The 137,826-nt window shown below is 42.8% G+C and overlaps 4 protein-coding genes across 4 annotated transcripts; 2 read left to right on the top strand and 2 right to left on the bottom strand.

Moving 5' to 3' along the window:
• The first annotated feature begins 46,924 nt into the window (after positions 1-46,924).
• On the top strand, positions 46,925-55,897 carry creb1b (cAMP responsive element binding protein 1b). The gene is made up of 8 exons (XM_079169562.1): positions 46,925-47,049; positions 50,127-50,236; positions 50,387-50,530; positions 50,634-50,734; positions 51,046-51,200; positions 51,654-51,839; positions 52,052-52,205; positions 52,423-55,897. The coding sequence occupies exons 2-8, from the start codon at positions 50,135-50,137 to the stop codon at positions 52,565-52,567; spliced, it is 987 nt and encodes a 328-aa protein (XP_079025688.1). The 5' UTR covers positions 46,925-47,049; positions 50,127-50,134; the 3' UTR covers positions 52,568-55,897.
• Positions 55,898-56,655: 758 nt separating this feature from the next.
• ccnyl1 (cyclin Y-like 1) lies at positions 56,656-65,999 on the top strand. Its single transcript, XM_079170385.1, has 10 exons — positions 56,656-57,593; positions 59,600-59,674; positions 59,854-59,897; positions 60,224-60,324; positions 60,747-60,782; positions 60,890-60,941; positions 61,458-61,577; positions 62,493-62,659; positions 64,161-64,323; positions 64,512-65,999. The coding sequence occupies exons 1-10, from the start codon at positions 57,431-57,433 to the stop codon at positions 64,626-64,628; spliced, it is 1,038 nt and encodes a 345-aa protein (XP_079026511.1). The 5' UTR covers positions 56,656-57,430; the 3' UTR covers positions 64,629-65,999.
• Positions 66,000-69,501: 3,502 nt separating this feature from the next.
• Positions 69,502-71,352, bottom strand: fzd5 (frizzled class receptor 5; the record flags this gene model as incomplete). Its single annotated transcript, XM_079170792.1, has 1 exon — positions 69,502-71,352. The coding sequence occupies exon 1, from the start codon at positions 71,260-71,262 to the stop codon at positions 69,502-69,504; it is 1,761 nt and encodes a 586-aa protein (XP_079026918.1). The 5' UTR covers positions 71,263-71,352.
• Positions 71,353-83,821: 12,469 nt separating this feature from the next.
• Positions 83,822-123,288, bottom strand: plekhm3 (pleckstrin homology domain containing, family M, member 3; the record flags this gene model as incomplete). The annotated part of the gene is made up of 7 exons (XM_079170821.1): positions 83,822-83,984; positions 87,039-87,196; positions 96,616-96,679; positions 101,895-102,088; positions 102,371-102,516; positions 114,020-115,114; positions 122,766-123,288. 7 exons carry the CDS (start codon positions 123,286-123,288, stop codon positions 83,822-83,824), a joined length of 2,343 nt encoding a protein of 780 aa, XP_079026947.1.
• Between the last annotated feature and the right edge of the window lie 14,538 nt (positions 123,289-137,826).

Raw genomic sequence — 137,826 nt, 5'->3', positions numbered from 1 at the left:
GGAGAAAACGTCTTAAAACTCACTGAATTGTGTTTGAGGAAAAAAAAAAAGAAAAAAAAAAATCTTAAGATGACTTCAACCGAATGTGTGGGATGAGAAGGAGAGCGTTGTTGGTCTTTTAATCCCCATGTGCACCGGCTCCGTTTCTGCAGTCTGTAAGCAACCAGTGGATGAACAAAAAAAAAAAAAAAAGAATCATACCAACACTCAGAAAAGGGATTTGTACTTTTTTGGACTAAAATAAAAGCGGAGAGGTCTTCAGGTTTCCAGCTGAAAAGCGAAACCCTTTGCTTGACCCTTTGTGGTCTCGCACTCTTACCGGAGTCAGGTGAAGGACTCGCTGGAAAAATGGAAAACCTGTTTTCTCTTCTTCTTTTTATGCTCTTTTTTTGTTGATTCTGAGAGTCGTCCTGGAGCTCTTTCACAGACTCCCGAGATCTCATCTCGCCGGGCAGCACTGCGGGGCACGAGAGGAGGCTGAGGAGCAGCTTTTTGCTCACTCACGTGGGACTCAAGGCGCCAGCCGAAACCTTTGTGTGGCGGTGCCGAACACACGCGGTCATGTCGGCCCGGTCGAATTTGCCTGTTTTCGTATCCATTGACTGCACTGACTCTTCTTTTTTTTTTTCAATGTTATCTGTGCTTTTTTTCTATTTTTTTCTACAGCTGAAAAAAAAATGAACTCAAAGAAAAAAAAACTCATAAAAAGACTTGGAAAAAAAAAAACACACAAAAAACTCTTCTGTCTCGCGCTTACACATTGTATAGAGAACAAGAACACATACTCCGTCAACACAGACTTACACTGCGGTTTCTTTGCTCACGGCTCCTCTTGAGATAAGACTAATAAGATTTAGGAAAATAATTATTAAACGAATGAACAGAGTTGGAAAACAAAACACTGCATGGCAGGCTTTATTGCGAACACACACACAAGCTCATGTACACACACACACACACACACACTCTTCCTGGAATTATATGTTCTGCTCCCAGATCTTTTTTCACAGTAGGAATTTAGCAACTGTTGTTTAGTAGAAGAGTATCTTAGCTCTCGGCTGGAGGTAACAAACGATTCCAAATCCTTTGAAGTGAGAAATCAGCTTGTTCTCGGGTCCAGCAATCACCCAAATCTCCCTCGCTACAGTGTGTGCCTCTCATTTAAGCAGCGCTCTCGCTTCACAGACTCCGGTAACGTCATCGGTTACCATTGAGGGTATAAACCACTGCTTTCGTCGAATAATAAATAGAAGTAAAACAATTGCAGCAGGTCTTTTTTTTGCAAAGCATGTTGAAAACATGTTAATAATCCTCATAGACCTTTCTACCCTGCCTCTCGTGTACAGTGAATTTGAATGTCTTGACCTGGAAATCTGGGAAATCAGTTTTCCAATAATTGAAAGTCCTGTGAAAAAAATGACTAAATCGATGGAAAACAGTTATTTAAAAAAATAGATTTTCATATAGACAAACTGTCATTGGGGTCACAAGCTCCTCAAACTTCTTTCCCATGACATATCTAATGTTGTTGAGGATTGAGTCTTGTGGTAACCCCCTGCAGTCATGTTGGTGATTTATCAATGAAATGAATTTGAACAGCTCAAGGTAGCAAATTAAATCTCTGTGCCGAATTTAACTTTGGCATTCTAATTAGCACAATACGGAAGTGAACAAAATACATGTTGATGCCAAAGGGCTGTGGGATGGTTTGCTAACAGCCGTTTGCTAGCTTGCTAGCTAGTAACACGAAGCCAACTAGCTAGCTTGGGGCAATGCATGCAAGACATGGATGTATTATGAGATCTAGATACCGGTCTTATTATACATCCGTGGTACAACTGCAGCAAGGGATGTAGGACTGTCGTTTTCCAACTTCTTGTTGTGACCGAGTGTTTATGAGCATGTCTTCAAAAAACACACATGGCCTGCTGGGGAGTTTTCTCAATTGACTTTTATCTGTGAACTGAATGTAAACCCTTAATGCTAAAATGTTAAATGATATAAAACTGTGGCGAGCACATATCCACAACGCCTGCTTCCTTCGCCTAATGGTTGCAGGACAAAAAAAGAATCTCTCCTTGCAATCAGGGCATTGCTGATACCGCCAACACCGACACCGCTGCTCCATCCGCCCACCACCACCTATATGCCCCGTAGCGCATGCAAACAGTCTTAACACTCGCTGCTGTTGACTGGTGCAGCTGGGTGAGGGCGCAGGGTTCCCTGAAGCTGTCAGGGGGGGATTTCACATCCCAGCGTGCCCAGTCATCGCGCCAGTCGACCTTGCCAGCCTTCATTAGGTGAAATAGTGAGAACATTCCCCTTCGAGGGGGTTTATGGTGCAGCTTCGAACAATCGATACCAAAAACCTCCAGCGTGGAACTGCCCTTTAGCCACGGGCAGAGTCTCACCGGTCAGGGGAGATCAGCGGGAGACCGCCTCCATATGAGGCCTCTGTATCCAGCGGCAGCTTTTTCTCTACTAACTCTCTGTTTCTGCTAAATACGACGTAAAGCAACCCACATTTGAGATGAATCCACCGTCTCACTTTTGATTTCAATTCATTGTTCGGTTTCTGTTACTGAAGCTCTATTGATGGTTGTTTTTCTTCAGCTTGGATGATGCAAAGTCACGCTAAAATGTTGAGACATGCGACGGGATGTATAAGGAGCCCTCCTATACAGGAAGTACAATCATAGAGGGATGGGGATCGTAGCACTTTTGTGAGGCTTTTGATGGCATGAATGTGTACATGTGTGTATGTATGTGTCCCCATTAGGCATACTGTAAGGGAGGCAGTGATTCAGCAAAGTGGTTGATAACTGATTTTACTGCTGAACATGTGTGGGAGAAATGTTGGTTGATGCATTTGCTGTTTGAAAATGCTGTTAATCGAAGCGACGGCTAACTGTGTTTATTAGGTTTGTGTTCAGACCCCTCATTCCTTCATACATTCATTCATTCATTATTTCAAGTCATGGAGCTTGATGACTTGAGTCAAAAGAGATGAAAACTTGCACTTTGTATTAAAACACGCTAAAATCAGACTCCTCTCTGCCAGATTAGTTTAAGTGATAGTTTTCTGAGGGACACTTACTAGATTATTGAAAGATGGGGGAAAAAAAAGCATAGTACAAATATCTGGATGTAAATCAGATCTTAAAGATACCACTTACATCACAAAAACTAAAATGTTTAGTAAAAGTATTTTCTGAGCTGGTAAGGGCACAAGAAGACCTACTTTACAAAAAAATCTTCTTGCAGTGGCAAACGTTTTCATGCATGACTCAAAACGGAAATTGAATAACAATTTAAATTGATGTTTTTAAAAAAAGATTACGATATGTCTTGGTTAAAAATCCATAAACAACGAAAGTGATGAGCCTTATTAAAGGTGCAGTGTGTAGGATGTGGCGGCATCTAGAGGTGAGCTTGCAGATTGCCACCAACTGAAACTTCCCGTGTGCCAAGCGTGTAGGACAGGGGTGAGCAACCTTTTTGATATGACATGCCATTTCTAAATGTTCTTGTTAATCAATGTGCCATATCAACATTAAATTTAAAATTTATTTGAATTATGACACCAAATCAAAATGTAATTCTCCAACTGATTTTTTAATTGTATTCCATCCATGTAGGCAAAGTGGATGTACAAGCACTATACAAGAAGGCTGCCATCCTCATGAAAACATCCACATCTGAATTAAAATGATAAACCCTACCAACCTCCCACCAATCTTGTTCATCAGCAATAAACTTAACAAATTCTGCGAAGGTGGCAAAGAGTGCTAGCCAATCAGAGGCAGAGTAGGACGGGCCTTCGTGGAATACCAATGGGAGATAAAATCAATCATACTAACGTAAATAACAGGCCAATGGCAACTACCAATGGCCGCGAAAGAGGTATTAACATGTAGATAAGAGGGCACTTCAACATTTCCCCAAAAAACTCTCTTGCACACTTATTGTTAGTATGCCATTGGTTGAGCTGCAGTGAGCCAATGGGATGCAAAAAAGTGAATTGCCCTATCTAGAGCCAGTGTTTGGTTTGTCCGTTCTGGGCTCCTGTCGAAAGAAATGGCGTCACACTACACACTGTTACTTAAAGTACACTCTAAAGAAGGCTTCACTTTCAGCACATTTCTGTAATGTCTTTAGGAATAACACATTGATCAATTGTGTCCAGAACAACAAAGACGAGCGTGCAGCAAATACAACTCACAGTTCTTCTCTTTCATTAAAATCCATCTTGACATTGGACAGATCTCAAAGTCCCTTCAAAAATACTTTAGCTTCCTTCGTGTTGAAGCAGGTTTTCTGTCATAGTGTTGCTACGGGTCTTCCATCGTCCCTCAGGCTCCTCCAGGCCAGCTAGCAGCCGTCCCACAGCTCTGATTAGCATTAGCACTCCCGGGTCCTCTTCTCTAGTCGCAGTTCAGCTAATGAGATAGCTCTGGGTCACAGGGAAACTCAGTGGTCTGGAGAAAAAACAACAACAGGGAATTTCAGCCCGGACCGATTCCAGCGCCATGTACCCAGTGGACGGATCTGATGTGGAACAAACAGAAGTTCCGTTAGCATCGAGAAATGCCAAGAGACAGCGAGATGTTTGTCACATAGACTAAACTACGATGTGAACAAAGAATTTCCCTGCATGCATATTCAAATCATTAAATCAGCCTGTGCGTTTTATCTCATGGATTAGGGATAAAATAAATTACCATTTATCTGCAAAGGCCCTACAGATATAAAATCCACTCTGTGTCTCCAAACCCTCCCTCTTCCTTCACAGTTAAAGAGCCATTCTTGTCTCCCCCATCCCTCCATCCTCACCCCATCTCTCCCTCTCTGTCCACAGCAGTTGTCCATGCACTATCAGCCGCAGGAATGCTGAATGCACACTTTACACGTTTTGCCCCAAAGATATGCATATTTGCAAGTTAACTGCTGTGAATGTAGTAGATGTAGAGGAAAGAGCCGAAAGGGCAGAGAGGCAGAAGAGGAGCGATGGATGCAAGGTGGAAGGAGAGGGATTGTTTTTCTTACGATCGTCCCATTAAATCTTAATTACCCGTACACTCCGACTCTTCGTGCTTCATAACGTTCTCGGTCTCTTGTCTACTGTCAGCTGGAGCCGAACTCATTGTTCTCAAATATAAAATAATGTTCTCATGGTCTTCTAAGCAGGAGTGAAGAGGCTTTACTTTAAGTTAGCTTCTTAGCACACTGCGAATAGTTGATGTCATATATGACCATTCCTAAACATCAAATGGTTAATAAATCCAGAGGAGAAGTTCTATCCTTTGGGATTTATTGAGGACGCTTTCACACTGGTAGGTTAGTCTGAATGCGGAAATGGTTTGCCCAAAAATACAAAGTTTTCTCAAGTGCAAAAGAAACTGCACCTGAACCACCTGAATGAGATCATCCGAAAGGTGAACTGTTGACGAACTTTAGCACAGTTTGTCTGCGGTCAGAAAGCAGTTCTCCACGAGGAAAAACTTGTCCGCATGTCATGAAAAAGTCATCACTGGCATCCTCGCAGAACCCCAAACCGACAAACCCAGTGAGAAAACAGCCTTCAGACATCGTCTTTGACCACAGCCAGTTGTTGGACACAGTCCTTTAGGGACCAGGCTTCAGTCTCCATAGTTTTCTACCATATCACCCTGAAGAAGGAAGCTTTTGTAAATAGTGGGAGATCTTACGCGCAGATCGCTCTGTGTGAAACAAAACAGGGGCGACGGCACCGTCTCAGACTTTTCAGCGCTTCTATAGACTTGCTTTAGTTCACGCAAAACATTGCACTACATGATCATACTTAGCTATCGCACTACTTCCATGTGCACGCACTGCTAGCTTAGTCTGTTGGAGCACTCTGTCAAATATCCACTTAACATTTCGTTACATGTCCAGGATGCTCTTCACCACCAAGAACCATTTACTGCAGGTCCACTTGCGATAGATCAGAGTGACGCATCGGCTTCCAGTGAAATGCCTTTTTCATCTCCGTCGTTCGGGAGTAGTATGTCGTACTTTGCAAACATTCAGTCATGCTGTGACTTGGTTGAAACTTTCTTGGTATCAGTGGCATCCCTGACACTGTCTGTCTGTAACTACTGTGTTTGTCCATGCTTGATGTGTCAGTATATAAGAGATTCACAGATCTTTACCCCTCTCCTTGTGTCTGTATATTTCACCTCCACCCACTCAAAACCCTCTCCACCAAAACCATGAGCAGTCAGAGCCCTCTGGGGCCTAAAGGTCTTCAGATATCCGGCTGTACTAGGGAGTTTTCTCAAGAGCTATATGCTGCTTGGGAGCTCTTAGCAGTTCTTTGTTGAGACTGCAATATCTTTTCCACCTTTCCAGCTAAATATCCGGTCGGTGGGTCCAGTTTGAAGTTCAGTCGACCCCTCCTTGTAGGTGCTTTTCCATCTCTGTCAATTCATCTGCTCAGTTAGACCCCAACACCTAGGACACCTGGGAACTACTTTTTGGAGTTTTCCCAGTTGTTTGACCCCTCTAAGTATGTGCAAAAGAGGATTGGTATCAAAAATGTTCCGTTTGTCTGTCCGTCAAACAGCACAGTACAGTATCGCATTTGAGATAAACTTAGGAAGGGAATTTGGCATTACTTATTTTGCCGATCAACTTGTTTTAAATCCTGTGCAAACAGAACAAGACATGCTTCAACTACAACAGCATCAAAGATCGTCCACCTTGGGAAATGTGTTATTTCTCTCACAAAAATATATATATTTTTAAAATTTTACAATCCTCAACAAGTCTGGAAAATATTGCGATGTGTTGCTGACTAATTATGTGCCCGTCCTTCTTCAAGATCAAAAATGTTCAGGGGTGAAACAAGAAAGATCTCCTTCAGTCCATTTATTGAAAGCTTCAAGGCATGTCCACCTACGCACCTGGATCTTTTATACAGAGTTAGAAAGATTAATTTTTATTTTATTGAGACTCCCTAATGGGATAAACAATAACTTCCCAACAGCAAACAGTTAAAACAAACTTGGGTACCAAAGAACCCTTCATATCGCCGATCAACGTGATCAAACGTCAACATGATTCCTTAGTTCCTTCCTAAATGTCCTTCCTGTTGCTTCTGACGACCACTGTTGCTGCTCACCAGCTGCTTTTCAGAGATCTAGGACATGATGGAGGAGACACCTGACTCCTTCATATGTCCTCAGATTTAAGTGGCAAACAAAAGTTTTCAGCTACTTTTGGTTAAACTTGAGGTTTCATAAATGCGCAAGATGGTCATCTTGCTTGCCCCAAATCGACGTTATTGTAAAGACGTATTAAATGCAACCTTCAAAATCTCTGCAATGCATCTGGTGTGTAACATACTGTTGTAATCAACAGGAATGAGTCAGGCTCACGTCAAAGAGAATAGCCACACTAACTACAAATACTCGGCGGAGACAAACTATTTTTGTGCCAATCCTTAGGCCACATATGCGGGGGGGGGGGGGGTGAGGGGGTGAGTGACCAATCCAGTGTCATCATTTCAGGAAAACTTTGTTTTAGCACCTTAATCTATCATCACAGTGATGTCAAACCGTAACCGTGAAGGGTTCACAACGATATGTTTCCTGTGATAAGAGAAGAGAAGACTCTTCAGCTGTGTTTTTACCATCACAACGTCACGACTCGCCCGTCCTGCAGTGGCTCTGTTACTCTGATACCTTTCATATCAACCTTTGATCCATAAACCTTCACTCCACACCCGCCGTCCTCTCCTCTGGTACCGTCACCTCTGTTGACTTTTTTTGTTATCTTAAGTTCTCTTGTTTTACTTACAATTTGTTGCTGTACAAAGTGTTTAAAATATTATTTGTATTATATGATGTTAGTATGGTAATGTTCTTTATTAAGGAAGAAGAAAATTTATTTTTGTTACTGGTCTGTTTCATAATTCTTTTTCTAAATTGGTATTGTAAGATATCTATGCAAGAACTGTTAAGTGGAGCATTTTTATTTAAGAATGTAATATGTGTAATAAATGGTAGAATCTGCTCATGGCTCTCCTGTGTGTTTTTTTAAAGGTTATCTAGTATGACTTTTTAATCTCAGAGAATATTTAAATTCATTTTGAGTTCTTTCTTGTAAATTAGTTTTTTTCATTTATTTTCCCTTTTTCCATTGTAGGCATCTCTGGGAAATGCCAAAGGACAAAAGAAATAGCTCAGACTGCAACAAATGATTACATCTTGATTAATCAATCTTTCATGTGGCCCATAAGTTGTGAGACAATAGAATGCAAAAATGCAGTCATATTTAAAAAAAAACTCCAAGTTGTCGTCTTTAACATATTAGCTAACAGTCTGAAACCTCTAGATACTAAATGTATGAACGCCTAAGACGAAGAAAAACAGGTCATCCTCACGATAGAGAAGCTTGAACTAGAAGGTGTTTTACATTTCTGCTTAAAATATTGTTAAAACATCGACTTTGTCGATTGATTAATGTTTGCAGCTCTGGAGAACTGAACTATTGAGCTCAACCGGAGTGGAAAGGATGCCAGGTAGACACTGCATTTACTGTGTTTTGTCATCTATTGGTGTGTTAAACTGTGTTAAACTTGTAAGATCTTCCTCTGAAGTAGGATGCAACCAAGTTCAATGTCGGAACTGTCAGGATCATTTATTCTAAGTGCACCCGTGCGATAAACTGTGCTGCTTAAAAGAAAATTCCACCTGATCAACATGTATCTTTTCCCTTTTATTTCCATCTCACGCCTTCACTTTGAACAAGGCGGGCAGAACGTAACCTTCTGGAGAACGACTGAAATCACCCCCTGTATGGTCACCCAGACGACTTTAATCATGAGTACCGTGGCAGCACATTATTCCGTCGTAATGGCCGTTTGAGGCAGATGGACACATCTTGTCCAGCCGCTGGCAAGAGCGCGGACGTACGGAGAAGCAGCGTCGCATTACTTACAACAGCAAGGCTCATATTCTCAACACTGCTGGTAATTTAGCTCTTTATTACAAATTAAAACAATCTCATGAATATCTATAGCTCTCCCCCTGCCTGTAAATGGCTTCTCCAAGGCTGCTCATAGTGTCCTGGTCTTTAATTAGAGCGAACTTGTCACCGACTGAGCTGACATACAAACCATTGACACGCAGACTAAATGAGGTAATCAAATAATGAATGGCTAATTGGGGATCAATTAAGCAGACGTAAGGGAGCTCATGTACAGCGTATCAGCTCTGCCAGTTTGTCCTCTTACATAGAAATTGCTAATTAAATTATTAAAGGGGACCAAATTGTGATTGTGTTCCAAGGACATGGTTGATATTTAGTCCTGTGTTTAAATCATCTTAACTGCTCACTCGGCTCCTCTGTAAATACACACTTTACATGCTCCTGTGTTCTTTGCTTACGGCGTGCTTAAGATGCTGGATGAAGACATTTCTGCAAAGCCAACACGGAGGATTGTTATCATTTCTCAGCAGTTGGCTGGAAAATGGGAATTCACAATGATGACTCGTGTGGGCATTTTGAAGTTCCACAAGCGTATTCACTTCTTGTCAGAGGAAAGAGAAAGAAGGCGAGTGAGCCGTGTGTGATCTTATTCAGCAGCATTAGTCCAGATAGCGTCGGTAGTGTTTACAGAAACGACACACCGTCAGCTTTCCTCAACAGCAGGAATAAACAGAAATGTGGTGAGTCGCCCCGCGGCATATTCTATACTTATCTCCCAGAAGGACCATGTCAGCTCATAATGTGAGCGGCTTGACCGCGCTGTCCACCCCCACCTACCCACATGATGCTGCTTTGTACTCAGAGAGGAGGCACATCACGGAGGTTGTGCACAGAACAAAAAAGCAGTTCTGAAATTACTCCTGATGACTCTCCGGCTATCTGGCTGTTTAACTGCTGCAGAAAATAATGCGCATTGTTAACCAGTTGGTCACTGACGACACTGTGTTTTTAGTGTCTTTATGACACAAGTAGCGGCCTGCTGCTGCCAAAAACAACATTATGGGAGCAGTTAGCGTGAACCCAAACAGTAAAGTTGCGGGGCCTGATAGGTCCACAATGAGTTTTAATTTGGGGGAAGGGATTTGGACGACGTAATACAGTGTCTTCCACAGGATTGTGTGAGTCTAGTGGGTGGACCTTGAACCCTCTAGGGGTATCCTAAATGTTGTGCTCAATGAAAAATGTAATCATGGACACATTGGTTGTGTTCAGCGTTTGTAGCTATACCTACGAAAAATAATTTGCTGTAATTTGTATGTATCCCACAAAATCATTTTGTATATTATTCACATATGTGTATGAGGAAGTATAAAGACCGCAAAAGCCCACACAGGGCAGGCGGAGGGGGCAGGTGGATGGGACCAACGACAAGCGTTGTTTCAGCCAGGAGACAGCTGTTTGTTCTCCATGTGAAATGAGAAGTCAACATTTATTTACTTGTTAGGTAACTTGTGTACTCCATTAATGGCACTTCGGTGGTTATTTTAACCCAAAAGACGATCTTTTTCTAAACCTAACCAAGTCATTTCGTAGCCTAAGCCTAACTAAGTATCTCACGATCTCGTCCTAAACCGAACCAAAAAGTTTTGTTTCCTCTGAAGATGTCGTTTTTTTTCATTTTTTTTTAACTGAATGCATGCAACGATCGGAAATTGACACGTGTTGGTGGCTTTCGTAGGAAAGCGCACAAAAGATGAGGACTAACTTTTCGGATGGTTTAGGAGTGAGGATACGTTTGTGCATAGATATGAATGGTGGTCAGACGGCAATTAGTCACACCCACGAAGCATGGTAAAGGAGACGGGGCCCGTGTTTGACGACACCGCCGCAGACCCCTGAGCAGTGAGGACAGCCGCCACCCATTTGAAGTTGGGTACAAAATGTTTTAATAAGATTGGATGAAGGTCCAACATGTAAAACACAATGGGCTTAAACCAATGTTCTACGACCGTAATACTTTGGTTAGACGTTACAACTTTATTACCATAACACTTGAAAGTGGATGGACAAAAAGCCCCCCCCTTATTCCGCCGCCTATGACAATAGTACTCACTATAAATCTGATCGAGAGCATAGGGATCGCCTCCAGGCATGAGTGGGCCTGAAATAAGGTCTGTGAACACGGTCAGCAGAAGTTTTGGCAGAGTTGTAGTTGCTTATACCCTAAATATTGTTGTCAGTTTAGGTGAATTTAGATAGGAAACCAAATGCAGGAAGCACACACACACACACACACGTGGATGTTAAATATTGATCCCTCAACAACAGACCATTTAGTAAACAGTCGACCATCTGGACTAAATCATTATTTACACACAACAAAGTATTTTTTATTTGCCAGAAATGGTTCAACATTTGGATGATATTTTACTTTCTGTGTGCTCAAACTTTCCACAAAAAACAATCAGAAGTAACAGATCATGTATTAACTCTTAAGACACCAGACAGAATGAATACATTTGACAACATTTGGGTTGTGGGCCCACATAGATGCAAAATGACTGTCCATCTGCAGTAAAGAAAGTTAGCTATAGAAATGACTTCATAACATGAATAAATATCTTCGATGCTCTGCAGCCCGGAGAGTATTAATTCTTCATAAATATTCAGTCTTGTGAAGCAGCCGCCGTCAGAGGCGTTTGTTTCGGCGCACTCGAGATGTGTTTGTGATGAATACAAAGGAACCCGGAGCTCCCGCCGTGCTCGCCTCGGACAGGTGTGTTTCTCCGCCGCTGGTTTCCCGGTGTTCTGGGTCGTTTCAGGCTGCCAAACTCAATACAGCTCCTGCCAGCTTCTGGAGGTGGGAACCCTGATTAGTTTTGACTCTGTCTTCCTGCGTTCCGAACACTATGGACTCAGTGTTGATAGCGTTTGCCTGCTTGTCTCCTGAGCTAAGTTTTGTTTCAGTCTTGCAAAAGAAACAAAAAACAGTTGCCGTTTTTAACCAAAAACTCACTCTTTAGATTATTTTTTTCTTCTGTTCGCATCTATTGAAGCTTGCATGTATTGTAATGTTAATTGAGTGCAAAAAAAAAAGGCACAAGAACTTCTCTGAGAGTCCAGCAGCTTAGTCTGCAGAGGTCAAAGCTCAAGAGTCTGGACTCCCGGGGTCACCGGAGCAGAGAGAAGCGGCCCGTGTAACGTCTGTCTTTACATGTTCAGATAGATGAACTAATTACAGCGAGTGTCCGCGGAGGTCCACAGACAATCGAGTCTTTAGCTTATCTGCTGCTTACAGACACTCAGGAGGTCAAACACACATTAGCCCGCTATCGCCGCTAATCTCCGTCTCCCTGTCAGTCTCTGCTTCCTCCTCAGTCCGCTCCCGTAACTCTCTCTCTCTCTCACACATACACGTTCTCACTCCATGCAACTCGTCAAATACGGCAGGTTGGTCAGGACCCGTTGTGTCACTGGGTGCCTCTTTAGTGCCATTTGTCAACATGCATGGTAGTCCTATAGACTTCAACCTTGTGTTCACAACAGAAATGTGTGACGAAGGTTAAGTACGTTACATTACTACTTGGTTAGGTTTAGGAAAAGGTTGTGATTTGGGTTCAAGTGTATGTTTGTTACATAACGTACGTGAGCTAAGAACATTACATAAGTTAGCTTACGGATGGAAGTTTTAAAAAGTCGACATTGAAGTTTGGTTTCACATGGGACACGAACAGCGGTTTGTTTGACCCATCTTTCCACCCCGACGTCCATTATTGTGGACTTTGTCGCTCTTTACACTACATCTCCTGATATCCTCCTTTACTCCCGTCATCATTGCTAGGGTCACTAGAGGCAGCCCATCAACAGTGAAGTGAGAGAAGTAAGGCCACTGACCAAGCTGTCGAGTTTGACGAGCTGGGAGTGAGAACGCCATGTCCATATCAACCCGTTCTCACTCCCAACCAGGCGGCAAACTTCCTGTTCTGCCGAGTGACAAGGGTCTTAAACCTGCATTCTCTCTAATGTCCATCAGGGGGCGACACCTTCGGTTGCAAAAAAAGAGGTCTGGTTGTATAGAAGTCTATGAGAAAATGACCACTTCTCTCTTGATTTATTCCCTCAGTAAACATTGTAAACATGAGTTTATGGTCTCAATCTCTAGTTTCAAGTCTTCTTCAATACAGCATGATGTTCATTTAATAAATTATGGTCCATTTAGAGTCAAACAGACCATAAAGCAGAGTATGCTTTAGGGCGGGCTTACTGTGATTGGCAGGTCGCTGCCGCTACCAGAGCCGTATACAGCATCTCTACGTCACTGCTCCGCATCCCAAATGTAGTAGCCAAGATGGCGTCCACCAAATCGCCAAACTCAAGGCTTTTTGTCGAGGCCCTCCCTGCATTATGTCCCTTCTGAGACTACACATTTTCTTGAGTTTAAAAAACGCAAATCAATGTTCATCTTTCCAAGCAAACGCTGACTCAGGGAGAACGAGCCATAAGCCTTTGAAACGTATGGCGTTTTTGATGATTTTGATATACAGTTGTGTGACCTTTTTTACATCCTCCTGCGGCCTGAGTCATTAAACTACATTGAGCCCTTGTTTTGCCTTCATAGACTTTTTTTGATTTAAATCATAAAAAAATTGGAAAGGTCACAACGCCACAATTAGGCCATTAAAATAATTGTAAAATGAATGGATGCAACGGCAAGGTTACATTGTGCCTTTTACTTTTGAATATTTTCAAATCTTTCCCACAAATCATACTCATTATTTGCCACAACGGGCATTAGAAGGTGTTTCTCATTATCATACTGCTCTCATAAGGAAGTAGCACTGCCAAGTTTCACAGCAGGAACACACACACACACACACACACACACACACACACACACACACACACACGCAGACTCGAGTAAAACTAAAGCGCCAGCCAGAACGAGGACGTGTTATTGAGATGTAATCAGGTAACATTACATCTTTATCTGCAGCGGTAATCTGGTAAATCGTCCTCATTGTGCAGACAGTGAGCGCCGCATGTCCCTGCTTATCGCAGAGAGTCGAATATCGAGCAGTGATGTTTTCCACCTTCGTCCTCCTCTCCGTCTTTGGTTGACTTTATCGCCGGCTGTACTGTAAAGCTTTAAATTATTCAGTGCCTGCACAGATCGAGAGAAAGAGAGTGGGGAAAAGAGAGTGTGTGTGTGTGGGAGGGGGGGGGGGGCATTATCTTTGACAGCAGCCTCTATTTTTCTCCTCTTCCGTCTCACTGCGCATCAGTTGAGACTGTTTACCGGAATAAAACCCTGTCCTCCTCCTTCCTGCTCTTTTGCTTCTTCCTGTTCTTCCTGTGGACGCTCTCTCTCCTTCACTTGTTATTACTGGACAGAAGTGTTGAGTTTTACTGCAACAGCTGTCCATGATCAACTCCTGCACAGTGATCCTGATCCACACATGCTGTAGTGGAACGTTCCAGAGCAAAGTGTTGATGCTCTGATGCAAGCAAAGTGTCCCACTGACTGCCACTGCACCCCTTACACAGCCAAAGTACGGTGTATTGCAGAGTGCTTATCTTTCTTCGACATCTACAAATTATTTAGAGATTTCACGTGTTATATGTATATTGTCCCATAATGATTTCCATGGTGTTCTATAGTGTCTTATTCTCGTGGTGTATAGTTTTTAACTATGTTTTCTCTCGTGTTCTACTTCATGTACTTTAATGGTCCATCATTTGGTACTTATTCTTTTGGGGAAATAGAGACAAATCGGCACACTTCCAGTTAATTGTTTCAAATTAACGGTTACTGTAACGTAGAGTGTTTTAGTCGAATGCACAGCAAGTCAGCTTGAGCAAGCAAAAATGTGAAACTTGTCTTCAGGCAAGCATAATGAATGGAGATTTAATCTGAGCTTCTTTTTTTCTTTTTTTTAACAAGGAAGTTCCTATTTTTCTTGGTACCAAATTCTATCCAGGAAACTTTCTGAGGCATTATCAGGAGACAATTAAGCGTTGCTGAATGTAGCTGTAAAATGATGTAATATCGTGCAGTATTTTATGCATTGTCCCAGTGTGTCTTATATAGTGTCCTAGTACTTTCTATTGCGTCCTGCAGAGGAAACAAATTGTGTTTATCGTTTCCTCTCACCTGTAGTGATATTAATGAAACTAGACTTTGGTGTGAGTTGCCTAGTGTTGAAGATATCGGCCGTAGAGATGTCTGCCTTCTCTCCAATATAATGGGACTATATGGCTCTTAAAGCGCCACAAATGTACATTTGAGAAACTCAACAGTGATGTCTCTTTCTAGAAATCATGATACCGGTTATTCAAGGTAACGTATCCACTATTTTCTTCCTACCGAACTACTCGCGCCAACCGCATCGCCGCGTAGAAGGAAACATGCGCGAGATCCAAATACTCACGCCGTCCTCCTCAGTTGAGCTGAACCGGTAGCTCGCGCGGTGTAGCTAGGTGAGCTAGGTGAGCTAGCAGCTAGGTGAGCTAGGTGAGCATAGATGCTCGCCTTCCTTCTGCGCGGTGTCACAGTGGGCGGGTGTAGTTCGATGGAATGAAAAAAAAAATGTAAATGTATTTTTTCTGTAAATGAATTAAATCTGACATCCAGCTGGTGGAGCTCTGCAGCTATAACAATCAACTTCGCCGACGCCTGAAGGCAGGCCTGAGGTCAGTGTCTCGGTCTCGGGTCTCGGTCTAGTCTAGTCTTTATGTTTTCATAATAACCCACAGAAATAATGGTCAAAACAACAAAACCAAACATGGGCTGTAAAGACAAACATCAATTTTCCTTTAATCAGAAAGCCATCGACTCTCCTCAGATGTACGTTTGTGATGGTGCTCCCGCCTTTGAGAGGAGACCTGAGAGGGAGCGTCGTGGACTCCTGCGGTCCACGGAGCTAAAAGCCTCCAGCTCTTTGTGTCCTCTCTGTCGGTCTGTAATCATCCAACATGAAACAGTACAAAAAGAGCGAGAACCACGGGGCTGTTGAAGGGCCCGTCTCTCTTCACAGGAAGTGAACAATAAGACCCTGTCCTCGCCGAGCCGCTCTAGAGTCACGATTCTGAAAGGTAGTTTTAAAACATTTTTTTACAGCCTCAGTTGAGAGCTGCGTCAGTTCGCAGTATTAGTAACGTGTCATTTAATTGCACCCTGAGGCATTTAACATTCGGTGTAGACAACGGGTGTCCTTTTGGGGAGGCATGATTTATAAGATTTAGTTAATAATATGAGTCGTTTTTTCAGCTCAACGATTAATGATGCAGATCTTTTTATAGTTGACGTCGCACCGTGTGCTGTGATATCTCGTCACACTTCTTGCAAATGTGGAAACACGAGGGAAAAACGCAGTGATTATGCAGCAGTGCGTTTTAAATGATAACTGAAAAACCAACACGGAGAAGAGCGACAGAGATGTAGAGAAGCATGGGAAACAGTCGGACTGGTAATTTGTCCATTCTCTCGTGTGCATCCTTTAGTTCTCAGAGTCCATTTGTGTGTTTTCTGCACCTGGTGCGTCCTGCAGCAGCCCGTCGTGGGAGAGGAAAAGGAAGAGGAAGCCTGAACTAACACGCACACACACACACACACACACACACACACACACACACACACAGCCCATTCCTGCTCGAACACAATCAGTTTCCTCTGAGTCAAGGTCTCAGGTCGTCGTTCGAGGATCTGCTCTGATAGAACTGGAACAAAGAGCACAACACACCCGACTCACAGTGGCTCATCCAACACAGTGTGTGATGACTGTATGCACCGTATATGTCATGAAGAGAGGAATATGCTTCATGTTCGTGTGTGAAGATATATCAGCTGCGGAATCTACTCAAATATTACAAATAAAAACTGTCATTGTGAAGAATATTCCCTTTGAGAGGTTACAGGATTAGTTCATTCCAACAAGTTTGGTTTCATCACTTACAGCATCAGACGTTGTATGTTGTATCTTTGAACTCAGGAGGACTTTGGGTCAATTTAATGCCGCATGAGGCCAAAAGTGGTCCAAAATATCTTGAAGACAGCAGAGCAACAATCCGTAAAAACACAGCAAAGACACTCCAATGACAGAAAGTGGTTGAAAGTGCTCACAACTACTGAGTCTGGTTTTGTCTCTCGGTGGGTTTCTACATACAACAAACCTGAGCTTGAGACCAGAGACTCGGCTCCTCTGAGACTTGGACCATCTGAGACTTCAAGGTTAGGTCCACGTTTTCTTCAAATCTTTCAGAAAACAATACCCGCATGCTGATGTGTATATTGAAAGCATAATTGGTGGCTGTAATTATTCCTCCTGCTCGTACTGATAGCAAAAGAAGTTACTGTGAGGCTTCAGCAGTCTGGATGGGACAAACCACTTTGTTGGGTCTCGAGTCATTGTCGATGGAAGCCGGTGACGTGAAGCTACAAACTGACGTGTTACAAATCGAAGTTGCGCCCGTCTCCACTTTTGTTTCAGTGCGCCAATGGAACACAGTGAAGCGTCAACTAATCGTATGATTTTGTTTCACTCTTTTCTGATCCATTTAAATCAATTCTGTTCTGTATTTAACGATATAACTACGTCAACGAGCGCTTGAGCGACTCGCCGACAATGTAGCTGGCCGCGCTTTTGTGTTTTTCTGCTTTTGTCGGTCGCAGAGAAGAAGACAGCGTAAGATTTTATTGTGTGTGTTTTGGTACTGAGCTTCAGTGGCGTGATAACGAAGGAATTTAGTGTTAAAATGACAGTGAAAGATACCCTTGTGATTTTCATTGGAATTGTCTTAGTAATGGATCTCGTGACAGCGAGTGTGGACAGCAGGGACAACACTGTCAGTGAGTATTGTTTAAAGACATCCTGTATTAACTTGACAAATACAACATGTACTTATAAAGCACTCATTATGGAGAATGGCCCATTTCAGAATAACATATATATATATTGTATTAATGAATTGTAATCATTGACGCATTATTGTGTTCCTCACTTCAATGTTGCAGCTGTTCAATGTGGCGCAAAATTGTATGATTTCGTATACTGCTGGAAGGCAAATCAGTTTTCTGACCTTTTTTGTTGATTATATTTTGCATGTAGTCACTAAAATATTCAAATAAATGTAGTGGAGTAAAAAGTACAACATGATTCAATGAGTGTCCAAGAAAATCCCTTAATGGAGCTTCAGCTTTCACAATAAAAAAAACTCTTAAGTTAGCATGAGTGTGTGTGTGTGTGTGTGTGTGTGTGTGTGTGTGTGTGTGTGTGTGTGTGTGTGTGTGTGTGTGTGTGTGTGTGTGTGTGCTGTCGGCCTGTCCTCGCTGTGTCCAGCGGTGACAGCAGAAGCTTTGGTCCTGTCACTGCTCATCGCCGCTTCACATCCGCAGCGCTCACAACGTGTCAGTGTTCCTGTTCCACACGGGGGGCCAGTGGGGCATCATTACCATCTGGCTATAAGGCTATACTGATGTCAAATATAGGCCAGCGAACACACACTCACAGGCGCTCGCACGCCGATCGTCCACACAGAGCGACCCGAGGGGGGGGAGCGACGTGGACGTGAAGGCGAGCCGCTGTGACAGTCCGTCCAAATTGACCGCCAGCGCTCTGGTGGCAGTTGGCCTGGTTCCTTCTCATTGCTCTGTGACATTCCCTCAATCAGCACTGTAACACACACACATGCAGAGTGATATCCTCCAGCGGCCCTCATTGTCTCACTAGACTATCCATATGAGTCATTCTTCCCCTGACTACGGCTTCCAGTAAAAATACACACGCACACGCACACACACGCACACACACACACACACACTTTATTCAGCAACAATAAAGATCAACACATGTGGCCTGCAAAAAAAGGTTATGCGACTTTCAGGAAAAGTGTTCCTTTTTCAGTCCCTTTATAGAAGAACTGACTCCCAGTTTGAGGGGAGAGGAAGTCTACAATGTTCTGGTAGAAAACTCTATTTGCAATCTTACTCAATGCAGATTAAAGCTGCTATAGCCTGCCGCCCATATCATTACCTCTTAAATTGACACGGCAAACCAACATATATCCAGCAGATGTGGAGCAACATTAACACTCGTTCTTGATGTGTTGTGAACCACCTGGCAAATGAAAGTCCAATATTCTCCCTCTTTTCAGCTCCGGTTTTGGTCTCAGCCGACTCCAGAGAACAGCTCGGCTCTTTAGCTGCTAAATGTTCCATTTGTTCACTAACAAAGCCGCTCATTTTGTTTGGTGCTGAGCATACGTGTACGTACGGTGGCTTTACGCTGGATACGAGGTTGATGAACCAAAGAAGTAAACGTATGGCAAAAACCAAAGCTACGAGCCAAAAGAAGGCACCACTGTGATTTCATGTGTAAGTCTCCAATGAAAGATATCGATTAGTGGAGCTTTCAAGTAACAAAGCATTTGCATATTTCCTTACACAATTTAAATATTACCCATAAAGCTCAGCGTATCTTATTTCATGATATGTCAAAAAGTATATTTAGTAGGACATCATTCTAAAAAGGAACAGGCGCTGCGAACGGTTATAATATATGAGTTGTTTTTTGCATAACTGCTAGAAAACAGATGAATCTACAGCACTCCTCCCTGGTGAGTTTCACCTTGCCCAGCGGTCTTCTGAGAGCTGTTACTCTCATTAATCTCTTGTTTTCTCTCCCCTGCCTGCTTTCTTTTTTTTCCCTCTCTCATCCCTCGCTCCTCCTCTCTCCTTTCCAGACAATGATCCAATTAGCTGTTAGCTGCAGTGGCACCAGTTGCCTACAGATGTCAGATGCCTGTGTGTGCGTGTGTGTGTGCGTGTGTGTGTGAGTGTGTGCGTGTGAGTGTGTGTGTGTGTGTGTGTGTGAGTGTGTGTTACTGCCTCAGTAATTACCAGTCTGATACTCCTGCAGCTCAGTAGGCTCGCTCTGAGTTGTGCCTCCATGCCTCACACGGTGTGCAGCGCTCTTTAAAGGGTACATGCAGCTGTGAACAAGTTCTTTAGCTTTTAATCAGCCGCACTGCTGTAGAAGTCGTGGATGGACTTATGCTGCAGTCATAGCATGCCAACACTAATGTGGTTACAGTATGTGTGCGTTTCGGTTTCAGCTCACCTGTAAATGAAATATACACACCCTCGATGATCTGTCCTCCTGGTAAATCCAAGTCACATGAAGCTATATGGACTATGCAATGGGCAAAAAAAGCATTACATAACTTTACATTACTTTTTTATTTTAGTTTCAATTAGGCACTGGTGTTAGTATCACTTTTCATACACTTTGTGTTTTTACTCTTGTATTAATCTGTGTTGTTGTATTTTACTTTATCAGTTGATTTCTTTTATTATTTATATTAATTATTTACCTTGCTCTTATTGCTATTGTATTATTTTTTGCACGGGTGTCAGTATTATTTTTTTTACACTTAATAATTGTTGTTCTATTGTTCATATACAGTTCTATCTTATCATATGAAGGCCATGCATGGCTAACGCTAGTTAATGGTACTCTGCTAATGTTAGCTCCACAGGCTGTTACATAGAAAGCAGTGGGCCAGATGTCTCCGGTCTCTTGATTGACACTTAAGACCCCCTGAAAGCCTCAAAAGCAGAATTTCGGAGGGTCTCTTAAAATCATATGACAGCTATTTGTCTCTTACAATTGTCACTAAAATGTCTTTTAAAAGCTTACAGTGAGTGCGAGAGGCAATGTTCCGCCCTAAATGACACAGCCGGCCAGAGCTGCAACAGGTTGCTCGCAGCGAGCCTCTCTTCACATCTGTTTGTTGGACCTAGTTAAACCCTTTGGACACATTTCATCCAGTGCCAGTGAGAGCCTGGATTAAAGCACGACATCGTCTCTCTTCTTCTTCTTCTTCTTCGATACCAGGACGGCAACTAAAAGAAGCCGAGCTGAGGACTGTGTGTCGGGTTGGAGCGTGTGTGTCCGGTTAGCGAGAGAGGGAGAGGCGACTGTGCTGTGTTGTGTTCTGATGAGCGTATAGTTGTGTAGTTGTGTGAGTGGCCTTGTTGTTAACGACGTAAGCCAAAGTAATGTGTGTGCAAAGTGTGCACGGCCTAGTTGCCTTGGCTTGCGTCCACAAAATCTTGTATATTAGGACTTCAGCATAGCAGCGTTCTCTGTACTAGACTTTGCATTCCTGGCTCTAACTTGAAATTATATTTGTATATTATAAGAAACGGGAAGAAATATGTGACACCTGAATTGTGCTATTTCATCAACATAATGAGTACATGTCAAATATTAAAATGTTTATCAGTAGATGTTTCATTTGTATTCCCAACAGAATTCGTTCGCGGCAACTAAAGCAGGACTAATGCTGTTTATGATTCTAAGCACCTGGAATAAGGGAAGCCACAGGACTCAGGGACAACATATTCCAGACAACAGTGACGTTTTCCTCCGTGCATAAGAATGTGATTTCTAGGGGACACGCGGTCGGTTCAGCGGAGCCAGACGTGCCTCGGTCTGCATGGGTCAGACGCTGCTTTGTTCTCTCAGCAGCATCTTTCCACACATTCTCATTCCCCCCCTCACTGTCCTCCAGATGCCCTCAGTGTGTTCCCCGCTTCTCCCGGTGACCTCCTCCCCACCACGCCCACCTGCTCCTCCTTACCTCATTAACTGCTGCAGGTATAAATACCTCCTCTTTTGCCTCTATTGCTAGGTTGTTTCTGTTGCTTTGTTGTCACAGCTTTACAATGTGCAATAGCTGTTTGTTTGTTTGAAAGGTGATTGTGAAGCAGAGCAGTAAAGGTTGCAGGCCAGAGAACCAAAACAACTCCGTATAACTCAGGGGAACTCTCATCATTCTCCGAAGGTTTGTCATTTTTATTTATATAGCACATTTCATATAGACGGTGGAGCTCAAAGTGCTGTACATTTATAAAAAAGCAACAAAAAACACAAATCCTTTTACAGAACAAGCGTTTTTAAGTAAGTAATTAAAAAATGTCAACAGATGAATCAAAAGTGGAAAACAATTTACATGTAAAATGACAAATAAATAGATAAATACAAATGTATCGACATCAAATTGTTGAAATACATAAAAGATTATTTGAAAGACGATATTTGTGACTCTGGAATGCACATGAAGAAATGGAGATATATTTAAAATGTTATTGTTGAGTTATTGATTTTATTTGCTTTTGACCGCATGTGTCCTCGGTCTTCCCGTCTGTAACCTGAACTACAAAATGATGATTACAAAAATGTCCTCTTGATAATGGATTCCCCTAAATCAATCCTCCGTATGTTTTATATTGGACGATTCTGCATTCGCGCCTCACAACATCCAGTGTAAGTGGTGTCACGGTTATGTAGCACTGTAGATCTGAAGGTTCGCAGCCTTTTAACGGTGTAAAAACGGTGTTTTCATGCACACTGAAAAGCAAGGCCATCGAGAAGAGCACGTTTTGAAAAAGCTGTGGGGCGGAGTCTGCAGGCTGAGTGACGATTGAAGGCCAACTCTTAAGAGGATAAGTAATCATTTGAAAATGCACCTGCATTGTTATGTACATGGCCATAGTGTGCGCACGGGGTGAGAGAGGTGTACTGTTTTTTTGTCCGTTTGAAGGTGCATTACCGATCTATTGTCCACCAGTGTCTTCTCTCCTCCCTTTGCCTCCTTTGTCCTCCTCCTTCTGCTCTGCGTCCTCCTGAGGCTCTTTCATCGAGGTCCTCGGGTCAAAGGGAGCAGCAGCTGCTGTGAGGCTGTTTAGGATCCTGAGGGGTTTGACCCGTGACCTTTTTACGCTACGGCGCCGTGCCATCCGTTTACGCTCAATTTAACACGGCAATATGAGTGAAGACAGAGCAGAGCAGGCAGGATCAATGAGGGAGCACGCCTGGAATTCAGCAGCTGGGCTTCATCTTGGTACGAAGAGGAGGGGGTCAGGTTGATGGGAGCGTTTCTATAGTCCCATAACAACTTCATGTTTGGGGATGGAGGCGCTCAATATCAACAGATATTATCCAATGTTTTATTCAGTGTCTTTATTGATAATTTATTCATTATTTGTAATTCACCGAGCTTCTCACATTTTTTGATTTGCAGTTTTTCTCTGTTTTGTATAATTGGGAATTCAATATCTTTGGGTTTGGGACTGTTGGTCGGACACAATAACATAGTTTGAAGGTTTTTTTCCCTGTTTTCTGACATTTCATGCAATAAAAGATGAAATGATACTAAAAACAAGAACAACAGTCAACGGCATGCTAGCAGCTCTGTCTGGCTGTACTTGGACACAGTACAGTCAGCATGCTAACACGCTCACAATGATAACGCTAGCATGCTGATGTTGGACTAGGTAGAATGTTCACCATCAGGTTTTGCCGATTGAAACTAAACACAAAGTACAGCCGAGACTGATGGGAATGCCAATAGTTCTGCAGGTGTTTGGTCAAACTTTGACCAGATGATGGTGCTAAATGAGAAGTTGGGACCCTTTACAGTCAAGTAACACCATCATAAGTTGTATCTTTCTGTCAATCAAAGATGATTTTACCTTCTCAGAGACACTCATATTAGTTTTTCGAGTCCTGAAGAGGTAAAACGCAGATGTTTAACAAACAGATTTGAGAAAGAAAAACAGACATATTTTTGTTTAAATATTTCCCTTTCTTCTTAATCTTCTCACGGCCCGTCAGAACTATCTCACAGGCCCTCAGGGGGTCCTGACCCCCCCGTTGAGACCCACTGTATATATGCCTCGGGCTGTGCTTTATATTTGGCTGCATCACACACCTTATCAGGGCCCAAACTGCCATCATATATTGATTCATTTCAAAAATGAATCTCTCTGCATCGCCTTGAGATGTCAATGTTAAGGCAGAAATGTATTCAAAGGAGAACCAAGGACCTCTTAAGCTTTTTGACAAACCTGGTGAGATAAAAATCATATCTGCCAAATTCAATGTAGAAACGAGGTCAGGTTTAATGCGGCGTTTTTTGCCAAGCCCGCATTGGTTTTTGGTATTTCTCTGCAAAGTGCTGAAATGGAAGGGTGTGTGTGTGTGTGTGTGTGTGTGTGTGTGTCAGAAAGATCTGCTGCAGATTCCTTTGGAAATATAAGGTTTATTGATGTAGGCTAAAAGCAATTTGACCTTTTGTGCACTTGATCTTACTCACACCACAGAATAATTGGATCTTTTTTTAACACTAGTTGTCATTTTGGGTCATGAAAGAGGTGAACGACTTTGAGCACAAGCAGAAAATATTTGCTTAAATCTGAGAGTATTAGAATAATAAAAACAACAACAGTTTTTGCCTCCTCTGTATTTGTGTGTGTATATACGCTCATACGCTGAGGTTGTGTGTGGGTGTGTGTGGGTGTGTGTGTGGGTGTGTGGGTGTGTGTGTGTGTGGGGGTGTGTGTGTAGGTGTGTGTGTAGGTGTGAGTGGGTGGGTGGTTACCAGGTGTGGATCACACAGAAATGCACAAACACGCGCAGATGGCCAAAATCTCCAGAGTCTTTCATATGCACATGTGTAAACAGACACCATGCAGCAGGAAATCCTGCTGTCTGAAAAATATTGGAATAATACGGAATACTTTGTCATGAGCTGAAAAAGCTTTTTGTTATTGGTTCTGTGTTTTGTTGAGGGACTCTCAGAGTATTAACCTTTCTTGACTCCTACGATAGCAGTTTAAATATATACAGACAAATCCATGATGAGCAGTGCAGAAGTAAATCACAACGTAATAATGCAAAGCAGAGGCAGGTTGTTCATCCTGCTCAACCTACGGACACTTGCCAGCGATCAATATTTATGTATTGTTTAGAGATTTTAGAATAATTATTACTGCAGCAAGTGGAAGCCAGAGAAGAACGTGCATTGAGAGCAATGACACAGGAGCATGGGAAATGATTTTCTTCTGTACCGTAGCAACAATAGGGATGCTTGAGGATAACCAGTTCACTCTTGGTATTGAACCTAAACACGGGTCAAAGAGGCTGCAGGGCAACGTTAAAAAGAGGGTTGAATCATGGTGATTAGCCGCGGTAGAATAATGACAAAGCACTCTGAGGGGTTCTGATATAGAAAACTCAGTGCAATATGAAAATAATTAACAATAGAAATGATAGAAATCCTGACTGCCGGTGTCAGCTGTGGCCGGAGGCATTATGTTTTCAGGTCGTACCTCCGTGCGTCCGGTCCATTCTTGTGAAGGCGATTTCTCAGGAAGGCCTGGAGGGCATGTATTCAAATTTGGCACAAACGTCCACCGGGACTCAAGGACGAACTGATTAGATTTTTTGAGGTCATAGGTCACTGTGACCTCACATCTGACCCATACCCACGGATGAGATAGCTCAGCAACGCCTTGAGCTGATGTCTTCAAATTTGGCACAAATGTTCGCTTGCAATCAAGGATGAGCTGATTAGAATGTGGTGGTCAAAGTTCAAAGGTCACTGTGACCCCACAAAACAGGTTTTTGGCCATAACTCAAGAACTGATAGCAGCATATCAAGTCAAGTTATTTATGAGGTCGAAATGAAAAGCTACATATTGCTTTTTACACTTGGCATTAGTCTTTTCCAACATTATTTCAGAGCAACAGATTTACGCTATCAGTTTCTTCTCGCTTCAAAAGCAAACGCACCCTTTCATCTGGCTTCTCTCTCTGTTGGGGTTGAAAATCAAGCTGTCCCACTTATTGCTCCTCCTAGAGGCCTGGTCGACTTCAGTTGTGTTCACTGGATATGCAGCGTTTGTCTGTGTTGCTGTGTTTCTGACTTTGCATCGTTTCTGTATTAGCTGTTAATTATTTGTTTTTCGGTGTTTGTTTTTGCTTTCAGCATGTTTAAGTCGTTGTATTAGTTTGTGTTTCTGAAATGGAATCACGTTGGCCCTTGTCGGCCACCGTACAGTGTAGACACAAAAATCCCCCGTCTGTTGTTGTCGTCTCTGTTAGTGGCACCCTGTCAAACATTATCGCTAACATATGTGCATGTATACCTCAGAATGCTGCACATGCGACATAAAACGTCAACACCTTTTTAATGGAGTCGTGTTTACTGTGAAAGTCAAAAAGTCAGACTTCAATGGTTCATCATAAAAACAGGCCTGTATCCGTCGACGACGAGCCTGTGGTCTTTCAATTAACATGTCTGTGTGACAGTGGAGCATGTGTGTGTGTGTGTGTGTGTGTGTGTGCTGGCAGACGAGTGTGAAATTGGCTAATTAACGTGACCTCCCTTTGATCCGGGGAGAATACACATTATGACATCTGAATTGGGGTGAGCTTGAGGGATGGGAGGGTTCCTGGAAATGTATAAAAGTGCGTGTGTGTGTGCACATGTGTGTGTCTGTGTGTGTGTGTGTGTGTGTGTGTGTGTGTGTGTGTGTGTGTGTGTCTGTGTGTCTGTGTGTGTCCGTGTGCGTTCACAAGCTTGCCACAGCTTTGAGAACGTGATTTAACCCTGTGTTAACTCTCGAGCTGCAAAACACAGAACGGGAGTGCACATGAGCTCAAGTTGTTATGTAGACCTAAAAGTTCAGCAAAGCAGAAGAGGAAAGGAAAACTGCACTCATTTGTGTGCAAACATTGAATTTGGCTCAAATGTACCCTTTGATGCCCTTCATGTTTGATTGTAATTATTGCAAAACTCTAGCAATGGCAACCATTTATCTTTCAAAAGGCTTGTTCTCCTGTGATAAATAGGGTAATGTTCAATGAATCCTAAAACCAGGAAATGATTTGCAGTTTTGCACTTCCGGTTCCCTCGTCTTGAAGACATTTGTGCCTGAAATAAGGTCTGCGGTTAACACAAGCTTAAGGGATTTAAACTTTTTGTTCTACAGTATAAAACACATCAGTAAATACCCGTCTCGAGAATTTTATACAAGCCGATGCTAACAAGTGGCTAAATGACACGACAGACGTCATCACGCCGACTAGTCCACAGTTTACAGCCTCGTTGTGTGTACTTGTGTTCATGCGACCGTGGCCTAACGTTAGCTTCTTACTTCTGACGATGGCATTCCAATTCAAAAATCATAAAAGTGGTTTTCATTTGTGAAGATTATCTTGCTGAACAAAACGAGTTTCAGAAATGTTTGAGCTTAGTTTCTGTAATAATCCAAAATCCAACTGCAGCATTCCATTAGCTTTTGTCGAGGGGACCAGTGTGAAGCTAACTTCCGGGGTTGGCCAACAAAAACGCTCTAGTACATGTTCTACAAATGACCTTAAATATTCAATAGACAAAACATGTTTATTCTAGAAAACATATCATGTTTTCCAGGGTTCAAAGGGAAATATTTAGCAATGACAATCTAAAACGATCAGGATTGCATTTGTGCCAACAGCCAAACCTCGGTGTCACTACCTTGGTCAAAGTCAGAATACGAATCGATCGGCATTTTTGGTGTATCACTGTAAAATGGATGTAGGAGGGAAGCACCATGGAATAAGAGGAAACAATGAATTAGTTGCTCTGTGAGTGCATCTCTGCACCAGATGGAGGGAGTTAAACACAAAACAGATGGACAATGAACTGCTTCACCACACCAATATGTAACAACCATATTCACAGACTACTGCGATGGTGCCCTCCACAAATACGCTATCAATAGTATTATTATTATCATCTCGGTGTATCTGTTTAATCCTACCATGGTCAGTTGAGCAGGCATTAAGGGAAACTAATATGCATACAGCCTGTTCGTATTTTAACAGTAGCTCAGATTCTGAAAATGGCAGACTGTGCAAAAGCTCTGTTAAGTGAATGGATGAGAGGAAATTAGATATTGTTTTCCTTTGCTGTGTTATCGGGTTCTTTGCAAACCTTTCTTGATCAGTGACCTGTTGTGCTAAACATATACAAACAGATATTGTTCATAATTGACATATGGTGAAGTTTTGTAAGGCCGCTGAGGAGTATTACCTTAGACTAATTGTAAAGGACAATTAAAGATAGAATGGTGTGTAATAGGGATAGCTATTATCTAGGGAAAATAATTGCTAATGAATATTTTTTTCAAAGAACAGCAGGGAGTACTAACCGGGGATAACCTTCAGCTCGGAAACATGAAGCCAATGCTGAAGTACCTTAAACTTGTATTCTTTCTAATGGCCAGCAGGGGGCCAGCGTTCATAGCGTTCGGTTGTACTTAGAGCCGACCATGTTGTGTAACTTTTGGTAGCCGTTTTAACGCCATCTTGACTTTTTGCAACCAGTGAACGGAAGTGACCATGTTTAGAGGAGGGACGGCTCTGGTAGCGACCTGTCAATCATAAGGTAGCCCCGCCCTAAAGCATACCCTGCTTTATGGTCTGTTTGACTCTAAATGGACCATAATGTACTAAATGAACATCATGCTGTATTGAAGAAGACTTGAAACTAGAGATTGAGACCATAAACTTGTGTTTACAATGTTTACTGAGGTAATAAATCAAGAGAAAAGTAGAGTCATTTTCTCATAGACTTCCATACAATTTGACTTTTTTGCAACCAGAGGAGTTCCCCCTGCTGGCCAGTAGAGAGCTTTAACACACTTCCATAGTGGCTTCACTTATCAGAACCGGAGGTTGCCCCCTGTTCAAAACGGCATTCCACAAACCAGTGGGTGACGTCACGGTCCACTTATTATATACAGTTTAACGGTACTAACAGTTGCCAGGTTCGTTGTTTATGTACATCATGGTCATTTTTTGGGGGAGTGGCTTTGGAGGGAGGCCTGAAATGACTTTTGGTGCTGCCAGCTACTTTCCTTGGTAAGATATTTTAAGCAGGAGCGAGCAAGCTTTTTGTGGTCTGGTCTTATTAGTGACCATTGCTATTTTCTTTGGCATATATCTGCAGTTTAAAGGCTTACTGTAAAATAGCAGGTTGCAGTTTTTTTATTTGTATATTCTTTGTATTACATTCACTTTCAGCGTAACTTTTGTCACATTTCACAGCTTTCTGTCTGAGCACCGGATGTACTCCGTTCCTCTGCTTATTTTGATTTACACTTCAACAGACTGTTGGGCCTCTCCGTCTATTCTACGGCCGCTCAGCCTTCTTTCCTCCTCTCTACTTCCACTGTCCCTCATCACTCCTCTTTGATCCCGTCCTCTCCCTCACCATCCTCATCCCAGTCCGTCCGTTCTCATCCTGTCTCTCTGTCTCTGTCATTGCAGGTCTTTCCTGCAGTCTCTCAATGTCTCTTTCCGCCTCTCTTTTCACCTGCGACGATGTCACACCGGGGTCTCTGCTCTTTCTGTCTCTTTTCTTTTTTTTGTTTATCTCTCCTGCTTTCTCTGCTTTTCTCCCCACCCATCCTCTTCATCCTCCCTCGTCTCTCTCTCTCTCTCTCTCTCTGTTCCCCTCCATCACATCCTGGGTAATGACAGGGGGGACAGGTGGAGACCAGACCATCACTACCACCAGTCGGTGTGTTTGTGTGTGTGTGTGTGTGTGTGTGTGTTCGTGTCATTTACACACACACACACACACACACACACACACACACACACACACACACAGATGGTGGACAGGGGTCCCTGCCGGCCAGCCTGTCTGTCTGGTGATGGGGTGTTGTTGTTGTTGAGTGCACTCAGCCACACATGATTAGCTAGACAAACACACACACACACACACACACACACAAGCACACACACACATATTCCCTTCTACGTAGCACATATGGGGCTCAGCACCAAAACAAGTCACCTGCTATTCCAGTCACACACACACACACACAGTACAGAAAAAGGATCAAAGCACTGTGGGACTGTCAGTACTGATTATGCATCATTTTGTTTTGTGTCTCTGCTTTATGTAACATTATCAGTATACTGTTACAAGCCTATAGTCATATTCATTTCTTACATGAAAGAAAGACCATGTTTTTACCTTAGACTGCATTGTTTTGTGCTCTCTCTCGCTAAGTCGCCATCACCGTGGTGGCATATTGTTGTAACAGAACACAGTTTCATGGACTGTGAGAGCGGGAATGTTGATTGGTCTTAATGAGACAGGGGGAAAAAGGTAGGCTATGTAAATTAGTGTGTTTCCATGTACTTAAGTAACCGGGTTGCAGTCAGCTTGCTCGAGTAAGCTGATTAGATTCTGCTGGAGAACGGCAATTTCACTGCCATGTGTACAGGTAACAGGGCTTCTGATTGGCTTTTTACAAATTCACGTAATAGAAAGACTGCAGACAGGGAAAGTAACCGAGTAGTAGCTGAAATACAACAGTGGTTTTTGGGATAAGGTCTGGCTCAGTTCCACTTTAACTCAGAGGTGTTGGATGGGGTTGAGGTCAGAGACAGCTTGTACGACTGGATTGTTTCACAAGTAGCCGGTTAACAAGCCAGTTCAGAAACCAATAAAAAGCTAAATCGTTGTCAGACGATTCGCCATTGGGTTCCCAGTTTGCATTTTGGGTAATTTGTTCCGCCTCTTTTGTTCTCCAGACAGACTGTTTACCTGCATTCAACCAAAGCCTGCTCAAACGTGATTAGTCGATATTACTTGGACAACAAACGAAAGCCTAGAAAGTTTTAGATGCCAAACTCTTGTACTTACTGTTTATAGAAATCCTATCCTTACAAACCAAACTGGACTTGGCTTTGTGCCAACACACTCTTACTCAAAAACCCAAGGCTTGCTCAGTGCTCCTCAGCTTCAAACCATGAAGACCTAGGTACCCCTCTTGTGTCAGTTTTGGACGTGTCAGGGACGGCGTGTCAGTTTCCACTCGTTACATGCATGGTTCTTTTCAAAATGAACTTACGTTTTCACAGGAAGTTAGTTCTAGGCAACAAAACCACTTAATAGGGTTTAGGAAAAGAGCGTGGTTGACATCAACTTGACTGACTCACGACTCGGAGGACTACCGACAGACTAACGGCTAACAAAATCAGGTCGAACTAGGCAGCGCTGATAAAAAAGAAATCAATATTCTGATACTGTGTGGCCTATTGCTCGCCTCTAATGTTTACAGAAATTCATTTTAATGTACTGATTAGCTGTAAGAATGTTTGTAAAAAATAATCGAGCGAGAACCAAGCCTCGCCCACCTGCCGTATCGTTTGGGGTCCCATTGCGTATTTTAGTTTGTTGGCCGGATTTCGTGTATCTCAGCTATTACAAGCTGCAAGACTGGCGAGTGACTAACAAGTCACGTGACTAACGATGTGACAAAATAAGTCACCGCCAACTTTTATTTTCACACGGCCCACGGACAGTGGTCTCCTGGGTGAAAGTCCTGTGTTTGATCCACCACCTCTGCCATCCACCCTAAGTGGAGTATCACGAATGTTACACTACGTCTGTTGCTCTGAACATCTAATATTGACGCAGATGGGCTAGCTGAAAGTGTGGTGTGTCGTATATAGAGATGCTAAAGGGTGCCTCTGTTCGTCGGTATCAGACGCTGAGGGGCACTGACCAAGCTGAGGTACTTGGCGCATTGGGGTTGAGAACGGGTTGCTTTGTGCACAGGGGGCATTGTCATGTTGTAACAGGAAATAGGCAAACACAAACTGGCAGGAAGTGAAAAGGATTCCATCACATGACACAGAAACGGATAATGAAACGTTGGTCATTTTAGAAGATATCTACATTTTTCAAAATCTATATCAGATATAGAAAATGGAGATGCCGTGGACGGTTTGTCACCTTCATACAACAACGACAATACAGGAGAAGACTGGCCTGACAGAGAGAGGATGGAGACTGATGAAGATATACTTCTATATGTCTGCTCTCTGCTCTGACGATCAGATCAAATGCATTTTTACAAGCATCGGTGACTGCGTCACGCTCGTCAGTGAGCAGGTGCGGAGCAGGTGCACGACACCCGACCGACGTGTCACCTTCACGTCAAAACTGTTGTCACGGAGAGGTGACAACGCCTTTGAGTAATAATGCACTTCGTCCCACAACTGCTCTGGAGGAGAAGCTCAGTGGACGAGAGATCAGAGTGTAGATGTACTGAAGCCTGAACTTGATTCTTTGTAGTGTTTTCGTTATAAATTGCCATCTGAGCATCATTTCAAGAGCAGTGTCACCAAACCTCCAATCCAATACTGTTCCAGGAAGAGTATTCCCATGTGTGTGTGTGTGTGTGTGTGTGTGTGTGCGTGTGAGTGTGCAAGTGTGTGTGATCACCTGGGGTTGTCGGAACAATGGAGCCTGTTTTGTCGAAGCTCGTTAGCTTCGTTTCACAGTTTTCATTTCCTGGAGGTATTATCATTGTGTTGGTAACTGACTTGTAAAAAATCACTGCACAGGCCATGTCATTATATATTTGCATTCTGTGTGCAATTTTCATTTGTGTCATTTGGATCGTCTGCACTATGCTGTATTTCATTGTGTTAGTTATTATGTACACATGACATCTACTGCAGAACAAAACATATATTTATATGCTTTTGTTATTTTGATTGCAGGACTTTTACAGTAGCGGTTTTACTTGTGTCGCCTCATAAAACATGGTTTATTTTTCCACCAGTAATTTACAACCATTTTGATGGCACAGACGGCTGATTGTATGCGTAAACATATTTTGTCTTCCATGTGAGGGATTTTTATTATTCTACCACTGTACATCGTTAATTAACCACATATCAATGCCACTCCTGGATTTCATTACAACATCCCAAAAACCCTAAAAAAAAACATTTGGGGGATTTGGGGGCACTGCAACAAGACAAGAGTGATGGTGTTTGTATGTGTGTGTGTTTGTGTGTTTGTGTGTAGCTCCTATCTCTTCGCTCCACAGTGCATCAGCAGGAGCTGTCAGATCAGCATCAGGCCTTGCCAGTCAGATTAAGGATGTTACAGCAGCAGCATCCTGGCCAACAGCCGAGCGGCTGCGGATGGATTTCACATACTCCCCGTTTATCTCTCCTCCGTCTCTGCCTCGGTCTCGGTCTCTCTGTCTTCGGTGTCTCCGCAGGACACCGCCGCTGTCGGCTCGGGTCCCAGGGTCGAATGGAGGTGAGCTGAGCTAAGTGGAGAGGTGGCGGGACAGGTGGCGCAACGCCACGGTCTCACCCCAGCCACCGATGAATCATGAAAAATGTCCCATTACAGGATAAAATAAATTCATAACTCCGTGCCAGGTGGCGCAAGAGCGGAGGAACTGATGAAGATGAACATAACAAGGTAGAAAGGTCAAATTTCAAAAGCGTGTTTTGCTGGTTTTATTACCACACGTTAATGCCTTATGTTGGGATAAATTAACCACGTAGTCTCTGTCAGATATGGTGGCAGATTCCAAACATGCCAAATACATGTGCCTGAAATGATGCACAAGACATTTAGAATATTGACATTTGATAGAATGATACAACCATAAAACCAGGTTTCAGGTTTGTGTATCTTCAATGTGAGTTTTATTCAGTTTGCCTTCAATAAGATGTTGAATACTGTTTTTTTGGATACTGTTGGTTGTCAATGATCACTCATCGTGTGTCTGTTGAACTGTGTTCCAGGTCATAACTCTGCTCAATATGACTGTACATGATTTCATCTGGAGAAACCCTGGAGACCATGTTGTGAATGCGGAGGAGTGACGGCTCTGGAAGTGGTAGCGACCTGTCAATCACATCAAGCCCCGCCCTAAAGCATCCCCTGCTTTATGGTCTGTCTGACTCTAAATGGGACCATCATTTACTGAATTTTGTGGGATACCAACAAATTACGGCGCATTATTTTTTGTAGTCATAGCTGCGAATGCTTGATGAGAACAGCCTGATGTACAAAAATATATATATATATATATATTATATATATATATAATAACCACTAATAACAATTATGACCAGATACCGAAACTTACCCAAAGATAAGAAGTTTACCTCAGTCTCTATCATAATGTCTTGCTTTTCATGTCTTTGCTGATGTCTTTCGTTGACATAACTACTTCATATTGAAGGTCCCATGAAGTGACTCTTTCATTCCTTAAAGGAACAGTGCAACATTTTGAGAAATGTGCTTATTCACGGTCTATGCTTCGTTCTGTCCAAAGGTAACAAAATCGTCCTGCCATATATATTAAATCTGCATAAAATTGAAAGTGTAAAAACGACAATTAAATACAGGGCATTAGGCCCACATATTCAAATTTAGTGTATGACGGCATTTCCAGTAGAAGAGTCGCTGTTTTCCAGGAAGTTATTTTTCCTTTAAAGATGCATCAGTAATCTTACCTCTGCAGTCTGGATAATGTCTCCCAGCTCTGTACTGTCCTTTTGTTTATTTTCATGACACCCTGGAGTATATTTAATACATCACATGAGCAGGCAGAGCCTATTTATACCACTCTGCTGAACCCTCACTGTCATGTGAGTTTGTTAGACTTCAGTGTGTAACATAAAGCTGTTGTGATTCCTGGAGCTCCGTCGGAGGAAACATGATACTCTTGCCAGTCTGAATGAGGGAGTCCAGGGGCAGCACAGAGGGTTTTTACTGAGCGTGACACGACCCTGTGAAGGTTACTCATCCATGTAAATAATATGGCTTCCATGAACAAACACACACCGAGGAACGAGCACGGCGCAGGACACTGATGCAAAGACACACAAGGATTATCAGAGTATCAGGTATTCAAATGAATAAATCCATAAACCTGCTGTGAAATGGGAGATGCAGATATGACCCAAGAGAACCAGTTTATGGTCAAAAACACATTAAAATCTAAATGAGATACAAACACACACAAATACACGTGAATTCAAACAGACACTGAACAGTAAACAGTAATGAACACCAGGGGGTTACTTTACGTCTTTACTAACATAAAATTAATATTCCTATAGTAAGATTAACTAAGTACCAAAAACTGTTTGTGTTTTCTTCCGCTGTCTGTACTTAACATTAAAGATGACCTGCACACTGAAACGTTTTCTTTAAGCCGTGAACTAAACAACATGACCGTACTTTGATCAAACACATCCATGCTGGTGTAAATATTGACATTTATTACCATAAGCACCTTACAAAACCTGGCAGAGCAGTGTTAATGTGCTCCTGTGACAAGAGTGATGAAGCATTAGTACGTTTTTTACTCATTCAGCAACTAAAAAAGTTAGCGAGCACACGTTAGCTCACTGACTCCGCCATGCTTTCATGCTACACTAGTGCAGCAAATGAGTGGAACAGCACATTGCTATTGCTGTTCCAAGCTACTGCAGCCGTCATATTGGCCAACGCTACATCGAGGCTTTCGTCATAAAGCGGGTGTGGTATCATCAAAATGATGAAGTGGGTGGACGTAGGCTTAGACCTGGGGGTGAAGATACTTTACCAAAGGCTACACAATTTACCGATATCATAGATAATAACTTCTTACACCTTACATTTTATTGTAAAATCAACAAACTGATATGTTAGCTATATACAGGAAACATACCATGTCAAAATTGTGTAACGTTTAGAAATCTATATTTACTACCCGCTTAAATTCACAGCCGTTCGTTAATCTCACAGACGTTCCGGCCAGTGCAGGGCAGCATTGGCATATCATCTCTCTCTTTCAATTACCATCAAAATAGCCCACTCTTTGCAGAAAACACACAAATCTGGCAACTCTGCATAAACTTTACCAATAACACTATGTGGAGATAAAATGGCAAGGTTGTTTGAGATCGTAAAAAATATGAATATGTCGCTGTTTTAGCTTATTTGAAGAACGAAAGAAGGAATGCAGGTGCGTTTCCGAAAAGCTAAAAGTTAATTAGACGTTAATTGCCCACTTAAAATATCACTCCCAACCTGAGAGGCAATAGAATGTACTCGGGTCATGTTCTGCGACTTGGCAAAGCTTCCTCTAAAGTTCTATATGGAGGACATTATGCAACTGTTTTCACAGGCTTTTACTCTTTACAATACAAAATGCAAAGCTCCATTGAGCAGCCTACATTCTGATTGTGGGCACACGAACTGCCACCAAAAGTCTCCTAAATTGTTTTGGTTAACACGTTAGCCAACAGCAGTTGTGTTTTTTGAGTTCAGCGGATGAGTGTAGGTCCAATATTCCCTCTCATTTGAGCTCTGGATTCGTCTCCTCCAACTGAGATAAGTGTCCGTCTCTTTAGCTGCTAAATGTTCCTCTTTCTTTCATTTGTAAGTGGTGCTGGTCAGGTAGTGTACAGTGTGTTTCAAAAAATATTGCTGCCTGCTGCTGCTGGAAACTTCTGTTTTATGAAAGCACTGAGACTAAACCATACGGTAACTGTACCGTTAAACCAAAACAATGAGCTAAAAGAGGCCAAAAAGCTCAGTAGAGCTGCAGAGCAGGGGGTAATTTGTGACCCCTTATATGCTACACGTTTGATTTATTGATAATATATGATTAGCGGATCTTTTAATGTGTACAATCTGTGAAATTCCCCTTTAAGGTTACTGGGTGGGGGTTTCATGTCAGTGAGGGTCCTCATGGGTATACAAGTTCAAACCTGTGTGTGTGTGTGTGGGCTGTGAAAGGTGTCCCAGCTGCTGCCCATGCTCTTCTTCTGGGCCTATGAATAATGCAGAACTCACATTTTCATACCACTTCCTCTTCCCTCCCTCCGTCCCACTCCCCCTCCACAACTGTGCTGTAGTAAAAATAGAAGCGCAGACTTTCGCTCCTGTGTTTACACCATCATGACCCTCCCCATTGCTCTCTCTCTCTCTCTCTCTCTCTCTCTCTCTCTCTCTCTCTCTCTCTCTCTCTCTCTCTCTCTCTCTCTCTCTCCTGACAGTGGCGTTATTACTCTCATTCATCTCAGCGTGTTCGCTCTATCCTCAGCGGGAGCCTGTAGAGCAGAAACAAGAGGAGAGAGGTTGCCGGGGCCAGAACGGGAGCAGGGAGAAGGTTCCTCAGGTAGCACATAGATGCTTCATCTCCATATCTTTATTATGTGCCTCGTAAAAATAGCCCTGCTTAGGCCTCTCTCTGCCGCTCGCCTCCTCTCGCCTCCCACTCCTCCTCTGCATGCACTCAGTCGCCGCTCTGGGGAAATGAGGAGGCTGCTCTGCTCAGACGTTAAATGTAGAAACTGGGAAGCACAGACAGAGAAAAATCAGATGCCTGTTCCTTCTCTGCAGATGCAAAGCAGTAATAAAGCTTCTTGTCTGTACACAAATGAAACTCATAGGCTATGTAAGATGTGGGGAAACCAATATAAAGGCACTTTATTTGGATTTCTGTGTTTGTTTTTAGCATGATCCTTAGTCCGGTATCCCGCTTCATGGTAAGGAACATTAAACCGGTCACCTTTTACTTTTTTTGTAAATAGTTTTTGAGGAGAGGCAGTAAAAACCAGACTGGCTGGTTGCTCTGAGGGACTTAAAAGATCAATATGTGCTTTAATGTCGGTGAAAAGTAGCTATTTGCTCAATCTGGCATGTGGACATGATGATAATGTAAAATAATGTGCAATGTCACTACTAAATAAGTAAACCGATATATTTGTTGTACATTTTCTGGCAACCACCAAACATGAAGCGAAGAATGTCATCAAATACCTGTTCATTAGACTCCTCCCCCCAAACAACAACCGTCCAATCAGAGGTTAACAACTGTAACTGCGCAGGGCAGACTTGTTCAGATGAGCATTTTGTTAAAGCAGTGTGCAAAACCACAAGAGAAAACAGAATTAACTCAACTGTGTGTTTGTCTGCTCTGACGTAAGCCTAGCATGCCTGGCTAACTGTACAGAAGTATCCTAGCATTACTTCCAAGGCCATGAGTTAGCATCCCATAAGCTAACTACATTAGTATGTGTGGTTACGTTGGGTTACGATAGAGAAGGCCCTGTTCACGATTGGCATATTAATGTGTGATTTAAGTGGACGAGGGGAATAGTAAAATTAGGTAAGGCCGGCAGAGATGGCAACGGTAGACATCATTGCCGCCCTAAAATACTTTAACTTTATGAAGTCGTCTTTGACGAAATTTACAACTGGATGTTATGTAGCTCCCTCAAACCAGAGGATGTTGTTTAAGTTGGGAACAAATGGGGATACTTTTTTCCATTCATTCACAATTTGAATTTGGATTTGATGCTTCTATCGATATCCTCCATTTTTTCAACCTATTCGCCATGAAATAATGTTGACATTGTGCGTCTCTGCAAACCTAGAAGTACGATGAATGTCATGTTTCTGGACCAAAAAAAGTTCAAGAAATACATTTCATGTCAGACTCGTGTCACGCTTGCTGAAACGCACAATGACACATGGTTAACATTGTGAAATGATTGGTATGGTTTAGGAAACAAAAGTGGTTAAAAAGACAGCCTTAGCAGGCTTCCTTAGGTAACATTAGGGTAACTTTGTTAAGTAGAACCGTAAAGTCAACCTTTACTTTCGGTTTCACACGAGACACCAACAGAGGTCTCTTGTGTGAAAGTCCTGTTTGTTTGATCCATTCGTCATCCCTTATGTACTCCTTTTTATACAATATAACGTCCAGTAACGGTCACTCGTTGTACTGCATCACTTTCTCAGATAGATTTTATAAACGTCCACATTCAACGTGACTGTGGTTTGCAGAAACATACAATTCCAACATTATTTCCCACCGACTGAGCTGGATCGACCTCACATCACTCACTTAGTTCAGATTTAAAATCATAAATGACGAGCTGCTTATACTTTGAATGGGATACAACAGCTTTTACACAGCAGGGAACACCAGTCTAGTTAGTGAACACTGGCAGCAGAAAATCACTCTGTTGATAAAGGTCTCCTCCTCCTCTCTATTAAAGGGCACAGTGGAAACAAGGAGAAGATAGATGGAGCCGACAAAACAGCAGTATTTGAACACGGTCCATGTGCCTCGAATGGAAGAGGTATTTGAAGACGCTCCTCCCACACAGGATTCCCTCAACACAGGCTGACAAAGAGTTCAGGTATGTTGGTAGGAGTTGAGTAGATGTGTGTATGTGTGCTGTGCTGATAGAGGAGCGTTAACGGTAAACCTTCTGACATGCAGACACTGTTTGAACCCATCAGTCAGACAGAGAGAGGGAGGGGGAGAGAGAGAGGGAGCGAGAGGGAGAGGGAGGGAGAGAGGGAGAGGGAGGGAGAGAGGGAGAGGGAGGGAGAGAGAGGGAGAGAGAGAGAGAGAGAGAGAGAGAGGGAGAGGGAGGGAGAGAGGGAGAGAGAGAGAGACAGAGAGAGAGAGAGAGGGGGGGGGAGGGAGGGAGAGAGAGAGGGATCTATGGGCCAAAGACCCAAATTTCACGGTATGGTACCCTTCAAGGTGACAACATTTAGTAAAGATGCACAGTATGTCATATATGATTATGATTGGTGTGTTCAGTATTACTGAGTCGTGGTTTTGTCACTGCTCGTGAAGCCAACCTCCCTTTTACATATTTCGGCTCAATTTCATCATATTTATTAATGTATTGATTGTATTTGATCAACGTTACGGTTGGTATGGTGTCTTACAAAAACTTGCATTTTCCCACGTTACACGGACTCTGTCTTTTCAAAATAAACTTCCATCTTCACAGGAAACAACTTAGTTAAGTTTACGAAAAGGTCGTGACTAACTTAGGTTTAGGCAACAAAACTACTTAGTTAAGTTCATGAAAAGGTCGAGAAATAGTTAAGTTAGGTTTTGACAACAAAACTATTGAGTTATGTGATTAACATACAAATGATTTTGTAGAATATTTATAAATTACAGCACATTATCTTTTGTAGGCACAGTATAGCTATGAATGCTGGATGAGACCAGCCTGATTTGGTCTCATTTTCCAGGGAACATGTTTGGCTTTCATTTGGTTCCTAGTTTTGAGTCTATAAAGGGAACCCTTGAGCTCTTTCAGTTGTCACCAACAAGTCATTTTCCACATTTAAAACAAAAGATAGGATTATCACAGACACAGTACTATAAGGGCAAATTATACTTTCCATACCCGCATAGTCGTAAAGGTCTGTGTGATGTAAAATGTCCACGTAATCAAGTTCTAACAAATAGAAACTAACATCTGACTCTAAACTGCAGTCTTCTGATTCACCGTGCCTCCACTTCCTCACTGTCTGACAAGCTAACAGGTGACTTCAAATTTGTTGTCATAAAAGGACTTTAAAGCTTTGTTTGTACTCGTGCTTGGCAACATATCGCGAGCCTTGGCAGAGGCACCTGAGCTCCGAGCATGCACAAAGACGTTTAAGCTCAAAGCGCTGTTCGTTGCACTATTCTCCGAAACCCTGGAGGGCGTACGAACAACTGTACTGGGAAGAATCAAGAAGACAACTGCTGTCACCGGCAAAACGCCAGAAAACCAACCTCCACAATGCCGAGGAGGGAATGTAATTAACTGTAAACTCATATCTCATATTCATGGATTACTGTATTGCCTTTGTACAAACCCTGTAAAGAAACAAGTCAAGTATTACATGCATTATGAAGAACCCCACAATTGGCCTTCTTTGTATAATCCCTCGACATGTAAGTAGTGTTTTTATCAGGAAACTATTTGTGACGGACACGTCTGAAAAGCTGTGATAGCGAGCGCTACACGCGTCAAGTTAAAGTTTAGAGGTGGCCTGGTGCGCTTATAAAGACTACTTTTTAAACTCGGGTGGGTTGATACAGGTCGATCATTCAATTTGTTTCAGCATTTGACCTTAAAATCAAAAGTGACAACCCCCTCGCTCGGAACATGAACGCAGACACACAATGTTATCGTATACGTGCAGGACCGAGGAAAGTACTCATGTCTGTTTAGGAGCATTGAAAGGTAGAAAGCACTGGCATACACACATGTGGACGTCCTGGAAGACGGGCGGATGACAACATGTATGTTTACAAGACTACATTATAAACAAAGAGTACTTATTACCTTTCATGCACGCGTAGAACGCACTTCTGCAAAGGGTTTCTTCTTTTATTGCAAGGGGGGGTTGAAGTCAGAACGTTTATTTACTTCAACCACTATATGATGTCCTATCTTTTACATTGCTAGCAGATGATACAGATGATACAACTATGCAGTTGGCAACTATCATCATACGTTTTTGTCAAGTCACTCCAGCTGTAATCATATCCTGACATTTAGTGCTCCTAATAGCATTTGGAAGATTCCACTGCGCCCCAAAGAAAAACAATAAATATCATGAAAAGTTATTTTTTATTAAAGTTACCAAATGCCTTAGCTTTGCTTTGCTTTCTAGCTTAAAGGATGTACTGCATCTCCTGTGACTTGTGGGGTTGTGTTGCTCCAGTAGGTTGCTGAAAAGCAATCATTTATTTTACATAACAACAACAGAAGCTTGAGATCTTTTAGGCTTGGTGCATCAGGTCCGGTAAATCCAACACCTTTCAGCGCTTACACCAGTGACTGACTGGGACCACTTGAAGGATTTCAGTGTTGTTCTGAATGAATGCTGTCATTTAAGTTTGATTCTTCTCTCTTCTGTGAAAAACACCAACATGTGAACTTGCATCCCTCTTTCTGTGAACCATGTGATTTTAGGTAAAGGATGCCAGTGCCGGAGTGGAGAAGATTGACGGATAGAGATTCAAACTGAGGGGAGTTAAGTTCACCTCCGCCAATTTCAAAAAGGAAAATGTGAAGCAGCAAACAAACACGGCGGGAAGAATCCACGTCCGTGGCTTTGAAAGGACGGCAGAACAAAAGCAAATCAGGTGAAAGAAAACACAGTCTGCAGCACACTGAAACATGCTGATACGTGCCGTTGTGGAGGAATCAAAGCGTTTTTCAGACCCTTTGTGAATATGAAGCATATCGCAGACAGACTGTCACACCTTCTTCTTTGACCGTTTTCTGTGGCAGGTTTTTTAAATTACCCCCCCGGACACCCTGCAGTCTCCTAAGCTTTTCAAAGAGCTTTTAGTTTGGCATTTGATTCCCTGCTCTCCTTTTCTTTAGACGTGCCTGTTTCCTTCTTCTTCTTCTTCGTCTCTTTCATGCAGAGCACTTTGGCAGCTGAAAGGGATTGTTGGAGGAGTCCATCGTTATTCAATGGGGAGAGGAGAGGAAGGAAGAAAGGAAACAAGAAAAGGAGAGAAGGGAAGAGAGGGGCAGTGGGAAAGGAGGGGAGTAAAGGAGACAAGGACGTGAAAGTAGAGGAAAGGAGACAATGGGAGATTACATGAAGGAGGAGAGGAGAGAAAGCAAGGCGAGGAAATGAAAGAGGACAGCAGAAGAGGAAAGACTTGTAAAAATAGAAAAGGAGAAGGGATGAAGGAGGAGAGCAAAGAAAATGTGAAAGGAGGAGAAGAGAAGCAACGAGGAGAGAAGGGGGAAAGAGCCAACGTGAGAGGAGACAAGGAGACACTGGGACGACGGGACAAGGGAGGACATAAGGACATAAGGGAAGAGAGGAAACGAGGAGAGGAAATGAAAGGGGAGAGCAGAGTAGATAGAGGGAAAAGAAATGGATAGGAGAAGAGAAAAGAAGAAAAGGAGGAGGATGAGAGACCAGTCGTTCCTACCCGAGCTGGAGGGGGTTGGGGGGGGGGGGGGGGGGGCACAGCGGGGGGTTAGGGAGGTGAAGGGGGGAAGGTGGGCTCCTCATACTTCTCTTCTCCAACTGAGCCTCCTTCCTCAAGGTCAGTCACACATACACACACACACGTGCACGCACATGTACACGTTCACACACAGGCAGGCAGGTTGGCAGACATGGCACACACACACACACACACACACAGACAGACAGACAGACAGACACACACACATTTAGTCGAGCTGAAGTAGAAAAGACGCCTTCTGCCTGCTTTTCTCTCTCCGACTCTCTCTACCAACCAGCCAAGTCTCAGTCAACCATCTGGAGATAAAAACACCATTCTTCCCACACACACACACACACACACACACACACACACACACACACACACACACACACACACACACACACACTGTGTGTTTATGATAATAGACCAAATGCCTCTATTGATTCTTTCTCTTTCTGTGTCTGTCTGTGACTGTGTGTGGATGCACAACGTAGAAAATGTCCTATACTCTTGTTTTTTTGGACAAAAATCCATTAATTCTCAATCTTAAGAAGTCATTCACTCTCTATCGTTGAGCCTATTTATCATGATGATTTCCAGTCTGACTTTACATTGTTTTTAATTTAAAAACATCTGAAATGACAAAATAAAATGGTTTAAAGCTGCTGAACTTCACTGAATAGACACAAACCGGATTGTGTCAAAAACCTCTTTCGCACAGATTTTCCGCGTTACTGCCGTAAAGAAGATCTGCCGTTACGCCGGCTTTGCTTTTATTTTTTCACACTGAACCAAAGTGCAGTGTGGGATTTCAGATAGTAGCAGGTCAAGGCCAACCCCACATTCAGTCTTGTTTTGAATTAAGATTTGCCCGCTCGGTGTTTCACCTTTCTACATTTGCGTTTCTTCAGCGTTAATGTGCCCGCCATTTTCGTAGCTTCCTCTCGGATGCGTGCTTACGGTCTGGCACCTGGTCGCTACGTTTTTATGGAGTTTGACGTCCTGAGAACACAGGAAAATAATAAAATAACGGTGATGAGGACACGGACTGTGAAGATACAGACACCACCACAGGCTAGGGGGTCATAAGTGATGATGTTTGTACGAGTCAATACATTGTTTTGTTGAAATACACCACTCATTCAGCCAATCGGCATTATTTTTGCAGCGGCAAATTTTTCGACATTTAACTTCTAAAATTCGTTTTTTGACAGATAGTGGCACCAGATCAGTAAACGTGTGGTTCTGAAGGGATTTTACAAACAAAGTGTGTTGTTATTTGTCCAACGAGCATTCTGCACTGTTCTTTCACGTTCGGTTGTCCCTGACCCCTGAACGTATCTTAAAGTACTTGCATTTAGTTTTCACCTTCTGAGCATTGCCCAAATTCAGTTCCAGCAACCAGTCCAGAGAACGGAGGCAACATAATGCAGAGGTTGTTATGCTCCTGCAGTGGGAGAAGGCTGTTAGTGAGGTGTCGACCCACCACAACCGCTCACCCTCATAGATTCTCCAAGTCTCTGGAGGGACGAACACCTTCCAAGAGATATTCCCTTATTTGGTGTTTTTTCCTGTTAGTGTTGCTCCAAAATGTTGATGTTCGGTTGGCAGAGGCCGAAGCGTTCAATTCACGTCATGTTCAGAAGCCTCCGTGTTCATTATGTTCTCCTCTCATGTTTATTTCAGGTTTTCTCTTTGATTTTTTTCCCCTTTTTGTATATTTCTATATGTTTTCCTACAGCTGATATTAATTTATATAAATTGCAAAATGGCATTCAAGCAGAGGCAGTAAACATGTGGCGCTCTTGTTTTGTGTTGTTGTTGAATGTTAACTAAAGGACGACAATCCTGCAAAAACACAGAAGACAACTAAAAACCAGCCATTTTGGAACCCCTAATTCCTCCCCCGCCGAGTCAAATATTCCTCCTCTCCTCTTTGGGTCAACATGTTCTCCCCCACCCCACACACACCTTCAGCCCCTCCACCCTCCTTTATTTCTTTTTTTGTAACTGGCTGCAAATTCACTGCTGTTCATTACCCAGACAGGGTCAATTCCCCAAACAATGTGTTCGGTGTCACAATAAAAAGGGTGTTCTTTATAGCGCGTCGCAGTAAAATGCTATTAAAGAGATAAAACACCGGCAACGAGCATCAGGAGGATTATAAAAGGAATTGCCTTGATAAACTCCGCGTATCTGCGCGATGACACGCAGCAGCTCTGCTCTCCTCTCTGTCGCCGCCGGGGAGGAGGAGGGGAGGCAGACTGGAGGAGCACATGGTGTGTGTGTGTGTGTGGGGGGGGGGGGGGGGGGGGGTTACACGGCACTACGGCGCCGCCATCTGGGGAGATTGAAGGAAGAAAAGAAAAGACAGGCTCCCTCTGTGTCCTGTATCCTGTCAGCATGTGATGTTACACATTCTGAGGCTTGAAAGGGAAAGACGTTGAAAATAAAGAATTCAAATGAAATTCATTCCAATGGAAACTTTTTGTTCCTGCTTGTGAAGGCTTCTGCATTTTCAGGAATTAATTGATTTCTCAGTAAGAGTGAAAGCTCGGAGTAGATATCAGGTGTTTCTTTGTACTGCTTTCTACATCACAGCAGTGTGTCACATCTGAATGAGTATATTTCCACCTAAAGACGTGGTAATGCTGTCACCAGCATTGGGTGTATTTCTTATCTTTCTGTGGTGGAGACTCTTGTACCAATGGTTTCATGAAGTGTCCCATCCTGACATGCTGGTGCACAACATTCTGTCTCAGGAAGGATTGGGTAGTAAATAAAACTGGTTTGAGACCCAGGTTGGTTGGCGATAATTTGGTCAATTTGAAGCACAATCTCACAATGATGCATGAGAGAAAATCCCGTCATTGGCTTGAGTTTGTCATGAGGTATTCCTGCGCACCTGCAGATCCCATTAAAATGGTCTCCTGCTTCCCTCTGGTGGTTACAGGGAGAGCGCCTTCACCGAGGCGTTTGTCAAAGCAGACATTTTGACTTGGCATGAAAAGCACAGGAGTCACTGATAACAGTAGCGATGGATCTCTCTTCTTTTCAAGTGTCCCAGTAAGCCAGGACCAGCCAGAACATTACCAGGACCCTGAAACTGAAGCAGCTAAATGGAATTCAGCCGTCCTTTTTAATATTTACACCTGTGCTCTGAAATGTGGAAATGTCTTCTGAAAGAACATTTTATTTTTTTTGCAAGTGTCCGTGCAACAGTGTTGAGTATATCTGTGTTTGTTTACTCAGTTGGTGTCACGATGATGCGCACCAGCCAGATGGTGGCATGGTGGGACAGTGGTTATAGTGTCACCTCACAGAGAGAGAGTGCTATTTTTAACCCGCCAGGCGAGTACTCTCGGTGCTGGAGTACTAAGTTGCCCCCACATGTGAGTATGAACGATGACAGAGAAACTCTCAAGGATAGACCCATGCCCCCCCCCCAAAAAAAAACAACAACAACTATACTCAACATTGCAATAAAAGAACCGAGAGAAGGTTCTTCAGCCTGTATCATTCTACTTATACCCTTTTTCTAATAGTGTGGAAGGCCATTTTTAATACAACAATACACGTTTAATACATAAGTTCTTGTAAATGATCAGTCCACCCAGTCACAGAACATTAATATGACCTTTTGGTATATCTCATGCAGATAGCTATCATTAGCGTATGTTTAGGTTTTGAGTTATCTGATTCTGAAACGTCTGCCTCTGTACAGTGGACGTTAATTAAATTGTATTTGTGCTGATAACGTGGGACAAAAATACATAAACAAATGAAATAGCAACTTGTCTTACCAGAAACAGTGTCTTGGTTCCCTGGATGATTAACTTCACTGTGAATGTCCAGTGGTGAAAGAAGTACCCTGACCTTTGACTGATGTAAAAGTAGCAATACTGTGAAACTACTGCATTCAGAATTCTTCTTAAGTAAAAAATATACTTTGAGTACACAAAGTAAAACTATTTCAAGCGTAATCTATAATAATACAGTATATCATAATGTATTACTTTATTTCTACTCTAAACTGGCAAAGTAACTATATTATTAAAAGCACAAAAAAGTAAAATGTACAATATTTGCCTCCAACATGAGAAATAGAAAGAGGTATAAAAATATATGAGTACCTCAAAACTGTAAAACGTATAAGTACAGTACTTGAGAAAATATATTTATTTACAACCCTCACTGAAATCATCATCACCTACCATATCTATAGCTTCCTCAAACCAAAACTATTTTCACAACCTAAAAATATAAAATATAAAAAAACGTTTTCTGTGATTTAGTGAACAACAAGCCTTTATGTCCGTCGTGTTTATCTAGCATGGTATTGTTGTTGTCGTTACATAATCATTAAGCTGCTTATTGTAAAATGTCATTTTTCCGAACGCTTCACGAGGCGGGATGCTGTCGTCATGTTCCGCCCCTCCTCGGTATTTTCCGCCCGTCTCCGTCCCCGAGTCGGGCCTTTCCGGCCAGCGTCGCCAATCTGCTTTCTCGTCCTTCTCCAATCTCCGTGTTGTTGTTCCCGGTGACGCGGCGGAGGTGTAGCCTGACGCGGGCTCTTACGTGTCGGCCAGAATAAAAGTGGAGCTCCGGAGGCCCGCGAGTGACGAAGGGAGTCCGTATCGGTAAGGACTGAGCGGTATCCGGGGCTCAGGGAGAGGCGGCACGCGGCCGTAGGAAGTGTCGGTCTGGTCGGGTTCGGCCCGAAGGAAACAAAGAGATCATGGCGCCGCGGTGTGTTTGTAGCAGAAGGGAGGGAGGGGAGGCTGCGGCGGGCGGTTTGGGAGAAACGGAGCAAACTGTGCGGCTTTTTGTCGCGAACCAAGAGGGACAGTTCGTGTGTTAACACGTCGGAGACTGTGATAGGACTTTAGCGTCTCTTTTTATATACACTCTACTGTCAGATTATGCTCCAACAGACAGATGTATGCGCACATGTTGTGCGCCGTTTCCCAGCGCATTGAACCCCATCAGTAGCGATATGTTTATTTATTTCTGCTACTTGACCGATTTAATTCGATGTTTTCGAATTTCTGTTTTATTACACGCGCTCACCTTGTCGATAACGTCTCGTTTCCATTTCCCGTTCATCGTATCTCGGTAGAAATGAGGTTGTTTTACAGGCCTTCGCGTTTGGCCGACCACAACATGAACTCTAAAGGCCTGCAGGTTTTCTGAACACGCTTGTTGAAGTTTTAAATAAGTTTCCTTGTCTCCCGGGGATGTGGCCGGTGTGTGCGCGTGGAGGGGGGCGTTGCCCCGGCCATGTGGCTTTGCTGTCACACGAGTGATGTTTTGAAAAGCAGAGGGAGAAATGTGTGAAGCCAATCATGCGGCGAGAGAGCAGCTACGCACCGCGTGAGATCACCGAGCCACGCGGCCCCAGATCAGCGCTCTCTGTGCCGCCGGAGGTCCGACCTGCGGTCCAGAAAGCGCCTGTTACTGTTCACGATGCATGCGGTGTAGATTCAGAGCCAGAGTTTTAAGTGTGTCTTCCACACAGTCAGTTTCTCCTGTGTGGACTCTGTTGAATCCCAGAAGTTATGATCAGTGGTGGAAAGTACATTTACTCAAGTACTCTGCAATGTTGAGGTACTTTCAATATTTACCTTTTCTGCTACTTTTCTATGTTTACATGGTTTATTTATTTGCCATTTTACAGCACAGGGGTTGCACAATGGAATATAAGCGGATGCCACTGCACACACACACACACACACACACACAGAATATGTATACACATTATATTAGAATAGAATAATCTGAAGTAAAATCATGTGATGTATACAGTTGCGTATATCCCAAACCTTATATACTTCATGAGATGTTGGTTTGTTGTGGGAGTGAGCGTATGTAATCTGCAGAACCGCCTTATCATCATTTTAGTTACTTTACAGATGAATAATGTAAAAAGTGTAATCAACAAATCAATTATGATGTAGTTTTAAGTACCAATACGATGCCAATACTTGTACTCTGACAGGAGTAACATTTTGAATGTTGAATCTACTTTTTAACACAGTATTGCTACTTTTATTAAAGTACAAGATCTGAGATTCTGCCAACACGTATTATTGTTGTTACAGTTAAAATACAATTCATAAAAAAACAGTCTATCTGTTTCCTCTCCATTTTATTAATTATTGAAATATTAAATTTTTTCACGTCACCTGTCCATGCTGACAACAAGGAAAGCCGTTTTAGTGGTTCGATGTCTTGCTGTGACGTAGAGTTGGTGCAGCAGTGGAATCACACAGACTGGTGCTGCAGGTCACTGATGACGGTCGGCCATTAAAAGGATCTACTTACTCCAGCTGGCTTCCTTTGTTCAACATTTAGAAAGGTTCAGGTACAGAGGCGTTTCCTAATACAACTCGGAAACAATCATCTACATTTTTCAATCATCTTTTTTAAAATATATATCAACACACGTGATTAACCAGATCAAATGGTTGTCGGCTAAGCTGCACCTGCTGGAATGCTGAAACAATTCATCCAGACAAACGTGTGACAACTGGAACTCCACGCCTCCAGGTGCATTCTGCACTTGGGTTTCTCATATTTTCCCACAATGCATTCAATATCAGTACAAATACCTTTAAGTGAAGTGAACCACCAACACACAGAGTGACTGTAGAATCATCACCTCAACAGAAACTGAACCTACAAGAGTCATAATGTCGATTTATTCTTTAGCACCATTTTAAACATCTATTGCTTTTACTTTTATTTTATTGGACATTTTACGCACTTTACTGTAAAACAAGGTGAAAACCCTGTAATGCATAAGAACCCATTTATTATTTTATTAAAACATTTAATGCCAAATCACTCTTCTCTCTTTCAGGCACAAATGTATTTGTCTGGTGTAATAAACTAAGATAAAACCACAATAGATACGATCAGTCATCATTGTTCAGGACCAGTTTTCTCACATTTCTGAGCAGCTCCTCATAACCTCATAATCCACCAAGATCCAGATGTTTCTATCCAGCGCACACATTCGGCCTCCCGCACGCTGCAGAGTTCAGCTCCTGTGACTCCGTGCTGAAGTTGACCACTGCTACTGTGGTGCTTCTTTCACCTTAGACCAGAACAAGGACCATAAATATTAAACAAAAAAGACTTGACGTTTAATAGTTAATAACAGATTCATTGGCATCTGGTCGATATGCTACAGTTTGAGATTGCAGCGGCATTCTGGGGACGTCCATCGAGGTTTGGCAAACATTCCCATGTGATGAAAATGAAAATGTAAGAATATTTTCTGAAGGTATCTGCAGTTCATTTAAAAATAAAACTTATTTAAAGGGATTCAGACCATCACCGGCACTCCATAAGTGAACATTCTTATTACATAACCGAGACAGAACAACATGGAGATCTTCTAGGAATGCTCTTCGGGAACATTTGTCACTCAAATGGTATTTATTTCACATCTGTTGGTTAGTATTTTTCAGTCATTCGTCGCTCCTTGGCAACCCATTCAAAAACATATATGTTCTCTATAGTTTAGTTTAGTTAGTGAGCTTTTTGGGGGCTTTGCGGTGCCATTGCTTTATTTTTATGGCACATTTCCGTCGTGTGTGCTTGTATGTATTTTTTTTTCCTTTCGTACCATCTGTGGTGCTGATCAACAGATGCTGCGGCTCTTTTTTTTATTTTATTTTTTAACAGCCTCTCCCCGAATCTTCATCCTCAGCTCAGCCGATGAAGATGGAGTCCGTGGAGGTTCAGCAGGGACTGGAAGCCGTTGTGACTGAGGCCGAGACCCAGCACATCACCCAGGCGCAGATCGCTACTCTGGCACAGGTAACGGGAGGCGTGGGTATCGAACAGGTGGCACGTCGCCGTGAGGATCGGGAAGTGCCGCTTTGCCGAACATTTTGAAAGAAAATAACAATTGTAAAATGTAAAATAAAAGAGAAAAGTTTGGCGTTAAAGTGTACGTGAATTCTGTAGGTAACCATGACGGGGCACCTCTCAGCATCAGGTCCCACGGTAACGCTGGTGCAGCTTCCCAACGGACAGACGGTTCAGGTCCACGGTGTGATCCAGGCCGCACAGCCGTCCGTCATCCAGTCCCCACAGGTCCAGACCGTGCAGGTAAAACACACACACACACACACACAATGCTAGTGTTAGCTGTTTTTAGATTTAGCCACAATGTAAAGAGCATGAAGTGAGAGGGTCCGGTGGTTTGTTCCAGATCTCCTCCATAGCAGAGAGTGAGGATTCACAGGAGTCCGTAGACAGTGTCACTGACTCTCAGAAGCGCAGAGAGATTCTGTCACGACGCCCCTCATACAGGTAATGTGTGTGTGTGTGTGTGTGTGTGTGTGTGTGTGTGTGTGTGTGTGTGTGTGTGTGTGTGTGTGTGCGCTAGAAGATTTATTGATTGTGGGAAAACCTTGTTTACTGTAAACTGTGATGATACAATTCTTGCATAAAAAAAACCCAGTATCCAAAATCTGGGGATGAAAAGTTGTTTAAACCATCTGTCATATAGTCATATAGTACCCAGAGAATGAGGGTTACATGTGTGAGACATGGAAGTGACCATTGAAACACTGACGGCGATACTAAAACTCCCGTTGTCGTTTCCCCCCCCCTCCCGACAGGAAAATCCTGAACGACCTCTCGTCCGACGCACCGGCCGTCCCTCGTATCGAGGAGGAGAGGGCCGAGGAGGATTCCGCCGTCGCCGCCGCCACACATTCGATCACCACCGTCACTATGCCCACACCCATCTACCAGACCAGCAGCGGACAATACAGTGAGTGATGGTGGACTCTGTGCAGCGGTCCGAGGTCGCAGGTGGACGAATCGCCCGTCACACCTTGTTCAAGCATTGAGCGTGTGCCACGAATAGGGATGGGTGGCCTTAGGATTTATGAATCTTATTTTTATTACAAAAAATATGTATTTTTTATAATAGTCATTATTATTATCACTAGTATTATTGTTGTTGTTATAATTAATAATTGTCATTATTATTATAAATAATATAATATTTTCTATTGATACATAAAGCTATATATATATATATATATATATATATATATATATATATATATATATATATATAGGTTCTGTTGACAGTGGATCGTACGAACAGTTGGAGCAGGTTAAACACAACGACTGGTGAGCAGAGCTGGACGACCGATTGTTTCTTCTCTCTCATCGTTTCATTCCCGTTCTTTGTTTTGTTCCCTCTCCCCGAACACAGTCGCAATCACACAGGGCGGAGCCATTCAGCTGGCCAACAACGGCACGGATGGAGTCCAGGGCATCCAGACTCTGACCATGACCAACGCAGCAGCAGCCTCCCAGCCCGGAGCCACCATCCTCCAGTACGCGCAGACCAGCGACGGCCAGCAGATACTGGTTCCCAGTAACCAGGTGATGGTCCAAGGTGAGCGGGCTGAATCAATGAAGGGCTGAAGCGTGTGACGTGTTCATTTTCAATCTAGATCCATTACTTTTCAATGTTTGTATTTATTTTCATTGTGAATCCTTTCAGATAAAGCTTTTAGTCCTTTCTAATCTTGGTCATTTTCTGCTGTCATTATTTCCTATTTATAGTTTTTAAAAAAAAATGAAATAATATGTGACCACTCCTTCCAGCCGCCTCCGGAGACGTCCAAACCTACCAGATCCGAACGGCCCCCACCAGCACCATCGCCTCGGGCGTGGTCATGGCCTCTTCCCCTGCCCTGCCCACCCAGGGCACCACCGAGGTAGTCACCCGCAAACGGGAAGTCCGCCTCATGAAGAACAGGTATGAAAAGAGGAGGGGGGGGGGGTCTGGGTTCAATAGTGGCTTTGCTCTGGCATCAGGAATTCCCCAATAATCAAAAATAAAGGTCAGTCTGGGGTAGCTGATAGATTTATTAAAAACCAGACAATAGGATGACGATAAATAAATGACACAGCGTTCGCTAAAGTGCCCCTGAATATGAATAAGAAAGACAACATGTGTCTCGTCCTTCCTACAGAGAGGCGGCGCGGGAATGTCGCAGGAAGAAGAAGGAGTATGTTAAGTGTCTGGAGAACCGAGTGGCCGTCCTGGAGAACCAAAACAAGACACTAATCGAAGAACTGAAAGCCCTCAAAGACCTTTACTGCCATAAATCCGAGTAGCTCGTGATCCCGACTGCCCGGCCTTCCACTTTGCACACGGCTCGCTAATCCAGTCCGACTTCTACTACCTTCTCTTCAGTGGGCTGCCAATAATGATTCATTTCAAAAATACACACAATCTTTCCAATATCAGTGCACCAAAACAGCAGCTACAATCCAGCTGCTGACCAGTTAGTGGAACACTGTGCTCTTCATTGTAGAGGTACGACACTGAGTCCAACGAGGGCAAGGAGGTACTCTCTTTAGAAACATCTCCCCCGTCTCCATGGTCTCTGTTTATTGTCCCAGCCAGATCACGCCAAACCGATTGGTGGACTTGCTCATATTGAATGGCCTCCCTGGACTGTGTGTAAGCAATAACGCCCGACAAATTGCCCTTAAAGCATCGCCGTTGCTGCTGTGGTTACCTGCAGTGAAAACGTGCGACTGTTAAACTCTGTTGAACGAGTCCTGATATCATATATTTATGAATGAGTATTTTCAGTTTAACTTTACAGTCACTAGGATGAGTTCAGTGTCAAACAGTCGACTGGCCAAGATGATGACAACAAGAAAGAAAAACACAGGTTATGAATATTGTTGTAAACATTGAAAGTTTGTTTAGAACTTCCAGCTTTATCCTAAAATAGGTGTTTCAGGAAGTGAATGAATTATGATCTTCTAACTTAATCCACATCAACTTTGAAATATGGCCACCAGTGTAGCGGACTCTACAACTAATTGGACACAAACACGTCTTTTTTTTAATTTTTTGTTTTAAGATTCTACCAACTGCCGATCTTTTAGGAGGCGGAGCTGCGTGTGTCAGCAGACGGCAACTCGGCCACAACACACGGTTGTTGAGGTGCTAATAAAATGAGACAATTAGCGAGCAGAGGCACTGTTTTATAGGAAGAGTATTGTTTTTACGACTTGGGGTTCCATATTTATATTTTTGGCCAACATTAGTTAAAGTAACATTACTCGCTACCTTCGGTCCAGTAGGGAGCAACACAAGAGGCCGTTTTACCTCAGTGTAAACTAATCTGAATGTTAAAGTTATTACGCAACCTGGTTGCTTTGACTGACAGCACTTAACACGGTTCTGCACACAAAGTTTTTTAGAGGCAATGCACAATTTTAATGATTGATGTGTATATTTATATATATATATATATATATATATATATATATATATATATAAATATATATAGACCCAAGTTATATGATAGATACAGCTGGGTGAGTAGAAGGCTGTCTCGTCAAAGATTAGACTCTAAACAGATAATAACCAGGTTGTACAAAAGCGCACATTTAAGTTATTCAAACAGACCTAAATGTTCGGTCATCTCATTGTGCCACACTAAACGGTCAGTTTGTTGTCAAAAAAAAAAGAAAAAAAGACCACCGTAATCAAAGGTATCATCATAGCGTGACATTACTTTTCCTGTTTTTTTTACAATGTGTCTGTTTTGCAACGTCTGTGAGTTAAATGGTAAAACATGGATCGAGATGGAAGAGCCATTTATTCTAAATGTGTAGCAGATTCTTTGTGATATTGGCTACAAATACATGAGTTTAACCCTAACGATCCATGTTATGTTTTGTCGAGAAGATACGTATTTGTCCGTTTATTTTTTTATATAACTGTACATAGTCTCTACGGCATGTGTAGACCTCGTGTGTTTCGGTTTATTTGATATGGGAAATGTTCTTACGGCTTGTACGAAACCAACTTTTGCATATTTGTAACATGCATTAATGTATAGTAGAAGACAAAGTATGCGAGTGTTCATGTAATCCACCAGGCCTACCACCGTCATGGCAGCTAAGTGTGTGAGGAAAGGCCTTCGCTGGTAACATTTGGGAGCGCTGTGCTCTGTGTTTGTTTGTAGAGAGCAGTCAGGTTCCACAACATATCAGGTTTGTTTTTTTGGTTAATTCAAAAACTGCACAGAACATTTGTTGGTTTCAGACTCATCCACACATGGCTATGTTTTTAACTGGAACTGTACTTTTATCTCAGCAGGAATGTCTCCATTAACAGTTTTTTTATATCTTCCAATTGATCAAATGAAAGCACAACTGTTCCTTCCTTCGAGGCACTTCATATTTATTTTACTGCTAAATTACACTAGATTTTAATTTAAGATACAAGATATCTCAACCCAATTATGTGCCGATTTAAACCGTAAACTAACCTGAATCCTCTAAACCAAAAATATTTGGACAGTTTTGGGGTAAAGCATACTTGTTTGTTATGGGAACTCTACATTCTTACCGTTTCCTCCAGCTCACTGTTGATGTTTGAAACTTGGCAAACTCATGGAGATGGAGTTACATCCGGATTTGCTCAGTGACGTCATTACGAGACCGTGATGACAGGTGGGCGTGAGATGATGAACCCTGACTCCGCTCAAAGACGCTTTGGTTTATTTGGTTGAAAGCTCCAAAAGCTAGTAAGTGGCCCTTGAGTTGAAAAGGTTTTTACCACAAAGTTTCAAAACCTCAAGTCGTGGGCCGAGAGCTAATTTGGGGGCACCGATGTGCTCCTTACAATTTAGTTTTGTTTCTTTTATATCACTTTTAACAAAGATCACCAGTTCACGGTAGCTCTGTCCGTTTTATTTTTCTAGTTTAACATGTTGATATTGTACAGTATATATCTATTTGTAATGTATAGAGGATTAAAGGGTTGAATCAGCTAAATAATTCACAGCAGCACCTTCAGATGGATTTGAATGAATCATCTCATATCGATCCACAAGACTGATTTTGGAGGAGAGGATGAATTGAATCACTATTATGGAACAACAGAGAGATCAGTGTCGGGGGTTTAAATGTGTGTGTGGGGCTGCAGAGCACTCAAAGCGTTTCAATACCGATACCCGAGATGCTGAGATGAAAACTTTTGTACGTGTATTCTGGCGAAGAAGAAGAAAAAAAAGTCCACCTTTTTGCAATTCACACATCTAGTGCTGGTGCTGACAAACACAACAACATAGTAATAATCTTTTTGTTTTGTTGTTGTATTACACGATCTTTTCAACAAAACCAAATGGAACGGTTTACCCACGGGCCTCACTTGTGCATGAAACAGATTGATATCCATGTGTGTAAAAGTATATATAGAGACTTTCTAGAACAGTAATAATAATGTTTTTTCTAACTTTTAATGTGATCAGTTTCTATATTGCCACTTTTACAAGTTATCAATTTCAAAATGCCATGTATTGTATAGCATCGTGTAGACGAGGTCACCAAATGATGCGTCGTGTAGCGTTCGTTTCAACGTTGTCACAGTATAAAACTATACCAGCCCATTATTGGAAAGTGCTGTTACTGACATTACATCCCTCTTTTGTAAACACTTGCTATGTCGCAATAAACTTCTCTTGAAGATTATGTATTGTGAATTAATCAATCAACCAACAATCCGTTAACGACAGACACTCATGAGCCACGAAGGGGTCATTTGTTCACAGAAGTAGACATTTACCTGAAATACTCTAATCTTAATCTTGTTTAAGAGAAGGAAAATAAGTATTACCAGTAAAATGAAGTGTTAAAAGTGAAAGACGTGATTTATTATATTGCATATGCCTTCATGTGTACGCAGCATTTTAATGTTGCAGCCAGTGGAGGTAATTTGAACTATTTACATTCTGTTGGGTAATTAAATCTATAGCAATGCATCATATTTAATAAAGTTATTATACGTTTTGTATGTAAAATCTTCTCAGCAAGTAACTAGTAACTATACCTGTCAGATGAATGCATACTAATAAAAGAAATAATATTACGCCCAGAGAAGATATTGCTTGAATGAGGAGGGATGCAGTAGAAGAGAGGACGGGCTTCAGCTTCCACTGTCAGAAAAGGGTGCGGGTCGGTGACGATACCAAAATAGTAGCGTTTTAAATACAGTTCATCGGTTTAAATCGTCTTCAACAGACAGCTCCTTCAACCAATGTGCGGATCCAACAGGACATTGTTTTGATTTCACAGCCAATGGGAGTGAATGGAATTTCTGAGTAGGCGGGGCTACAACATCTCTGTGCTAAGTGGTGCCGTGTGAGCTCCGGCAACAGATGGCGGCGATGGCGGGGAGTACACCCAGCACAAATCTGACGGGGTGGAGGCACTAATGGGAGAGTCCGGACCATCAACTAGACTTCTTTACCTAATGAAGAACTGGAACAAGGCGTAGTCAATCTGACCTCATTGAGAATTTCTTTCTTACGGTCTTGGATTTTTCTCCTTTTGCCTTAATATTTCCACAGGAGGCCGCAGAAACCTCGGGCTAGATTTGGCTACACACCGACTCAAGTGCATGACGTCTGCGGGATTGTTTGGAAAGTCTCGTGAAATGTTTTTTGCCAGTTTTGAATCGTAACATTTTTTAGAGCAAATTGTCTGTACACGATAGCTGTAATTAATGTGGAGTAGAAAAAGTTAAGGAGACAAGCTAACTAGTTAGCCGGCTACAATGCTAGTTAGCTATCTAGCAGCGAAACTCTAGCATGTTGGATGAATGAATGAATTGGCGACTGCCTGCATTTAATTAACAGCTGCTTTATGTTATTACAAGAACAAGTCGAATAATTCATGAGACGACACCGATTTTCTACAACAGGCTGAGCCTGTTTGGAGAACTCTTCTTTGACTGTTACACTACACAACGTAACCCTCAAATGGACAGGAATGCGGATCCAGGGAGTTGGTGGACAGCGGCGATTTAGCACGCAAAGATAGTATTGTGCTAATACCGTCTAAAGCCTGGTAATGTTCATGAAGCCAGGGGAAGCTAATTTTAGCTAGCTACAAACCTTTTGCACTACTTAGACTTGGCTGCGATAGTGTGAAGCTTACGCCCGCGTCGGAATGGGAAACACCGTGTCATGCTGCGCCTCTCCCGAGTCGAGCCCCAAGTTACCGTCGAGGCAACCCGCAGAGCGGCTGGAGGAGTTCCAGACCAGCACCGAAGTGAGCGACGACAACACCGTGCCCTACCTGCAGCACATAAGCGACAGAGAGGTCCCTGACGGTAGGCGTCCACCTGCTACCCGGCACACCTGTGACTGATTATAAACAGCTTTAAAACTCCCACTTTCCTTTCCTGTATCAGAGCACATGCACATCACCTCCATGCTGTTTGTTTTCAGGGAGGTTCATCTTGTTCTAGTCGCTGCCATAGTGAAGAAGCGCCTTCACATGACTCTAAGCATGCCGACTTTAATGACAGATAATCCAAATATCCACCACATATGTGCACGCGCGCCCGGTTGTGTCAGCATAACACTGATATTGACACACAAACAAGATCAATCTAATGACTTGGTGATGCGTTCTCTTCCACAAGTGCAGGGACATGCACTCAGACGCCCTCTTCAGCTAGTATCAAGTTGCCGGACGTGTTTATTGCCATCCCGCCGCCATCAGTGCACTGATGATGATACTCTTCTCACTATTTATTTGGCCACTGCAGCATCATGTTGATCACACTGACGTCACATCACCCAGTCAAGACATTAACAAGGAAATCAAAACTCCCTCATCGTCTCGGCGCCACATTAACCCCTCATCATTTATTTATTATGGTCTTTGACCAGCCTCAGTTTTATTTCCGTGGCCTGTTATTGAGAGGGGTGGGTGAGAAATAAAACTAGAAATAGAGAGGGATCACGCCTTAACCAGAGCAAACGTGCTTTAAAATGCATCTGTGCACAAACTGAGTCTTGTAATGTGCTACTCAGTGACATTAACTTCTCAGCACCATGCCCACTGCTTCAGAGACACAGTTTAAACTGAGGTTATCAAATGGGACATGTCTTCAGACAATAATCCCCCCCTCGCGCTGTGATACAGGCCCCTGCTGTGGAAAGCATCTCAGAAATGTCCCTGTGAAGTGGGCCCGAGCTCAGTTTTGTACTATAAGTCCACTTGTGTCGCCGCTCCCAGACATGCGCGGTATTCACACCATTCATGTTGTGGACAGTAGTGTGTGTGTGTGTGTGTGTGTGTGTGTGTGAGCAGCTGTCGGCAGGGTGAGGGGTCAGAATCTGTCCAGCAGTCCTCCCCACATTCCTCATGTCTCTTCTTGCTGTCCTCGCTCCACAGACGTCCCCATCGCCTAATCCCCCCGTCCTTTATGTAACGCGCTGTCTGCTCGGATTTAGAAAGAGAACACAATTCTCAAAGTCAATGCTCGTGTACGACACAGTGCTGTGTGTGTGTGTGTGTGTGTGTGTGTGTGTGTGTGTGTGTGTGTGTGTGTGTGTGTGTGTGTGTGTGTGTGTGTGTGTGTGTGTGTGTGTGTGTGTGTGTGTGTGTGTGTGTGTGTGTGTGTGTGTGTTTGCATTGGCCTGATCTGCACTGTTCTGTCTTTAAAGTATCTTAATATCCACTTGTGTAAGGAATAAAAAGCGTAATACGATTCTTGATGTATTCTTGATTTATATTTCGGACAAAAGACTGGTCGTGTATTCTCACTTTAAAGACAGTGAGCCCACTGGGTGATGGGAAGTTTGATACATCATGTGTGTCTCTGGTGGAAGTTCAGTGTCTGCTTTTCATGACTGAGTGAAATGAAAGTCATTATCAGAGATATGTTCTGACTTTAATCAGAAAGTACACAGTTTAGGAATAGTAGCCGACGGTACAACACAAAAACGCATTATACGCCGTCCACAAGTTAACATTTATTTGTGGTGTCGAGTCTTTCGCCGTCTCCAACCCACAGACACAATCAGATAAGCGATGTCTTCCCCGGTCAAGCGCTGCCAAATCTGCACCGCAGCCGTCTTCACTTCCTGCTCGTCTGTTTGTTGTGAGATAAATCCAAAAGGCTGGCGTTGCATCGTTTCCTTCACGGTGGATAATGACACCATACAGAATCACTCTGTTGTGTTAGAATCGTTGCGTTGGCTAATGGCTTTCTGTTCTCTCCTTTCGGCTTCATCATCACCCACCAGTGAGAGCGCCGCACACAAGCCGCCTTCTGTTGACAGACGGTCATCATATAGCACTTATGTGCACTTGTTGTTTCCTCAGAGCTGGCCTCGGAGTCCAACCCATCTGATCACGCCCGGGCGAGCACCATCTTCCTCAGCAAGTCCCAGACAGACGGTGAGCAATCCCGACATGGTACACACACACACACACACACACACACACACACACACACCTGAAACACACACAGAGACACACACACACACACACACACACACACACACACATACCTGAAACACATTGTTCATTATTGAATGTCTAGCTTGGCTTTGTTGAACATTTCTCTTCTTTCACAGTACGAGACAAGAGGAAAAGCAACCACATAAATCACATCAGCCATGTAAGTGTCCCAATCTGAATGTCGATCATCTGCTTAGTTGACGTGATTACATGCGCTAAGGCTAAGCTATCCTGTGAGTTAGTTTAATGAATTAACTGGTGCTTCTCTGTCGTAGATATTTAGTGTTTAATATCTTCGAGGTTTTTACCAACAATAGAAGCTGTTCGTAATGTAACGTCTTCGGGAACAGCTGTCAATGAGCATAATGTCAACTGTTTAACAGTTGTTAAGTATGGAATCGGTCCAAAAGAAATGCAGCCACCAGAGCTAGTTCCTGGCCTGTGATGAGTTCAGGTTGTTTGATTGTGTGATTTCAACTTCTCAAGGTGTCGCCTGGTCCCCTGTCGAAGAAATACAGCTCCTGCTCTACGATCTTCATAGACGACAACACCGTCAGCCAGCCAAACCTCAAAAGCACGATCAAATGGTGGGAGAATCTCACACACACAGAAAACACACACACACACACACACACACACACACACGGCCGTGTTGTCCAATAGTCGCTCATCTCGCAGGACAAAATCCCGTTGCATCACAGCGTGGTAATCCTGGAGTAATGCTTCATGGGTGCGTGACTGAAACAGATGCTCTTCTACTAATTTCGGATCCTCTGTGAGGACTTCATTCAAGTGAATTTGGGAAAACACATTTCATCAGGATTATCTCCGTGTGTTTAAATACAACCTCTTTGCTGAATGTGGGCAGATGTTTTGGTGTGACACACACACACACACACACACACACACACACACAGAGTATATGTATCTCCAATTGAGGTGTTTTGTTATTGAAGCTTTTTAAGACTACAACACATCAACACCATTTTTCTTTTCCCTCTTTCTCCAGTGTCACGTTAGCAATATACTACCACATCAAAAACAGGTAGGTGTCTTTTTATTTGGTCTCAGTCATAAAATGAGTAAAATGTCCGTTGTTAAAACTGGTTAGTGTGTGAAGCGTGTTGACCGATGTACCTGTGTGCTCCTCAGGGACTCGGGCAAGTCACTGGACATCTTTGATGAGAAGTTGCACCCCTTATCAGTGAGTATGTCCATGAGACTCCCTCAACACTTGAATGTTGAACCAGACAGCTGGAAAACCACAAGCAATCAGCCGTAAGAGAAGAGATCTGGTTCAACAGCGTACATCAACCTCTCACACGCTACAACACACACAGAGGAAAGAGAGAGAGTTTTAGAGAAGCTGCTTATCTTTGCGAGCGTCAGTCGCTGCTACGCTTCACTCTGAGAAACAGATCTCAGTCAGTTAACAGCTGCTAGAACAAGAGAGGTGTGAGGGGAGAGGACAGCGACACAAGCTGTCGAACTCGCTTCAAACTTTGTACTTTACTTTGAGAAGTCAAAGAAAGAAAAGAAACCGAACACGTCGTGTATGAGAAACAGAACAAGACGTAAGAAGATAAATATGAGAACATCTAAGTGTGCAATGGAATCATTGAAATAGACATGGTGACATATCAGTGAATCAGTGCAGATGATCATCACCTCGCAGCCTAATGCTTCCTTCAGACGTGTGTGAACTGTTTGTCCCGTACAGAGAGAGCCAGTGCCGGATGACTACTCCCGCGTCGACCCAGAACACAAACTGATCTACCGCTTCGTCAGAACGCTCTTCAGCGCCGCACAGCTCACGGCAGAGTGCGCCATCGTCACCCTAGTAAGTCTGTCTCTTCCTGGCGCTGTGGTCTACACACCGTGTTTGTTATTAGAAATGAAGAGTTTAATAGAGATTTAGTTGAGTGCCAAATTGAGTTGAGGTGTAAAGATAGTCCAAATTTAATAACGCATAGTTTTTGTACAAACTAGACCGTCCTAATCAAATCCGACACTCTTTGAAATATTCTTATTATTTGGTACCTTCAGAATCCAGTCTGATTCTCAGGCCATTTGTAAAGATGCTTCTCTCGGTAATCTGTATAATATTTGTATTGTTGTTTTAAAATGAATTCCAAAAGAGAATTACACACAACTACATTTTTTGTTGATGTAGTTCAAACAATGATGTAGTACCACACACCGGCCACCAGAGGGCAGTAAAGTGCTGTAAACTGATCTGTGTCATGATCACTCAGTCTCTCCATCAGACATGATCAGAAAGCATCACATCAGCTGATGTTAAACACTGAGCACATCTGCTTTTAGAACGTGGCGCTGACAGAGAAATGTCAAACAAAAATCATTTCTGTCACAGTTTTTATTTAGCGTACCTGGCAATTTTACGTTTAAAACAAATGTTCTGTTTTTTCCAAAATGGCAAGCCGGCCCAGATGAATGTCACCACGATGTTGTAGCTTTTCACAGTTGGTAGCATGTAGTGTGTTTGATTTGCTCTGGATTTTACAATGAGTGCAACTACAGCATCATCCTCTTAGGTGTTCCCGTTGCAACACAGTTATACGAGATACAACTTTCATTAAGTAGTGGCTATAGTACAGTTCATTGTGTATTACCACTGAACACAGGTAGAGGGGAATTTGCTGGTACACAGTACGTGGACATTGCTATTACCCAGCATTCACGCTTGCTGGTTCCCCACTTCAGACTTTAAACGTGAACATTGTGCTGACTCCAGGTGTACTTGGAGCGCCTGCTGACCTACGCTGAGCTGGATATCTGCCCCGCCAACTGGAAGCGCATCGTCCTGGGAGCCATCTTGTTGGCTTCCAAAGTCTGGGACGACCAGGCGGTGTGGAACGTCGACTACTGCCAGATCCTCAAAGACATCACTGTGGAGGACATGTGAGTCTGTTTTTTATACCAAAACCAAATCTCCACTGTGAAAATGAGGAGGTCGGAAACAGAAATCACTGGTGAGTGGAGGCATCGAGGCCCCGTTCTGAAGGTCGATGATAAATACTTTAAAAACGTATTTTAGATTTGAGTTTGGATTGTAGCCACCCCGCAGGACACCGATTGGTCCGCTCACTGGCTGTGTTATATGTGTGGGAACATAGAGCTGATATAGATGCCACATAAACAATCTTCTTAAACAAGCAGAATTTAAATAATGTCAATGACAGTTGTCCAGATCATAAAACCAATGATCTGTCGGTCTTAACCAACCAAAAGTCGATAGTCTAACAATGACATGGCTGTCGGGGCTGTACACAAGTTTGAATTGAATCGTGGATTTGGAGACAAACCCTATTAGTGGCCTGGCTTTGTGTTTGTCAAGCTTGTTGGTTGATAGTTGTCATTTCATTAATACAGCAAAATGAAAATACATTTAAGTGTTGTTGAGGCTCCAGATTCTTTTAACAAAGGGAGATTCATCACAAACAACATGTTCTCATGCTGGCACTACTTATTGCTCGCCCTCTTCATCACAGAAATATGTAGCAGAGATGCACTCAGAGCAGACAGAAGAAGAGGAGAGCTGGATGAGGGCTGCAGCATCTCTGCTGTGCATCGGGGCTAGAAGAGGGGTGTGTGTGTGTGTGTGTGTGTGTGTGGAAGAGGTTGAAAGTGCTTCCCTGTTTTTTGCGAAGGCTGCGTGCACCGCCTGCATGTCCGTGAGCCCCCGTCCCTCTCTGACTCTCTCATATACGTCTGACCCGCACTCTCTCCGCTCTGTTTCACTGCCGTCATTGAAGTGTCTTTGTGAGCCTGCTCGGGTCCGGGTGGATTGATGGGAAGGAGAGAGGGAGAGAGAGAGGGAGAGAGAGAGCTGGGGAGGGTTTCTCAAGTGCTCTCACTGCTTCTACATAATGGCCCCCGGCTCTCGCCCACTCCATTAGTTGCCCCGGGAGACCAGACATCACACGCACACTCGCGCTCGCTCCTCGCCACCTTTGCTGACCAACAAAGCATCCTAGATGCCGTCTCCTTGGCGACCACCTCCCTTAGCTTTTCTCATGGCAGTGATGATGATGATGATGATGATGATGATGAGCGGGAGGAAGGCTGATGTCGGTGGTAGTCTGGAAAAAAGATGGTGTGTGTGTGTGGGGGGGGGGTCTCATGGGATTGGGATTACTTTTGTGTTTTATTGAGTATTATTATATACTATAAAACATGAATGCTCATTTGAATAACACTATGTAGCAAACGCTCACATTGATTTGGCAACACACAGAAGACGACATTGCGTCTCTTGTGCTTCGTTACTGGTCGTCTGGTCCTTTGTCGCCCTCTGTTCTTCCTCGCTGTCGTGTCCGATGGACGAGAGCTGTCGGCTGAAGTTCTAGTCGGACGTTTGTGCCTGCGTGGAATAACCCTCGGGTCTCTTTCCACCCGCCAGGAACGAGATGGAGCGCCACTTCCTGGAGCTGCTCCAGTTTAATATCAACGTGCCAGCCAGCGTGTACGCCAAGTACTACTTTGATCTGCGGCAGCTGGCTGATGACAACAACCTCAGCTTCCCCCTGGAGCCTCTCGACAACCAACGCGCCCAGAAACTAGAGGTGAGCCGCCCTCCGCAGACGCCCATCAGTTAGATTCTGTGTGTCCCGATCTGTCTCGTTATGATGCACCTGTAATATCAGCCTGTTTCTGGCCCACTGCTCATGAGCTGATTCATCGTGTTCTGCTTGTGCAGAGCTCTTGAACGCTCAATTTCCTTCTCGGTAACTGTGTGTGTTTGTCCGTGCAGGCCATCTCAAGACTATGCGAAGACAAGTATAAGGACCTGAGTCGATCGGCGATGAGACGATCCATCAGCGCCGACAACGTGATAGGTATACGACACTCCAACGCTGTGCTGTCATAGGCCGGAGCCCCCCCCCCCCCCCCGCAGCCCGGATCCCCGGACATGTGCGGCCAACTCACAGGTTCAACGTAGCCGCGCGGACAGGGTTCAGGCTTGAAATGCTACCGTATGACCTCAGCATTACGACCGTAGAGCGGCGCCATTGGAAGCTCCGCCACACAACTATTGTTTTCACAAATCCCTTATTTATTTCTCTCTCGTCCCTTATGTCCCGTGGGAGTTGCTCTGCTGCCGTTGTCTCTGAGGGGTGGTCCTGTCTTTGTAAAAATGTTTGAATTATCCCATGCAGCCTGAGCGTTATTCTATGTTTTAGTTGTTGTCACCAAATTCCACGAGATGACCAAAACCCGCGATGTTGGTCCGTCCCGCTGTACGTCTGGCTCCCCTTCCCTCTCTGTGGCGCTCAGCCCCATTGGTTTGTACTGAGGCTCGTCTATCTAATTCGTCAACGCTTTTTGAGAGGCATCAAACGGGAGGAAATGGTGCATTTGATGGTCTATTTGTAGCGCTGGATTAATACACATTTGGTGCTTCTAGTGAGTATTTACAGCAGCAGGCCGGTGCATGTAGGATCGACTCTAAACGCACAGTGCACAGTACACGACTGCTACCATTACTACAGTGTGTGTTCAAAGGAATGAAGGAACATGTCGCCCAGTGCAGCCATGTGGCTCATTGGTGTATTTCAACCGTTTTTGGTCAACAAAGGAGGACCAGGTCTAGAGTACACAGACAGCGGAGCACTTCAATGTTGGTTTTGGTCTCTTTTTTGGGGGATTTGTTGACCATAAGAAAATATAGAATTCCACATATATTTAATAGGCTGATCAAATCGGATGCAGAAGCTGTTCCTTGTAGATCAGAGCTAGTGTATAAAAACCATGTGTACCATTAATTCCAGTGTATGATTCTAGTAAATGGGACACACGTGGATTTGGATGGAGCACGCAGCATGTCAGGGGGTTGAACTATACATATTCCACAGGAGTCCAACCTGCCGTCAGCTGCTGTAGCGAGTCTGAGAATCCAGAGTGCCGGTCTGGGGTCAGTTTCTTTTCCAGATCCACTTCAGGTGGTCCAAAAGAACGGCCGACTCACAGATTCTGGACCCGTATTGCTTCGGAGCGGCTCCCAGTAGCAGTTAGGTTGACATGGTGACGAGATGTAGGTCGGGTCCACACGGTCCACACGGTCCACCCTCAGTATAGTATGTGTACCCTGCCCCCCCCCCAGAGCGCCGGAACAAACTACATAGACTTGGAGGGGGATGAAAGAGACTGGTACTCCCCTCCTTCTTGCTTACTGTGTAGGCTACTTAGCGGTGAAAGTTGTCTTGTTTTTAATTGAAAAAAGAAGTATTTTAAATAAACACAAATCATGTATAACAAAGACATGTCGTGGTCATTTCAAAGTGTGTGTGTGTGTGTATGTGGGGGGGGGGGGGGCTCGGCACAAAGCTGATGTAACAGTACAACCAGTCACATGCCCGGAAACATCGTTAAATACTGAATATACTTCATGAAATGTCACATTATCCTTTCAGGAGTAAAGGTCCACGGCCTTATCTGCTGTTTCACACAGATGATGTCATTATTATTATTACTATGGTATGTCTGATCATAAGGCGAGCTGCGTCCGGATCTTTCAGGATCACTTCCTTCCTCGGCTCAACACTTTCCTGGATTTGTTTTGAGTGTTAGCCTCTTTAGCTATCGGGATGCTATCTGCCATTTATTTCAAAATGGTGTTTTTTATGATCCAATCAGAATGCGAAGAAACCGAGCCACACACTGTTGGTCATTTATTAATAATGTTTAAAAGTAAAGTAAATGAAGAGTGCAGAAATTACAAATGTTCTTAGTTTAGTTGTTTTTTGACACAATCGTTGTGCTGTGAGAAGACGTCATGTTACCTGCAGCTCCAGGCTTGTGTGCTGAGCTGATGCTGTTATTTATTTCTGATCACCGTTTTAAAATCATTCAAAGGCAGATGTTTATCAGATATATTGTCTGTAACTATTATACAGCTAATGTAGGAATGTAATAAGTTGGAGCTAAACACTGCATCAATGTGATGATGTGTCGTGATTTGAAAAGTATTTAATTAGCAGGATTAGCCAAAAACATGACAAATACACATACTGTGAGATCTAAGTATGTGTCATAGGTCATTGATGATTCACTAATGTGAATGTGCTGCTTCCAGCCACCAGGTGTGAGTGAATGAGTGTCTTGTTTCATTGTATTCTGGTCTGTGACGCCATCTTTAAAGATGGAGGACGGCGCCACAAGCGAGCGACCAGCAGTGTGACGACACCAGCGACAGGACAACAGGAGCCTCCTGAAGTGAGACTTTGTTGACTTTTTAAAGAGTTTTTTCTAGTTGCTCTTAATGGGAAATTGTAATTGATGTCCATACATTTTAATTGTTGCCACTAAACAGTTAAACGTTCACTTTATGGAGAGAGTACAACTGAAGCGTTTCCCCTTTTTGACTTAAACATCGTTTCTTCTGGTAGAGTATTAGCACAAATTCCAATGTTCAAACACAGTGAGCGACTGGGCCGACTGAGCGACACATCCGGGTTCTTGCACACTTGAACCATTGAAACAAAACCACACCAAATATAAAGAAACACGCAGAGCATGCTGCAAACTCGAGATCAACTCAGTTTTAATATCACAATATGAATCATAATCTACAATATTTTTTTTCATATCCTTTCAGGAACTCTATCAATATGAGAGCAGATTTACACGTCGACAAAAACAAAAGAAAAAAGCTAAATGTCAGTTTTTACCAACATTCATCATCACTCGTACAATCACGTTCACTCGCACAAATCAGCCTAATAAATTAGAGATATCATCTAGCACGTGGACACGCAGCAGTCTAACAACACAACCGGCCAACAGCATGAAAACATCACCGACACTCGGCAGCGAACGACTAACGCTTCATTCACTTGTCAGACGTTTAAACACGCCCCCTGTCTTCTGACGTGGGGACTTTTTGCACAAAGCTTTCCTTTTCTATAGTTCGTTAGTTTGTTCTGTTGAACTCCTCTGAGAGGAGACGCGAGGTTCCTTCACTTTATGCCGTCAGTGCTCCTGAGAACAGGTCGTCCACGTTCCACCACAGAGCCCTGCTTTAACTTTGGTTCTGCAGAATGATGCACACACACACACATCTGGACAGATGTACAGGATCGATAGTAGTAAATAGTGTGAATGTTGTTAATTGGGATTTTAAAAAAAGCATCTTCCAAAAGTGCTTATTGATCTAAAAGTTATCAAAGATAATGACAAATGTTGAAGGTCCACTTTGAAAATCGATATTTGTTCTTAAACCAATGGCCCCAGAACTACGGAAGCCCATTAAGGCCAGCAAACAAATGAAAAGGTCAGAAAAACACCAACAAAATGAAATAATAATAATTCAAAGTTTTGTTTTTTTCTGCCGGCAGAAATGGGCTTCCATACTGACCTCTCAAATATTGAACTTAAATATGTTAAATATTTTTGCGTTTCTTCCTCTTTCGATTTAAATTGATTATCAATTAGTACTTTTCATCAATTAATTACAAAAAAATGTGTGCACTGTTTCTAACTAATCAAGTAAGTGAGGAATAATTGGTTTCAAGTCGCTAACATTTAAGTCAAATTGTTCCAATAAAAAACGTATAGAAGCGACATAATGGGGAGAAATTATTCATTTGATTTTCGTCTTGCTTGTGGAAATGCCTGTCACCAAGGAGATGTCTCATAATCCACTAATTATTTAAAAACATCAGTGTGACCGCAAAATCTGTCCATCCGGAGTCCAAAAATATCAGTAATGGTTGACAAAGTGAGGTCTTGCGACATTTTAGAGGTCCTTCAGTTGGTTTCGGGGAGTCTACAGCAGCATTGTCAAAACAGAAATCATAAGAAGTTATTATTCCAATAGTACATTTCATTGTAGCCGCTATTTTTCTGTAAGTCTGGGTGAAGATGGGACTTATGGGGACTGAGGGTCTGTTGTCTAATGTCGACCCCTCAGGGGGGGGTCCCTGATGTGGAGAACATAAAGCGGGCACCTCCACCTTCAACCAGCAGATGGGGGTAGAGGCCAAGTTCAGTTTCATCCCGCAGCTTTAACCTGATCACACAACACCAACACCACTGGTTCACATCCGAACCAACACCGGAGCCTAGAGGTCACAACGGCATCCACCACAAAGACTGGATTACTTTTTACTTTGATTATAGTCTGAAAAAAACCAAAAACTAAACAAAAGACGGCATATCAGCTCTGTGTCAGTTTGACATTATAAAACACACCAGATATCACACGCAAACATGACATGAAACAGCACATTTATGTTCAATTCAAATCGGACCAGGTTGGTTTCTCTGGTGTCCTACACTTATTACAAACTACACATATCACATTATACACCTTTTAACAGCAACTTTATACAATATGTACATAAATAAATATGTTTTTTTTCTCTCAGTGCTCAGGATAAACGGATAGGAAGAAGCGTGTGTGGTTCCATCATGGATCCATGTAACTCTGTTAGGTTTGACGATTGTTTTTAGTTTTTAGTAAATGTCAAGTTTGGTCAGCTGCATCAGCTCGTCTGCTTAGAGAAGCTGTTTTAACTGTTGGGAGTCCCTCTTCTCAAAAGTCAGACTCTTTTTAAATATTCTGTCTTGCTTAAATTACCCAGCTTGTTCGCTTAAATGTTTCTCTTTTTACGCTGCTCCATCGTGTTTTTTAAATTCAGTCACAATCGTTTGTGAGAGCTGAAATTCAATGTTTGTCCGCTCTCTCTTTCTCCATGTTTTGGACACTTGAGTTCAGGTAACTCCTAATGTGTTAACTCAGTTCATATGTGCGATGGAGCAGCTTTATGGTACATCCCCGATGTCAGCCCGGTCCCAGTATGTCCGGTTAAAGCGGTGCTGGCCTCACTGTACATGGAGGGTGGAGCGGTGGCTTTCTGCGGCCAGCAGGGGCAGCATCGAGCCACAAACCTCCTCCAGGACTCCAGGGTTTTTCCTGACCAAATCCAGACCCCCGAGGTGATGCCCACCACCAAGCACATTAGGTACTTGAGCATAAAGACGGCGTAGTCCGGGCCCATGCCCGAGCGCTGGCGCTCCGACGGGCAGGAGCACGCCAGGGCTCGCTCCCAACCGGGCCGGTAGTGCTGCTCGTAGACCAGGCAGGCCACCACAATGGTGGCGGGGACGGTGTACAGCACCGTGAAGAGCCCGATGCGGATCATCAGCCGCTCCAGTTTGTCCGTCTTGGTGCCGCCTTGCTTGATGATGCTCCGGATGCGGAAGAGCGAGACAAAGCCGGCGAGTAAGAAAAGTGAGCCGGTGAAGAGGTACACCACGAGAGGTGCGAGCACGAATCCCCTTAGGTTCTCCAGACTCTGGTTCCCCACGTAGCAGATTCCAGCCACGGGGTCCCCGTCCACCGAGCTGAGGGCCAGGACGGCAATGGTCTTGACGCTGGGGATGAGCCAGGCGGCTAGGTGGAAGTATTGGGAATAGCCTGCGATGGCCTCGCTGCCCCACTTCATCCCCGCGGCCAGGAACCAGGTGAAGGACAGCACCACCCACCAGATGGAGCTGGCCATGCCAAAGAAATACACCAGCAGGAAGACGAGGGTGCAGAGAGCGGGGCCGGTGGTGTTGTAGAGGATGTGCAGCTGGTCGCCGCCGACACTGCCGCCAGCGCCGCACGCCACTCGCTCGTGACCCGCCACCAGGCGGATGATGTAACCCAAGGACACGAAGAGGTAGCAAGCAGCCAGGAAGATGATGGGCCTCTCCGGGTACTTGAAGCGTTCCATGTCAATGAGGAAGGTGGCCACGGTGGTCAAGGTGGAGATGAAGCACAGCACCGACCAGAGTCCCACCCAGAAGGTGGTGAAGGCGCGTTCGTCGGCCGAGAAGTAGGGCTGGTGGCAGGGCTGGGCGCAGTTGGGGAGGGGGCCGGTCTGGACCTGGCCATACAGAGTGTGGGACTCCCTCTTGATGGGGACCAGGGGGTCTCGACAGCGGCACTCCCTGTCGCACTGAGAAGGGCTGGGGGGTCTGGTCCGGCCTTTCGGGGTGGGCTTGGGGAACGGTGGAGCCAGGGTGGTGGCCTCGCTGCTGTTCTGGTCCATGCACAGGGTCTCGTCGCCCAGCTGGGGCAGCTGTTCGCAGCTCATCCTCTCGGGCCACTCGAAGCCGTACTGGCTCATCAGAGGGGAGCAGCCGCGCTTGGCCCGTTCACACACGGACCGGCAGGGCGGCAGCGGCTTGCGGTAGTCGGGCAGGCAGATGGGAGTGTACATGCTGCACAGGAAGAAGAGCAGATCCGGAGAGCAGCGGATCCGGACCAGGGGCCAGAACTGGTGCACCTCCAGCCCCACCTCCTCCTGGGTGTCGTGGTTGAACTGGTTGGGCATGTAGGTCAGGTTGTAGCCGATGCCCCTGCACATGGGCACGGTTATGGGCTCACACACCAGATCCTTAGAGGCTCCGAACGTGAGACCAGGACACCGGAACAGCAGCAGCAGCAGCACGAGGAGCCGCGGGAACACCTGGCTGCACGGCGCGTGCCGCACATTAGATGCCATATAGAACATGTTTTAGAATTATTAATTTAGAGTATTAAAACAAGTGAAACAGCTTCAGTTCATCCCAGAAAACTTGTTTCTTCTTCTGCTGGATGGATCAGGACCAGAGTTTCATTCTGCTTCTCGCTTCCTCTTAATGATTAAAACTGTAAATGAAACTCCTGGCGATGAATCCAGTTTGTGTTTGTACGTAAAGGTCCACAGAGCGCCAGACCGAGCCTCTGCTGTCAATCATTCACCAGACCTCGCGCAATCATTACGGAGAAAGTTCATCTCCGGTGGTCACGTTCCAATAAATTTAACGACCTTGTAACATTTTTACCAGCCCCGGTGGTTCCCGTCGGGTCGCACGCGCGCCAAGAAAAGTCGCATCGTGAGTCTCGCGGGCGGCGGAAAAGCAATGAGCGTTAAAAGCTGTCCGAGGAAGTGTAAGAAAACAAATGAATGTTTGAAAGTGAGCATAAAAGAAATAAAATCTCCAGCCTCTGCGTCCGGAGCCCGGTGTGTAAAATCCACTTGACGTTTATTCCCTCAGTAACATGAACAGCTCTCATGCGCGGTAGTGTTTGTTTTCTGTTCTTTTGAAAGTTACAGGTGGCATCTCTGCTGCTTCTAAAGGAAAACAACATGAGACAAAGGAACAACCCGAAGCCTCCTTCAAGGGTAAAAACACTAACGTGTCCTGTGTGACCAAGTGCAGCAGCGTGCGGCTGCAGCCTTCACTGAGCCCCAGGACGGAATAAAGTCCGCCTGGAGCTGCAGCACCTCCTCATCACACACAGGGATTGCTGCATTCACGGGCTGTCGGAAATGTCAAATTCGACCGTGAACGCACTGAGGAGATTTCAAGCGTAGGCAGTATGAAAAGGAAAATAAGCATTTCCTGCATGAAAGGAAATATTTTAGGAATAAGATAGAACTGAGTCAGCTGCTGCAGTGCAAAGTATGAACAATTGTAAACGTGTAAACAAGCTCAATGAGTAAGGTTTTAAGTTTCTCAAAAGTGGATGATTTGATTTATAACGACACGCTCCAAACCAGACCAACAGCTCTGAGATAAGACATGAATATCTGACCACACATTTCTCCTCAGTGCTTACCAGCAATAAGCAAGTTTGTGTATAAAGTATGGCAATTAAAGACACTGTGAAAAGGAAAACAAATCAAGTTGAATAAAATTACAAAATGAGGAAAATTGATGCAATTCAAAGAATGAACTAAATTAAGAAATAGACGAAAATAACAGATGATACAGTTGTACAGTTCTACTGCAGTGATTAGCTTACTTCAAGGGTCACTATGGCTTATTCTGCAGGAAAGTAACTAAATAGATGATGTGTACTTTATAGCAAAGGTAGGCCAACAAATAGGAACTTGCAATTAAGTATTTACATTTTATGTTTCCATGTCTATGTTATGTTGACAGTTTTTGCTGACTTAAATGATTTATGTACTACTAAACTCTTTTGGCTGTTCATTTTCTGCAAATGGACTAGTTCATCAACTAATTGTTTTAGTGTTTTAATAATATGATATGATATAATATAATGTATTTACAGTCCATAGTCCACCTCAACTAACTGCTCAACTAACTTGCATTAAAGATCTGATTACTTTAGACACTGTAATTCTGTTCGTCTTCTGATCTCCAGTACAAACTATTTCACAGTTGCAAATGTGAACGTTCCAAATGTGTCCCAGTTTGTTTCCCGTTCCAGTGTTTGTATCTAATCTGAGAACGGTCACGGTCCATGTTGTAATCGTGCCCCGCCGACTGCACCTGAACGCACCAGTGAGTTGTATTTATGACTTCCTGCATTAGGAGGTAGGACTTTACCTGGAGAGCCTGAAGGTATCAGGTGATGGATGAGGTCTCTTCACCCACAGACACGCCGACCACACACGCGCACACACACACACACACACACACACACACACACACACACACACACACACACACACACACTCACAAAACAATAGTGACAGGCATATTTATGTGGCATTTCAAATAATTCACAATATTGTTGACATGTACAGTAATTTTTCTCATACCTGCAGGCTGGTGATCACAGTCCTTCACATAACTTCTTTTGTCTTGGGTCTTTTATATTTATAGTCCTTCTGTCGTTTTGCTCTTGTGTTCCTTTTTAACATCACTAAACATGCCCAGGGGCATGAATAGAGGAGTACTGATGTGCAGTTAGCTCACATACACTCACCCAGACTTCAGTTTGTCATTAACGTCCGCCAACGGTCTCTTTGTCATTTCCTGTTGGCTCCGATTACACCGACGACGACGGCAGGACGTGAAGGAGTGACACATTTAATGCAACACGTGCAACGGACGTCTAACCATGCACACCCATAGCGGACTAAATGCTGATGATTAGTTGTTTATTTAAAGCCTGCACTGTGTATTCCAACCCTTATGTTTTGTTTTAGAGGTTAGAGAGGACCCTGGTTCTTAGTCGTCAAAGTATTTTACAATCTGGAATGGTAGGATTTAGTAACGTTGCCAGAGCAATGGTACAAATCTGTGGTGCTCAATAACTGATCGTATGACTCTGCTCTCTACGCTGCACACACACACACACACACACACACACACACACACACACAGCCATATCCCACGTAGGACAAAGGTCACAACGCTCTCTGGGGGACAAAGGTCTCAAAGGGTGTGTTTGTGTGTGTGTGTGTGTGTGTGTGTGTGTGTGTGTGTGTGTGTGTGTGTGTGTGTGTGTGTGTGTGCGCGTGTGCGTGCGCGCTCAACATATCAGCCAAAACAAGTCTTTCTCAGTCTGATTCACCTTAACTGAAGTTACTTTGACAAATGAAAGCAAACAGCGAGGAGTTCATATGTAAAGCCTGGACGGCATCAATCTCCTATGTGTACACACACACACACACACACACACACACACACCTGATTACTTGTGGTGATTTTCCCAGCTTTAAGTGGGAACACAAGGAGACCTTCATCAATTGCTGATCAGGTCACTACAAGATATACACACATATATTTGAGCGTCTCTGTCCGGGAGGAGCCGCGTTGACATGGTGTCTCACCTCGCCCGTCACCTTAACCTTCTCATTTGATCCCAAACAAACACTTGAAGGAAACTAAAACACCAGAAATAAACCACTTGGACAATGTCCCCACAACCCAAGTCTAAAACTCAAACTGGTCCTCACAAAGATGGAATTATAAGAGCACACACACACACTAATCAGCTAATGCGGATTTTCAATGTGAATTCTTACTCTTGAAAATAAAGATAAAAACAGATTCATGTGATCAAATTCATGTACATTTTGACAACTGTTAGCTGTAGCTCTTAGCAGGGTAGCATTACTCTTTGTTTCTCTCTTTGTAGTCAATCAGCTTTGGGTTTTTGCACTTTTTGAATCCTCTTCTTCACTCTCATGGTCTTGTCTTTGGCCCCTTCCTTAAGCAAATCTCAGAGTATTTTCCTCATCTTTTTGTTCTAGAGTTGACAGAGAGGACACACGGGAAGACAAATCCGTGTCCACACGCAGCTTTCTATTGATTTGATTGTAGATTCTCTGCTTCGGAACCTCTCTTTGTGTGTAGTCCGCACACAGCTTGAGGCCATTTACTTACCAAAGATGCAAACCTTACGACAGAACATTTCATTTTCCAAAGCATTCTGTAGATTAAGTGGCAGCCACTTTCATGTCAGCGCAGCATGGAAATCAACATGCAGAGACTTGTACGAGTGAAGTCATCCGTCACAGTGAATACGTCTGTTTTTGTGCTCGGTGACTTTACTCTTATGTCAGACTTCTTCTTCTTTCTGACATGTATCTATGTCTGGTTTAATGAAGTCTCTTTAATGTGATGGTGAAATGAATGGATACGGTTGTCTGGAAGGGAAGAAAAACGCATTGAAACGTCCAAACACACAACGTTAAGTGACACGCATGTGATTTATTGTAATTGAGGTGAGCTGTGAGTTTCACCACGTTGAGGTGTTGTTGCAGTCTGAATACAAAAATCTGTTCACAACAAACTTTATTGACATGTTCATCAAGTACAGGTCACATGAGTACAAAGACGGTATCTAACTGTAATCAATGTGCTGGTTCACATGATTTACAAAACATACAGATGTGTATAGTAGAATGTGTGATTGCGTCCCTCATCTCAGCTGTAGAAGACGGACCCTAACGTTTCAGCCACGTCATGGTCTTCCCCACCAGACCGACGGGTAAAAGTGAAACTACTGAGAAGAATAAAAAGTACCACAGCCTTCCTCTCCAAAGTGACAAGTTGAGTTAATAAGCGATGAAACACTCTCTTGCTCCATTCAATACACTCAGCTACGCTTTGCTGCTGTATGTATCAGTAGCTCATGGTGGCTAATGCTAAAACTTAACATACCGGTAATCATGTAAATAACAGATGAGAGTATCTGGATATCATGATCTGTTCTAGAGCTTTCAATCGTAATCACATGAGCAAAGTAACTGCTTTAGGCAACTTTTGGAGGCAGTGGAATAGTTGCTCTCTTTTAGCTCTGCTTTTGGTCTCCACCAACTCCTGAGATAAATATCTGTCTCATTAGCTGCTAAATGCTAACCCCAATGCTCACCAGCTTGTTCGCTAACTTTGTCTGCTGCTGCTGGTGGGATGCAGTGAGCAGTAAGCGACGCTCCTGAGAGCGGTGAGAGTAAAACCAAATCAGTAAAGTCGTGGGCCGGACAGTTATGGATTGATATTTTGTTATTGATTATAGTCCCTGAAGGACTTCTCGTCCACGTTGTTGAAGCTCCACTCTGAATCGCATTCTCAGTTTGTCAATGAGTGTCGAGTGTCAGGGGGTCAGGGAGAATTCTGGAACCTGATTTGATTTAGTTTAAGTCTTTTGACGAATATGTATATTAGATGTTTTGGGCTCATTTTAGTCATTACTCTTTTGTTAGTTTTAGTCTAATGTGTATATATATTTATGCACGTGTTGTAACAGCAGCACAGAAACTACCGTCAGCTTCAGGTTAGAGTGGTAACGTGTCAAAGCCTTTTTGAAACAACATCTGTTCCTCTGTGGTTTCAATTCTCCTCCCTGTCGGCTCATACAGGTGTCTGCACAAAGCCTCGGTCCTGCTGCACAGGCACACACACACACACACGCACGCACAAGCATACAGGCACGCACGCAGGCATGCACGCATACACGCACACACGCACGCATGCACACTTTCTATGTTGATAACACTGTGACAAATGTTTAATTGTGGTTGATTTAATGTCATTAATCATTCACAGTTAGCAGTTCTATGTGGATTTTGGTTTATTGCTTTAAGTTTCATTTTTCAGCAGGTGGAGCACGTTGACATCAGTGATAAGTGAACCCTGTTCTGTTTAAATCTGGTCTGTTCTTTCCATAAACAAATGATTGGCACCCTTCTGTCCATTGATTTGAAGCCCAATCAGTACTTTTTATATTCCTCTACATGCTACAGGTATATTTACATAACCAGTAACCTTTGATTTAGTTCCTACTCATGGATTTGGGGCTTCAGAAATCATGATAAACCTCACTTTGAAATCATGAAGCCCATAATAAACTCGCTTGTGTCCCTAAGACACTCAAAAAAGTGGAAAAGCAAAAACGTGATTCTTTTCTGCTTGTATTGACATGATGGCCTGTGACTATGGCTGCAATAGAGATTATTTTCAATACCAATTAATACTTATTTGATATTTCTAACTGAATTGTTCATGCTGAATGACTGAAACGATCAGGTTTCTGTTGATAGTTTAATCTGCAGATCATCCTGTGAGCAGACCACAGAACGAGACGTCGTGTCCCGGCCAGTGCTTCTGGGAGTTTCTGGGTTTAATGACATGAAGAGCAGTTTACATTATACGATAACTCATTTCTTTTTTTAAGGTTGATTCTGATATGTTTTGGACTAAATATCCTGTTTATTCGACTGTTTATAGACTAAATCTAAATAGATTGAAGTCAGATGACATTTGTGCAGGTGTAGAGAGACCCATGCAGGGAGGATATTATGGAGAACATGTAAGTGAACAGACTAAACATGTAATTGTGGGGTTTTGTTATATACTACAAATATTGTACAGAGTTTGGTTGGTGGCGAACGTTGTTAGGTTGTTGTGGTTCTCCTGGGGGAACTTGGATGCATGGCCTCTCTATTTGTAAAATGTGTGGGTCTGACCCCCGCACTGCGAACTTCAAAATAAATACAGCCTGTTTTTTAATTCAATTCTTCCCTCATTTGCACTGTGTTACAGCATGGTGAGACGTTTTCTTTAATGCTTAATTGCAAACACATTTTAATACGATTTGAGTAGGGAAAAAAACAAACAGTGGGTCTACCCTTTAACATGGACAAAAGCACACAAACAATCTGCTCGGCTGAAACCTGCTGAAAGCTTGGCCGTGGCCAAACGAGCCTCTGAACAACCGGGTCACAGGGAACACTGGGGCCCTGCCAGCTTTTGTGTAGCAGCTCGCTAAATGTCAGGGGGGGGCACTGTGTGTGTGTGTGTGTGTGTGTGTCACAGCCATACACCCTCCTCTCATGTTGGGAGAGCAGAGGCCCAGTCCTTCACTCCCCTGTGACCGTTGTCCCCCCCCCCCCCCCACCCTCCTTCTCTCTTTTTCTCTCCTCCGTCCTCCTTTTCTCCTTAAACTGTCTTTTGTTTTCATTTTCGTTGGCATTTCTGCTCCGTCGTTGTTCGGGTCCTAAATGAGTCTTGACTGGCCCGCGGGCCATTGGAGAAGCACAAAGGACTTCGTTCTACTCGCTACAGTTGATCCATTGTGGGCGTCCCACAATGCACTAATTGGCGATGACAATTAAGCGTGGTCGACACTCAGCTTCAATTTGCCTGCTGCTGCGACATACATCACAGGCAAAGGATTCAGCCTCCGAGCCCCCTGCTCTCTCTCAGACAATATGCATATTCACTCAGGCAGGTTTACCAGCACCTTTTATTCACATGAGTCTGTTATTTTCTTTTCTTTTTTCTCTCAGCTCGGTTTGAGGCTGAGCTCACAACCTGACAACCCAGCTGCGATCTGACACATTGTCGTTTGTCAACTCAGCAAAGTTTGAGCCAGTTTGGAAGATCATCCTCGACCCCTCGGAATCAGCAGTTGACAAAACAATGTCACCACAAAGGTCCATTTAGTAGCTGTTCTGGAGCTTTCCATCATATCATACAATCTTCTTCAGCAAATACAGTTTATTTTTCTTCATGAAATTGCAGTGGAATGAAAACAAGTTTTGACTTCCATTTGAATATCCGTGTTGGCATGCCAGCAGCTCTGTGAGGCGCTCGAAGAAAAGTCAGAGCATCAGCAAAGTTATTACATTTCATCCCGAGGGCGACATTAATGTGTGTACCAAACTTCACGGCAATCAATGTAGTCGTTGTTGAGACGGTTTATTCAAAACCACAAATGCACCACAAAGTCAACAAAGCCGTTAGGATTCAGGGGGCAATGAGTGCATCACAATTCATTAAATAGTTGGAGAGATATTTCAGTCTGGACTGATCAAACTAGAGTTATGCTGCTAGCATTACTAAAAACACCCGTCCACATGTGTTAATGAACACCAGTAACCATGAAAGGGACTTGAACTTCAGCAAAAGTTCATCTTTAGTGAATAAAGCCTTCCCAAATTTCAAACAATCCCACCTTTCTGCATGTTCTAAACTGCTTTTCTCTGCTAGTCGGCCATCATGCTTCTGAAGGCTGATCCCGCACCGTTTTAATGATCTGCCCCAAACTCCTGTTTTCAGCAGGAGATGCTTCACAGCAAGGACATAACGAGATTTCATGGGACCTTTAAAGGTACCTGTGCATCAGTGACACTCTGATTCTAATGGAGGGTTTTCCTTTAGCTGCAGATCTGTAAACTGAGAGGATGTCGACAAGACCAGATGTTGAGTTCAGCGTTGCTGGTTGACGTTGGCGTCAACCAGCAACGCTAAGCCAAAGCAGCGTGTGTTGACATCCAGTACACCTGCAGTAGCTAGCGTAGCATAGCTGTGGTAAAGCTAGTTAACAATGTGCTAACGTACTCTGCTAATGTTAGCTCCACAAGTGTTTACCTAGAAGCTGGCCGATGCAACGCTGCGATTGGCCAGTTTGATCAATTGCAGGAAGTCAAACCCAAATGTCCTCAGAAACACAATAGGAACATTTCGCCACAAAAGGATTCAAACAACATTTACTATTAAGAAGTTTGTCTTTATTGGCATCAGTGGCTAGCGGACAAATTTGAACAAAACCAGATTAAATCAGAAAACTCCCTGTATTTGCATAAGAAGTTTGGCTGCAATTAATAGGATAAAAAAAAGACCAATAACTTAAAAAGTGCAAAAGAGAGAAGAATGTCCGTCCAGTTGTTCTACTTCTTAAATACTGTACAATATATTCTTCTCCAAACACGTCAAGTAAAACATACTGCAATGATGGAACTGTGCCTGCAACACAAACACCTTCAGTCCCGTGACAACCTGTAAAGACACTTCAATGTCCTCATCGTTTTGTCAAACTGGGTTTCACTACAGCGAAGAGACGACAGAGCTCAACAGGAATAACTTAAACACAATTCACAACAGGTTGTCTGACATGGACATGAAAATTGGCAATATTGTACGAAGGACAGTCAAACAAAAAAGCAACTAAACACAAACCTGCACGAAAGAACAGACAAACATACAACGTACTGCATAAAACAAGCAAATAAATAAATACAAGCTTTAAAGTGATCAGATGCACAAGTCCACAGGTCGGCTACTGGAACTACAGAGCCCAGCAGGTATTTTGGGTAATTTTGTGCATAAATGAATAACTCATACTCTTGGATATGGTTCGATATATTCTCTTCAGTTTGATGTAACTTGTGAACCAACAATTACTGACAAATTAGCCTAACAATGTCTAATGTGTCTAGATGTAATATGTGTAGAACATCAACTTTAAATGGCAATTTCCACTGAGAAAACTTCAGCAATATTTCAAAACTAAAAATGAAACATGCTTAGATTTGAACAGTCTGGAGGTAAAACTGAATATATCTAGATTTTAGCTTCAACATATTTTACAAGCTAGCAGTGTGTTTAAAGACAGATTTAATGCATTCCTTCTCTCCCATTAATACATCTGTGATTGTACTGCTGCTGAAAGAATGTCTGGCGTAAAGCTTTGAGCTTATTGTCTGTCAGTCATCTACTTCTGTGTTTGTTGCATTGTAACGTTGACGACATGAAGCTGAACTCTAGCACGGATCGCAGGTTTGAGTTGTGGTCTCAGATGTCGCCGCACCGCTTCAGGACAGTGCAGAACTCTTATGTGTGCGTACATAAATAACAACGTAACAATCCCGAGAACATGCCGGGCTCCGTGGTACACAAATAAACATGATTTAAAATAAATAAAACATCGACATTCTGTCAAAAATATCGATCAAATTTCAACCAAAGGGTTCACAACCCGTCCATCGGTTTTTATGCAGCAGGCACAATCAGTCAACAATAACTCAAACATTACATTTTTAATACCACCTGCAAATAAAAACTAAAGAAATGTAATCAACTGACACATCAGTGCACTTTTCCTGCCACATCTGAAACTGCACTGGTTATTCAGTCTACAGAACCCTACATGCTCATAAACAGGAATAACTTGTCAGTTTCATCTCAAAAGCACCTTTTTCACGCATAAACATACGACTACGGTGGATTATTCATTCACACGTGAATTCTCTTCAAAGTTAAAATGTTTTATGGCTCAAACGAGTTTGGAAAAACGGGATGAAGACAGATGAGCAAAAAATAAATCATGAAATAATAAAGATAAACCCGTCTGTTGGCTCTGAGAACAAGTAGCAGGAAGAACCCGCTGCTGTCAAAGATCAATGGAAGCAGCGTTTACTAAAGGTTTTACATTTGTGATCAAAGCAACAATGTGTTTCCAGTTGTAGAAAAATAAAAACTCACTGTTTCGGACTTTATAAATTCTCTTTGTTGGATGAACCACATCGTTGGTTTTGGAAATCCACCGAAAACTTTAAACAGATTCTGAAACACATATTTGCAGTTTTCTAAACATGTCTGTTTTCCTTTCATTTTTGGGCATCAGTTAGCTGATTTATTAGCTTCTAACCTGACGAATGCTGATTTTTCCAACACTTCAGTAAGATTTGCCTGAAAACAGGAAGGAAACAGCATCAATGCAAAGTGTTTCCGGACCAATACACATGAAAGCAGTGAGTTCTAAAGGCCATCTAGGTTGCATAGACTAAAAGCTAAAGCTGCTATCATGTGTGATAGTCTGCATGAATAAAGCACAACAGGAAGTAGAATCAGAGGAAGAGGGAACGAACGGATACGTGAAAGATTATTGCCCCCGTTAATTTACAGTAAGACTGATGGAGGGAAGAAGATGTGCTCAGACAGACTTTCTAAATTCAAGCCTGTTTGCAGTTTAACATTAAAATAATCATCTTTCATTCCACATGTACAAGTTAAATAACTCAGTTTAAGGAAAATGAGATCTGAGGAAAGATGGATTTCTATACTTCAATCACAGCTATTTATAACTTCTACTATTAATATCATTATTATTGAGTAAAACGTCCCAAATGAGCCCAACATGTAGTCAAATGTGTTTGGATTTGTTCAGTTACGATAGACTTCACGGAGGGAGAGGAAATGATGAACGTTCTGACACCGTCCCTGCAGCACAAACCGCTTCCTGTCGATCCACAGAAGCAACAAAATAAGACCAAATACACTCAATTATTACAAGTAATTAATAACTTTACCGGGGCTTTAACGAACTATTATGTTCATCATCGATACTTCTCCTTGATGAATCTCTTGGTCTCTAAAACTTGCTCTTTTCTCGAACTAACGGTCCGAAACCCAAAGAAGTTCAGGTCATTGTGATGTAAGACGAAGGAAAATGCACGAGTATCTAAATGTACTTGGAGCATTACATTTGTAATAAATATATTTCTTATATTTACACAGCCTTTTGAAAGATGTGTTTTAAACGATGTTATAGCCAATATAATGGAACAGACGGCGCTCATAGACGGACGGTGATGTGATGGATTCTGCTGCAGTGGTGGTTTGAGAAGCTGCTACTGATGTTCTGATAACTGATTAAAGGAAAGTGCATCTTTAAAATAATCCCCACATACCCCGATGTGCATTGTGAAGTTGTTGCTGGCTGTAATCATTCCTCCTGTTCATAGCGGCCTTTAAAAGATCTACTCTTGACAATTCAATGCAAGTGATGGGGGACGAAACTCCACAGTCCCTGTTCTGTACAGAAGTATATTTCAGACTTTATTTAAAGTTCATATGAGGCTTCAGGCCGAGGCCGGCTTCAGCCTTTGTTCTACAAAATTCCCTTTTTCGGTTCCCTGCACGGTGTTTCTTTGCTGAGCTGAGGCGGCGGGACAGCAACACAAAGATTTATATTTAACAGACAGTAACTTTGGAAATAAAACCCACTTGACTCGACTGAGACGGCATAAAGCCTCGTATTCACTTGCATTTAGACAGAGATCTTTATAAATGCCGCTGTGAACAGGAGGAAATATTACATGCAGCAAAACCTGTCCACACATACTTTAATATTTAATATCATTAATGAAAGTTAACAACTGATATTCTCTGTAAAGATGCACCTATGAAGGATACAGTGTGACAGTTTGAGACTGAAATACTCATGTTCAGTCATTTAATCTGTAAACAAAGACGAAACAAAAAAGGATGACATGTTCCCAAAATGAGCTTCTTTTGTTTGACCAACAGTCAAAAAAACAGCAAATCTTCACATTTGAGAGGCTGGAACCAGAGAATGTTTTCCCTGTTAGATCAATTATGACTCAATCGATAATTCATCTTCTGTCCATTCTTCTAATGGTTTCACCACTGAACTTGTGCTGGAAGACGTTGGTTAAAATAAACCACCGAAATGTTCCAACTGTTACTTTGAATGTCTCTAGTTTATCAGCCGTGATTTGGGATTCAGTGAAAGTAGTGAAGTGGTTAACGGATGAAGATGGCGGACCTTGACGTGTGACGTTTGAGTACAAAATACAAGCAGTTCAGTCTGTAAAGCCTGCTGAGCAGTTCTTCAGGTGGTGTTCTCCCTGCTCTTCACTGTCGCACAAAGAGGGCTGAGCTCAGGTGTGTGTGTGTGTGTGTGTGTGTGTGTGTGTGTGTGTGTGTGTGTGTGTGTGTGTGTGTGTGTGTGTGTGTGTGTGTGTGTGTGTGTGTGTGTGTGTGTGTGTGTGTGTGTGCGCGCGCGCGCTAGCAGGTACACACACACATAAGAACCACAAACCTGGCGATGCATCTGAACTCTTGTCACAGAATTTGTCACATGATTCAGAAAAACAGGCACTTTGTCCAGCGTCATGGCCTGGCAGCGCCCTAATTGTTTACTGCTTGTGTGTGTGTGTGTGTGTGTGTGTGTGTGTGTGTGTATATGTGTGTGTGTGTGTGTGTGTGTGTGTGTGTGTGTGTGTGTGTGTGTGTGTCTCAGGTGTCTTGGTAGGGCAGGTGAAAGCAGCCGGGGCCGTCGTCGTCAGGTGACCAGAAGGAGGACGGCCTCATGTGGTGGAGCTCTCTGCGAACACAGCGAGGACACGGCTGCGCTTTCTGCCGACACTCTGCGTGGAACACGGCGCCGCAGCCGTCGCACCTGCAACCAACCAAGGTGAACACACAGGTGAGTCATCGAGCCGTCTGCGGGACACGGACATCGGCGAGTCACAATTCTGCATTACACCTGACAAACAACACTTACAAGTGAGGATGCTGAAAGATTCTGCAGAAATCCAAAATACATTTTATGATACGGAAAACATGAAGTGACCAAACTGTTTTGAAGGCCGGTAAATGTTTTTTAAGTGTTCATTTCGTAAAGTATGAAGACAAATATTTGGTAACCTTTTTCTTTGCTACAGCAGGAGTTGTGTGAGTTTGTAAACAGATGTTTTGATGGTGTTAAACCACATTTACTCCAATTCATCAAGACTTTGGTCCGTTCTGGGATTCTCCTTTAAACGTGGAGGCATGAGAGAAACACAAAGTTCTCTTCAGGAATTCAAGGTAACACAAGGTCGTTTCAAGCATTCATTTGGTCAGTGAAAATATTTGTTGACTTACCTTTTTTGCGACAAAAACTAAATAAAGTAACCTTTGAAAACTATGAGACAATGTATTAGATATTTAGTCACCACATGAAAACTAAATGATGAGGTGAAAGACAAACTGACTAATCACTGCTTTAATGCAACAACCTGCATGTGTCTGAGACACTGAACATGATGCATTATGGGCCACATCCAGTTATTGCTCATCTCCTGCACCGACGGAGTCTGAGTAACTAAGTCAACAGCTACACCCGGTAAGTACAGTAGGTAGAGCTGTTATCAGTTAAGACTTCACACCTCCTTCACAAGTCATAAAACACAACTCAACAAGGAAGGTGTGTGTGTGTGTGTGTGTGTGTGTGTGTGTGTGTGTGTGACAGCACAGACTGTGTGCCGGTGTGTTTCTTGTAGGAATCGGTCCTGATCGGCTCTTATCTCTCTGCTGTCCGTCACTATGAGTTTCAGTGACGAGGCTCTGGACTCTGTTAACTGTCCATGTCGGGAATGAGTGTCTCACACACACACACACACAGCTCTCACACCAACCAGTGTGAGGAACAAGCTGCAGATACCCCGAGCGATCACTCACTCACACGCTTCATCGCTTTGCTTTAGTGGCGTCTATTCATGCAAAGAAATGTATACATAGTATAGTACGTCACGTATAAAATGTCATAGTATAGTACGACACCCTGTTTTACTTCAGTACGATGTTAAAAGCAGGACTTTTACTGGTTACTAGTTTTCTGCACCGCTGCATTGCTACTTTAACTGAAGTCAAAGATGTGAGTACTTGGTGACACTAGTGATACTGGACACCCTGTATCACCCTGTGACTCTGGATGAACCTCAGACTCACGCTCTCTTTTCAGACGGACCTCGTCTTTGATAGAAAGTTGTTACTATGAAAACTGTTCACAGCGTGTTCTGTTGATTACACAGAGAAACAAGAACATTGTTTCTACAAGGAGACGCTACTGCTGAATTCTTAAGAATGTTTATACCACTGAAGGGAAGTTAAAAAACCACATACGTTTTCTAACATTTGGATGAACCGATCCATTGGCCCTGAAACAACCCTTTGATAAAGTCAGCAATGATCAAAATGTCTTTCCTCTCAAACTCAAATTGGTCCTCACAAAGACAGAAGAACATGAGCAAACACTCCGGTACGCAGCATGTAGAAACGCATACTCGTCCTGAGGGCCTGGAACAGAAATAAATGGAGCTAGTAGCTCAGACAGTGACATTGTTACACTTTATGTCCTCTCACCCCTGAGAGTTTCCCTATGGCTCTCTGCTGCTCGCTTATTATAAAAGGAATTCGTTCAGCATGTCAGTCTCAAGAGATTGTTTTGTTTTTAATGCAGGTGCTTTGCTTTTAGGTGCACTCTCAGAAGAAGAAGAAGAGTTCTTGATTCAACTCATTACCTTCTGAAGAACCTCTCCAGAAGCTTCTGCAGAACGGCATTTCTCAAGGTGGAGAGAACAAGAAGCAAACTTTAGAGGCAGAACAGACGACTCAGTCCAGGAGCAGGAAAATGTTTTAGCCTGAGCTAAAGATGTGCTGGTCCTCAAGGTGTTTGATGCCTCTTCATATATAATAATATAATATATATAATACAATACCATACTTACTGGTACTGCATATACATGCTCTAGTACACTGGTTCTATCTGCTTCCATACTGTTTATGTGTGTGTATATATATATATATATATACAGGACTGTCTCAGAAAATTAGAATATTGTGATAATCCCCATACGTGTGATTTAGTTTACTGAACCAAGCTGAGTGTTTTTCAAGGCTCAGGAAACCCTTGCAGGTGTTTCGAGTTAATTAGACGATTCAAGTGATTAGTTGAATACCCTACTAGTATACTTTTTCATGATATTCTAATATTTAGAGATAGGATATTTGAGTTTTCTTAAGCTGTAAGCCATAATCAGCAATATTAAAAGAATAAAAGGCTTGCAATATTTCAGTTGATTTGTAATGAATCCAGAATGCATGACATTTTTGTTTTTTTAATTGCATTACACAAAATAAAGAACTTTATCACAATATTCTAATTTTCTGAGACAGTCCTGTATATATATATATATATATGTGGATTCCTGTCAAAACCTGTTGTCATTACATATACACACTTACTACAGTACTGCATAAACTGTTTACATCACAGTTTATACATTTTACTATAAAAGTACACTTTTATACTACAGTATTATATTGTATTCCTATAATGTAGTTGCTGCACTTTTTGTGTCTTTGATTCGAATTAGAAATGTCACGGCAAACGACGACGTCGCTGTTAATCGTTGCGAATGTGACAATAAAGACCTTAAACTGGATCTGTCTTTTGGAGCAGTGGTTGTGTCTGTACACAATAGTTCTTCTGCTGCTTTTTCATGTTTATTTGACAACCTGAGAAAGATCTCTGAATGATCAAATTCACTGAAATCCTGTCTCATCCAAACCTTTTCCACTGAATCAAGTCTTTTCAGATCAAATCAAATCAATGGTGTCTATGATGAATGAGCAGCCCACATTGGTTTGGCTCAGTAAATGTAGAGAAACATTATCTGAGGATGTGTACCTCTTGGTGGCGTTCTCCTGGAAGGGGTAGATGACCTGTCTGTTGTGGCAGAGCTCACAGATGAAGCCTTTCTCTCGACACAAACTGCAGCTGAGCACGTGGGCGCTGGCAAACTTGATCACCTTCGACAGGAAGGGAGCCAGTTTCCCATCGATCACCTGGAGGGGGAGGAGAGAGGGATGAAAGGACGAGGTCAACAACAATAAAGCATCAGCACTCTGCTAAAAGTCTACGTGGGTCTGAATTAGGGAGGATGAAATATGAGAACCTGAAGTGCTATTCAAGGAATTTAGTTTGGATTCAGAAAAACCTGTCAGATAGGAGAATCAAACTGCTGTTAAAGGAAGGACGTCTGCTTTTACAACGCCTTCAGAGTATTCTCCGTCTTCAGAGTTACCAGTAGAATTAGATTTAATTAACTCGCTACAACGTCATCAAAGGAAGTCAGAAAGTCTGTTTGACAACAAAGATCAGAATGTGCACGTGATCGATGGTACTCAGTTACATGTAATCATGTTTAATATAAATCTAGAAAGCAACTCAATAAAAAGAAACACTGCCAGTGGGTCATGTAGCATCTATGACCAGAATATGTGACCATCATCCCGACGCTTTGAACTGACATGTTTTAATCTGCTGTTATTTGGGGTGATGATTGAGCTGTTTTAATTTTTGCACATATTCTTTTTTTTCTTATTTATCTTCTATATTCTTAATAACATTTGACATATTTCACTCTCTTTATTTCAGAATATATGTACACATAATACATATATAAATTGCACATTGTTGTTGTACATTTCATGGCGGATTTGTTGACTTCACATTACAAAGAAACGTATTCTGAAACTGTCCGACTCTTCATGAAAGTGCTGACATGACGGAAAGGAAGGGCCATGACCTCATGGTAGATTTTGAGATCCGTTAAAAGGGCTTGGAGGAAAGACTGGAGACAGGAGGAGAGGAAACTAAAGGAAGGAAGGAAGGAGGAAGACGGTGAAGGAGGTGAACGCCTTGTAATGGCAACGCTTGGCGAGTTCCTTTAAGAACTCAGGCGGGGGTTCTGGCGGCGGGGGGGGGGGGGGGGGGGGGCTACAGTTGTATTGTAGTGAATAGACAGTGGATGACTTGAGAGGAAAGAAAAGCTGTGCAGAATCTCACAGAGATAGAAAAGTGAACATGGTTGTTTTGTCGTGTCATGTTAATAATGCGGTGAATGTGAGACACAGAGTATAAGGTTGGAGAAAGACTGCGGTAGAGATACAATTTACAAGAGAGATCTTGAGAGAGAGAGAGAGCGAGAGCCTGTATTCAGATACAAGTGGTTCCACCTGGCAGAGCTCTGGACCTCCCAATTATAACCTCCTTCATGCTGTTTGTTACACGACGAGGAGGACGAGGAGGAAGAAAGCACACAAACAGAGGAAACATGGAGGAACACGGATCCTGTTTACAGTAAATCATAGACGGAGATTAAATGGCCTACACTGAAGGCCTTTACTACAACAGACCTTACGGACAATCTTGATATGGAATGATCAGTCTCAGACCGACATGAGGGTCGTGTGTCAGATCAAATCTCACTAAAAACTAGATATTCCAGTCAGCCTCTGACTCCACTTTTACAGTAAAACAGTTTAGTGATTATTCATGTGGCGTTGTTTTCAAACACTATGCACTGGGCAAGATAGAATGTCCCAATATCAGTCCAGACCTCTACATTAGGCCTGGTGATCCATCTCCATAGAGGTCCTTTCATATCTCGATGACATTATAAATCACCATACTGCACGCTATTCTGCAATTCCATCATTAAATAGTCCATATAACATTAACAAATGATGAAGCTTATTTTTGTCTACGTATACTCAAATGAAATATTAAGTATTTTCTCCTTTATAAAGATCTTTAATTAAAAAAAACAAATTGTAATTTTAAAATTTCTGTTTTTTTTCTGTTTCAGAACAAATTATACAAACAAGAATTTAATTCTTTATTTTAATTTGTTAATTAGAGTGCTTTAGGGATGTTGGTTTGGTATATTTATTTCTAGCTGTTACGCTAAGTTATGCTATGCTAAGCTAAGCTAAGCTAGGCTAGCTAGATTGGTAAAAGGTTTTGATACAGGCTGCTGGTGTGTGATGAGATCTGAACTTTTAATCAAACATGGTCTCAACAGATGTTTTCTACGTAGGAAATGGTTCCGACATGTCTTACGCACATCTGAGAACGAGTTGTTTTGAAGGAAAATTCCACAGTGTACCTCGTCTGTATGTGAGAACAAGTCCAGTACAAATGATAAATGCTATATGTGTCCCCACACTAAACCTAAGCAGCCCCGCTCAGTCCGGTCCAGCCCGGTCCGCATGACGAATGGCTCTCCTGATGGAGGCTGACAGGCTCGGTAATTAAGGCCCTCTATAATTGGACTGGGCAGAATCAAACGACTGGCAGCACAGCTCTGGTGGCTGCTGGGTACTCTAGAGGGACGATGGGAAAGATGGAGGGCGGCACAGGAAGATGGATGGACGGGGAGGGACGGAAGTAAACGGACAGGCGACAAGAGGGGCGAAGCAATACAAAGAGGACAACGTATTGTACATGTATGAAGCCTGGACGCAGTCATATATCATCAATTGATCAAAAAATAACTTATCTGTGTTATTATCAAAGTCATTTCTCTAAAGTCACAAATACTTTCTTCCATTTTTTTAAATAAATGTCCATATATTTGCCGTACTGCTTGCTATAAAAATCCGCTGACCATTGTATTTGCTACTCCAAAGTACCAAAGCCCTGCTGGGCCACACTGGGACAATCATTCAGACAGGAACCTCCATTTCCTATTAATTTGTACACTTGCTCGCGTCCAACAAGGACAACAATGAAGTCAAATATTGATGGCTGTCCCGAGTGTCTGGGCCAACCAGCAGCGAGCCCGCTGGCAGACCTCTCAGTGCCCCCGATGGGAGTTCAGGGTCGGCTGGCTCGGTCTAACTTCTGTCTCCACAGCAGACAGACGATTAGAGTCCCTATGAGGGGGTCGGCACAGGCCCCCAGATAAACTGAAGGGCTTCTGAGATGATTAACATGAGAGAAAATGAATGTATTCTGTTAGACTACAGTTTCTCTAACTTGTATTTTTTTAATTTTTCCTAGACGGTTTAATGTCTTCAGGTACATAAAATGATTCGAAGGAAACAATCTGAGAATGTAAAATAGCTCTTTGATGAGGGGTTGAAAGCAGACATTGCTCAAAAAGGTTAAGAACAGCTGCCTTATGTCGACACTGACATAACAGCTCATAACAGTGTGACTGCGTCATGACAATAGATTTATGACGACAATATTCCTTTTTTAAAAAGAAAACACCATGTGTGTTCTAAACAAACACAGGCTATTTAGGTGTAGATTTACGTTAAATGACCATCAAACCCCCCAACAAACACACAGACGAGAGGGAGTGGAGCTCAGAGGAAGAATAGAAATAAAACTTTCAATTTTCCAACTGCAGAGAGCAGAAATAAATAACCAACAAGCTCTCGGCGGATTGTCTACATTGCAGACAGGTGATCTGTCGGTCTCCTTTTCATTACAGCCATCAGAGTCTCCAAACTAAACACAAAGAACAACAGGATGACTTTGTGACTCTCAAATGTGTCTTAAATCGGTCATTGGTCTAAATAAGCCTAACCTTCACGGCTCTCCACACAAACAAGAATGCTCAAAGTTACACATTTAGTTCCTGATTTTCATTTAGTTCATGGAACTATTGGAAAAGAGCTGACGTGTCTGATTCGGGTCAGTGTGAACCTATGAAAGCATTGCGGGGGACAAAAGAACAAAAAAGGAAATATGTTGTGGATTTCAACTTTAAAAGACAACAGTAGTATCAGTACCAGGAATACAAAAACAATGTGGAATTTGCCAACAGAGCAATGTTCACAATATGATTCTGGAGCAGCTGACAGGACAACCCCCCCCCCCCCCAACCCTCTTCCCCTCCAAACCCCCCCAACACACACACACTTCACCTCCTCTCCCTCCATCCATCCTCTTAAACTCCTCCCCCTCCAGTTCAACCTCTTTTTCTGCTCCATGCAGAGTCTTTGTGCTCCAAAACCTCCTAATCCCCTAAAACTGCTGTTTAACAGCCGTTCGCCTGCCCTCCCTCTCTCTCCCTCTCTCTCCCTCCCTCTCTCCCTCTCTCACACACACAGACTACCACAGCTCCATTGAGGAACTAGGAAGCCAGCTGGGATTACATGACTGGAAAGACCAGCTCTGTTTGGATAACACCCTCTCCTCTCAGAGAGAGACACACAAACACACACACTTATTTAAAGAAGACTTGATGTTGATTATCACTGTCTGCATGCTGGAGTCTCAAGGTTCCAAATCTTTGAGTATCCTACCGGATGATATATTTTTTAGATTAATAAAGAAACCCTAAATATGTGTCTGCCAAGTATTAAATGAAAAGCAAACATTTTCTGTTAAAAGTTAACGAAATGAAATAATTAAATAAACCTAGCTACATTTAAGTAAATTGCAATGATACATCAGTATGGGTGTTGTGTGTGTGAGCCTGTGCTTCAGTGATTTGGGAGGACTTGAATCACACGTAGACGAGTCCAGAAAAGAAACGTGAGCAAAAGTTGTGTTGCAGGAAAAAAGTTAAAATGACTCTACAATGATGACATCTACAATTCTGCTATATAGAGATTATTACACAGCGTTGTACATTCCTTTGATGGACAGGTAGATGTGATGACTCACTAGCCCACGGCTTTGATGGAAGAATAAGCCCTCAAGCTGCGCCATCGCTAAACCATGTACAACTCAGCTGATGTTGGCCAAAAACATGTTTGTACAAATACGAAACACAACATGCCACTAAAGTCAATTTGACGCTCAGGTTGGTCGTGGACATTGTCTGAAGTTAGCTGTTTACTTAAAGGTTCACGAAACTGAATCCAGAGCACATCCATTGCCTCCACACGGCTCTCAACATGGCGGCGGCTAGAAGCTAACAGTGCTAACAGTGCAAACAACCGTAACAGCGCGTAAACAGTGTTTACCTGAAGGGGAGGTGGAGAGTGGACCTTACGCTTCTGCAACGACAGCGTTTTCAGCGTTAACCCTTCATACCGGGCCAGAGCGGGGCGGCCGGTAGCTAGCCAGTGGGGCAGAACTGAGAGAATCGCATGCTTCGGTAGAATTTGCTCGACTATATCTTTACATAGCTAACAGGTGTTTGCTGCTACATCAAGTCTCTTAATTTAGAATTTTAGCAGCTTTCATTTCTTGTCATTTACTTATCAGTGCTCTCTGGTGGAGAAAACGTGTCAACATTGCATTGCTGACACTTTCTAAATCACCATAAACTTACAGAGAAAGAGAGGTCCATGAGCTTTCTTAAGGCACACTCGCACCGAGTGGAGGATGTAGTTAAAATGCCTTTATTAGTTTAGGGTAGTGACTTTCAACCGCTGTGCCGCACCAGTGTGCCATGAGAGATCGTCAGGTGTGCCGTGGGAAAATGTCCAATTTCACTTAATGAGTCAAAAAAATATTATTTTAGTTGTTGCAAATACTTTGCCATCGTTGAGCGTCTGAGCTGCAATATAGTGTCTGGCTAAGTAATAATACTCTTCCATGCCAGTGGGTGACAGTAGGTAGCGCAATAATGACCTTGTTCATTTAAAACAGTAGAATTAAATGACGCGCGGGAGAGGTTGCGGTGACGAACAGCGATGGAGAAATATTTGAGAAGGAAAATGCAGACTCTGAACTGGGCCCTGGACAAAATAACCCAGATGAAAAGGATCAACACATTGAGAGACTTGTCATTACATTGTCAGCATATATCCGGCCCTCGGTACAACGGCCCGACAGAAAATATCATTGTTTATCATAACTGGCCCGCCACACCACAGAGCTCCGGGACGAAACGTGGCGATGTTAGCTGGCTTTAAGTGCAACATAACGAAGCATCTCACTGCGCTAAACCTCCAGCTTCAGGGACGTGTGATCACAGACATGTGTGATGCAGTAAAAGTCTCCACTGCTGTGTTCCTGACTGCGCATTTTGCTGATAACAGGGCGCACTTGGCACAGAGTTCACTCTGCAATTTGCCGACTTTGCAGCTCAGAAATTTAAATCTGAACTAATCAGCAATCCGTTTGCAGTTGAAGTGGAAAGAGCACCTGTGCACATCGCACCGGTGCTACGTGCGTGCTACTCGCAGGTGAGCGACTGTTGCATCGTGTGTGCGGATCGGGGCGGAACACCGCCGCGATGCAGAGAGCTGGGGAATTGAAAACGCGCGACCATGTAGTGACAGACATGACATGCCGGCGTGTAAATAAATTAAGCACAAGTACTCGTCCTTCAAGCTCCCGTCTCTCTGCTCTTCTACTTCTTCTACTCTTCTACTTCTACAGGGTGCGCGCATGACAGCTCTCATCTCGTTCGCCCCCTGGTGGTTGGCTGATTCAGGAAGCGTTTGATTTGATATGTAGCAGAGCACGTATTTTAAACGTCAATATCGCAGACGATCATGCTCATTTAATCGTGGCAGCCAAAATCGTGATCGCGATTGATACCGTGCGGTGCAAGAGTATTAATATACTTCTAGCTGTAGTTTAAATGTCGTTGCAAGAGGTAAACATTTGTTGCCCAATTTCCAGGATAATGAGGATGATTTTCATGTTGCCCAACTTGATCCGATCATATAACTCTAACACCGTGCATATGAGGGTAAAAGCTACTTTTAACATTTACTTAAGAGGCCTCTGTGTGTCTGGACAAGTGTGAGTGGAGAGGGATGCCTGGCATAGAGGGAATGCCAGAGTATCACTGTGGGAAGCCTGCTCTGCTGCACACACACACACACACACACACACACACACACACACACACACACACACACACACACACACACACACACACACACACACACACACACACACACACACACACACAAACACGCACACACCTACTTTGCTACTACTTTAGTCCTCACACAAAACCCTTAGACACAATCCTTAAAACCAGCAGAGGAAAAGGGCAGAGCGTCCTTAGACAAACACATATGTTTTCTCCGAATGAACTGGCTCCTAATGGGGATATGGGTGGAGGCTATTTGTCGGGAGGTGAATAGACTTAGTGTGGTCCAGGGTTTAGCCAGGGAGTTTAGCCTCCACTGACCTCTGAGCTGGAACAAAAAAAGCCACGTTGATTAAGAGCGTCATTTTATTCAGGAGGTGAATCAAAAGAAACAAGCTTGTTAATATGGAAAACCAATTAAGGGGCAGAGTGCTTGAGATACTCTGAGAGAGGGGAGAGATGGGGGAGGTTAGAGGGGGGAGGGAAGGCGAAGAGGGAGCGGTGCAGTCTCTGCTTATTGTTGAAATTAGTGCTAAATCACCAGTTTGGTGTTTATGAGTAAATCACAGAGTTTAGCAGCGACAGAGAGTGAGGCGCACACACACACGCACATACAACACATGTGTGCTGAGCGTGTGTGAGGCCAAGGGGATGTCGGGAAGAATGGAGGGATGTCACGCTTTGTTTTTCTGCCTGTTGATTCTGAATGTAACCAATTAGTGAAGCAGAGAGACACAGAGTGTGGGAGTGGAGGAGGAGGAGGAGGAGGAGGAGGAGGAGGCCCAATCTCTTTCACCGTGAGAGTCTGTGGCCGAGCTCTGAGTCAGAGAAGGGGGGGGGGGGGGGGGGGGGGGTTGAAAGAAGAGAAATGGGGCAGGGTACAACATAATGAACATAATGACAAACAAAAGAACTTTTCAGTCATTTGTGGTCGCTTTCCTCTGACCCCCAAACTCAGTTCGAGGACTAGATACTGAACCGCTGAAAGGCCAGGCTGTGTTTCCTCTTTTTAATGATCACTGCTAAAAAAGAAAAAAAGAATTTCTCTACTTGTTAAACTGAAGACATTTAAATTGTCCAAAAACAGAGTTGGGCAGCGTAACTGGTATTAGGGGCAGGCATGGTAGAGATGATAAGAAAATCTGCTGATTAGATAAGCGGCAGAGTTAAAGGTTTTCACAATGCCAGATATGAATTCTTTCCACCGACACCATTGTTTTCTTGGATCAGGACACTTGAAAGAGCTAAGCCTGTTCTAAAGAGGGCTAGTAGAGGGTATTACCCTCTCGTATCTCTGTTCTGACTTGGGCTCTTGCCAGAGATACAATGGAGAGGTTGTACACTACATAAGGCAGCAACATTCTATATTTTTCAGTTTTTCCATAAACCAAATGATAAACAATGTGTTAGTTTGTCTCTCAGTATTCTTTTACTGCAGGATCTTTAAAACCAAGTCACAAAAATAATGTTTCATGATAAAAAAACAAATAGCTTAAATCTCTACTAAAGCAATCGGGCATTCAGAACATGTTACATTGCATTTGTCGGGAACTACTTTAAGCGGCGGATTAATCCATATTTGGTGCTCTACTGCAGGGGTCTTCAACGTTTTTCAGGCCAAAGACCCCCAAACTGATAAAGACATGGAGCAGGGATCCCCGCCTACATATATTCTATAAATTGTGTTTTATATTAAACTGGGCCTAGTGCCATGTATAAACATACCTCTTTACTGTGCATTCAATACTAAGCTATTCAGATAATACACAGGTTCATATATTCATGTTGTTATTTTAAACATGTGAAGGCACAGTGAGTAGGGGGGCCGTGCCACTGACATTTAGAAACATACCTTCAGCTGATACCAATGACAATATCAACATTGTCTGTTAATTGCATGATAATCATGCATACAAGCTATTCATATTGACATTTTAATTTTAAACATAAATGTGAAAACAAAAGTGAGTGATGGCCTATTAGTGCCACTGCCATGCATAAACATACCCGTTATCTTGCATACAATACTGAACTATTAAAATAATAGACAGATTCATTCAATTTCGCGGACCCCCTTGTTGAAGACCTCTGCTCTAGTGAGTATTTGGGGCAGCGGGACAGTGTACGAGTGATTGAGTCAAAGTAAACTACAGTGTGTGTGTTCACAGTAACAAAGTAATGTGCTACCAAGTGCAACAGTGTGGCTCACTGACGTGTTTTGAATAGTTTTTATCCAACAATGGTTCCTCATGGCTGGCTAACACTTTCAAGCTAACTAGCTAACTTATTAGCCTAGCTACTGTCTCCTACCGTACTCTAATGACTTCTTTTTGATCTTTTACGTGGAATAACAATTTAACTCATGATTTATTGTAACAACAGATGGAAAAGAGCAGGATTATGTTAGCTAATGTAGCTAGCTAGCAAATGTTCACTAAAATGGCAATCTATATATATATAAGATAATATAAGATTAAATATTTATCTAAACTAATACATATCATAAAAAAGGTTCTTAGAGAATCAGTCCGGTCTGAGGTGTAAAACGAAAACTGATTAATGCAACGTCAATTTAGTTTCAGTTCATGTTAGACATGTGGATGGCGTCACTCTTACTGTACACATAAAAGCATGTAAGCATGTGTGTGTGTGTGTGTGTGTGTGTGTGTGTGTGTGTGTGTGTACCTGCTGCAGGTCAGCCATGGAGTACAGGTGGATGTGCTGCAGCAGGTATTCCCTGGGGAAGATCCTGTGAAAAGACACAAGCGAAAAACGTCTTGATACGTCATTCTCTGTGAAGCAGGTCACGCGTCACAATATTCAGCATATTCTCTTAAATGCCACAAACAGTAATCAACACATCACCCGGCGACTTCTGTCAAAATAATAACCACAATTCCCAGCTTCCTTTACCAACAAAACAGGTCAAGGTAAAATATATTATCTTTTATTGCCACTGTTTTAATATGTTATCCAGACAAAGCCCATTACGTGCTACGACGCACACAATAAAGAACAGAGTACACTAAATCGTGTCGCTAAGGCAGAACAATTTAGTTTGGAAACGAATAAATACAAAAAATAAATAAATACATTAACAGATAAAATGTAATGAATGATAATAAAGTACAATTTCACATATAACAATGTGCATTTTCAACAACGGTCACATAAATATAAGCAGCATTACATTTAACGTTAAACCACCAGTCTTGAATAAAGTAATAATATCAATCTGAGAGTCTGACGCACTCCATCTTCAAACAATATGTGACAAAACACAGACAGGACTGTGTGTGTGTGTGTGTGTGTGTGTGTGTGAGGCCTCCTCTGAGACCACTAAGATGGATGGCACCATGTTAAATCCTGTCTAAGCTGTGATGAGTGTCACCAAAACACAAGTATGTGTGTGTATTCATATGTGTGTGTGTGTGTGTGTGTGTGTGTGATCCAGACACCTCATGGTGATAGGCACCTCTGATAAGCTACTCTGTTAGGTATGTTACCAATGGTTACCACATCAGCATTCACAAGACTACAAACACACACACACACACACACACACACACACACACACACACACACACACACACACACACACACACACACTCTCTCTGGTCCAATATTCAAACACAGACTGGCTCCTTGTTGAGTGTGTGGTCGGTGCCAAGATGAACACACCTTTAAAGTGTGTGCCGATCTTGATAAACGTACTTGACAACTAACACATTTTAGGATTAGATTACAAGCAGAAGATACACAGATTCATGCATATATGCAAACACACACACATGACAACGAATGACAATATTTGCATAAGACCGGATGTTATTTAATTCCTTCATATTTAATTTCACTATCCTCTGTGTATTTCCACTGCAGCAGACACACCTCTGATTCAGATTTTGTTTCCACTCGGTGATTATGATCGTGTACTGAAGGAGGGTCTGACCTGAGGAAGTGTGTGTGAACCTGCAGATGTAGGAGGTCCTGCAAATAAGTGTGTGAAAAAACAAACACATTATAATCTAATGCAAACCAAAACTAAATCTTATCTTTGTTAAACATAACGTTCAACTTGTGTTGACACAGTGTCATGGTTGAAAAAACTCTCCGGATGCTGTACGTTTGTGGTGTTAATGTTTTGAATGATGCGATAAGCATAAAGTCCATCGAAATGAAAGTTTCTGTAGTTCTACAAAAAAAAAATAACCAACTACATTGGCAACTTGCTCTTACCACTACAAGTATTACTACTCTATACACTACCTCCTACAACCACAACTCCTCCTACCACTACCTTAACCACCTAGTAAACCTTCACAACCTCCTAATAAACACAATAAACCACTTTAGACACACTAAGAACCACCTTGTACATCCCAGTAAAGACTATAAAAGACCTATTAACACCACAGAAACCAATTATTACACCACAACATACAAACAGACCCACCCCAACACCCAACTACCACACATATGTGCCTAAACCATCAAACAGCGTCATGGCAAGTGCTGTTTGTTTTTTAATCACTTCTTTATAACATTTTGGGTATTATATGACCAAACCAAGAAATCTTGTATACACAAAAAAGCCATAATAAGTTATATCTTTATATAAATGAGATACATACACACCTCAATACTAATAAATCCCTCAAATAATGCTGCCTGAGTACATTAAAAATTAAAATCTTTCTGATGGTTCCTGACGGATGATCCCCCAACAATTTCTGACACCTTGGCAAACACTCGTAATCATCTATTAAACTCGGGGCAGTGACTCACTCCCAACCCGAAGTGCAACCTGTTTTCCGGCAGAGAACCGTGGCCTCAGACTTGGAGGTACTGACTCTCATCCCGATCGCTTCACACTCAGCAGCAAACCGCCCCAGTGCGAGTTTAGGGTCACGTTCTGAAGGAGCCAACAGAACCACGTCATCTGCAAAGAGCAGAGACCCAATAAACCCGGCCCTCTCCTCCATGAAAATCACAGACAGGATTGGTGACAAGAGACAAAACGTGTTTGACTTTATGCAGAGTATACAGCCAAAGCTCTCAGTTTGGGGATACAAGGGTCGGATGGTTCGTAGCAACGACCCCGGTACGCAATAATGCTGCAGTACCCCCCACAGGACTCCCCGGGGGACACGGTCGTAAGCCTTCTCCAAGTCCACGAAACACATTTAGATTGGTCACTCCCATGACCCCTCCAACAGACCCGCAAGTGTAAAGACCTGGTCTACTGTTCCACGGCCGGGACAGAAGTCATTTTGCTCCTCCTGGGTCTGAGATCCGACAGTCAGTCAGAGCCTCCTTTCTAGCACCCTGGAATACACTACACACTGAGCAGTGTGACACCCTGATAATTTGAGCACGCTCTCCGGTCCCAACCGATACCTGTCTGCTGTTTCCAGAGACCCCCTGGCCAACCAAGCATGAGAGGCCTCCTTCTTCGGGTTTGAGGACCTCCGTCACCGCTGGTGTCCACCAGCAGGTCCTTAGGTTGCTGGACTGAAAGGCACCGATGACCTTCCGACCACAGCTCCCAGCAGCCGCCTCCACAGCGGAGGCGTTGAAACCAGGAATAGCAACCTTGAAATAACACTAATATCCACATCAAATCATCTCAGGAACAAAACGAAAACAACTCGCCTTTTCAAGTGACACACGTACCTAACGTTAGCTTTCTTAGCTCGCTAACTAGAGCTGATGAAATCTGCTAGAGACAGTTGTCATTTAAACCAACAAAATGAACAGTTGCTGGCTAGAAATGAGAAGCCTTTTGTTCACTTCTGTCTGAAATCAAGGATTGTTCCGTTGGTAAATCTGCAATCATTGTGAACATTATGTAGCAGAACATACAGCACAGTACATGCTATATGCACCAATATAGCACGTACCATGTTACATTACAAAAAGCCTTCTATCATCAAGACACTAGACCTGCCTCATTCACCACAAACAACTACCTAATTCCCTGAGATTCAATCATACCGTCACCAAACTTTGACAATAAAACAACAAAAGGCAGCTTTTATACTGCATATGAGGCCGATCAAAGATTACTTTGCAAAGCTATCAAAGATGTAATCCGCTGTTAATGTTTGAGAAGTGCTGCACAGGACCAAAACTGTAGTGCTCTCTGACCTACAGACTTTGGTGCCTCATGTGGTTGTGAGTGCGATTGAGTTTCCATGGCTTTCTGCATGCATGCAACAGACATCTCCCTTCAGACCCCCCCCCCCCCCCCCCCCCCCCTGAAGTAGACTGATGACTAGCTGATGACTAGGGAAGGTTTTAGCGCCACGACCCTCATCAATCCTGCAGTGTTTGGAAGTGGCGAGGCACCAGCCGGCACTGGCTAATGGGACAGGAGTAAACACAGAAGGAAATGATGCTGCTCGTCTCTGTGTTGCAGTCGGGGACGACTAATATGGAGGTCAGAGACAAAAACATTTCAATCGTGGCGGACTTTAAAACTCTCATTGAAGACCAAAAATAATCACATAATAATCACATTTGATCTCGTGTTGACATTCATTGACGATCAGTGTGTTATTCAGAATCTATAGCTGGCATCTGACATATGTAGCCTTTAACATTTTGTCTGTAATGTATACTTTTTTTGACAGCTTAGTGAAATTTATTTGTGGTAACCGTGAGGAGTATAAAACCCAAACAAAGCATGAATGATAGAAATAGTTTAACGTAATATAAAGATTTGAATATAGACATACGAGCAAAATGTTTTTTTCTTTTACTTAGCCTGGAAATTAAAAATCAAATGTAACAATTAGATTTTCCTTTGAATTGCATTACTGTAATTAAAGGGTTAACCAAATTCTTTTCAGAAACAACGTTCATGTTACTTTAGATAATCCACAGACCTGGCTTTGGAATAACTTATACCAAAGAATAAGTCTCTAAAAACCCAAATGATTTGCAGATACCGTTGCCGGTGGGTGATGATCATGATAGAGTATTAATTAGATTCCAGTCTGTCTGCTGAGGTGGATGCTTCTCCTTTAGAAATACTTGGATCAGAGTGTATTCGTGACCTGGATCGGGGCAAGAATCATCCATCAGCTCACAGACAAGGCTTTCAGTGAGGGACCCCGCTCAGATAAACAGTACCCCCCCGATCATCACACACGTGAACATGTGCACACACAGGCGCACATCCTTTATGTGTATGCAGTGTATAAACAGACAGGAATGCATGCAGATAAAAGTTATGGCAATACACATGCATGCACTCAGACACACACATGTAAACACGGATCATACGGGGAGATGTTAACAGCCTGTGAAGTCCATCAATCACCAGAGGAGTAATAACAGGGTATCAGTCAGTGTGACTCTGATGACACGGCCTGCTAATGCTAGACGATAGCAGTAGCTGCACAGAAAATAACTCCAAATGAAATTTACAAATTTAAGAATAGTTTTGTTGTCTGTGTTTTAGTGTGATGTGGGAGAACTCACCCTTTAAATCCGACTGATCACAAACAAGTTCCTTATCACTTTGAACCTCTTCCCTACTTGTTAAAAGTCCATCTTTGTTTTTTAAAGTTATCTAATTCTAGTTCATTTTTTCCACTTAAGGAGCGCTACATTAATTAAATTGACGCTACCGTTCAGTGACAAAAAAGAGGAATAATAATGAAGTCATTTTGTCTGTTCGATAATAATCCACATTCAACGAACCGAGGCAGAACATCTCTGGTGTTCAGAAGGTGCAGATTAGCTTCTAAGTAGAACTACAAGATCCAACCATGTCCCATCCTAATGTATGAGCTCCTTGAAGGTGCTTGTTGTTGCTTGTTTTAAAATATATTTTCAACCTCAATAAGTATCATCCTTTAAAACTCGACACAAATCACATTTCTAACGTTTAAAAGACGTGTGTTAAGAGCCTTAATATTGCCTCACCACCACAATAGACTTCACCGCCAACCTACCTTCGTCTGAGGTCCTCTGCAACGGTTGCTCGGCAGCTGAACAGGTAGGCCCGCAGCGACTGGAGCTGCTGACGGAGACGCAGCACCGTGCTGAGAGGCTCACAGTGCTCATACAGACAAGGGTTGAGCTGCTGGACGTCCAGCAGAGGCTCCTCGTACACAAACTCCAGGAACTCCTTGGCCTGTTTAGACACCTGGAGGAGCACGTTAGAGTTTCCATCAGGGCCACTGCACCAAGGACAGGAGACCAGAGGGACAATACCCAACAAGCTGGATGTCCCATGGTTGTAATTTGGGTGATGCGGGGCTAAGAATCCGTACTAAAAAGCCTCAGACGACAAAAAGCATCAGCAAGATACCCCGCTGACGTTCGAGTCGCTCATAATAAGTTATAGAATAATAGTAAGAATCATATTTTGAGAGAGACGGTGGTTAGTTTTTCATTTAGTTGTGTGTGTATGTGTGTGTTCTCCCACCTTGTGCTTACTGGTGTCCCAGTTGTGCAGGAGACGTGCTGGGATGAGGAAAGAGTTGTCCTGATGGCAGCTCTGGCAGTAGTACCAGCCGCTGTAGTAGCACACCTTAGCCTTTCCTCTGGAGAGACCGACCGGACGCTGACAACCTGAGGAGAAAGTCTTCGGGTAAATATGTGTGTGTGTGTGTGTGTATGTGCTTATATCTCATTAAAAAACAAATATATGATGCGATATGATACTCTAGAGTCTCTGAATCAGGGCTCGACATTAACAGTTGCCAGGTTGCCATTGAGTACCAGTCCATGGCCTTTGGTTCCCGTTAGTGGCAACTGCTCTCAAAGGTCAGATGCGAAGCCAGCAGTCATGAAGATGATGATGCAATGGTTGTTTAAATATACGGTTCTGACTGATATTTGAATATTGCTGTTACAGTCAGAACCGTATATTTAAAACAACCATTGCATCACTCCCCTCTTTATGACTGCTGGCTTCTTACCCGACCTTTGAGTGTGGCCTTTAGGAACAGCCATAAACACTTCGGTTACTTGGTCACCAATTTTAGACTAAAACTATATTTAAGTCTGCTGTATTATTGTGGTATGAATCTATCTCCATATGTCAACACAGCAGACTTTAAAGAGAAAGTGTTTTGTAGACCTGAAAGTCCAACCGAACCAGACAATGCTTCACTTGCGTGGGTGCGTTTATTAACACTCGTGGGGTGAAAAGTTGGACATCATCACAAACCAATGTGCAAATCGATTCAACTGACGGATGAACCGAAACGGAAAAGTCGTAAGGAGATTTGTCAAGTCTTGGGAGGAGAAGTGTCCCGGCATCTTTGAGCTGGACGGAAAGAAGAATTCTGTTTGGTTACTGTAATAAAGCTTTTCTTCTGTTAAAGAAGAAACCTAATGTGGAACTGCATAGTAGCGTGAATAAAAACAAAAAAAAGTGACGAAAAATGGCAACTGTATTTTCAGCTTCGCCAACCACTTCTAAAAGTTATCGTTGAGCCCTGCTGAATGTCTCTTTAACCACGAGGAAAGCATTTAAACCACTTCTTAAAAAAGTGTCGGAAGTGGAAATCAAACCAACACAACAATCTTCTGTCTTAATGTGGAACAAACACGTCTGTGTCCTGAGGTGTTGCACAAGTCTGTGCTCGGTGTTAACAGTCTGCTGGAGCCAAGATCAGGAGATCACAAAGGTTGTAGAGCAAATGACTTGGCGTTAATATGTGTCAGCTTATTGCCCCGCACTAAATACCACACTAATCCAGCCGAGTAAACCCGCTGATAATAAACGAGATAGTCCAAGTTTAAGATGGCACTCGGAAGATAATAAGTTGTATCGTGGTGGATGTAACGTGGGACAAAATAACTGGGACAGCTGATTTTACTGCACTGATAACAGAATTGTAGGGACATCCTTAAATGGAGGTGTTTTCTTAAGGTCAAGTGTGTGATCTCCAACCTGTTCTGTTGATAGAAAACATGTACACCACACAAAACAATAAACCGATTGTGGAAAGAAATCGAAACAATAAGCTCTGCATTCGCCACGAGCGACCAAGAGACACCGAAAAGTTCAAAATGTGTTTCTTCAAGAAACAGCAGTCAATAATTCAAGTCAACTAAAGAAATACACTTGTCCGAGTGCTCACACCGACAAAGCAAAACATCAGGTACCTTGTTGCACAGACTTTCACATCTTTGCCTACAAAATAGTACAACACTCTGAAAGAGTATCTCCGTTAAACAACCGTTGCATCGCTCCCCTCTTTATGACTGCTGGCTTCTCACCTGACCTTTGAGTGTGGCCTTTAGGAACAGCCATAAACACCTCAGTTACTTGGTCACCAATTTTAGATTAAAACTATATTTAAGTCTGCTGTATTATTGTGGTATGAATCTATCTTTGTACGTCAAGTCTCTATCCACAAAACTAAATGTGGTGTTCTCTCTGGAGGAGTGCATAAATGACGTTATGTTTGACTGCTGATGATGAGCTATTTCATCATGGGTTGTTATATGCTGGAGATGCAGGGAATATCAATACCATAACTTTTGTTCTTTGGTTAAGTCCACCTCATTTTCATGTGTCCACACCCACCATCAAACTCCCGAATCCACATGTACGTCCTTCAGTGTGTCTAAAGCTGTGTGCAATATTTTACGGATTATTTTCCTCCTCTTGTTCAGTGCATCTTCTACTATTAATATCCATGTTAGCCTAAATCTACCTGCCTTTCCCTTGAAGCTATCCCTCAGATAACAGAGTCCTGGTTCTTCCAGTAGTCACAACACAGCAGACTTCAATGACAGAGTGTTTTGTAGACCTAAAAGGCCAACAGATCCTCAGCTCCATTCAGCCCGATAGCTGCCCCACTGCCGGCTTTGTCTTCCCCGACTCTTTAAAGTTCACTCCTCGCCCAAACACCCGGACTTGGTCTGTGATCTCACACACACACACACACACACACACACACACACACACACACACACACACACACACACACACACACACACACACACACACACACACACACACACACACACACACACACACACACACACACACACACACACACACACACACAGCTGAGCGCCACACCCTATGCGACAGGTGTCCCCTATCCAGCACCATCTCGGAGGACGTGGGGCCTGGAGGGAAAACAGCGAGCGAACAGAGGTAGAGAAGAAAAGAAAACGGGAGATTGTTATCTGGGTTTTGGAGAACGAGAGCTACAGAGAAGGCGAGCGGCAGAGGAAGAGAGACGTGTGTCAGCCTGTTTGTCAGTGGTGCTTCAGAAACAAGCACAACGCACACTGACAAAGGGGAAGCAGGAAAAAACAGGCTGAATGAGTAAAAGGCTATTGAGAGATGAGAGGAGCGACGGAATCGCATGAAAGAAAAGAGCGAGATCAAACAAGGACAGATGAAGGCAGACAATGAAAGAAGAAAAAAGAAGTCAGGTCAACTGCTTTCATATCATAGACAAGAATCTGATGTCTGAAAAAGACAGACGACGGTCTTATCAGCACTGAGAGCTGAAATTAATCCGCTTTAAAGTCGGAGCATCAGTCAGCCCCGAATTAACCTCGATAAACAGATTCTGCATTGATATGTAGAATCCAAGATTTGGTATCAAAATTGTTCTGCTTTGTGTTTACTGTCCGAGTAGTATTGACCAATCACGTTCCAGCAGGCTTCAGGTGAATGCAGGTAAACAGTCCGAGTGGAGAGCGAAAGAGGCAAAACGCATTGGCTGAAATGCAATCTGAGAACCTACTAGCTTTCATGCGACGATGATTTAGATTTTTATTGGTTTAAAATGAGCTCGTAAACTGATCATACATGTCGTCTCTCAACTCCAACTCCAGTCTCAAGTTGATAATCGGACTGTAAACAACGAGCAGCGTGCGTAAAAGGAAGTCTTGGCCCAGATATCCACTAGCTACACCAGATACCCAAACATATAGCCCCTTGCCTCCTGAGGCTTGTCATCATCAGACCAATAGCCAATGGGTTCAGAGATTGAGCCACATATAGAGCGAATGACGGACTGGACTAGAGTTGTAACCATCGATTAACCTGTTAATTGATTTATACATTATTGATTCATCCTTTGGTGAAAGTGAAAAAAGGTGATGTCTTTAAACTGTTTGATTTGTATGACCAGTAGTCAAAAAACTGGTTCCGGTTTATTGCAATTTGAGTTTGTTTTTTTCCGTTTTTGGTAATCCAATTTATTGATGATAGTAATCTGCTGATCGATGCAGATATTCAAAAATCACAAATGTATCGGTATTGTTTTTATTGTCGATCAGTAAGTTAAAAGACATCGTAGCACAGAAACGACACAAGCTTTTACACCTGATCACACCTGGTATTAATAAGCATTGTCTTGATTTTGCCCACACTGTAATCCAATCTCACTATGCAAAACAGGTGGGTGGGGCTGGCAGACTTGCCAATAAACATGGCGTGTCCCAGGTTGAAGGGAAGCTACTGTATGCGTGACAGTGTGCACGGCGAGGGGCGTGAGTGACCGATGAGACACCACCTGATCTGCCCTCGTCTTTGCACCTCACATTGGTCCCTCTGGGATCTGACCAATGCTACTGCATGGGCTCTGCTTACTTTTCCTTTGCCAAGGACCGGGGTTGTGTGGAGCCTTTCGAAGGGCAGCTTGAGTTAGGTTTCCTCCTTAACTTAAATATTTTTTCCAGTGAGAAAGAATGTGGCTAAACTGTGCAAACTGCATTTATATCCGTCAGACATTTGATCACAGCGCGAGTCAGACCACCTCCAGATGTGGTCTGACTGTTGCGATCGCATTCTGATTGCAACGCTTCTCTGCCGTTTTCACTTTATCCCTAAAACCCTTTATTGAAGAGCTGTGTCAAATCATCTATTTTCATTGCTTTCAACAGTGGATGTTTTTTTCATTTTCCTTTGGTTGAAATTACTGCTTGTGGATAAGACGGAAAACAACAAAGTCTTATCTCACTGAAGGAGCCAGTGATCGAATACACATGTGTCGGCTAATTACAGCAGTGAGCTCATGCTGTTGTTGGGGTGGATGCTCTTTCAAAGGAACCACAGTCCACTGGTTGGTAGCCAGCAGGCCGAGGGGATGGTCAACATTGGGAGAAACACTCTGTCACTTCGAGGAAAGAGCTGACCACCGAGCCGGCCTTCTGGCTAACTGTGGTCTCGACTCTGGTCTGCCGCCGCTGGGACCAGAGCAACAAAGACACAGACGTATGTAGCCTGAAAACATTTGCAAACTAAATAACAATCTTTAACCCCGAACCTCAAATTCTATATCATGAGATGAGAAGAGAACGCGCCCACACACACACACACACACACACACACACAGAGGTAAATATACTGAGGCAGTCTATAAACAGCTCTGTACTGTAAAAAACAAAAGTAAGGCCTCAACAGATAATGCATTTGGGACTATGATACAGGATAAAATAACACCAAGCGTATACATTTTATGCTGACCTTATATAAAAAAAGCTGCCCTCTGCAGAGAGAACATTTAAATAGACTGAACGGATTGTGATGTTGTATAAATAAAATATAAATACATTATGCATTTGTTTTGATTTGTTGAGCAACTAAGTGAGTTAGTAAATAAGGTATGTAGCATAAGAATGTACGTAAATATAAGAATATAGGTACATAAAGTATACACATATATACACTCAGTGTCCCCTTTGTTGGGAACACCTGTAGAGTTTAATGTGATCCGATCATTTTATGTCATAGTCTGACTTGTGTAATAACTCGCCAAATTGTCAAAAATGTTCACGTCATTTTAGCCACATGTAATAATCTGCTGCATTTTGTGATAGAGAGCTACAACGCAATATGAAATAAGTGTTCCTGCGTTGTAATAAATGATTACATTTTTCAGCGGTTATTACAAAATGCGGGAGTTGCACTTTTCTTTATGAAAATGTAGTAATACAGACATTATGTAATAACCAACCAAAACAGATCTCTTCTCCACTGCTCTCTCTCCTCGTCTCTGATCTTTCACGGCTCTTTTCTGGGACGAAGAAGAAGCGGGACACAGGGAAGACATGAATGGGAATTCAAACGTAGCTCAAAGGTCTACCGATTGTACCGCGGCTCTCTGTAGTGAGAGAGGGTCACTTTGACCTGCCTGGGAGAGTGTGTGTGTGTGTGTGTGTGTGTGTGTGTGTGTGTGTGTGTGTGTGTGTGTGTGTGTGTGTGTGTGTGCGTGCGTGTGTGTGTGTGTGTGTGCCTGTGTGTGTATGGTGTGTGTGTGTGTGTTTGGGGGGGGGAGAGAGAGAGAGAGAGACAGAGAGAGATGACATCAGGGCAACAAAAAAGGAGGCTCACGCTTTTATCTGCCCGCCGCTGGTTTTAAACCAGCACACCTCTGTGTGAGCTCTGAGACACTGGCGTGTGTGTGTGTGTGTGTGTGTGTGTGTGTGTGTGTGTGTGTGTGTGTGTGTGTGTGTGTTATGTACACGTGTGCGAATTAAAACTGAAAAGACGAGAGAAACTAGAGCTTTGATGTGTCCCATTCACACCGACCAAACACTCAAATGAAAACGTGCACAAATGGAGAGTACTATGGGTAAGACTGTGTGTGTGTGTGTGTGTGTGTGTGAGACAGAGAGAAACTGTCTATCTTTTGATGTGAGCCCACCTCCTACTTCCTCGATTCCCTCATATCTACTGTTTTCCACTTCACCCGAAGGCCCCCCCCCCCCCCCCCCCCACACCCACCCACCCCTGTCCAACAGCTTCACATGGTCCATCGGGGGCCTGAGAATGTGCTCCAGCGCAACGACAGGGGTCACCAAACCTGAGGACGCACTCTGCACTGTGTGTGTGTGTGTGTGTGTGTGTGTGTGTGTGTGTGTGTGTGTGTGTGTGTGTGTGTGTGTGTGTGTGTGTGATGGGGAGGCACGGTCTTCAAACGAACACTAACCATTTCCTTCAAAAGGATTAAAAAACGCAGCAATTCCCATGTGTAATTAGCTGAATACATTTGTACATTTTGATGTTAAATTACCAATCACTCGATAGGTATGGACGTAGCATGCATATGCAGGTGGGCAGACTTGAAACAAGTTCAAAGAGAGACCAGTGGAAACTAAAGTAGCGTACTGATCATCAAGAGATCTTGTTTAGATTAGAGGCTTCATATATGAATAATCCGAGGTGCATTCAGGTAAACCCAGTGGTGGGCCGTCGGGGAAGAGAATCAGAATTGATTGATTGATTTAGGTCAGCAGAGAAGGCCTTCACAGAATCACAAAGTTATAGCTATTTAATAATTTTATAATTTTTCACAAATACACTACATGTATTCGAATTATTTTTCCCATTATCTTATTTTCTCATTGCACAGCTACTGTGTTCCTCAGTTGCTCTGCTTCAGTGCAGCTTGTTTTAAGTAGAGCTTTTATCCAATCAGATTTCACCTCTGTGTCTCTAGGTAAGAAGAGAGGCCCGCTAGGTAGACTTTGCAGATTAAAGTAAATGGGGATGATATTGTTGATTGTGATAGTGTTCAATCAATCCGATCTTTAGTTTGACATGTTGGGCATATTCTTTGACATGTCAGAGCTACCGAGGTAGTCTACAAGTACGTCAGCATTAACGTGCAGCGTGATTGGTCAGTGGGCTAGCGTCACTGTTGTGCAGCTGAAGCTAGCTAGCAGAACTTAGTAGTAGTAACAGTTCAAGTTGAAAGATATGTCAGAAGTTATGACATTTTTAGCGTTTTGCTTGGTGTAGATTCTTTTTTTTTTACCTAGCTGTGTTTTTTTAACCCTCAATGGCTGAAGGAGGAGGAGAAACAGATTTGGGAGTTACTGGCAATGCCTTTGTGGAGAAGGACATTTCCAGACAAGCTGGACATCGTAAGAAAGGGTCGGCCAACCCCACAGCTAGCAGCCCTGACCCAGCCAGGAAAAGGATTTGTACGAACGGTATTTCTGGCTGACAGCGTTTGAGAAGCGTTGCACATGTCATGGCTAAGAATGCGTTTTATTTGCAACTGAGCATCTTGGTGTTTGGAGCTACGCTGGATTTGCTAACCTGAGTTGGCTAACCAAGGCAGCAACAAGACACCATAGCAAGGCAGGAGACAAACTACGGTGCTTTTGAAAACTTTTGCTGAGACCCGAGTGGATCTACAACTCAACGAACACGTTCGCAGGAGGACCTCTGGCTGGAACTGAACCGCACCGATGTTCTGTAGAACCGCGGTATTAAACTCTTTGTAATCAAAGAAAGGAGGATGGACTTTGTCTTGAAGTGAACAGCAGCTTTGGTAAGTGAAGTGCTTTTGTGTTGTTACATCTGCAGCAGCGTTACTACTGTGTTCATTTGTCTATGGTGCCATTTTCATGATACGGTTGATGTTGTTCCCTCCGATGTGAATAATAATTGAATGGCTCGTGCTCTTCAGTGTGCGGCAGAATACGTGCTTTAGCTCCGCAGTGTTGCTGGATTGATTTGTTGCTTTGTTGTCATATAAATATATGTGACTGGTTCTTGTGAGTTTGTTGTCATTGTGTTAATTATATTGATTTTGACTATATGCATTGTCCGTTAATGCCGAAGCATCCCGTCATGCGCGTATTCATGTATCCGTTTTCTTTTACAAGGCAGGAATTATGGTCTGGATAAATGGGGATTGTGTGGCGATTGCTTTAGCCCTGTTTTAATCAGTAAGGAACAGCTGCCCAAACGCTGCGGAGAGTTTTCAGCATGTGTGCTGCTGTTGGTTTTCTATGCTAAGCTAATTTAGCATAGTGTGTCTCCCAGAACACACGTGGCTCACCAGAGTACAATGTTTTTCTTCCGTGGTGGGCGTGTCAGACAGCACTTGGGTGGGTTACCAGGTTGAGCGCAGTGCCTCCACCGAAAGAACATTATATTTCTCACAATTTAAGCTTCTGCATTTTCCAAATGGACTCGTGTTATTCAAACATATTGTTCGGTTCGTAAGCCTCGTACCGGACGATTTAATACGAATGTGTATATTGTTACACCCCTAGAAACAAATAATAACCGTAGCTGTGGCGTCATAATGAAGTTATAGGAGGTTGTTCAACTGTAGAAGGACAGCACTGAAGGCCCAGGTATAAAACGCACGGCCCGCCACTGCGTAAACAACAGAAGATGAATATTGTTGATGAATTAGTCTTACGACCTTTAGATCCATGGCAAACTTTGTAAACTGGTCCTATTCTTTATCAAATATAGACGAAAACAGTCAAAGCACCAAGTCTAGATCGTTACTAACAACTATTATTGCTTTTAAATATCCTTTTACCTTATGTTTTGATGCTTTTAATGGTTTTATGTGAAGCACTATGAATTACCTTGTTGTTGAAATGTGCTATACAGATAAACTTGCCTATTACACTAACTAAGAAAATCGTATTCTCAACAAATCCCATGAAAATCAACTAATAGATTTATCAACTCCAAGATGTACAAAAATGTAAATCTTGAATTAGGTTTCAAGTTCAGATGAACAAAGTCTGGCAGAAATAGAACTATATAGTCTATTGAATAACATGTTGATTGTTTTTCATTAAATATTGAATTGATAAAATATCCTCAGTGCTCAAGTTGACATTCGATCAACGGCCCGAAACCTAAAAAGATATTTAATTCACAATTATATCAATGTGAGAAAAGCAGCAATTCTTCACATTTGAGAACCTTTTGGTACTTTTGATAAATAATAAACTAATTCTTATATGTCACTGCAAATATATCACTGACCCAATACATCATTCACTCCCCTCCTCCCAGTAAGCTTGAGGCCATAGAGATGTATTTTTGTTTAGCACAGAATAAGACTGTAATAAAAACTAGGCCACGTCTCAATAAAGAAAAAGGAGTTGGCATGCTAACAAGGAGAGGCTTTATTTAAGGTTCTTATATTAAAGCTGATGAGAGTGAAATTTAAAGATCGATAGAGTGATAAAAGCACAAACAATTAAAACTATAAACCTATAAAAACACAAGAACTCTAACAATAACTAGTGGGCTTAAATGCACTTTAAGGCCTTGAAATGGAATGGTGTAAAAGCTTTTCCTTTTTTTCAGGCCCTGCTATGTAACACTGCAGGAGACTAAGAAGGGATACAGTCAGATAAATGAAGGGGGGGGCAGAGGGAGAAAGGGAGACAAAAAGAGGGAAAACGCTGCGGGTCTGAATGAACTGTTGAAAGGAAAAAGAAAGAAAGGGAGGAAAAGGAGGGAAGTAGACGGACTGAGCGAGCAGAGGTGTGCTCTGTATAGAAACAGCACGTATCCAGCTGTCCCTCCCATCCAGCTCTACCCAGAAACCCTTCAATCAAACAGCCGCGATCGAGCCTGACCACTGTAGCATCCCCAGGCCGCTTTCATTCGCTCTCATTCATTCATTCACTCGTCCATTTTTCCTCTCCTCCGGTGCTTTAAGCCTACCAATTATCATCAGCGGGCCCCAGACGGCCTCTGCGCTTGTTCCCGTTTCAGCTGGCCTTTCAAACAGCCCCTGCATTAATAAGCCAGTTGTTACAAATAAAAAAAAATAAAAAAAAGGGAGGTGAGGGGTGATTATTCAAAGCCCTCCTAAAAAGAGAGGGAGGAAGCCCACGTTTCACACCCAGGAGAGAGTAAAAGCACCGCCTGCCATTTATGGGGCTGGCCAAGGGCCTGGTATGGAGGCTAACAAGGGCGGTAATAAAGGAGGGAGAGCGGCTGTAATGGCTCCGGACATGAAAAAGCTCTAGATACGAAGAAAACTGGGGGGGGAAATAGCTGACTGACAACAATAGGTAGATGCTTTTAAAGAGGCAGCAGCCCTCATATATCAAAGCGCCAAAAAAAAACTACATCTGAGAAACCCAACAGCAATGTTTCTTTAGAGAAATCATGATCCGGTTACTCAAGATAATACACAGAATCTATATTCTGGATTTTGGGTTGAGCTCTACCTTTAAATAAAGACTTAAATCCAGTTAGGGTATTCTTTATGTTCCCTGACTGTGATGTTTCTCCGGGTTTAACACCTGGACGTATCAGCAGGACTTTGTGACATCACGGCTACTTTGGAAGCCAGCTAGGGTTCAATATGCCAACTAATGAAAGTGTGTTGTGGATTTTACAGTGAACAAGAAGACAATATTGTGTCCAGAAGTTAAACATTTGAAATGAAAACTATTATAATTCACATATTCACAGAATTAATACATTCTGGATTTTTCAATAACGGAGAATGAGAAGAATTTCTATTGGAATGTTTTGGTAGAATAAGAAACATATCAGCAGAGTATTCTGATGTCTCTACACACGGGGATGTTTGTCGGATAGTGTTGGTTAGCTTTTATATGTGAAGCAGAGAAATCGAATAAAAGTAAAAAGTTGCAAAACAACAAGGTGAAAATATTCTATTACACTGAGTAACACAAGATTTGATTTGGCCGGAAATAATTGTTGGCGGTGGAGAGATAACAAAGTTTCTTTTCTTTATGATACAAAATGATGAGTATATATTTTGTGTATAGTCGTGCATGCTTCATAGAAGTATCCATTTGAAACACAGCTTAATTATGCTTAACACACATAATACTGTGTTGTGTACTGTGTTTTTTAAATAAACAAAGCCTCTGCCAGTCAGTGATAAAGATTTGTTCAATTTTCAACACCCTATCCTAAAAGACTTCAAAAGGAGGAATACAAATAAAAACATGTCACTGCCCAATACTCCCATTTTTGCCTGTTTCCGCTTCTCTGTTTAGCACTCAAACAAACAACGCCTGTGTGTAAAGGTATCTGGATACCTTTAATATACTGTCTTGGGAGCCAGTTGAGGAAACTTGAGATTGTGGATGCCAATGCTGAAATTTCTACTGTTTGTGGGTACATTTGTGTTGGAAAGAAAGACAACCTCATTAGGCTAAAAGAAAAGAGAAAAACTCATTGTGATATAATCTTCTTATACAACAGTTTGTGTGTGTGTGTGTGTGTGTGTGTGTGTGTGTGTGTGTGTGTGTGTGTGTGTGTGTGTGTGTGTGTGTGTGTGTGTGTGTGTGTGTGTGTGTGTGTGTGTGTGTGTGAGAGAGAGAGAAGGTCATTTACCTGCACACCTGAAGCTCTGAGCCGTCAGTCCCTTCTCCACAGCCAGACAGGTGAGAATACTGAGGAAACTAGTGGTGACTGACTGCCGCTTGGCTCTCTGGGCCTCCCGCTGCCTCCTCTCCCTGGATGGTTTGGATCTCAACAGCACTCCCTGGAGGGCTGGCACTCCTTCTCCCAACTCTCCCGCTTCCTCTTTGGCCGGCCTCTGCGCTGCGACCGCGCCCCGCAGGGCCTCCACCCATTCCCGAGCCTTGAGCTGATCGTCCGCCCGAAGTCTGAGCACCTCTTTGGGGAAAACTACCTGGAAGCAGTCCCCTCTATCTGTCCACGGCTCCCCGTTTTCTGGCTCCTGATTGTGCCGCACGGCCAAGCAGGAGGCCAGGGAGAACTGGAGGACGGGCTGGGACACAGACCCGCGGCCCTCGGTGGGGAAAGCCCGGAGGGCGGATCTGGTCAGGACGAAGGTGAAGGCCCGCGAGTTGTTCTGATCCATCAGCTGGCGCAGCAGACCAGCTTTGAGGACGTCCTGGCAGCGCTGGGTGAACAGAGGCAGGGTGGTGGGTCTGCTCAGGACGCCAGGGTTAGGCTGGAGGGGGAGCGACGCCTCCGACGACGTGGGGGTGTCGCTGTCACCGTCGGGCCTGGTGTCGAGGCCCGACGGTGAGGGCGACGAGGACGGCGAAATGGCCACGTGGAAACTGACGACCTGTTGCTTTTCCGCTCCGGTCTTCCGCTGATGGTTCTCCTTCCTCGCAGGTCTGGCCGCCTGCACTTTCTCCCACATCAGCCGCCTCCACTCCACGGCCTCCCATTGGTTGGCCGCCCTCAGCTGCAGGCGCAAGCTGTTGAAGAACAGAGCCTGGAGCGTGCGCTGGTCGGCGGGCTGGCCGCCGCAGGGTGCTGGTGAGATGACGCTCTGGCAATGCGACAGAGAGTAGGCAGTGCCCAGCTGCCGGTTGGCACTGCTGTCCAGGGTGTACAGCCGGAGCTCACAGGGCGTCAGCTCGACGTGGCAGGGTGTCCAGCGACCCCGGGGCCCCTCGCGCTGCTCCATCGCACCCTGCTTCACCACACTGCTACTGCTGCTTTTATCAGCTGGACAGAGATACGGAGGTGGAGGGGAAATAGGGAGAAACAACACATTGATGAGTAATGAGAGTGTGTGTCTGTGTGTGTGTGTTCAGGATAACCACATTAGAGTCAACAAGCAGTGTTATTCCGAATGCTCATAGCAGGTCAGATACTTATGTCCTAAACATGTTTTGAATCATTCTGATACTAACACATTATCACAGATTAAGAGAGTACTGCACTCAGCTTTCGAGTATCAAACATTCACCCGCTGTAAGCTTGACATTTGGATCTGAGAGGTTTGTATCCTTCGTGGATGGCAGCTGTAGTTTTGGGATGTTTCAGTAATTACTAATTGCGTTTTTCATGCACCTACATTCTTTTTAGGGCAGCCCATCTGAACAATATAATGTATCTCCTGAGGTTTTCTTGATATATCCATTAATAGGATTATTTTCTTTTATCCACATGGATATCGAATGGGTTACATAACACACTCTTACATTTTTTTTCATTTAACAGCATAGGAGACACAATACCCCTCGACAGAAGTAGTGTATTTAGGTTTGTTGTGAGGAAGAAACTAAGAGTGTTTGGAACATACGGATCCATGTTTAAGTGTATTATGTTGTAGAGGTGGTGTGATCTTTTTAATGCTTTTTGCCATGACTTTGGGTCTCCGGTGGAATCCACTGCTGATTATCTAAGCTGTCTACAGCTACTATCCTACATGAAGCAGCAAGTTACCTATTTTCTAAAGTCACCTTTTGACTGGTTGATGCTCAAAAGACATTTTCCATGGCATATTCCTTTAATGAAGTGCGTCTATAATATGGACTGCATAGAAGAAGAGGACGTAGTCTTCATGACGTCACCCATTGTTTTGACTGTGGTTTTGAAGCCTCGAGTTTGGCATTTCAGCCGTCGCCATCTTGGTTTTTGTGCTACCAGTGAATGAAAGTAACCACGGACATTTTGGACATATTAATAGTGACACTGAGACGCCGTTTACAACGACCTGTCAATCTCAAGGTAGCCCCGCCCTAAAGCATACCCTGCTTTATGGTCTGTTTGACTCTAAATGGACCATCATTTACTAAATGAACATCATGCTGCATTGAAGAAGACTTGAAACTAGAGATTGAGACCATAAACTCATGTTTACAACGTTTACTGAGGTAATAAATCAAAAAGAAGAAGAGTCATTTTTTCATAGACTTCTATACACTCTGACTTCTTTTAGCAACCAGAGGAGTCGCCCCCTGATGCCCAGTAGAGAGAATGCAAGTTTTAAGAAACTTCCTCATTGGCTTCACTTTTCAGAACTGGAGGTTGCCGCCGGCTCTTTAGCTTGAAGTCAAGAGCACACATGGGTCACTGTGAAATCCTTACACCTCTAATTGATCTACGAAACCTTAGTCTCAATGGGCCAGTTTCCTACACAAAGTAGCTTATCGGAGGCTTGTGGCTCCGACATGAGCGTTGGTATTTTGGTAAGAGATAGCTGTGGGCTGGTGCTCCTCTGAGAACGTTTCTTGTCTCCACGGAAGGAAGAAACAGTGTTGTTATGGAGCCCACAGGGCAAACTGTTCCACTTTCTTAATCTGAAGGCCGGAGGCACCCTCTCCCTATTTTGGCCTTTCCTCTCCATTCTTTCACTACAGGAGGTTTGTTTTACCCTCATTTATGTCTTCTCACGTCTCCTCCTGTGATTGTGCTGGCTTCAGACTCGGGTAGAAGCGTGAACTCTGTTTGGACATACAACTGCGCTAGCCTTTATTATGAGCCATGCTGTGTTCACAGCCATGCAGTGACTTTGTCAGACTAAGCGTCTGAAAAACGCTTAAAAACTGTTCAGATGCCAGCCAAGAGAAAATATATTGTAATTAACTAAATGTTTCATACAAAATGTACAAGATGAATCGCAACAAGGTTCTTTAAGGACCTGTGTGTAGCATTTATTTATTATAAATAAGTTTTCTTTAGTGAATATTCACCTGAAAATAGGATTGTTGTGTTTTTGTAATCTTAGAATGAGTGGTTTATATCTACATAAGGAGTGGGTCTCCAGGTTTCTACAGTAGCCTAGAGCAGACAAAAAAAAAACAACAACACTGGCTCTTGATAGGGCCATTCACATTTTCTCGTCGACGATCGTAGTTCTCCTCCACACTCGGCACACAGGAGAAGTTTCAGTTGATTGCAATCTGCAGCCTCACCACTAGATGCCGCCAATCCTACACACTAGACCTTAAAATAAAAAGGGAGTTATATCTCTATGTGTTTGTTGTTTCTTTGCATAACGCTAACCTAGATCAGTGTTCCAGTTTTAAGAATTGACTCTTCAGTATGTTTGTTCTCTCAAAGAAACAGAAAGTGTCCAAAGCAAATGCACTACTGTGTAACCAGACGGGCAAGTTAGTTAAGTGAGTGGTGAAGGTAAAACTAATAACAATTAGAGCCTGATGGATATTTTTGAGGACAATACATAAACACATTTTGTGATGGATGTGCTGATGTAAAGATGTTTTACATTCATGCCATCAACTTTAAATCAAAAGTTTGCAAGAGTCAACATAAGAGAGGACACTTTGAACAGTAACTAAAATTTGAAATTACTAAAACATGTGCAGTATAATAAACTTGAAATAGGAACAATTAGAAATGAATTCTACATAAGAATGCAGCCTATAAAACATGTATATCATATTTGCCAATATCTGCCTGCTGATTTATTGTCAAGGCTCAAATGAAAATAATTTTTTGTAAAGTAGCACTTTTCTAATAAAAAAAGTAAATTACCTAGAGCATTTCAATCAAGAGCGAAAAGAAAAGTGCAGGATTTAAAAAGATAGTATTAGGAATGAAGACCCAGAGTTTCATGAAACCACATGCAAAGGTCTCATCATACTTGAGGGTTTCATTTTTGTTTCAATCTCAGCCCGCTGTGTCTCCACTGAGAGAAGAGGAAGAGAGAGAAGCACCTGCTACACAGAGCAGGCCAGCAAGAAGTACAAGTATAAGTGAAAGTGTTTAAGTTAAGGATATATACAATCATTATGTAGATGTAGACAGTATGTCATCTACTTTATTTCAACATGCAATTAGGACCTGCTTCACATTAACATGGATATATATATATATCCTGGACTTCTAAAACAAAAACAAAAAAAGCCCAGAACCTTATTTGTAGACGTCTTTTATTGGGTTGACAGGTTTCGTTAAAAATCTCAACAATCACCGTGCGCTAAACCAATCCAACAATCTGATTGAATTGTAAACCCCCAACCAGGAGCCGTCTAATTGGCAGACATTGCACTTTGTTTCTTTAACGTGCTAAATCACTCAAGGGGGGAAAAAGGGAAAAGCGAAATCCTCCACAGCTCCGGTGGCGGGTCGAGTGCCTCATCAATCTTATCAAAACGGCAGTAGACACGGTGTCGCTCCGGGTCTCGGACTTTGCATGTTAACAAACCCTTTTCACTAAGGGGACAAATGAATATGCAAATAAGTTTGCAGCTGGAATCAGATTGGCAGTCGTCACGCTCGGGAGGACCGAGATGAGAATTAGGCATCGTGGCGAGAAAAAACGCTCCGTTCAATTAGCCTTCATCTCCACCTGGTAGGTTTTCACATCACACTCTGGTAATAGTCTACGCTGTCAACCAGAATTACCTTTTTTTTCCTCAGGATTCCAAACAAACTATCAAGCACTGCTGCCTTTAAGTTAATCAAGACCTTTAACAAGCAACCTCACGTGCTGATAAGGTAGCATACGATAATATTTCACGTTTTACAATCTAGAAGACTCCCACGGTTTCCTGGATACAATATGTACACGAAGACTGCAAATAAGAAAAAGCAGAGGAAGGCACCCGCAGCCACACACAGAGGTACACCATCCACTCTAAACCACAGCATCTGTCCTGTTCAGGTTCATAGCGGGGTGAAGCTATCCCAGCATGCACCGGGTGAGAGCTACGGTCGGGTTCTGGAAGTATGAACCAACACATCAGTCAACGTCAGCAATCTAAAAGCTGCATTCAAGTGTGTGTGTGTGTGTGTGTGTGTGTGTGTGTGTGTGTGTGTGTGTGTGTGTGTGTGTGTGTGTGTGTGTGTCATCTGGGACCAAATACAGTTGTACATCCCCATGTTGAGTGAGGCCAAAAATTAGGGGGAAAAAAGGATGTGTGTCACGAATGATGTGATACGAGGAGTTCAGAGACCACAGGATTTGCATGAATGCATTCAAAGTCAGCAGAAAGACTTTCATAAACGTGATGAGAGGCAGATCGATTCTAGGAAGCAAAAACTGAGAAACTTTGAATTTCAAAAGCAAAAAAATAAGAAAATGGTACACACCATTATTGTAGAGAGGCAGGGGCAAAAAACACAGAGACAAGCCGGTGGGGAAAATAAGTGAACTAGCTGAACGACTACGATGAGACTTTCCTGTATTGTTTGCTGTTGTACACTGTTAGTCTGGGAACATGTCCGTTGGCTTCTTGCGAATGATAAAAAAGAAACTTCCGTGGTCAAACTTGCACAAATGCATCCATCCATCCATTCTCTATAAGCGCTTATCCTGTTCAGGGTTGAAGCTGAGCATTCTGATTGTGTGTTATACGAAGTCAGTGCCTCTTTTGTAGCCATTGTTTTCTGTGGTTGTTTGTGTTTATGTCTTCTTCATGTCATATTTAAAACCTGTAATTTACTGGGGACAGACACAATCATAGAGTTCAATTAATTTATTAATTGACCCTTTGTTAAGCCCCGCCTCTCTCTGCTACTCCGTCAAGCTGTCAGAGCTACCATGGAGCCCACACTGTCACTAACTGCACACATTATACATTCAGTATACCTTCAGGAGCTAGCTTAGCATTGGCAGTGCTAATACTAGATGTGCTAACGTATTTTGCTAATGTTAGCTAGTTAACGCTCATCTCCTTTCAAGATCTCTGAGTGACGAGTATCTCTATTACACAACGTTTAACTATGACTAGAACCAAATCCACAAAACCAGCCTGAAAATGAAAAACATCTGAAAACATTGCATGAGAGCCGGCCGATGCTACGCTATGACTGGCCAGTCTGCGCTGCAGGGGCGGGACTTAGTGAAGGGTCAAACTAAAATGCCACAGGGGCCCAAGGTGACACCACTACAAACATAATGATATCTAATTTGGAATAAAACAGAGAAAAGCTAAAAGTTCTTACATTTTAGAGGCCTGAACCAGCAAATATTTAGCCTTTTTGTCAAGATTTTTTGTGATTCATGTTTGGTTAATTGACTAATTGCTTCATCTCAATAATCCTGCCTCAGCACAAGCGGCATCAGAGAAACTTGGTGAGTTGACCAATTCTTTTTTTCACGAGCTTATCTGGTCATTAAACTCCTTACTGTTTGAGTAACAGGTGCATATTTTGTTTCCTTGCATGGACCCTGAACTTTGAGGAATACAACTTTATCGAGGAATGCTCACAACAAAGTGCAAAGTGTGCAAAAAGTTATAATTAACAAGAACAATGGCACACAAACAGATGAATGTCGCTTTGGCAATGTTAGACAAGAAGACAAGAGCAACATGCAGCTTGTTTGGTCCCATATATACATGTTTATTGTGTATATAATCATTTCCATTTACCATCTAAACAGCCCCAGCTGTCACTAATGGAAAGGCAAACAGGCCACTTTTCTTTTCTTTTTTTTGCTCAATGTGAATGAAGAGACATCGCGAGTCCGAGCTAAATCACTCTGCCTTCTGCTTATTACCGTCCTTTTCCCACTTCTCTCCTTTCAATGCACGTCGAGCCAAACTAAATAGCCTGATGCCTTTTCACACATATGCTAATACTAAATAATCCTGCCAGTATCAGGGGCCGGGTAATTGGGTTGCCTCTTCTTTCGCCTCATTTGAGTCCATTTGCTGACAGGATTACAGGCTATTATCCCTCAGGATCCCTTAGGATCTCCTTAGGCCTTCAGATGGCCAAAACACACACAAACAAATGCTGTGTGTGTGTGTGTGTGTGTGTGTGTGTGTGTGTGTGTGTGTGTGTGTGTGTGTGTGTGTGTGTGTGTGTGTGTGTGTGTGTGTGTGTGTGTGTGTGTGTGTGTGTGTGTGTGTGTGTGTGTGTGTGTGTTGGGCTCTCTGCCTGAATACTGACTGTCATAGCACAGCTGTGTCATTTCAAGTTATCATCATCTTCTATCATTATTGCTTTCTCTGAGGATGCTTCAACATAAGTACAGCATACGCCCCGATCTGCAGCACAAATAGTCAGAGACTTCCGTCCTCCGAAAAGCCTCTCAGAGGCTGAGAAAGCCTTGCGGTGAATGGACGGTCGATCAGAGCAAAGGAGGAGGGAGGAGGTGTGCATGTCTCCAGGTCGGGACCGGACTGATGGTCACCGGATATGACACCGTCTTTCTGGAGTCAGAGCACGAAACAGCTCTCTGTTTCACAAATGCCTAATTAGGTAAATCCGATGCAATTAAAAAGGGTCACTTCACAAAAATGAAGCTACGTGTAATTTATCAGCTTTGCAAATAGAGGTAACATTTCTCAAGGTTTTGACACAATGGAGGTCAATCAGACGGCTACCTCACGTTATGAAAAGTGAAGCCAACGCTGAAGTGCCTTAAACCTGCATTCTTTCTAATGGCCATCAGGGGGCGACTCCTCTGGATGTGAAAGTCTGATTATATGTAAGTAAATGTGAAAATGACTCTACTTCTCACTTGATTTATCACCTCAGTAAACATTGTAAACATGAGTTTATGGTCTCAATCTCTAGTTTCAAGTCTTCATCAATACAGCATGATGTTCATGTAGTAAGTTATGGTCCATTTAGAGTCAAATGAAGCAGGGTATGCTTTAGGGCGGGGCTACCTTGTGATTGACAGGTCGCTATCACAGCAGTGTCCGGTATGGGAGTTGTCCATGTTTTCTTCTTACTACTTTAACCCTTTCACAGTGTGTTTTTAGTTCATGAAAGTTAATTAGAACAATTTGGTGGCCTAAAAACGTCTTATTCAGCGTTCGGTTGTACTCAGTGCCACCCTCTAGTGTCCTTGTCATTGCAAAAACCAAGATGGCAACGGCAAAAATGGCAAAATAGAGGCTTCAAAGCGGTAGTCCACAAACTGATGGGTGACATCACAGTGACTGCGTCCACTTAGCAGCATGTGTTTTAAGAAACAGTGTCCCTTTTACTCTGAATAATCCATTATTCTACTCAACAGTTAAGGTTTTAAATTTAACGTTTTTCTGCCATGGTCGGTTTCTGTAATATCTGAATGGATCTGCACGTACACAGTAGCAGCTCTGACCACATGGTACGTCATTATTACCACCAGAGAAAATACTTTAGGATATCAGAAGCCTATGTAAAAACTGAATGCTATTTGTTTTGGTCCAAAACTTTGGACATGTGAAATTAATCGATCCAGGGAACTCACTGTTAAAAGATTTCACAGTTTCTTTCATCTTCAATATCAAATATTGTTCAATAGGGATGGGCAATGTGGATGGAAGTCGAGTCGATTTCATTTACAGTATATCGCCCAATATCAGAAATCCCAAATGTCTGTTTTGTCTGATACACTGTCTAAAACTCAAAGATCATCAACATCTGACAAACACCTCCTGCGTCATATCACACAGAGACTCACCCTCTGGCTGGTGGTTGAGGATCATGTTCTTCAGAGTGTTGCAGTCCAACGTGGGCAGTCCGTTGTCTGTGTATGCCGACGGCCGGTAGTTGACGTCTGACCTGGACCGGTTGTGTCCCTTCTTGAAGGCCGACTTGGACGAGGAGTTGGCCGTGTTGTTGGTGCACTCCTTGGTGTGGGCCGCCAGGTCGTTGGTGGAGCGAGCTCGGCTTCTCTTGCCGTGCCTCAAGCCCATACCCAGGCCCAACACGCTGAAGTTGTCGGCCCAGGCCAGGCCTAGAGGCCCCACCTCCGGCTGCTCTCTGGCCAGCAAGCCCCACACGCCGCTGGAGCTCAGCTTCCCCAGCGCGGCGCTGGAAACCTCCTGCAGCTGCTTCGGCGGCCTGGAAGGCTGGAGGGTCCCCGTTTGAGCTTGGCTCGGACCTTGGCCTTGTATCCCGCCCATGCAGTGGATGAAGTCCTCGGTGGCCTCGAGGGCCGGGCTGATATCGCCCACCATGTCGAGCTGCTCAAGACCCTCCATGGCCGGGCTCCTTCCCCTTGAGCAAGAAGTCTCACAACTAGATGGTTTTACAAAATGGACACAAAAACCCAGTTAGCATCATTCACATGTCCAACGAACCATGCTGGCTGTCAGCCGGTCGAATGCAAGCTAAGATCGGGGTGAGGAAGATCCAAGCAGCCTGCGGGCTTCACAGACTGAAGCCAAGTTCTGCTCCCCTCCTCGATACAGGGCCTTCATCCAAGGTTACGCTCTTCTTTTTCAGTGGTGTGCCTCCAGCGCTGGAGGGAAAGTCAACTACTTTATGGCTTTATGCCAGTGCTAAACAGGACTGGCAGTCGCCAGTTTGGGTGGCAAACTACGTTACTTAGCCAGATAGACACACACTTTGGGCAAGAAAAACAGTCATATCCCACTGCACATGCTGATATTCTCAGGAGCGGCTTATTTTAGCCCGTCAGGTGGCTGTGACGCCATCAGATGGAGACTATCTGTGGCTTTACTGTGAGAAACAGAAGAGAGAAAGGGGAAATGGTTAAGAGGAAGCATGCCGTACAAAAAGAAGAAGAAGGGAACACGTCTAACAGTAAGAATGGAGTGATTCAATTACACATAAAACAGAGTTGTGTTCCAGGCGCTTTCTTAAACTCTAAATACAGGGTTTGCCAAGAGAAAAGTCACATTATATGATAATAGGCCACTATTTAAAAAATGCTGAATTCACAATTCAGAGCACATCTATTGCCTCCACACGGCTCTCAACATGGCGACGGTCCTAACAGCGCTAACAGTGCAAACAACGGCAACAATGCTGGCAGAGCTAACAGTGTTTACCTGAGGGTTGACGGCGTTATCAGCTACAACCGCTGTATGAGCGCAGAGCAGCGACCGTGAGCTAACCAGCGGGGCACGCTCACGTGCACTAACATGCACTAACATGTACGGCTATGTAAACAAAGCAAGGAGAAGCTCAGATTACCACACTGAGAGAAAGAGAGAGTGATTTCATTCTCTGCTCAGGTAAACATTACTCTACTCCATCTTTAGATAGTAAACGGTTGTTTTTTCTGCTATATTAATGCTCGGAAAACGTGATAGAGAACCTTCAACAACTTTAAGCATCAAACTACCGACCCACCTACAGTATCTCCATCACGCTGAGACCGGAGCTTCACCGATTCCTCCCCAGCAAACAGAAATGATCGTGCTCCCTCACACGTCCCGATGAAATAATACTTGACTTCCTCCTCAGCTGCTTATCACCAGACCGAGCAGGCAGAGAGGAAGCAGGCCTGGGTGGGGTTCACATCCATCTGCCTGACCGCCCTGTCTCTTCTGATTCTCTCCACTCCTCTGTCTCTCTCTCTCTAAATCTTTCTTTTATCATTTGTGCTCCCTCACCCTCATTGATTTTCTTCTCCTCCACAGCTCAGCCTCCTTTACTTTTCTCTACATATGAATTATTTACAGGCCATTACATCACAGTCGGGCCCGGGCGATACGTTGAATATTCACAATTTATCTGTGATGATTTGTTGGGGGTACAAAGGGAAGATGTTATCGGACATCTCGCTGAGAGTTTAATGCTCTTTATGGATTATATTTGGGGGTTTATTAACGTATACGCATTATGCTGCAGACCAGTACTGCATAGCACCAGATGAATGAAAACACAATGAAACTGCTACACCGCTCAACTGTTTGCCGTTTTCACAATTTCAATCACAATTAATTTATTTTGAAAAATCACTTTTTATCTTAAATGTGTTTTCCATCTAATTTGATTTAACGATAAACAAGAAGAAGAAATTCAAAAAAGTTTTCAATAAATATAATTAAATTGCACTGATTCTCAGGAGCTCTGACCTCACATGAGCATCGTCACGGTGACTCATCGAGCCTGCTGAGCAGCGGAAGCACCGATCACGATACGTCTGATCGGTTATGACGTTAACTGAAGAACTTCACACCCCTTACAATTGGAGTCATTTTGCTTTTCAACCAACCAAAGCTAAATAACGTTGATATACAGTCGTAGAAAACGTGAGCACAATGTGGAATGTGAGGTTCTGACTTGAAAAACCTATATTCGTATAACAATAAAAGTCTGAGCATTCTGCAGAGGTCGACTTCCTGTTAGAGCTCTTAGGCGAAACAGCACAAAGCACGGACACATCTTGAGCTAAATGCATCAGCTAGAGTCACACGTGTGTTTTCTCTTTCATGCAGCCCCTTGTGTCTTATGGTTTACTGCGTAATCAAACTTAATTCATTATTAATTCTTATTCTCAGGCTGCTGGACGACTTATAGCCATTATACTCAACCACACCACAGTTAACATTATGACTCACGCGTGTATACTTCATACGCGTGTGTGTATAGGTATTTAAATCTTGCTTCATGTTTTTACTTAACTGCTATGCACGTGATCTGAATACACAGGTACAATGAAAGCACCCAAACAATGTGGACATTTCTTTAAGTTGTGTCAGCTGTTAATGTTTTCATCTCCTGGCCCTGGGAGCAGTGATACCTCATGCAGGGAATACTACTTCAACTTCAACACAGCTACAAATGTAATTACAACTTTTTTTGAATTACAAGTATATGTTAATGTGTGGTTATCTCATCTTTAAACTCCTAAAGCAACGTTACAAAATAATGCTACGTTGGTTTAATAAGGATAGCAGCAACCAGAAACGAAACAAAAGAACCGGGTTCCAGCCTCAGCCCTGTTGGTCTCTGCATCAATAAACACACAGTCAGCAGCTGAGCAGTAAACAGAGGTGAAGCCACGGTCAGCCTCTCGGGTAGCTACACTAACTTGCTACGTGAGCTAGCACGCTAACACGTCCCGTTAATCACGACACTCTCTCTGTATTAAGCGACATGGATGAAATAATGAACCACTATGAACGCGGACTGAATAAGGCCTGTTTTTACCCCTAGCTGATGTGATGACAGCCGGGGCTAGTTAGCTAGCAGCTAACGCTAGCCTCTCCCTCTCCATCCTTGATCAATGTCACTTTGACACACGATAGAGCTGCTGGCTCACTCGTGTCTTCAGCATCATGTGTCAGTGGATGTAGACTGGTAATGTGTTGTGGTGAAACTGGCGCGTTCTCGAGCAATAAAATAGAAATCGAGACTCACCTTACTGTGTTTACCACTATGTCATTTTCACAGTCCGTCGGCGATAAAGTTCCCTGAAGGCAACTGGGGTTACAGGATAAAGGTTCCGTGTAACGTTTCAACACAAAATGTAGTTTACTCAACGTTATCAATGTATTACATACAATCAATACATTGTAGACGTGCTTATGAGATAATAAATACATACAAAATATTGTATTAATCGTTGAGTTGCTATGAATAAATATAGAAGTGACCAGTAAATGGTGAAATAATTCAGTAAATTAAAAGAATTTAACTCAAGACAATCTACCTTCTCTCCTGAAAATATCTTCCTCAGTATAACAAAAGAGAAAGAAGCAAAATACTTAATTAAATCATTGTTACGGTAATTATTGAGGCATACACATGACCAACAAAATAAAATATGTCCTCAATGATGGAACAACAACATCATCACTGATGTAAAATGATGACTAACTTCATCATCTCTATTCTCACAGTGAGGCATACCGGAGTTCGGTTTTATTACTTTGTAGCCATTTCTAATTAAAAAATAGTTTGAAAAGAAATGTTATTATGGTGGCATTTTCCCAATAAAGTTTGTGACATGTTGGAAATACGCCAAGACATATCCATTTTTGTTTTTCAATTCTTGATTATAGCTGTATAATACAGAATCTCATTAGCTTTTCAAATTCACCCAACGCCTATGCTCTGTCTCTGACTAATGTGTTCTGTATTAAGGCAATCCTGTTATACACAGGGCATTTAACTCATTTCTATTATAATGAAATGGAATAAATTCCCTAAAAGCCATGATCAATACCACGGTTGAAAGCAGGAGGTGGTGCATTTATTTAGTCTCACAAAGAAAGGTCGTGACACATGTCTTCACGGACAAATCTGACCAGGATGGAAAGAGGACCAGAGAGTGGAGGACAAAGCAGAGGTGGAGAATAGTTTCCCTTTAATGGGCTGCTTGAAGCTGCCCCAAAACCCAAAGTGTCCGTCCAGCAGAGAGACGCGTCACTCCAGAGTAAATCTCCTCCAACAAAGGGCTCAATCAATAAATGGGGCAAATAAAGGACATTTTCATTAAAAAGACATACATGTGAATCAATTTTGTCCATATACCCAATATCATAGACATGCAGTTTCATTGATTAGAGCTGAATAAATATGTATTAAAGCTGTTTAACGATACACTGCTCTGACTGGCTTTGAGAGAACCTTAAGAAAACTAAATAGGATTATGTATGTGTGTATCACTGCAGTGCTGCTGTGCCACCTATAGTTATATAGGACGTTTGGTTTGGTTTTATGCACTAACAAAGCAAAATAAAAACTGTAATAGACTGAGGTCCCATCTTTTAAAACCTAATTCTAATGTACAAACTTGTCTTTAGTTGTATATGTTATCATGTGTAAGCATAGGTAACTCTCTGTGATGGATGGATCATAGTGCTTTCTCAATAACCTGCATGTTCTCATCTAAACCATGATTACATGATTGTATTTGAAAATGAGTTTATGTATGTGGTTGAACTCACTTATGTCCTGTTTCTTTACATGTTTTTAGTTGTTTGTTTAAGAGGGATACACTCCCAGCTTTGGACGATATAGCTCTTGCTCCTTTGGTTTGAATGCACTTATTGTTCGATGTTTTGGATACATTGCAGTGTGATGGGTTCACCCAACAATGTCTTTGACATGATGGAGCTAACTGTCTATGCCTGCACTTTTGCAGGTTTGATCTTAAGGACTTGTTGCAGACAAATATTAAACCAACTTTGAAGACTCAAAAGAATCCAGACTCATGCCAAACCATCAACATTGGAATCTGGACAACTCGGTTATTCCCGAAGAACGAGGAAAATTAAATGAAACAGTACATTTGTGTTTGGTGTAATTCTGTTAGTACTATATCACTCTTATTGTCAGACAATACTGATAAAGACCTCCTCTCAAATGGAGAACTGTCCCATGATAAATCCTGATTCATAATGAATTTGTTCAGAATAATGGTGTCAGGAAAAATACCGAAGCATTTTCTGGATGTTTCGTTAGGCGAAGGGTATATTTGATTATTCCAAAATATCAGAACAAATAACTGATGATCAGTCGCTCGGATCCAAGAAGTATCATTACCAGTTTCCATTTGTAAAAACCAAGTCGGGCCTCCTCCTCCTCTTCCTCATCATCGTTCTTTCTCTGAATGCTCTTTGTCTGAATTTGCTTCAAAAGTTCTTTCCAGTGAAGGAGAGGCGGGACAGGCCGCCCTAATGGGCTCTACTGAGCTACTCTGCCTGCAGCATTGTTGGAGGACAACAGTCCTGCATGTCTCAGAAAAAGAAATATTTTATTTGGAAATATGTTCAGTAAAAAGCAAATAAATGAAGATGGGAACATCTTATCCCAGGATTTTAAATTCATTCTATTCAACACATTTCTATTGGCAAACAAGTTTCTCCTATAGTGAGCACATTTGTGTTGACTGAAGAAAGATGTATTGCGTATGTCCATTCGGCTTTTGTTATTTGATTTGTCATAATTTCACATGAGAAAAGGCATGAATGGACGTCCAGGTGGTTATGACTGAGTCCACTGTCTTCGCAGCAGTGTGTAGCTGCTCGTGAGCCTCAGAAATCCTTTTAGACTAAGTGCCTCTGCCTGGGTATAGATGCAACAAATAAGCTCCAGCTTTAGGAATAAGACCATCTCTGTCCACGAGGCTCCATCATTTTCCATCTAACATCAATCTACCCCCTCATCCCTTGACTCATGCACTCAGTTCCCTCTCTATCCTGTCTTGCCTATTTCCTTCTTTATTTTGATCATCTTCTAGTGATGACTAAATTATGATTAGATTTAAGGATGTGCAGTGCTTTCATCTGTCTAGTGCGTTGTTTAATGCTGCCCCCTCTAACCCCTCTCGAACCACAACCCCGACCCCCCAAACACACGACACAATAGCATCTACCTCGACTCACTCGCTCGCTATTGAAGAGCAGAGTGGCTGCTTGGTTCCCATGGAAACACTGCGTGTGTTTTCAGATTAAGTTGGACACACACACACACATACACACACACACACACAGGTTAATTTTTTTAAATATGCAAATAATCTCCAACGCTGCTGCATTTTAAATCTGCATATGAACTGAGAAGTTACAATAAGAAGCAATAACTGTTTGAAGGATAGGCTCTACATGCGTCCATTTCAACAACGAAACACGTTTTGCTTGCTGTGATCATTCCTCATAACTTCTTGTGTGTTTTCAATTTAGGGGATGGGAGACAAAATCTACAATTCTGTAGAAAAATGTATTCCAAAGTTTATCTGAATTTATGAGGTTTCAGCCGTGTGAGTTGGACAAAACAAGTGGATATCTTCCAAAGTATTAAAGTATTTCTTTAGTGGAAAACTCTGTCTGCGTTTTCCTGTCGAGCTGCAGTGGAAGAATAATAACAGAAAGAGGACATGTTTTAAAGAGACTTTATATTTGTAAAATACCCACTTCATTTATCTAAAGAACTAAAGCCCTACGTAAAGAGTTGGGAACACACTTTTGACCAAAATGCAACTCGACAGCCTACAGTTGGGTCGGAGAATCGGGTGTTATTAGCAGCTAATGTAGCCTAGAACCACCAGGCTCAAGCAGAGATGACAGGAAGCAACAGAGCTCTGGTGAGCTCATTACTTTCTAAATCCACACCAGGCAACAACCTCTCTGTCTGCAAAGTGAAGCCAATGAGGAAGTGCCTTGAACCTGCATTCTCTCTAGTGTCCACCAGGGGGCGACTCCTCTAGCTGTATAGAAGTCTATGAGAAAATGACTCTACTTCTCTCCTGATTTATTACCTCAGTAAACATTGTAAACATGAGTTTATGGTCTCAATCTCCAGTTTCAAGTCTTCTTCAAAACAGCATGATGTTCATTTAGTAAATGATGGTCCATTTAGAGTCAAACAGACCATAAAGTAGGGTATGCTTTAGGGCAGGGCTACCTTGTGAGTGACAGGCAGCTACTACGGCGTTGTCCGGTCTGGGAGTTGTCCGTGTTTTCGTGTTCAAGATAGTTGTAACATTTTGGTTGCCTAAAAATGTCATATTCAGCGTGCGCTCCACCCTCTTATACCACTTTTGTTTGCAAAAAACAAGATGGCGACAGCCAAAAACTAAGATGCAGATGGCCAAAATGCAGAATTAGAGGCTTCAAAACCGAAATTCACAAAAAATGGTTGACGTCACAACAAACCATGGCTTTGCCCATTATGTCAATCTGTCAGTGGACAAACTGCCATTAAACAAAGACAACTGTCAGATTGACAGACCATTACTCTTGTACACTAAGCTGAACGGGATGTGGCTACTTTAGAGGAACAGCTTTTCACGGTAACTTAGCTGGGACTCATTTCAACATGCTTTAAGGAACAGTTACAGCAGACAACCCTTTGAGACCCTGATACTTCATCAGTAGTCGTTGATGGCATTTACTCAAACAGGCGTGACCCCTTCATGACAGAATAGCGGTGCTCTGACTGTGGGCTAGCAACCTCCATGCTCCTAACCTATCAGAGGAGCGGTGACAAGTGCAGAGACTTCGCTGCTGGAGGTAAGTTACATTTTGGGCTGTAGGGCCAAGGGGTGTACTGGGAAATCTGTTTCAAGTGAATTTGCTTCATGAAACATCCTTGGCTGTGTGTTTGGTTATAGTATTGACTGTAAGGGTAGAAGAAGAAATGCAGCTGTTGTCCTGTTTGTTCTAATGTTTCAGTGGAGGTGAGCTTTTAGAAAATCATCTGACAACACACATTTTGTGGAGAATAGTGTTTGACATGGTGGACACGTGTGTGTGTGTGTGTGTGTGTGTGTGTGTGTGTGTGTGTGTGTGTGTGTGTGTGTGTGTGTGTGTGTGTTCGGCCCTGGCACCACACGTCTCATTCACACCTAATGATCGCAGCCTCTCACTGGCAGCCATCTCTCCTCCCAGACCAAATCCAATTACTGGGGACAATAGAAACCAGCTCCAGGCTCAGGACTCCATCAGCTCCACTGTGCTGCTGCTCCCTGCTCCGAGACTCCGGCTGGACCCCTAATCATGTCGAGGGTCCACAAGGGCCACAAGGTACACCTGTAAGACGGACACAAGTACAAAGAGCAACACAAATACAAACACACATCAAGGGCAAAGGCAAACAAATAAAACACACAAACATGCAACAGACAACCAAAAGATTCCAGCAAATATGAATGAGAGCAAATAACCCAACACAGCTGGAACGGATGCAACAGTTGGAAACACAAATAAAACATAAAAAAGTAAGACAAGCAAATCAACAACCATGCAAATAAAAATGAGCACAAATGCAAATTTAAAAACACATGTAAACATGACAGGGAATATTGCTAACCTCTGGTAGTACACGCTAAATTCAATAGTTATCATCAATATACTGTACATTCAATCTCATTCCATGCAAGGCACACACACACACACACACACACACACACACACACACACACACACACACACACACACACACACACACACACACACACACACACACACACACACACTTTACAGCACCACAGGGTTAATTTGTCAACGGCTCCATCCAGTGGCAGAAACATGAAACAACAAAGGTTTGTTCTAGATCAGGGGTGTCAAACTCATTTTCACTGTGGGCCACATCAGCATCATAGTTGCCGGTTGTCAGCGGGGGCGGGGGGGTGCTGCTGTTGCCGGACCTTCGTCGGTGGGGGGGGGGGGGAATTCGGCCCGCGGGCCTTGAGTTTGACACATGTGTTCTAGATCAACCAGAATAAACTCAGGAATTCTTCCCAAAAAACGTTTACAAATCACAATTAATATCAGTCCAGCTTTGTTTTTTAACTTGGAAACAGAAGCTTACAAACTATTTAACCTCAAGGGGCCATTTAGTAACTGCTCTGGAGCTTTCAGCACACCTTGCTTTGAAGCTTAATTTTTAAGCCAACATGGACAAGTGCTAAGGAACTTCTAATTTTAACAATTCTATTATTGGCTTAGAGTTATTGATGCGCTCAGGTGTAAGGATCACCAATGTTGCAGCTGGTAATAGCCGGTGGGTATCATTTTGTATAACTTTAATTTTTCCCACCTGTGATTATCACTTCTTAATGTACAACAGCATCATTTATTAGTTGATCACATTATTTATTATTAATCTGAATCTACAATGTAAATGCAGCCGTCAGACGATTGGAGCGGAGTAGATGATACAATATTTCACTCTTAAATGTAGAGCAGTATAAAGCAGCAGAATAAGAGAAGTAAAGTACCTCAAATGTGTAGATAAGTTCTACACTTGAATACTTTCTACCACTGGATTCTCTGTGGAACTATTACATCACACAGCGCAGCTTTAAGATCACAAAGGTTTTCAACAAATGACAAGTGGTGTCATATTTACTCAGTCTTGAAATATTTCAACCAGAGAAACACTTTTATTTCTTTTCATGAAAAAAAGAAAGAGCAATCACTCCATCATTACATATTTCCCACATTTGTTCGCTATTTTACAATTAAAGCCAGTATAACAGAGCGTAACCAGAATATCCTGAAGTCCTCTATCATTGTAAAGATTAAACTATAATCTATCAAACAGTCACATTTGAATGACACTAAGGACAACAGAATTTGACCTTTGCCCTCTAACGCTGCAATAGGGAAAATTCTGAATGCCTCAAAAACTAACTTTCTATCTGATGGGCCTTTGGATGTGTCCTCCATAAAGAGCTTTAAAATGATATATTACATGAATAACAACAATAACAACATTTCTTATCAGAATAAATTTAACTTTGTGTTGTTTATTTAAAGCAGAAACACAAAATAATATAAAAACCTTCGTGAGAAATGAATTCTCTACCAGGTTTAGCCATCGTATTGAATTTGTCCACTCTTACCCCGTCAATATAAACATGTTACAACTGAGGAGGCCCCTGTTCAGTAACAGTTAGTCCAAGATATTTACTGCTAAAACTGATCCCTTATAGATGTATCATGCAATGTGAACCACACCCCACAAGATCTGCCACAAAGAAGTCATTGACAGCAGCAGTCCCACGCTCGGACCACTGAGACAGCCTTACACTGCGGTCAGGTACATAATAGACATCATTTGAACTTGCATTGTGAAACAAGTAAATACTTTTTTTTCCCGTGCATGAAATACTGGATTGCGACCTGAATTGTTCCTCATTAAAGCCATGCATGAATTTATAGGAGAACAACCTCAATGTTGGGTTAAACATTTGGGAGCTGCAGCTCTGTCATCAGACTAGCTGAGGTTTTAGGAGCTTTTCATGGATCAGAGTCACATGGTCTCCTAAACCTTACTGCTGTGTCCCCAGAAGCTGCAGCTACAAACTGCAGCTGTGGTTTAGCATCAACACTGGAGAGATCAGCTGAAGCCACTAGATGTCACTGCAGGTGTAAACAGATCCTGCTGCTGGTTATCAGAGGAGATTCAGAACTTCTGAATCTTTAACCATCCACTAAAGGACGAGATATTATATTGTCCAACTAATGTAATATCATGTCATTATAATAAAAGACATATGCTTCAGTTCATGTTTGATGCCAAGATGAGGGTTAGTGACTATCTGCCAAACTGGAGCGGTGGATTCAGTCACAGGTCACAGATTAAACCAAACTGAAATCATTAAAACATTGTATTGTATGACTGATTCTCGCTGCAGTTCTAATGTAAGCTAGTTGACATATTATTGATACTATAGATTAAGTGTTATGGGTATGATGTACTTTTTTTTTGATAAAAATATAAACCTGATGTTTGTGAGGATCAGAAGTGCAGCTCCTGATATATTGTTTTAGAGGCATTTCTGAATCTTCTTTCAGGAATTAGTGTTAATGGCTGAACTGCAAAGTAAAAACAAAACAAAAAATAAGCTTGATTGCAGTTTTCCAAAGTGAATGAACTAAATGAACACACAGCATTGTGTGAAGTTGTCTGAATGATGGAAGGATCGTTATGTGTCCAGTTTAACAGCAGTTTAGCTGAACGTATGTCAGAAGAGAACGTAGTTATTTGCTGTTACCTCTGAATCAGATTTACATTTTAGAGCTTTGAGGGAAGATAATAACCACTGCTGGAACACATTTGTAATCCCCCATCATTAATGTGCTAAACTGGTCTAAAAGAATATGAAACAAGCTACGAATTGTTACGCTTTGGTGAACGTTTCTCGAGGCTACGCTTCCATTATTTGTATTATCAGTGATCTCAGGCCAATAGATCAGTAATCATGTTTACACAACCTTTACTTGTAGTTCAAAGACATTCATCGTTAATAACTGGGTTATGATCAAGTTGGTGGTTATTAATCCTTTGAGATTACAATATAATATCACTTTGATTTTACTCGGTTAGTTGGCAACTAAGTCATTTCTTGATATGTAAATGAATATCTGTAAATAAAGTAGTGAGGACATTTTTTCTTTGTATGAGATGCTGCAGGAGTTTCTGCAGAGGCAAATGAAGATGAGACGCATCACGAAACACATCAGTCCAACATTTATTACAGCTAAACTGAAAGAAACACAACTTAAAGCAGTTCTGCACATGTTAGATACATACATTTTGCTCGCCACAAAAACACACAAGTAACACACATTCCTTTTACTGTACCTCTAGGTTTATAACTCGGTGGAGTTATTGGAAAACATCTGTTGTTTCCTCCTGTTTCTGCTTCTCCAAGGATCTCATAAGAGTCAAATTTGCCTCCTCTTCCTCTCCGTACTGTGACATCTTCTGCTCTGCCTTCCCAGACCGCAGGCTCGAGTTGGATGAGTACTTGTTGCTGATTCTCTACCTGGACAACTTTTTATACATATCACGTTACAACACTTGCATCAGCATTACAGTTATAGTCTTGACCCAAAATAGAGAGTAGATAATGGAATTATGTCATTACAGCTCTTTGGCTGCTGTCATACGATGTGCCTCTCGTTCAGATTTGTGTTAGAGAGGTATAAATCTGCTAGTCGGGAGCTACCCAGCATGCATTTCTTCATGACTGTACATTAACAGTGACCATTTGTAAACATCTACAATATCAGAGTTGGAGTCTTCTATAAACAATGATTCTGAACTGTCAGGCAACCGGTTTTAATTAAATGAATAGGAAATATATATACAGTATATCCAAAATGAAATAAAAGTACTGGTGAAAAAAACAGTGCAGGGTCAACAACTAATAAACATACACTTTAAAATAGATACAGTACATCCAAGTGAGAGTTGTGTGTATTTAATGTATATAGAGATGTTTTGGAGTTTTGTAGACTCTGGCTCTTATAAAGATGACATTTAGTTTCAGTTCATTTATACTTGGATTGAAAAAATGTAGCTTGTCTTCTGTAAAAAGAATCAAATTGTCTGTGATATTGTTGTGGAATATTTCTATGTAGATGCGGGATAAGAGTTGATTAAATAAACAGAGTATGATGAATGCTCAAAGTAGTAAGAGTCAATTTAATGCTTGCAAGCAGGAGAGCGGACACACAGACACGTATCTCAGTGAACTGTGCAAACACTGTCAACGAAGTACAAGGCAATCATATTTTATGCATACGACAAATCACGCCTTTAGTTACCTCATAGGAAAGGGAGTATAGGTTTTTGGACACGGGTTGATTTGTTCTGCTCATTATTTTGAGTCTTCCAGGTGCGATCAACTGGGAGTCAGTTTCATACAGAGGTCAGAAACAATGCTTCCTTTCACCTTCTTCCCGTGTGTGCATATCAACAACCTTGGAAGATAAGACATTGGTTTCATGAACTAATTAAATGCCTCTGTAGGACTGCAGTGATCTTTTCCTGTGTCTCTGTACTTTCCCATCAGTAGAACAACATCTTTCAAAACATCCCAAGATATTATATTATTATTAATATATTATACTTAATACATATTTTACCATTACATTCCACTCTTTGATTACACAATAATCACACAATAATATTGCAAAAATATGCTTTTGTTGAGTACAAACTCGGAATATGATAGCAAGCAAAAGATTAAAAGAAACAACAAATTAAAAGAAACAAAAAATTAAAAGAAACATGTCATACATTGCATCACACCTGCATCATACAGAGTGATGTTACTGGCATAGTGTTTACGTGCTGCTTCAATTTCCCATAATACAAAAGGAAAAATAACCATAAATGCAAACAGAGATGTTATACAAAAAAAATATCCGTGTACCTCCCATCCTCCTTAGAGGACTCCATGGGCGGGGTCGCTCCATGTTCTAAGAGAGTGTAGTGGCAAACCAAGTTTGTATGGAGTACACCCCAGCAACTGGTTCTGTGTGATATTTCTGCTTATATTGACACCGTTTTGGTTTCCACAGAAAATATCAGAGACACTACCACTCTTTTGTTACTTTGATTGAATCATACAAATCACGCAGTAAATAATGCACAGTATAAAAAGGAATATGAATACACAGAAAAATATGCAGGCAAATCTTATTTCAGTGTGGAGTGGACGTGTCCCTTTTCGTACTCTACCAGTCAGAAAAAAAACCCGTTGAGGTGTTGCTACGAACACGGTTGTTCACCCCTTTTCGTTCCTTGTGGCATGAGGTGGATGGTGGATGATGTAGACAGTTAACACAGATCACGCAAGCGTCTGTCAACTGTCCGTTGTGATCCCGTCCATGGTCACTGCATCGGTGGTGCCGGTTGGCTGACACTTGTTGTAGGCTCTAGCAAGCCCGCAGCTTCTCCTGGATTAGGAACCTTCTTGCAGTGCGACGCGTGGACCCAAGTTGCTCTCTCAGCTACTTTGACAGCCGTCTGAGTGGTGAGGAGGACTTGGAATGGTCCCTGCCAGCGTCTCGCTTTCCAGTTCTTCCTTCTGAAGTCCTTTACCACCACGAAGTCACCAGGCTGCAGCTTGTGGAGAAATCCTTCAGCTGGCCTTGGGAGGGCGGCAGACACCTGTTGTCTTATGTTAGATAAAGCAGAGGAGAGTTGTGCACAATATGTTAACATTCCATGTTCGCATAAGGCGGTTGACGGGAGAGGTGCCTTGGGAGCTTCTGTACCTACATGAGGAGGGAAACCAAACAGTATTTCAAAAGGACTCAAGTTGCTTCGTGTTCTTTTCCGCATGCGCATGTACATCAGCACTAGAGGCAGGGCTTTTGTCCAGGGCAGACCTGTGTCTGCACAACATTTGGCCAGTTTCGTCTTAAGTGTACCATTTTCTCGCTCAACAGCACCTCCACTGGCTGGATGGTACGCACAATGTGTTCTTAAGTCAATACCTAGGTATGAACTTAGTTCAGTAATGGCCTGATTCACAAAGTGAGAGCCATTGTCACTCGATATTTTAGTTGGAATGC

Source organism: Pholis gunnellus (assembly GCF_910591455.1).
Source record: "Pholis gunnellus genome assembly, chromosome: 12".
Taxonomy (NCBI): domain Eukaryota; kingdom Metazoa; phylum Chordata; class Actinopteri; order Perciformes; family Pholidae; genus Pholis; species Pholis gunnellus.
Note: the sequence above shows the minus strand (reverse complement) of the source record. Positions and strands in the feature narration are given on the sequence as shown.

What these genes read in the sequence shown, in the direction of transcription:
- creb1b (XM_079169562.1), top strand. Translation starts at nt 50,135, where the DNA reads ATGAAGATGGAGTCCGTGGAGGTTCAGCAGGGACTGGAAGCCGTTGTG. An exon ending in TCACGACGCCCCTCATACAG is followed by an intron (nt 50,735 to 51,045) that starts GTAATGTGTGTG and finishes CCCTCCCGACAG; the next exon opens with GAAAATCCTGAACGACCTCT. An exon ending in GTCCGCCTCATGAAGAACAG is followed by an intron (nt 52,206 to 52,422) that starts GTATGAAAAGAG and finishes TCCTTCCTACAG; the next exon opens with AGAGGCGGCGCGGGAATGTC.
- ccnyl1 (XM_079170385.1), top strand. Translation starts at nt 57,431, where the DNA reads ATGGGAAACACCGTGTCATGCTGCGCCTCTCCCGAGTCGAGCCCCAAG. An exon ending in TACTACCACATCAAAAACAG is followed by an intron (nt 60,783 to 60,889) that starts GTAGGTGTCTTT and finishes TGTGCTCCTCAG; the next exon opens with GGACTCGGGCAAGTCACTGG. An exon ending in AACGCGCCCAGAAACTAGAG is followed by an intron (nt 64,324 to 64,511) that starts GTGAGCCGCCCT and finishes TTGTCCGTGCAG; the next exon opens with GCCATCTCAAGACTATGCGA.